At 52.7% G+C, this 123,870-nt stretch overlaps 5 protein-coding genes across 6 annotated transcripts; 4 read left to right on the forward strand and 1 right to left on the reverse strand.

The window, feature by feature from the left end:
* Positions 1 to 3,869: 3,869 nt before the first annotated feature.
* On the forward strand, positions 3,870 to 35,387 carry GRIN2D (glutamate ionotropic receptor NMDA type subunit 2D). The gene is made up of 12 exons (XM_057711353.1): positions 3,870 to 4,337; positions 7,874 to 8,493; positions 12,378 to 12,492; positions 12,890 to 13,101; positions 13,357 to 13,525; positions 14,065 to 14,218; positions 16,687 to 16,812; positions 17,022 to 17,251; positions 18,469 to 18,629; positions 32,332 to 32,519; positions 32,706 to 32,938; positions 33,109 to 35,387. The coding sequence occupies exons 1-12, from the start codon at positions 3,873 to 3,875 to the stop codon at positions 34,438 to 34,440; spliced, it is 4,005 nt and encodes a 1,334-aa protein (XP_057567336.1). The 5' UTR covers positions 3,870 to 3,872; the 3' UTR covers positions 34,441 to 35,387.
* Positions 35,388 to 36,515: 1,128 nt separating this feature from the next.
* Positions 36,516 to 42,188, forward strand: GRWD1 (glutamate rich WD repeat containing 1). The gene is made up of 7 exons (XM_057713659.1): positions 36,516 to 36,714; positions 36,916 to 37,033; positions 37,174 to 37,336; positions 39,196 to 39,409; positions 39,540 to 39,682; positions 39,856 to 40,053; positions 41,182 to 42,188. Exons 1-7 carry the CDS (start codon positions 36,528 to 36,530, stop codon positions 41,497 to 41,499), a joined length of 1,341 nt encoding a protein of 446 aa, XP_057569642.1. The 5' UTR covers positions 36,516 to 36,527; the 3' UTR covers positions 41,500 to 42,188.
* Positions 42,189 to 47,782: 5,594 nt separating this feature from the next.
* On the forward strand, positions 47,783 to 52,119 carry KCNJ14 (potassium inwardly rectifying channel subfamily J member 14). The gene is made up of 2 exons (XM_057712108.1): positions 47,783 to 48,490; positions 50,244 to 52,119. The coding sequence occupies exons 1-2, from the start codon at positions 47,783 to 47,785 to the stop codon at positions 50,838 to 50,840; spliced, it is 1,305 nt and encodes a 434-aa protein (XP_057568091.1). The 3' UTR covers positions 50,841 to 52,119.
* Positions 52,120 to 54,390: 2,271 nt separating this feature from the next.
* On the forward strand, positions 54,391 to 65,328 carry CYTH2 (cytohesin 2). 2 transcript variants are annotated; one of them, XR_009049681.1, is made up of 13 exons: positions 54,391 to 54,590; positions 55,408 to 55,555; positions 55,642 to 55,708; positions 56,771 to 56,889; positions 58,078 to 58,158; positions 58,619 to 58,731; positions 58,846 to 58,994; positions 59,519 to 59,631; positions 61,728 to 61,806; positions 61,935 to 62,006; positions 62,106 to 62,260; positions 62,350 to 62,577; positions 65,100 to 65,328. XR_009049681.1 is itself a non-coding variant. In XM_057711643.1 (12 exons), the coding sequence occupies exons 1-12, from the start codon at positions 54,572 to 54,574 to the stop codon at positions 62,435 to 62,437; spliced, it is 1,200 nt and encodes a 399-aa protein (XP_057567626.1). In that variant the 5' UTR covers positions 54,391 to 54,571; the 3' UTR covers positions 62,438 to 62,606. The 2 variants fall into 2 exon arrangements, 1 of the variants encoding a protein (XP_057567626.1); XM_057711643.1 differs by lacking the exon at positions 65,100 to 65,328 and having other exon boundaries at positions 59,519 to 59,630; positions 61,730 to 61,806; positions 62,350 to 62,606.
* An 809-nt stretch (positions 65,329 to 66,137) lies between these two features.
* LMTK3 (lemur tyrosine kinase 3) lies at positions 66,138 to 86,276 on the reverse strand. The gene is made up of 15 exons (XM_057711641.1): positions 86,186 to 86,276; positions 85,162 to 85,295; positions 84,748 to 84,898; positions 84,159 to 84,235; positions 83,573 to 83,691; positions 79,903 to 79,990; positions 79,410 to 79,558; positions 78,902 to 78,986; positions 78,697 to 78,818; positions 78,397 to 78,546; positions 75,329 to 77,850; positions 72,206 to 72,627; positions 70,784 to 70,919; positions 70,470 to 70,607; positions 66,138 to 67,162 (listed from the first exon to the last, which is right to left on the reverse strand). Exons 1-15 carry the CDS (start codon positions 86,259 to 86,261, stop codon positions 67,146 to 67,148), a joined length of 4,386 nt encoding a protein of 1,461 aa, XP_057567624.1. The 5' UTR covers positions 86,262 to 86,276; the 3' UTR covers positions 66,138 to 67,145.
* Positions 86,277 to 123,870: the final 37,594 nt, after the last annotated feature.

A 123,870-nucleotide genomic window follows, 5' to 3' on the forward strand; every position in this document is an offset into this window, starting at 1 on the left:
GCACACACACACCAGCCATAGGCTTCAGAGGTGACCCAGACAGACAGACAGACAGACACAGACGCGGGAGGTGGGGGGGGCCCCGCTAAGGGCACAAAGGGGGGTTGCGAATGAGCCTGGGAGAGGCGGGACCGGACACATGGACGGGGGGGAGGAGCCGGGGCTGAAGCGGCAGAGGGGGGCACCCCGGGTGGGCGGAGGGGGGATCCCCACGGGGTCGGGGCGGCGAGAGGACACCCCGACAGCCTCCGCAATGTCCGGGGCCCAACTTCCAGCGCAACATGTGTAGCAGCGTCCTCGCCTAGTCGGGGTGGCCGCAACCTTGGGGGACAGACAGGGCAGGACGGACCGAAGAAGAGGAGGGAGAGCCGGAGCCAGGGACAGGCAGGAGGTCCCCGCCGCCGCCGCCGCCGCTGCCGCCGCCGCCGCCCCAGGGCCTGCCCCCCCCCCCCACCTCCCCGCGGCTCCCTGAGCCCTCCGCCGAATCTTCGGGTCGCTGGACTCCGGCTCCTTTCCTGGTACCCCCGCAATCCCCCCCACAGAACAGGGTCATGAAAAGGTAAGTCCGGGGTAGGGGATACAGGGGTGGGGGTGGGAACGTGGACCCCCAGATCTAGGACAGGGAAAGTTGGCCACGGGCCTCTGGGAAGGAGGGGGATTGAATGGGGAACAGGGGTCTCTTGGGGGCTCTCTGCCCCCTATTTCCTTCTCCCTCTCTGTGCCCTTTTCCCCAGGTCCCTTCACCTCAGATCTCCTAAGCGCCCCCATTTCTGGCACTTTGATCCCTCTCCCCGGCCCCACACACCTGACACCCCGTCTCTCTATCCCCCATCTCACCTTCCCGCTGCCCCCAACCCCAGCCCGCATCAGTCTCCCCCCCTCCCCCGCCCATCCTCCTCCCTCTCTCCTCTCCATCTCCCCTCCCTCCTCAGCTGCCGGTCGGCTATTAATACCCCTGCCAAGGACCTTGAGAGCATCCAGGCCCTGGCACCCCTTGCCCCAAGCTACTATCCCTTCCTCAAGGTTCTGGAATACCCTTCCAGCCTCTTCCAAGCACCAGGATTAGGGTGGGGAGAGAACGGGGCTGGAGTTGGGGATGGAAACGGGATGCCGTCTGCAGCACGACACGAAGGGGGGGGGGTGCGGGGTGCGGGCTGTTGATCGAAGTGGCCTCTCCTTTCTTCTGTGATGGATTGGGGGGGAGTGATGGAGATAGGGACACCCCAGGAATCTCTGCACCCTCCTACTCCTCAGCTGGGGGACAGGCTGTACTGTGCACAGAACCTGAGTGGGGTGACTCGGGGTGGTTGGAGCTGGGGGGTGCCCAGGATGCTGGGATGAACGGGGCTTGAGACCAAAAGGGGTCCTTAAGGGAGGAGGTCACGGGCCTGGATTCCTGGCTCCTGGGCATAAAGGAGGCTGGGCACCCAGATTCCTGAGTCTTGGGGGCAGGAGGAAGCTGGGACTCCTGGGTCTTGGGAAAGGATGGAACTGAGCACCCACACTTCTGGGTCCTGGGGAAGGAGAGGATGCGAGAGCCAGGACTCCGGAGTCTAGGGAGAAGTTGGAGGCTAGGGCTTCTGTGTCTGAGGGAGGAGGGGGCTGGGGGCTCCGTGTCCTGAGCCCCTGACGGGGCAGGGGATGGGAGTCTGGACTCTTTGGACCCGTGGGGATGGAAGCGGGGACTGAGACTCATGAGGCGGAGGTTGGAGGCCTGGACAGTGTGATCCCTGAGGGTGTAGGTTTGGAGGGTTGGAACACCAGAGTCCCTCCGTGGCCAGAGATGCCGCGTCTCTATCCCTGGAAGGGTGGGAGACTGCCCTCCTGAACCCTTCGCGGGAGAGAACTGGGCATCCAGCCTCCTGAGAAGGGTGGGGCTGGAGCCGCCTTCTTGGGCGTCAGCAGGGAGCAGGACCCTGGGGTCCCCAAGGCCAGAGGCCAGGCAGGGGTGAGTCTGAGAGAGGCAGAGGCGGGGCTAAGGGGCGAGCAGCCACCAGGAAGGGAGGAGAGAGCGAGTGTTATTGGGGGGGGGGGGTGCCAGGCCACAGCTGTGGGTTATTTTGGGGCAGAGGGGGGCTATTCTGAGCACTGATTGAGCCAGCTGCTTGGGGAAGGGCAGAGGAGAGGAGGGGCGAGGGGGAACCAGGATTTGGGCATGCTGGGAGCCCCCACCCCTAGGGAGACAGGGACCCACGGTCCCTGGGAAGGCTAAGGAGGGTGCGGGGGGTGAGGCCTCTAGGCACAGGAAGGGGTGTGGGCCTTTCCCCTACCCTGGCTGTCTGTGGGGTGGATGGAGGCCTGTGCTACCATGGCAACCGGACAGGAGCCTGATTGACAGTCAAGAGCAAACCCTTCCTTGTCTGGACCCTCACTCCTTCGAGAAGCCCCTTCTGTAGGCTCTAACTCCTCTCTGAGAACCAGGAGTTCAGGCTCCCAGTGCCCTCCTCCCTCAGACCCAGGAGCCAGGAGTCTGGGCTCCTAGCCCGACCACCCCAGGCAGCTCGTATTCAGCAGGGGACACAGGAAGAGACACTGTATGGCCTCTCATTTACCAAATTGCTCTGGGCTGGGAGCCAGGGACCCCCACCCCCCCCAGCTCTCCACAGCTGTGCCCCCCCAACCCTGCCTGGGCAGTGACTCTTTCTAGCTTATCTAGAGGATGGGGGGTGGGGGGAGGACAGAGGCAGGAGTAAGGGGCCAAAAATGGGTCGGGGGTGGTGCTCAAGAGGTGGGCTATGGTTGTGGGGGCATATTCTCTCCACAGGATGCCCCACTAATTTCTTTTTTTCTTTCTCTCCCTCTTTCTCTCCCCCCACACACCTGACCCCTTTTCCCTTTCTCTTTTTGGTTCCCCCTCACTTTTCCTTTCTTTTATTTTTGATCCCTCCTGCCACTCACCTCCCCGGCCTTCCTTTCATGTCTGTGCTGGGCACCTCCCTGGTGGGGGTCTTGATCTCTGCCTTGCCTCGCTATTTCTGTCTTCCTGTGTTTTCTGTCTGCTCTGCCTGCCTCCTCCCTCAATCTCTGATGCTGCCTGTTTCTCCCTCTCTTGTGTGTGCGTGTCTCTTGGTGGCTGTGGGGTCTCTGTCTCCATCTTCCTGGGTTTCTTTCCATCTTCCTCTCTCTGTCCAACTTTTTCGTTTCCCTTCTCTCTCCCACCTTCCTCTGTCTATCTCTGCATCTCTCCTGCCTCTCATTCCCTCCCTCTTTCTGTCACTCCGTCTTATCTCTCTCTGCCTGCCTCTGTCACTCTGAGCCTCTCTATCGTGTCTGTTTCTCCCTCCATCTCTCTCCTTCTCCCCATCACTCTTCCCTGACCATCTCTCTGTGACTGTTTTCATCTCTTCTTATCTTGCTGGGTCTCTCTCTGCTCCTGTTCTGATCCCATCTCTGTGGGTCTGTTTCCCATCTGTCCCGTCTTATTGCCCTCCCCTTCCTACCTTGTCTATCTCTTCTCCCTACCTCTGTATCTTCTCTGTCCCCATCACCCGCCTCCACTCTCCCTGTCTGTGTCTCTCCCTGTCCGTATCTCTCTCTTTGCCTCTACCTCTCTTGCTCGGTCTCTGTCTCTCCTTTGCTTCTGTATCTCTCCCTTTGCCTCTGTATCTCTGTCCGTGTCTCTCCATCACCCCAACCACTCTCACTTCTATCTCTGCGTCTCTCTCCCTGTCTCTCCCCTTCTCCGTGTATCTCTCCCCTTCTCCGTGTATCTCTTCCTATACTTTGTCTCCCTGTCTGTCTTTCCATCTCTGCGTCTCTCATTCCTGTCTCTGTCTGCTCCCCGTGTCTCCCCGTCTCTGCACCCCACCCTCCTCCGTGTCCCTCCCCGCGTGCCCGCGCGCTCAGAGGCCGCCCGGCAGGGCCCGCAGGCGATGCGCTGCGCCGGTGGCCCCCGCGGCCCTCGGGGCCCCGCTAAGATGCTGCTGCTGCTGGCGCTCGCCTGCGCCAGCCCGTTCCCGGAGGAGGTGCCGGGGCCGGGCGGGCCCGGCGGGCCTGGCGGGGGCCCCGGCGGGGTGCGACCGCTCAACGTGGCGCTCGTGTTCTCGGGGCCCGCGTACGCGACCGAGGCGGCGCGCCTGGGCCCGGCCGTGGCGGCGGCCGTGCGCAGCCCGGGCCTGGACGTGCGGCCGGTGGCGCTGGTGCTCAACGGCTCAGACCCACGCAGCCTCGTGCTGCAGCTCTGCGACCTGCTGTCGGGGCTGCGCGTGCACGGCGTCGTCTTCGAGGACGACTCGCGCGCGCCCGCCGTCGCGCCCATCCTTGACTTCCTGTCGGCGCAGACCTCGCTGCCCATCGTGGCCGTGCACGGCGGCGCCGCGCTCGTGCTCACGCCCAAGGTGCGCGCGACCGCGAGAGGGGCGGGGCGGGGCGGGGGGCGCGGGAGCTCGATGTGGGGGGCGGGGCCTGAAGCTGAGGGGCGGACCCGGGGCCGGTCGTGGGTGGGCGGGGTTGTAAGAGGGCGGGGTTGTAAGAGGGCGGGGCCCCTCCCTAGGGTCAGCATCGGGGATGCACTGGGGACAGATGTTAGGGTCAGGTTTAGGTAAGAGGTGGGGCTGACTTGGAGGGACGTGGTCTATAGGAGGAACGGAGTGTGCCGGGGAATCATCTAGAAGCAGGGTCTGAGGTGATCAGGCTATGGGAAGAGTTGAGAGGCTGCAGGAGGGGTGAATTGGGGAGGAGGTGGGATCTGGGTAAGAGGCGGGGCCGGCCAGGGAGGGGCGGGGACTGGGAACCAGAAGGGACCGAGCTGAGAAGGCAAGGTCTGAGTAAGGGGTGGGCTCTGGGATCGGCGAGGGGGAGTCAGTTGAAAAGTAATGGGGTTCAGAAAGGGGTGAGGACTAGAGAGAAGAAGGGAGCCGGGAGGGCAGGAACAAGGACCAGGAAAGAGGGGTATCAAGTTCTGAGGGAAAGGGAGGTCCCTGGCCAGCTGAGCATGGGGTCTAGAGGTCAAAGAAGGAGGATGGAACCATCTGGTGAAAGGACAAGTATGAGAAAGGGAGGTGTCCTAAGTGAGTGGGCGAGGGAGGGGCCGAACCATGCAGCGAGGAAGCGGGGAGAGGCGAGTCGAGGAAGGGGTGAGTCAGGGACGGGGCGGGGCTCGCCGATAAGGAGGGGGGCCAGGGCGGACAGGGCCCCTGCTCTGTACTAAAGGGGCGGAGTCTAGAGAGGAAGATGGTCTGGGAGCGGGATTTGGGTGGATTTTTACCCAACTGTAAGGCATGGAAAGTAAGACCCCGGAGAGTGGGCCCGAAAAGATGAAGCCCCCCACCCCCACCCCGCCCCAGGTAGGCTCAGCCAATGAGAGGTCAAAGCCTGGAGCCTACAGGGAAGGAGGGGGCAGAGGCTGGAGCTGGCTGTGGCCTGGAGAGAGGTCTGCCTCCCCAGGGCACAGGAGAGGCCAGCGGGAGTGGACTTCCGGTTGGGAAGGGTAGAATTTGAACAAGCCTGGTGTGGGGACTGAGAAGAAGGGTCAGCTAAGAGGAGGTGCCTAAGAAGGGGTGGGGCCTATTCAGAGGTGGAGCCAGTGTAACCGAGAAGTGGGGCTCGCCTGAGGATGGGGCCACCTGAGTGGGTGGAGCCTAAGTCTCCACCAACTCCCTGCTGTGAGGGCCTGTGGCTTTGTGACTAGATCCCTATTGGATGCTGGGACTCGTAGTTCTCTCGTATCCGGAGCGCTCTGGGAAAGACTTCTGTCCAACTTTCTTCTCTTTGGCCTGGGGTTGTCCAGAGATTTGTAGGCAGATCACCTGCGGGGTGAACTTATTACTTCCTGGCTGCCACCTCCTTGGCATGCAGAGAGATGTGGTCCCTCATACCTCCATTGCTGCTGAGAAGTGTGTGCCCCTCTGTTTCATTGTCTGCTGGGTGCACCCCCGTTGCCTTCTGGGAAATGTAGTCCCTTTGGTGTCTCTGAATGGAAGAAAGAGTGGTCCTCGCAGCTCCATCTGTGCCCCCATTGAATGCTGGGAACGTGGTCCCCTGAGCACACCTCCACCTGCCAAGGGTGAGGGCCTCTCAGGGTTCTCACAGCATTCTGAGAGACCTCATCCCCTCAGGACAACTGCCCTAACCCGTGCACATTTAACCACTCGCACATGCCTAGGGAGAAAATCCAGTTGCTTGTCTCATCGCATTACTGGAAGATTTATTGAGGGCTGATTCTGTGCCAGGGCTGTTTTAGGTTCTGGGGAATACAGTTATGAAAGGTTAAAAAAAAAAAAAAAGACAAGGTCCCTGCTCTTACAGAGCTTGCCTTTCTAATGGGGAGACAGACAAAGCAAATAACAGAGAGTGAAATCTGTCCTGGAGGAGAGATGATGACCAAGGACGCGGCTTCAATAGATGCCGGTCAGGGGAGGCCTTCCCGAGGAGGTAAAACTGAGCTGGCCCAGAGGACTGAGGAGGGGTAGGTCTGGCATGGAGGAGCTGGGGGGGGGGGGGGAGCCGGGAAGTGTCCCTGAGAAAGGTGACAGTGAAGGGCAAAGCCCCTGAGGCCAGAAGGAACTTGAGGTGTTTGAGGGAGAGCAAAGAGGTGAGGTGGCAGGAGATGAGGTCAGAGAGGCGACGGGGACCAGGTCATGGGGGGCTGTGTGGGCCACAGTGAGGACTTTGGCTTTGACTCTGACATGGAGTTATTGGAAGGTTTTCAACCAAGAGGGGAGGAGAGCCAATTAATATTTTGAAAAGATCACTCTGGCTGCTGTCTGGAGAATGGAAGGTGCGAGAAAGGATGTGGAGGTGGGTTAGGAAGCTGTTGTCGTCTAGGCAAGAGAGTGGCAACAATGAGGGCCATAGTGAGGAATGAAGAGCTGGAGTCATGTTTTGAACAGAGAGCCAGGAAGACTTGGAGATGGTCTGGATGTGGGCCCGATGGCTGTTCAACAGAATTTTCTGCAATGAAGATGGTTTTCATCTGCTCTGTCAAATCTGATAGCCACGCGCCATGGTAGCTGTTGAGCACCTGACATGTGGTTAGTGCAACCAGGAAACTAAATTTTATTTAACTTTAATTGATTTTAATCTGAATAGTCCTGGGTGGCTAGTAGCTACCATATTGGAGAGCACAGGAGACAGTATTTAAACCCATGGATTTGGATGAGATCACCACCAGAGAGAGAGGACAGAGAAGAAAAGAAGACACAAGGGCACTCCTATGTTTAGAATTCTGACTGAGGAAGAGTCCAGCAAAGGAAACAGAGAAGGAGGGGACGGGAAGGTAGGAAGAAAAGCAGAGAAGGGCAAGTCTACTCAGCAAAGCTTCTTCCAGTTGGGAAAGACTACCTTTAGCGTCCTCGTGGCCTGCTGGGAGAGGTAATCCCTCCCAGTGAATGCTGGGAACTGTAGTTCCCTCCTAGGACACTGCGTGTGTTCACTATGGTAATGTTAGCTGCTATAACAGATAACCCCCACCTCTCAGTGGTTTAACCCAATAGAAGGTTGTTTCTCACGCGTATAAAATCCAAACAGGTGTTCCTGATTGGAGTTGGCTCTTCTCCAAGCCATGACTCAGGGACTCAGATTCCCTGGTGTTGTGGCTCTGTAATCACCCTAGGTTTCTCCTCTGGGGCCTCTGCATCTGTCCTCAGCCAGGGAAGAGTAAGGTGCATGGGGGGAGAGGTTTTTTATGCATGAGCCTAGAACTCAGTCCTGTGGCTGAATGTAATCCAGGTCTAGCTCTGTGCCCCAGCAAGGAAAGGAGGTGGGTTTGCGGGACAGCTAGTCAGCCTACCATGTTGAGAGCTGTGAGCTGCCATTGGCCTTTGGGAGCTGTGATGCCCTTGCTGGCTGCGGAAGGTCCCTTACTGACTGCCGGGAGCGGAGGTCTCCACATGGGGAGGCCTGACATCCTCCTCCTCCTCCTCCTCCCCTGCAGGAGAAGGGTTCCACCTTCCTGCAGCTGGGCTCATCCACAGAGCAGCAGCTTCAGGTCATCTTCGAGGTGCTGGAGGAATACGACTGGACATCCTTTGTAGCCGTGACCACGCGCGCCCCCGGCCACCGGGCCTTCCTGTCCTACATAGAGGTGCTGACTGATGGCAGCCTGGTGGGCTGGGAGCACCGAGGGGCATTGACGCTGGACCCTGGAGCTGGCGAGGCCGTGCTGGGGGCCCAGCTCCGCAGTGTCAGCGCACAGATCCGCCTGCTCTTCTGTGCCCGCGAGGAGGCCGAGCCCGTGTTCCGGGCAGCCGAGGAAGCTGGCCTCACTGGGCCTGGCTACGTCTGGTTCATGGTGGGGCCCCAGCTGGCTGGAGGTGGGGGCTCCGGCGCCCCTGGGGAGCCCCTTCTTCTACCAGGAGGCGCCCCACTGCCTGCTGGGCTGTTTGCAGTGCGCTCAGCAGGCTGGCGGGATGATCTGGCCCGGCGTGTGGCAGCTGGTGTGGCTGTAGTGGCCAGAGGTGCCCAGGCCCTGCTGCGTGACTATGGCTTCCTGCCCGAACTTGGCCATGACTGTCGCGCCCAAAACCGCACCCACCGAGGGGAGAGTCTACACAGGTGAGTGGAGCTGGGCTGGAGGGCTGTGGGAAGACTCCTGAGCCTGAGGACCTGGGGTACTCAGTGCCCGAGTGGCCTCAACTGGGTCACGCCCCGCCCCCCTCAGAACTTTAGTCTCCTTTTGTGTAAAATGAGTGTAATTGGGTCTCCTTTCTGGGGTTAAATCAGGTGATTTGGATAAAAAGCACCTGAGATACAGTGAGCGTATTATTATATCTCATGATTTTAGGATGCATATTTTTGCACAGTTTAATGTCTTTGAAACCAAGACAAGTCGTACAACTGATACCTTATGGTTTCCTGGGTAGCGCTTTTCTTTTCTTTGTGGTACGTAAAAATAGTGGTACATCTTCTAGTTGATAGCATCTTAGATTTGGTGAAATACCCTAGTTAAAGTAGGAGCTGAACTTCAGTAGTAAAAAGACCCAACAATCCAATGTCCCAAACAAGGTAGAAGTTTGTTCCTCTCTCACTTAACAATCCAGAGATGTGTGGTCCAGGTTATCAGGAGACTCTGTCACTCCATGTGATCATTCGTGGACCTAGGACCCTCCTATCTTATTGCTCTGCCTTCTCCTTCCCGCACAGTCAAAGCTGGGTTGTAGGGCATGTCTGAATTCTAGCCCATGAGAGGGGGGAAAGTGAGGAGGTGAACAAGCCATTTCTTTTAGGGCAACTGAGGTGGAAGGGATGAGTCTTACATCACATCAGTGAGAACATAGTCACTTGGCCAGGACTGACTTATTGGTTGTTTACCGTCGCATGCATGCATATTAGCTAGACGTCGATTCTGATTGGCTAATGCCTGTGTTGCACTGATTGTTAGAGTTTGAACATCACCTGTCCCTGGACTGGGCTAGCTTCAAGGAATGTGGGGAATGTCGATTCTGGCTGGACAGGTGTGTGTCCAGATGACACACGATTGTTTTAGAAGAGAAGACCAGGGTTTGCTGGGAAACAGCATCTCTACCCTAGGAAGCTTTGGGAGTGAGAACTTGATGAGCGTGGTGACAGAACGGTGGAAGGAGAGGCCTTTAATACTGAAATGAGGATGAGCTGAGCTTGGGAAGGGGCGATGGATGGGGAAGAAAGCCTAAGGGAGATAATTGCAAAGTGGGGAGTTGGGAATCGGGATCCAGAGGCAAGAGGATGAGAAAAGCATCCCTCGTTCATAAATAGTTACTGAGCGCCCGCTAGGAACTAGGGCTCATGCTGGGCACTGGGAACACAGAGATGAATAAGACCATGGACTTCTCTTCAAAGAACACAGGGTCCTGTAGGGGGAGCCGACACGGATGGGATAATGACAACACAGCACGATACCTGCAATAATGGAGGTTGCACGGGCTTTGTGGGAGCACTGGGGAGAGTACTGCTAAGCCAGGACATTTTTGGTTGCAGGAAGCAGAGTCTCATTCAAGTTTCCTTGGGGAAAAGGGGGTTTATTGGAAAGATAAACATGCACAGAAGCCCTGACATCAGGAATTGAGGCCAATTCCTCAATTCTAGCTACTCTTTCAATTCTTTTTGATTCTCTCTTTCTGATCCGCTCTGCTTCTCTCTCTCTCTGTCTCTCTCTCTTTCTCCCTCCCCCTCTCCATCTCCATCACCATCTCCATCTCCATCACCATCACCATCTCCATCACCATCACCATCTCCATCTCCATGTCCATCTCTATCTCCATCTCCATCACCATCTCCATCTCCATCACCATCACCATCTCCATCTCTATCTCTGTCTCTAGCTCCACCTCAGGCTTGCTACTCCCAGGGGCTGTCCAGTTCTTCTGCTTACCCAGAATTTCTGTTCCTTCATAATAGTCATCATTTCAGCCCACCTTGTCCACTACCCGTGACTCCAAATCTCACAGCTAACGTCCTCTGAGGAGAGGAATTGTGTTGGCCCCAACTGAACTTCCAAACTAGGCTGCACAAGTTATGGGTCAGCCTACAGAGTCAGGGAGGTTTCCAGGAGAAGGTGGTATCGAAGCCAAGACCGGAGGATAAATTGCTCATCCATTCATTCATTCATGCACGCATTGAAAAGTCCTTGGCATGTGCCAAGCCCTGCTTTACAAACAGGGTATAACATTAAATAAGGCCTCCACTCTCACAGAGTTTACGATCTCACAGGCGAGACAATCAGTGCACACACAAGAAAAGAAAGGAAGAAAACATCAGCAGGTAATAACTTCTGAGATGAAAATAAAGCAGGTAGAATGTAAAAAGAAATGCCTATGTTGCTAGGTTAGGTGAGGTTGTCAGGAAAGTCCTTTCTGAGTAGGTGAAATTTGGAGAAAAAAAAAAAGGATAAATAGAAAGAGTCAATTCCATGGCAGTCCAGTGGTTAGGAGTCCGTGCTCTCAATGCTGAGGACCTGGGTTCAATCCCTGGTTGGGGACTAAAATCCCACAAGCCATGCAGTGCAGCCAAAAAAAAAAAAAAGAGAGAGAGAGAGAGAAAGCCAACTATCAGAAGATCTGAGTGAAGACAAGGGAGGGGGAACAGCAGGTGCAAAGGCCCTGGGGCTGAAATTGCATGAAATAAAGCCAGTGTGTCTGGAGCACAGTTGGCAAGAAGGTAGGGTATGATGGAGTAACACGAGGCCCAGCTCGGGTAGGGCATTTAGACCAGGTTAGGGGTTTAGATTTGATTGCAAGGGCAGTTGGGAGTCCACCAGAAAAAGATAATTCAGGCAGGGGGAAGAGCATTGTTCAAGGGGCCAGGGGGGAGAAAAACTTGGGGAGGTTGGTGGGACCACAATAGCTCGGGACGGAGAATTAGGGGTTGGGAGTGATGAGGCTGGTTAGGTGGAAGGGGCCAGGCCACAAGGGCTTTGAATGCCAGGTTGAGAGGCTTGGACTTTGTTCTGGGCACCGGGGAGCCACGGGTGGGCTATGAGCAGAGGAGAGGTGGAGTCATTTTGGAGTATAGAAAGACCCCTCTGGGGTGGGGTGGGGTGGGGTGAGGACAGAATGGAGGAGAAAATTGGAGGCTGGAGGCCAAGTAGGAGGCTGGGGTGGGGGTCGAGGAGGGCTGTGGAGACAGAGAAGAGGGGATGGGGCAGAGATATCTCAGGGGCAGGCAGGATGGGGCAGAGATATCTCAGGGGCAGGCAGGATGGGGCTTGGGGACTGATGGTCGGGGCGGGGAGGGGAGTGAGGGAGTGAGGATGGCAGCTGAGGGTCTGGTCCAGTGACCAGGGTGATGTGACACGCATTCAGAGAACAGGATGCCATTGTATGGTAAAGATACCTGGGAGTCCAGAGACCCTCCTGGGGCTTCTGTCTGGAAGAAGGGACACGTGAGTTGAGTCTTGAACACCTAAGAACTGGTCAGGATAAGGAGGGAGAGAATAAGGGTTTTTTCTTTCTTTCTTTCTTGTTTTTTTTTTTTTTGGCTGCACTGTGTGGCTTGCAGAACTTCCCTGACCAGGGATCAAACCCATGCCCCCTGCAGTGGAAGTGCGGAGTCTTAACCACTGGGCCACCAGGAAAGTCCAAGGGGTTTTTTCTAGGCATAGAAAAAAGCACCTACAAAGACCTAGAGATAGGAAACCACTTGATATCTTTGGGGGACACCCTGCATTCAGTGATGATGGGGCAGAAAGATGGTTTGGGCAGAGAGAGTTTGAAAGTGGAAAGTGCAGGCGGGACCCCTAGAGCCTCAAACCCAGGCCGACGGTCTGGGACCTTTTCCTCGGGGGCACTGGGCTGCCGAGGGAGAGTGTCTAGCAGGGAAGGGGCATATTTGGGTTTTCAAGAACTTGGAGAAGAGATTTAACTGGGGGCTGAGCTTGGTCAGTAGGAAGGGGATTTTCTCTGCCTTCAGCGGCCGAGGTCCAGTTCAGGCCCCCACGTGTCCCTTCCCTTCCTCCTGCGCAGGTACTTCATGAACATTACCTGGGATAACCGGGATTACTCCTTCAATGAGGATGGCTTCCTGGTGAACCCCTCCCTGGTGGTCATCTCCCTCACCCGAGACAGGACGTGGGAGGTGGTGAGTCTCAGTGCTGACCCCAGGCACGGGAGGGGGCTGGACTCCTGGGTCCTGGGAAAGAAGCAATGAGGACCCACACTCCTGGAAGAGGTGGGGGCTGAAGCCCTGGATTCTGGCCTCTGATGGAGGAGGGGGCTGGGAGCCTGGACTTCTGGGTCCTAAGGGGAAGAACTGGGAACCCAGACCCCTGGGTCCTGGTAGAAGAAAGCCCAGGCTCCTGAGTCCGAAGGAGGAAAGGGTTTCTAGGTCTTAGGGAGACTTGGGGGATGGGGCCCAGACTCTTGGATCTGAGGGAGAAGGAGCTGGGAGCCCGGAGCTATGAGGAAGGAGGGCCATGAAGGCCAGAACATTCTGGAAAGCCCCCCTCAGAAGGCTGAATCCCCTGCTCTTGGCCAAGGTGGGCAGCTGGGAGCAGCAGACCCTCCGCCTCAAGTACCCGCTGTGGTCCCGCTACGGCCGCTTCCTGCAGCCAGTGGATGACACACAGCATCTGACCGTGGCCACTCTGGAAGAGAGGCCCTTCGTCATTGTGGAGCCCGCCGACCCCATCAGTGGCACTTGCATCCGAGACTCCGTCCCCTGCCGGAGCCAGCTCAACCGCACCCACAGGTGACAGCCCAGGATCCAGAAGTTCCAGCTTCAAAAACCTCTCTTGAAGCCCAGTTGTCCTGGCCCCAGCCCTGTCCTCCCTTGGGACCCAGAAAGCCCTCCAGCTTTGGTGACCTTGGACAAGTCACGTAACTCCTTTGAGCCTCGGTTTCCCCACAAAGCGGTGCCCACCATAGTTTTACCTGCTGCTCGTCCCTCCCTCCATAAGGCGTGGGGGGGGTCCCCAACGTCCCCAAGCCTGCTCGCTCCCCGCAGCCCTCCGCCGGACGCCCCCCGCCCAGAAAAGCGGTGCTGCAAGGGCTTCTGCATCGACATCCTGAAGCGGCTGGCGCAGACCATCGGCTTCAGCTATGACCTCTACCTGGTCACCAACGGCAAGCACGGCAAAAAGATTGACGGCGTCTGGAACGGCATGATCGGCGAGGTGAGGTGGACCGGGACAGGGTGGGGGCGGGGACAAGACAGTGGGGGGCGGAGTCAGGACCAGGTCCGGGCGGAGAAGCGGCTGGGCCTGGGGGCGGAGCCAAGAGGCGGGAACCTGGTCTTAGGGGGCGGGACTATGAGGGGAGAACGCTGGCGCCGAGGGGGCGTGGCCAAAGGTGGGAGCGCCTGGATTTGAAGGGGCAGGGCCACGAGAAGGACGCACCTTGGCAGAGGGGCGGGGCCAGGAGGCGGGGCTCGGAGGGTAGAACTACTAGGAAAAGGGAGCAGCAGGGCGGGAGGATGGAGCTCCAAAGCTTCAGAGGCTTGGTGGGGGAGGAGGATGCGGCCGGAGGCCACTTCTTCCCACTCTTGTTCTCACTCTCACCTCCCCCTTTCCTGCCCCCCTCTGCCAGCGTCCCCCTCATCCACCTCGCCACCCTCCTAGCCCTCTCTCTCACCTGGTCCCTGGCCTCCTCCTGGGACCCGTCTTTGTCCTGAGCCAGCCTGGTTCCCTCACTCCGTCCCTGTCCTCACGCCCAGGTGTTCTACCAGCGCGCGGACATGGCCATTGGCTCTCTCACCATCAACGAGGAGCGGTCTGAGATCGTAGATTTCTCTGTCCCCTTCGTGGAGACAGGCATCAGCGTTATGGTGGCGCGTAGCAATGGCACTGTGTCCCCCTCAGCCTTCCTTGGTGAGCGCGGGGCCTGGAATGGCAAGGGGTGTGGTGGGGGGAGCTTCTGTGTGTCCAGTTGGCATCCTGCTATTGCTTGTACCAGCAGGGTGACTCTGGTGAATTGAGGGCCTCAGTTCCCTAACCTGTAAAATGGGAGAATTTCCTCCACCAGAAGCAATTTTACCATGAAGCTAAGAAGGTCTGAGCTTCCGGAGGCTTCTACACAGCCCCTTCAAGGCCCTGTACCTGGTCTTATATTCATAGTTTTGTGTTCTTTTTTCTTAAAGAGAACCTTCCAAATTGTATAAGCAGCAGGCCCCACAAAACCCATCTACCCCTGTATGTAAGTATGAGATGAGGAAATGAAATGGGTATGGGCTCCATCAAACAGTATTTATTGAGGACCTACTATGTGCCAGCCTCTGGGCTGCATATGAAATCCTGCCCTCTAAGAGCTCTCCACCGGCCTTATAGGGGAGAAGGAAAATAATCTCTTAAAGGGATACATGGACAAGTTCATTTCAGATGGCAGTAAATACTATGAGAAATTAAGCTGGGGGAAGAGATGGAGAGGAATAGCATTGGTGCTGCCGTGGGTGGACAGGCAGGCCCCTCTGAGCAGGTGACCCAGTCCTGCATATATCTGGCTGGAAAAGATCTGCATAGATCTTACTATTCCAGGCAGAGGGTATAGTAAGTGCAAAGGCCTCAAGGTGGGAATGTTTGTGGGGTATTTGTGAACTGTTGGGAAGCCTATGTGACTTGGGGAGGGGGCACTTAGTGATCGCAGGAGAGGTGGGAGGTGAGGGCTGAGAGGGAATCAGGTGTTGGTTCGCACAGGGCCTTTGGTTGCTATGGTAGGAAGGTTGGGTTATACTTTTATTGCAGTGGCAAGGCTTTTAACTGCAGGCGGTGGTGTGGGGATATACAATCAGATTTAGGCTTTTAAAATATCCTGGCGGCTCTGCAGAGGCAGGAGGCCCGTGAGGAGGCTACTGCAGAGGTCTGTGCAGAGTGTGGATGGGTTGCGGGCTAGGTAGATGGCCGAAAGAGTGAGACAAGTAAACAGATTTAGGATGCGGTAGAAAGCTGACATCCAGTGGGTTGGTGGCTTTGAGGCAGATTGGATAGAGATCTTATTTACTGAGCTTGGAGAAGACAAAAGGGAAAGTGTACGTCAGGCCAAGGGCAGCAGTTCACGTCCGTTTTCTCTCGCTCTCCCAGATCTGAGCAAAGCTCCTGGGAGGGGGAGGGGCTGCGAGGAGATGGGACAGCCCTTCCTTGGTGTTTTGTTTTCATTTCCTCAACTGTGTCTCTTGTGGCCTCCTCTTTGCACCAAGGTCTCTGCAGGGCACCCTGAGAGGCACCACGTGGGGCCCCTGCCTTCAGCAAGGGAGTGACAAGGTCATGTTTATGCCCCATCACGTGGCCCAGTGGAGGCGACAGGCATGTCCCCAGATACTGCAGTGACAATCCAGGCTGGTGACCCCACTGTGACGGGGCAGTCCTGGCCGCTTGCACTTGGCCCAGGGAGGTCAAATCCCGGGTACTGATCTCAAGGAAACGGTGATTTGGGTTTATTGTCAGTGAACTCCCGGGGGCAGTGTGAGGAGGGAACACAGGAACCTGAGTTTGGCTGATGGACAGGTCAGGGTGGTGCCTCCGGCAGGGAAACTATTGAGAAAGAGGTAGAGAGAATGTGGCTTGTTCTGGGAGCTGTGAGCTCTGGGTGGTTAATGCAATGGGTTCTTGAAAAATGATCAGTCAGGAGAGGAGAGTGGAACCAAGGCTGCGGGCCAGGGACTTTGTCTTGGGGGCGCTGGGGAGCCATGGAGGGCTGTGAGCTGGGGAGAGGCCAGGTCATCTCTGGGTGTAGGAAGAGCCTCTAGGGCCGTGGTGGGGGGAAGAGCTGGAGAGGAGAGGATGGGGAGATGGTCCAGGGGACAGGATGTGGCCTGAGCCGTATTGGCAGAGAGCACGCAGAGGAAAGGTCAAGGTGGTGGTGGTGGGCGGGTGTGTGGGGGGGTGGGCGGGGGGGGTCAGAAGGATGGGGTTGGGGACTGACAGGATGCTGGTGAGGGGGAGGGAAGGAGGGAATGAGGGTGACAAACGGGGGAGGGGGGTCTGAGCAGTGACTGGATAACGGGTGAAAAATCACAGGATGGGGAGCCTGAGAGTTGGTGCTGGGCTCCATGTGGGACACGAATGGCCTGGGGGGATTGCTGGGAGGAGGTGGAGAATCAGGTCTAGGACTCAGGAAGCATATTTAGCAGATAGTTTGTATTTGGTGGTTGAAATCACAGAAATAGTTGAGACGATTGTCTTTGGGAGAGACTGTCCCTGCCAGGGGTCTGGGTGGGCAACGAGTCTGTCCCGACATGGGGAACCTGGGACGGGATCAGATCTGGGCTATGCCTTGTCCACATGTCTGTGGGCACCCAAGCTCGGCCTGGCTGAGCCATGACCACACCCCGCCTCACCCTCAGAGCCATACAGCCCTGCCGTGTGGGTGATGATGTTCGTCATGTGCCTCACTGTGGTCGCCGTCACCGTCTTCATCTTCGAGTACCTCAGTCCCGTCGGCTACAACCGCAGCCTGGCCACGGGCAAACGTGAGTCCCCTTCCCTCATCACCCTACCTCAGAGCGCCTGGACCACAGGTAGAACTACATTTCCCAGCAGCCCCTGGGATAGAACTACATTTCCTAGCAGCCCCTGTGATGACAGGGGCTTCAGGGGCCACTGGGAATTGTAGTTTTTTCTGCTCCCTCGTTGAGCAGAAGGGATTTGGGGTCCATGTCCCCCTCCTGGCCCCCTGCAGGCCCTGGTGGCTCAACCTTCACCATTGGGAAATCCATCTGGCTGCTCTGGGCCCTGGTGTTCAATAACTCGGTGCCCGTGGAGAACCCCCGGGGGACCACCAGCAAAATCATGGTGCTGGTGTGGGCTTTCTTCGCCGTCATCTTCCTCGCCAGCTACACAGCCAACCTGGCCGCCTTCATGATCCAGGAGGAGTACGTGGACACCGTGTCTGGGCTCAGTGACCGAAAGGTGTGTGTGTTTGGGGAAGGAGGGAATTGGCTGAGGTTGGAGGTGGCAGATGGGGGGCAGGGATTCAGGGTTGGGGTGGGGGGGTCTCTTACCAGAAAGAGTCCCAGAATGGTACAATGGAGTATTCTGGAGGAAAATGGTTATGTTTCACAGTGAACTATTTAAATATTCCAAGGAGAAGAGAGCGTCCCCAAATGTTCCAGGGGCAGTAGTGCCCCATGGAATATTCTAGACCGGTGCTTCTCTCAAACTGTGATGGAGGGCTAATTTTTGACATTTCTAATCCAGTGGAGACCAATGCTTTTATAAAATAAAATAGAAAGGAATTACTGGAAAAGTAAAATAAAATTTAAAACCAAGACATGCAAAACTCCAACCCACATTTTTATTTCTTAGGTTCAACAAACATAAAATTATTCTGCCAAACAGCTTGAAATGCTCACTCTCTCAGTTTCTGTACTTACCTCATCATATATCACAGTTTGTTCAAGGACTGGTGGTCTGCACAGCACACTTTGAGACTAGCATGGTTAACTGGGTGTCATGACCTATTAGAAGTCTTAGAAACCAATTCAACAGATTACAACAGTTTGTTTTTTTTTAATGGAATAGAATAGAATAGAATAGAATAGAAAATATATTTGACTGCATTTTATGTAATCAAGGTGAGTATGGTGGTACGAAACTTTTGTTTTAATCATATATACACCCGACATTGAGCTGGCACACACCTATCTGTTGTTAAAATAGTGAACTATTTCTGAACAGATTGGTAAGTGTTAGCAACTGCCGCCAGCCTGCGCCATGCCAGCCCCTGCCCCCCCACCCCAGGGACCTCCCATGATCCAGCAAGTTAAGGGTTAATACCTGGTCCTTCAGGGGCCTCGGGGACTGTTCTAGAGCTTTGTTGCCTGTGTCTTTTCTGATTGGATCATGATCGGTCCATTCTGGGGATCAAATATTTCAATATGATTCTTGATTGTGTGTGAGGATGGGTATGTATACGTACCTGCATACGTACGTCCAGATAACTGCAGACATGTGTGACGGGTGAAGGGTAGTGTTTCCCACTGTGGGTCATGGAGAGCAAGTGTGAGGAACACTTCTGGACTGGGGTGTCTGCCAAGTGTCCCCCAGAATGCAGCAACTGGCTGAGGACATCCTTGACCCAGATGCCCCCTGGGGGGGTGCCCTGATAACTCCCTATCCTGCCCCAGTTCCAGCGGCCCCAGGAGCAGTACCCGCCCCTGAAGTTTGGGACGGTGCCCAACGGGTCCACGGAGAAGAACATCCGCAGCAACTACCCCGACATGCACAGTTACATGGTGCGCTACAATCAGCCCCGCGTAGAGGAAGCGCTCACTCAGCTCAAGGCAGGGTCAGCGCAGACTGGGGGCTGGGAGGTGGGGGGCGTGGGGGGAGGGCTGCTGGGGGCCCTGAGGCGGCTCGGAGACAGCAAGGGGTCAGGGGGCATTCATCAGCCTCAGAGGTCAGCCTGGGGTGGGTCAGCTTGGAGGGCAGAGGTCATTGACGGAGAGAAGGAGCCCCCCCCTTTGGGGAGTAGGAGTCTTAGGATATTTTCAGAGAGCCAGTGGTTATGAATTCTGGAGCCGGACTGCCAGGGTTCAGATCCTGGCTTTGTCCCTTCTTGGCTGTGTGACCTTGGGCAAGTTACTCAACCTCTCTGAGCCTCAGTTTCCTCCTTTGTAAAATGGGGGTGACAAGAGAACCCACCTCATAAGTTTTTTATAAGAATTGTTATAATTATTATTAGTTAACATGTTATTATAGTTACCGTTATTAAATAATATAATATTGATATATAATTATAGTTATCAGTTTTAGTTAATCCATGCAACACACTCAGAACAGTGCCTGGCACACTGTAGGTACTTGATGTTTATTATTATTATTGCTATCATGATTATTAGATCTGAACTCACTGGAATCAATACTTGGAGAGAGATAAATATAGATAGATAGATAGATTTTTTTCCCCCTAACATCAGTTTCCCAAATCATAGGGAAAAGTTACGTTCTGGCCCCAAAGTGCAGTCCAAGTTTACAACAAAGATAAGCACAGCGACTCTATCCCTGTCCCTCACTGATTTAGTCATGCAGCATGCATTTGTTTTCTTAGCCCTGACTCCATGCCAGGCAGTGAACAAACAGATCACCATTCCTGCCCACAGGGAGCTTCTGACCCAGAGGTAGGAAATTAACAAGAAACATATAAGCAGAAAAATCAGCATGATCATTTCAGAAAGGGATGGGGAGCTAGAGTGTGACTGAGCTGGGGTGTGTTCACCAGGGTGTTGAAGGCAGGCTTCCCCGGGGAGGTAACTGGAGTGGAGCCCAGAAGGAGGTGAGGGAGTCCTCCTTAGCCAGGTGGACAAAGGGTCTGAGCCGGGAGTGGTCTTGGTTTCTTGGAGGAACAGCAAGAAGCCAGTCTGGCTGAAGGGTGGAGAGCTCATTTTAGAAGGCAAATGAGAGTAGAACACAGGGTGTGAGCCCTGAGGCTGGGTTTTATTTGGAGGGCAGTGAGAAGTCATGGGAAAGGGGGATCTTAAGAAGCAGAGGGATGTAATCAGATTTCTGTTTGTAAACACCCCCTCTGGCTGCCCTCTGGAGAATGAACGGAGGGGGAGCATCAGAGGGACGAGTTAGGCAGAAGCTATATTGCCCTCCAGACACCTTTCCCCAGCCCCACTCTCTGCTGACTCCTGAAGGGGCCCCTCGTAGCCAGATCTTTTTCACCCCTCTGTCTTGATTAGAATTGTTCGGACATGTCACGTGGCTCCCTACTCCACGCAGGTTCTCAAAGATGCCCAGGAACCTGTGGGCAACAAAGCCTCGCGCTCGTTTCCAGAACCCCCTTCCTCCTGTCTTTCCTTCAGCCGTGAAGCCCGATGGACCCCTCGGCCCCCTTCCCAGGGCTCCCCGGCCTGGAGGACACCCCCTCTCTCTGTGCCTGGCGCCTTTTGCCTTCACATTCCCAGGCTTCATGAAGGCAGTTTCCCCTTCCCAGATCCCTATCCCCCTTCTCTTTAAAGGTTTTATTTGCCTAACACTTGCACGTTGTTAAAAATAATAAGGTAAAAGGTGAAGATCTCTCCTTTCCCCCTCCTTATTCATATTTCCAGACGTTTCCTCCAGCCTTTTTCCTAGAGCAGAGCTGGGGAGCCACATACGTAATATTTTTCTTTTTTTTAGTGGTGGATGAGTGATTTTATTTTTTTTCATTCATGAAACATTTTAAATTTTATTTATGTTTAAAATCAGACATATAGGAAATGGGTTTTTGTTTTTGTTGTTGTTGTTTTGGTGGTTTTTTTTTTTTTTTTTTGGCCTCAACAGGCATCATGTGGGATTCTAATTCCACAACCAGGGATCGAACCAGTGCACCCCCTCAGTGGAAGCTCAGAGTCCCAACCACCGGCCCGCCAGGAAAGTCCCATGAAACATTTTTTTAAATTGAAGTATGGTTGATTTACAATGTTTCAGGTTACAGCAAAGTGATTCAGTTATATATACATAACTATATATATATATACATAAATATATATATATTCTTTTTCAGATTCTTTTCCATTATAGGTTACTACAAGATATTGAATATAGTTCCCTGTGCTAATAGTAGGTCTACATATGTAATGTAAATGCATCCAGTAGCCACACTAGAAGAAACAGGCGATATTAATTCTAATGGTACACTGTAACCCAGTAGCTCCAATAAAATATCATTTCAACATGTAATATCAAAATTAATGATGGGAAGTTCCAAAGCAGTCCAGGGGTTAGGACTCTGCACTCTCACTGCTGAGGGCCCAGGTTCAATCCCTGGTCAGGGACTAAAATCCCACAAGCTGCGAGGAGCAGCCAAAAATAAATAAAGAAATAACGAGATGTTTCACTGTTTTGGCAGGGGGCAGGGTGGGTACTTCAAATGTTATAATCACAGCTCATCTCAATTCAGATTTGGTCACTTCTGGCTAGTGGCTGTCACAGCAGAGTTCTAGAACTCTTATTTTTACCTCTTTTGTTGTTTCCTTCCTTTCTTCTCTTTTTTTCTTCTTTTCCTCCTCCTCTTCTTTCCTCATCCTACTTCCAGTTCTTAATCCCTTCCTGTACTTGCCCCGACACCCAGATGTCATCTAGAGTTTTCCACCCCTTAGTATCTAGATACCTTTAGCACCAACCCCCTTCCTGAAAGCTTTCTGCAAATTCCTGGGCTTCTCAGGGTCACCCTGGCTTCAAGCTCCTCTTTGACAGCTTGAATTCACTTTCTGGACCATCTTGGAGGCCTGTGTCTTCTAGCTCTGGAGCCTATTAACCAGAATTGGAGCCCATCTCTCCCTTAATCCCCACAAAAGCCCCCACCGACGTCAAGCCTACGTGGGCTGGAAGGAAGACTGGAAACGTGAAGGGCGTCGGCTGCCCGAGCTGTCCAGCAGAAAGGGGATGCAAGCTACTCTGTAATTCTAAATTGTTAGTAGCCATGTTAAAAGAGGCAGGTGAAAAAGAAGCAGGTGAAATTCATATTAATGATATATTTTACTTAGTATATTCAAAATATAATCGCGGCATGTATTCAGTATAAAAGTGGTTCCGACCTTTTACATAATTTTCCCTCGGTACCTTTTGAAATCCAGTGTGCATTTTATACTCACCACACATCTCAGCCCAGACTTTTTCAAGCGCTCAAAAAACAGCCCCAGGGACGTGTAGTTACCGAATTGGGCGGCCGGGGTCTACATCATCTAAATGTCAAAAGTTTCATAGTGAAGGTTTTGAACCTGAAACATCAAAGGGCTCTGGCCATCTCCCCCACCCCCACCCCGGGAGTTTTTCACGTCCTTTCTCAACCCAGAGTATCCTCCCTAGCCAGCCAGCTGACTCATCTCTCCCCCCTTCCCTCTTCCGTTTTGTCCTCCTCAGCCCCTCCCTCTGGGAAGGCCCCTGGGAATTCCAGATCCTCTCCTTCTCGTCTACAAAGTAGGACGGCTTTCTTAGGTTCTGCTCCCCCATCCCTACTTCAGGAGCACGGGCACGAGACGCCCTTCCTTGGGAGGCAGGGGGATTGTCTTCCTCTTTTCTTCTACTTCTACATCCCTCGCATTCCCAGTCTTTTTCATCCTTACCTTTGGAGAGCAAGAATTCTGAGACTTGGGTAGCAGGGAGCCACATGCCCTGAATCTACTTGGTTCCTGAGTTTTGGAGAACAACAAGAGTGTGACCAGCAAGGCAGACCCGCCACATGTCAAAAAAATGAATCCAAACCTATCCTGCCCCTGAGTTCAGAGAGCAAGAGATACCTGTATTTCTCTTTTCATCCAAATGTCAGCCACAATCCCAGCCTGTAAGAAGTAAGAATAGCTTGAGGCTTCATCCCATGTCTTTTTTTTTTTTTTTTTTTTTGAGTATAGTTGATTTACAATGTTGTGTTAGCTTCAGGTGTAGAGCAAGGTGATTCAGTTATACATATGTATATATATGTGTATATTCATATATATGTGTGTGTGTATATATATATTCTTTTTCAGATTCTTTTCCACTATGAGTTATTACAAAATATTGACTGTAGTTCCCTGTGCTATACAGTAGGCCCTTGTTGTTGATCTATTTTTTTTAATAATGTTCTTTTTTTTTAATTAATTAATTTATTGGCTGCATTGGGTCTTCATTGCTGCACACGGGCTTTCTCTAGTTGCAGTGAGCAGGGGCTACTCTTCCTTGTGGAGCACAGACTTCTCATTGTGGTGGCTTCTCTTGGTGTGGAGCATGGGCTCCGGGCGCACGGGCTTCAGTAGTTGTGGCACATGGGCTTAGTTGCTCCGTGGCATGTGGGATCTTCCCGGCCCAGGGACCAAACCCGTGTCCCCTGCATTGGCAGGCAGATTCTTAACCACTGTGCCACCAGGGAAGCCCCTGATCTATTTTATATATAGTAGTGTGTATCTGCAAATCCCAAACTCCTGATTTATCCCTCCCCCCTTTCCCCTTTGGTAACCTGTAAGTTTGTTTCTACATCTGTGAGTCTTTCTGTTTTGTAAATAAGTTCACTTGTATCATTTTTTAAAATTCCACATGCAAATGATATCATATGATATTTATCTCTGTCTGACACTTCATTTAGTATAATAATCTCTAGGTCCATTCATGTTGCTGCAAATGCATTATTTCACTCTTTTTAATGGCCGAGTAGTATTCCATTGTATACATATACTACATCTTTATCCATTCATCTGTTCACGGGCATTTAGGTGGTTTCTGTGTCTTGGCTGTTGTGAATAGCGCTGCAGTGAACATTGGGATGCATGTGTCTTTTTGAATTCAAATTCGAATTTTTGTCTTTTCCGGATATGTGCCCAGAAGTGGGATGGCTGGATCACACAGTAACTCTATTTTTAGTTTTTTAAGGAACCTCCATACTGTTCTCCATAGTGGCTGCACCAATTTACCTCCCACCATACACAGTTCTTAAGTGTGAAGCTCACTGGTCATCTATACATTCCTGTGACCACACCCAGGTTAAGGTATGGAAAATTTCTAGTTCCCCTCTGCCCCTATAGTCATCGTATATTATCACTGTAAGTCAGCTTTGCCTGGTTCTGAATATCACATAAACAGAATCAAACAGTGTATGTAACAGTGTATATAGTAGTTTTTGTGTCTAGCTTGCTTTGTCCAACATTACTACCAAGTTTTTTCATTTCAGCATTCCATTGAGTATACCAGTAGAGAAATATATCAGAATTCTTCGATTCTTCTGATTGGTGAATATTTGGTGTGTGAATATTCTACTATGTGTGAATATTCTACTATGAACATTCTTGTGCAAGTGCTTGGAGGACATACACATTAATTTTTCTTGAGTAAATTCCCACAGGGGGAACTGCTGGGTCACAGGGAGGTGTCTTGCTCAGTTTCAAAAGATACTGCTGATGCAGATGCAGAGAACGGACTGGAGGACATGGGATTGGGGGGGGCGGGGGATGAAGGGGAAGCTGGGACAACGTGAGAGAGTAGCATAGACATAAATACACTACCAACTGTAAAATAGACAGCTAGTGGGAAGTTGCTGTATAGCAAAGGGAGATCAACTCGATGATGGGTGATGCCTTAGAGGGCCGGGATGGGGAGGGTTGGGGGGAGTTGCAGGAGGGAGGGGATATGGGGATATATGTATAAATACAGCTGATTCACTTTGGTGTATCTCAAAAACTGGTACAAGAGCATAAAGCAATTATATTCCAATAAAGAGCTTAAAAAAAAACAAACAACAAAACAAAACAAAAACAAAAAAAGAAAATATGAGCAAAAAAAATCATTAAAAAAAAAAAAAAGATACTGCCAGACATTTTCCAAAGTGGTTGTACCAATTTAAACTCTCATTGGCAGTGCAGGAGAGTTCCACTTGTTCCACGTCCTTGCCAAGGCTTGGTATCATTCCCAAATCTTTTTAATTTACCATAGTGTTTATTATACATCAAGTTCTGTTCTAACTCATTCGAGTTCATTATTGGTTTGCTAGGGCTACCATAACAAAAATTTATCTGTCTCACAGTTCTAGAGGCTAGTGGTCCTCCTTGGTTCCCTCGAAGGGCTGTGAAGGAAGGACCCAGGCCTCTCTCCTTGGCTTCATAGATGGCCATCTTCTTCCTGTGTCTTTCCACATCATCTTCCTTTTGTGCACATCTCTGTATCCAAATTCCCCCTTTTTATAAGAACCGTTCATGTTGGATCAGGGCCCACTTTTATTTATTTTTTTTATTTCATTTTATTTTTTATTTTTTTGACTGCATTGGGTCTTCGCTGCTGTGCGCGGGATTTCTCTAGTTGCAGCGAGCAGGGGCTACTCTTCGTGGAGGTGCATGGGCTTCTCATTGCGGTGGCTTCTCTTGTTGCAGAGTATGGGCTCTCGGTGCAAGGGCTTCAGTAGTTGTGGTGTGTGGGCTCAGGTGCTCTGCGGCACGTGGGATCTTCCGGGACCAGGGATTGAACCCACGTCCCCTGCATTGGCAGGTGGATTCTCAACCACTGCACCACCAGGGAAGTCCCAGGGCCCACTTTAATGACCTGTTTTTAACTTGATCACCACTGTAAAGACCCTTTCTCCAACTAAAATCACATTCAGAAGCACTGGGATAGGATTTCAATGTATGAATGTTGAGTTGTTTCCAGTGTGAATATTCTACTATGAACATTCTTGTACAAGTGTTTCAGGAACACAGTCCAACTCATAACTCTTCGTAGGTGCATATTATTATTCCTATTTTATAGATGAGAAGATTAAGGCACAGCAAGACCCTACAGATGCTGAGGGGCAGAGCCGGGATTTGAACCCTGGCAGTCTAATTCTCAGTCCAGCCTCTCAAGCACTGTACTACATAACCTCACTCACCCAGCAAGACGCCCAGAATCACCCTCCTTGTGCTCCTCACCGAGAAGTTTCGCAGATTCACAAAGGTTCCCCCTGTGTTTCTCACTGTTACCTCTAGCTCTGATTTCCTGCTTCTACTGAATTCTTTTTCTCCCTGGTATTCCTTTTTTACGTTTTTTTTCTAATTTTTCATCCAATTTTTATCAGAGTTATATATCCACGTAGTTTGGAGACTCAAAGATTTTTTTTTTTTTTAAATGAAAACCACCAACAGTCCCCTATCTGCCTACCCTCCACTCTCCCACCCCAGAGGAATCTGCTTTTACCTCATTTATTGTATCATTTTGCTATTTATCTCACTGTCTCACAATACCATGTTTCTATGGCTACCTCTTGATTTTTCAATTTTAGGCATTTTCCATTCACTACTCACTATGGAAGACATGTACTCATACTCTTATTTAAATTACTCCAGCCTCCCACATTGTGATTCTGGCTAGATGAATGTGCGGTGTTTACTTGTTATGACTGTGTAAATGCTCCCATAGGGGCCACAGGTAGTAAACCATGATTCTTGTCCTCTCCTACACAATTCTTTGTTTTTCCTGGAATTAATATTGTCTTTTTTTTTTTTTCAGTTGCCTAGTGGCTGAATTTTCTTGGTGCTTAATTAATTCAAACCCAAATTCTCCACTAACTATATGAATCTCTTCTTCATATATTCAGATGCATCAGGTACTCCATTAAATTCATCTTATTAAAGAAGATTCTCACATGGCCTTCTGGCCTGCTCCAGCCTGGTACATAGCCGCCATCTTGATCCCTTCACCTCCCTCCTGGTTCAGATCCTGTTGTATCCCATTTCTTACTCTTCCTGGGTTTTGCTCCCATGTTCTTTTGAGTTTCCTGACAAAAGGCACGTGGGAGATACATTTTGGAGACATATATGTGAAAACATCTTTATTCTTGTTGGACCGTCTTGCTGGGTATAAAATTCTGGGCTGGAGATCATTTTCCTCCAGAATTTTGAAGGCATTACTCCACTGTCTTCTAATTTACAGTGTTATTAGTTGAAAAATCCAAAGTCATTCTGATTCCTAAGCCCTGTATGTGACCTGTTTCTCTTTTCCTGTCCTCAGTGTGCTGACAATTCTCAGCAAAGTGTTTTCATCTATTTTCATCACTGGACCTTTCAGTCATACCCTAAGTTCATTTATTCTGAGAAATTTTCTTGAATTTTTTCAATTACAATTCCCTCCATCCTTCCATTTCTCTGTTCTTTCTTTCTAGAACTCTTATTAACTTGATATTGGGCCTCCTGGACTTTCCATTTCTTTTATTCTCTCTCTTATTTTTTCAACTCTTTCTCTTTCTGCTCTACTCCCTGGGAGATTTTTTTAATATTATCTCCCAGTCTTGTATTAAGCTTTTTCATTTGATAGTATATTTTTAATTTCTAAGAACTCTTTTTTGATCTCTGAATTTTTATTAATATTTTGTAAATTTTATAGTATCCTACTTTATAATATCCTATTCATGGTTCAAAGTTGCAGTATCTTGTTTCTCTGATGATATTAATGATAGTTGTGTTTTTTTTTTACATTTTCTCCTCTCTGTATACTGTTTCCTCCAAGTCCTCCCCCCCTTATTTCTTTTCTTTTCCTTTCTTCCTTTCTTTCTTTCTCTCTCTCTCTCTCTCTCTTTCTTTCTTTCTCTTTCGTTCGTTCGTTCGTTCGTCTTTCTTTTTTCTTGGCCATACCACACAGCTTGTAGGATCTTAGTTCCCTAACCAGGGATTGAACCTGGGCCACTCACTGTTTCTATCTTTCTTGTTAGAGGCTTTATCTGATGTCCAGTAATCCTTGGTAGTCAGTTCATATTTGGGAGTAGGCATCCAAAGCTCTGGAAGTGGTGGGCCTGTGAGCACATAAGCAGGGTTGTTGACTGTGAACTTCACTGTAGGGTGAGCTGTCTGGACTATTTTTGTTAGGGAATCCCCAGTGTCAGTATTTTTCAGTCTCTTTTCCTGGGTTAGTCATATATATATGATATGCATACATTTGTATATGTATACATATTATATATATGTATATATATAATATGTGTACATATATATATATTAAATAGAGAGGACCAAAGAAAACAAATAATTAATCATGATCTCCCTGACAAGATACCCCTAACAATATGAAAGTCAAAAGGCACTCATTCATTCATTCATCCAATAAATGTTTATTAAGGTCTTCTTGCACCAGGCAGTGGGCTAGGCACTGAGGGTATAGCAGTGTCCAAATCAAAGTCTGCTCTCCTGGTGCTTCCATTCTAGTCTGGAAGACAGACACCTGTGTCTCGAGCAGCGCTCTCCAATAGCCCTTTCTGTGTCAATGGAAATGTTCTAGATCTGAACAGTCCAATATCATAGCCAGCAGCTCTTGATTACTTGAAATGTGGTTGTGTGACTACAGAATTGAATTTTAAATTTTAATTAAAACTGGGATTCAAATAGCCACCTATGGCTAATGGTTATCGCCACGGACAACTAAAAAATTCCATCCTTACAGAGAAGTACAAGGGCACTGGCAGCCTCACATGGCTTTGGCTGGCTCACATACCAAATATGGGCTTACCCTACCGCTGAGGGCAAGCAACCGTACAGAAAGAAAAACGAAATGCATCCCTTAAAAAGAAATAAAGAAACACAGCTTCTCCTCCCAGCCAGTTCTGGAAGTCCGTTCCATGAGAGAGGTTTAATTTCTCACTCACATAGGTGGGGCCAAAAAGGAAACGTCAAGTCCCTTTTCCCTAAAGGAAGCATTATTTTTCTTTTTTTTTTTTTCAGATCAATTAAACCATGTATGCACACACATCTTTATACATTCCTCACTAAAAGTACACACTGTTCTCTTCTTGGCTTTTTCCATTGGAGGAAAGCCTCTTGGCATCTTTTCCGTGTTAATGAAATCTTACCTCTCAGCTCCAGTGACTGGCACACAGAATGCTGGCCTTGAACTAGCCTGAATTCATTCATTCATTCGACTGCTCTTTATTAAGCACCTGTTGTATGTCAGGTGCTGTTCTAGACTCAGTGGATACAGCAGTGAGCCCGACAAACAATGGCCGCTCTTTTACGGAGCTTCAATTCCAGTGGGGTGGGGGGGCAGGGAGATGGATGATAAAGTTAATAACTAAGAACATTTCATAGTTACAAGGAGATAAGTGGACAAAAACTGGGAGACCCAGGAAGGAGGCTACAGGTTGCAGTACTAAATAGGGTACCGGGTAAGGTGCCTTTTGAGCAAACACTTGAAGGAGGTGAGGGGGACAGCCAGGTAGCTATCTGGGAGAAGGACATTCCAGCAGAGAGAACGACCAGCGCAAAGGCCCTGAGGCAGGTGCAGGCTGGAGCAATCCAGGAACTGCACAGAGCCCAGGGTGGCTGAAGCAGACTTCATGAGGGAGGCATGCATGGGAGACGAGGGCAGAGTGGTAAGGAGGGGTGTCAGAGTGTTTTCTGACAAAGAGCCTTGTGGGGAGTGAAGTGGGGAACCCGCAAAGGGCAGAGAGCTGAGGACGGAAGGGACCTGACTCAAATCTTAAGATCCCTCTGGCAACAGGATGGGAATTTGTATTTTTCCCAAAGGCTGTCAGACATGGCTGTTTTACTAGAGGTTTAGGATCAATGAGGGGATAGGGAGTTGGAGGTGAGGAAAGGGAGGCAGGCATTACATCCCAGAATGACTGAGCCAACAAGTAAATTTAAAGCACATTCTTAGATCCCCTCTTCCTGAAAGCCCTGCTCACCTTTGCACCACTGGAAATCTTGATTTTTGACTCTAAAATGCTTCTCCGTTCTCTCCTCCCACACCTTTCCCTTGTACACACCCCACCCCCAGGACCCCTGAAGACGCTCCTTCCATCTAGTCCCCAGTGCCTCCATCCCTCCTCTTTGGCCTTACTCAGGAACCTCCAGGTTCTTCCCATGTAAACCCAGGGCATGGAGACTTCCTGTGGTGGTTAAGACTCCGAGCTTCCATTGCAGGGGGCACAGGTTCCATCCCTGGTCGGGGAACTAAGATCCCACATGCCCTGTGGTGCAGCCAAAAAAATAAAACAAACAAACAAAAACCCAGGGAACAATTCACCTTTCACCCCCAAGGGCATGTTCCTAAACAAAGAGACACCTTGAGAGAAATTATAGTTTGCCTACAAGGCAGCAGTGCCCGCAGGCAGTGTGGTATTTTTCTTGCCTATGTTCTGTGTATGTTTCCAGGTGTCAGCTGGGCTCTCGCTGCCTGTTAGGATCTATATGAGATGAATTCAAACCCCATTCTCCAACTGGGGGGTGGTGAATGCCCTCCCCACATTTCTGCTCATTCCCCAGAGCTTTGGATACTTTGCCCCACCCCAAGTTGTTGCTTCAGCTGGATCCATTCAATCTGGGGACTCCTCTGTTTCCCCAGTTGGGGTGCAAGGACTAACTCTGTCCTTTTCCTTAATTTCTATGCAAACAACCATGCACACAAGGCATTTATATGCGCTTGTGTTGAGTGTGTGGACAGGGCTTCACTGAAAGTTTGGGGACACAGAGGTATTTACAGCAACAGATACGCAAACTCAAGACTCTAGGTGATGTGTTCTCTCTCTTTTTTTTTAATATTTAGTTATTTATTTTTATTTGGTTGCTCTGGGGCTTAGCTGTGGCTCTCGTGGGATCCTTAGTTGTGGCACATGGGCTCCTTAGTTGCGGTTTGCATGCTCCTTAGTTGTGGCATGCAAACTCTTAGTTGCGGCATGCATGTGGGATCTAGTTCCCTGACCAGGGATCAAACCCAGGCCCCTTGCATTGGGAGCACAGAATCTTAAACACTGTGCTACCAAGGAAGTCCCCAGGTAATGGATTCTTGTCAGGAAGACCCTTTGCCTTCTCCTCACCAAGCATCCAGCCACATGCTCTGATGTCTCTTGTTTTCCCCAGACCTGAGCAGTCCGAGACTATTTAAATTTAAATTAGGGACTTTCCCTGGTGGTCCAGTGGTTGAGACTCCATACTTCCAATGCAGGGGGCACAGGTTCAATCCCTAGTCAGGGAACTAAAATCCCAAATGCTGCAGAGTGGAAAAAAATTAAATTAATTAAAATTAAATACAATTTAAAGTTCCATCCCTTTGTCGTACTGATCACATTTCAAATGCTCCAGAGCCACAGGTGGCTGGTGGCTGCCATGTTGGACTGCGCAGATAGAACATGTCCATCATCCCAGAATGTTCTTTTGGACAATGTTGGACTAGAAAAGACAGATACCTCCCTCTAAGAACTAGTCTGGTGTCTACAGTTAAGATGATCAAAATTTCACCCCACGAAATAACTATGGAGCTACATTCTATCTAGGATTCCAGGACTAGTTGGTTTTTTTCTCATTAATACACCCTGGACATCTTCACAGGTCAGATCATGAGCATATCCTTATGTCATAGGATAGCTACGCAGTGTGTAATCCACAGAAGTGTTGATTCCTTTAGTCATTCATTCATTTTTGAAATAAATTTATTTATTATTTATTTATTGGCTACACTGGGTCTTTGTTGCTGCGCAGGCTTTCTCTAGTTGCAGTGAGTGGGGGCTACTCTTCGTTGCTGTCTGCAGGCTTCTCATTGCCGTGGCTTCTCTTGTTGCAGAGCACCAGCTCTAGGCACACGGGCTTCAGTAGTTGTGGCATGCGGGCTCAATAGTTGTGGCTCGAGGGCTCTAGAGTGTAGGCTCAGTAGTTGTGGGGCAGGGCTTAGTTGCTCCTCGGCAATGAGATCTTCCTGGACCAGGGATCAAACCCATGTCCCTTGCATTGACAGATGGATTTTTAACCACTGTGCCACCAGGGAAGTCCCCCATTCATTTATTTATTCTGCAAATATCTACAACCACCTTGTATGTGTCAGGAACGACTGGGTCACAGCCTGGAATGTGACGGTCTTGGACCACACCCTAGAGGGGCTTGCAGTTTGGTGGAAGAAGCTGAGATTAATCAAATCATCACAGAAATAAACGTAAAATGGCAGCAGTTGGGAAAGACATGACATGCGGCGAGTGCCACAATGTATTCATCAGTGAGAACCACTAATTCCGTATCTGTGCTTATCTTCCCACCAAATTGTAGAAATTAGGGCCTAGAGGGAGAACCCAAGCAAATTAAGATGCATGTCTGGGCCCGTGTTTCCCGGTCTGAATAATGGAGATGATAGTTTCCACCTCGTAGGAGTGTTGGGAGAATTGAATTATTTTCATAGATAGGACAGTGCCTGGCACAACAGAAGTCACCGTTAACATTATTATGATTTCTGTGACTCTCCGGTCTGAGCTTCGGTCCTCCACTTTAAAATGGAGGAGTATACAGGAACTTCTTTGGAAGATTCTGGAAAGGATTGGACAAGTAGTTATTTCATGAACAGTCACAGCTAACATTTCTCCGGCACTTCCTTTGCTCCGAGGGCTATCCGTGCAACAACTTTGGAAGGGAGGTATTGCTGTTGTCCCCATTTGACAGATTCTTAAACTGAGGCACAAAAAGGTGCAGTGACTTGCTGAGAAGTTCACCACTAGTTAGAATCTGGAGCAGTTGGAGATTAGGAGGTAGGGGGATTCTGGGTTGGCCATTCGGGCATCTGGGTGGGACTGACTCTGCCCTTCATGCCCCTGCCCACAGGAAGCTGGACGCCTTCATCTATGATGCGGCTGTGCTCAACTACATGGCCCGCAAAGACGAGGGCTGCAAGCTTGTCACCATCGGCTCCGGCAAGGTCTTTGCCACCACGGGCTATGGCATCGCCCTGCACAAGGGTTCCCGCTGGAAGCGGCCCATCGACCTGGCACTGCTGCAGTTCCTGGGGGATGGTGCGGCTGCATGCAGAGATGCCTACAGGCGGTGGGGAAGGGAAGGGAGGCAAAGACCCCTGGGTTCTGGGGAAGTAGGGGATGAGGACCCGGATAACAGGGTCTGAGGACCTAGACTCCTGTATCAGAGAGGAGGGTCCTCAGATGGTGCCCATGGAAGGTGACGTCCCACCTGCCTGTCCCCAGATGAGATCGAGATGCTGGAGCGGCTGTGGCTCTCTGGGATCTGCCACAATGACAAAATCGAGGTGATGAGCAGCAAGCTGGACATCGACAACATGGCAGGCGTCTTCTACATGCTCCTGGTGGCCATGGGCCTCTCCCTGCTGGTCTTCGCCTGGGAGCACCTGGTGTACTGGCGCCTGCGGCATTGCCTGGGGCCCACCCACCGCATGGATTTCCTGTTGGCCTTCTCCAGGGTATGGGGAGAGAGAAGGAGACCAAAGGGGGGAGATGGGAGGAAAGAGGCAGGGATGCCTGTAAATGGAAGGGAGCTGGGTCGAGGTGCGGGAGACGGGGGAGGGACGGAAGGATGGCAGGTGGTCCCCAGCATCCCGCGCTGACCCGGCTTCTCCCGCGGCCCCCGCAGGGCATGTACAGCTGCTGCAGCGCGGAGGCTGCGCCACCGCCCGCCAAGCCCCCGCCGCCGCCGCAGCCACTGCCCAGCCCGGCGTACCCGACGGCGAGGCCCGCGCCCGGCCCCGCGCCCTACGTGCCCCGCGAGCGCGCCGCCGTCGACCGCTGGCGCCGCGCCAAAGGTGCAGGGCCGCCGGGGGGCGCGGGCTTGGCCGACGGCTTCCACCGCTACTACGGCCCCATCGAGCCGCAGGGCCTGGGTGTGGGCGAGGCGCGCGCTGCGCCCCGGGGCGCGACGGGGCGCCCGCTCTCTCCTCCGGCCTCGCAGCCTCCGCAAAAGCCGCCGCCCTCCTACTTCGCCATCGTGCGCGACAAGGAGCCGTCCGAGCCCCCCGCCGGCGCCTTCCCTGGCTTCCCGTCGCCGCCCGCGCCCCCGGCAGCCGCGGCCGCCGCCGTCGGGCCGCCGCTCTGCCGCCTGGCCTTCGAGGACGAGAGCCCGCCGGCGCCCACGCGCTGGCCGCGCTCGGACCCCGAGAGCCAGCCCCTGCTGGGCCCCGGCGCAGGGGGCGCGGGCGGGGCCGGGTGCGCGGGCGGCGGAGCCCAGGCCGCGCCGCCCCCCTGCCGCGCCGCGCCGCCCCCCTGCCCTTACCTTGACCTCGAGCCGTCGCCGTCGGACTCGGAGGACTCGGAGAGCCTGGGTGGCGCGTCGCTGGGCGGCCTGGAGCCCTGGTGGTTCGCCGACTTCCCCTACCCTTACGCCGAGCGCCTCGGGCCGCCGCCTGGCCGCTACTGGTCGGTCGACAAGCTCGGGGGCTGGCGCGCCGGCAGCTGGGACTACCTGCCCCCGCGCAGCGGCCCCGCCGCCTGGCACTGTCGCCACTGCGCCAGCCTGGAGCTGCTGCCGCCGCCGCGCCATCTCAGCTGCTCACACGACGGCCTGGACGGCGGCTGGTGGGCGCCGCCGCCTCCACCCTGGGCCGCGGGGCCCCCGCCCCGGCGTCGGGCCCGCTGCGGGTGCCCGAGGCCGCATCCTCACCGCCCGCGGGCCTCGCACCGTGCGCCCGCCGCTGCCGCGCCGCACCACCACCGGCACCGGCGCGCCGCGGGGGGCTGGGACCTCCCGCCGCCCGCGCCCACCTCGCGATCGCTCGAGGACCTCAGCTCGTGTCCCCGCGCCGCCCCCGCGCGCAGGCTCACCGGGCCCTCCCGCCACGCGCGCCGGTGTCCGCACGCCGCGCACTGGGGGCCGCCGCTGCCCGCCGCGCCTCACCGGAGACACCGGGGCGGGGACCTGGGTACCCGCCGGGGCTCGGCGCACTTCTCCAGCCTCGAGTCCGAGGTATGACGCGGTCTGGGGGGCCCCGCCGCCCCCTCGGTCAGCGCGGGCCACAGCCCGAGGGGGCACGCGGGGTTGACAGGACCCGCATGGGTTGAGAAGGAAGAAAATGGAACTGGCCGGACCCCGCCTGGAGCAGCGTCCTGAGCCCCTCTCTATGGGGGCACCTCGAGCCGGAGGGGATTTGGTCCCTCAGATCTCACCCAGCCTGGGAGCAAGGGGTGGGGGTCTCGGAGCCCACTGGACTTTTTTTTAAACCCGACAAGGGCTTTTTAACGTCACCAGATGGGACGGGAGGTGGTGGGGTCACGCCACGCCCGCGTCCCACCCCCACGCCTGGGGCCGTGGCCCCCACATCACTGTGCAGCTCCCCGGCCCCAGCCACGCCTCCGGGGAAGCCCGTTTTTAACCTTTCATCCATCGGGACTCAAAACTGTGAGACGCGTTCGCCAAACTGTGACCCCAGACCTTGGCCCCGCCACACAGAAACCCCGACCCCAGACTGTGACCCCTGACCCCAAACTGTGACCCGAGCCCCAGACTGTGCCCCGACCAGACTGTGACCCTCGACGTCAAACCGTGACACCCCCCACCTCCTCCTTTTCCACCTTGGGTAGCTTTCCCCTCTTTTGACCTAGGACACGCCCCCAACGGAAGCCCCGCCTCCACGGCCCCAGCGTTGATCCCAACCTCCATCAGGCCAAAACTTCCCACCCTGTCGCACCACACTACCAGCCCCGGGTGCCACCAACTACATCCTCTCCAAATCCAATCCTTATTTGCGACCTTTCAGTGAAGACCCAGCAGCCCCTCAAAAGCCTCCTCTTCCCAGATCTCCAGCCGGGTCTGGAGCTGGGCTGTGGAAGGGAGGGGTCTGGGAGTCCACACTCACCACCAACCTCCCTTCCCACTCTCCTGTCCCACATTGCAGTGTTTGGAATAAACCATGTTTTTATGCCTCCTCAAGGCCCAGTGTGAGCTCCGTGTCTGTCTCTTAGTCCCCCTCAGACTTCTCTGGAGGAAATAGAAACAGAAGAGTCCCACAGAGTAAGAGGAGGCAGAAAGAGAATTGAAGCAAGAACAGAGACCCTGGAGGGAAGTGGGAGGTAGACTCAGAAAGAGGCGGTGACAAAAGACCCTAAGAAGAGAAGGGCTGAGAAGGGGTGGGGGTGGAAGAAGAAGGCGGGACAGAGAACTCAAGAAAGATCTGGGATCAAAACATTTTAGGATCAAGTCTAGGGTCGCATTCCTATGGCAACAGGCAATGAGGCTTGCTAGGTTCTTAATATCCTGTTCATGCAAGCGAGGCGAGTGTCTATTATACCCCAGCCATTCCACAAATCTTGAATTCCGTTAATTTCACCAATGAGAACCTATTTCTAACATTTCATTATGCCAATTAGCCAAACCCCTGGTGCTGAGGGGCAATGAAAAGAGCGGAAGTACTTGTAATAGCTGCCTCCAGAGGGTGGACTTTCTGATTAAGTGCTTGCTGACCGGAGCTGCGACGTGAATGCCTGGTTAGGCAACTGACTGCCCCTGGAGGGTAGATTCAACCAGCTAATTTACACATATCATCCCGTCTACACTTAAGCACTTTGAAGTAAATTTAAGCCTTCATAACAGGGAGGGGAAAAGAAACGGGCTTTATCGGTCCGCAGGGAGCAGAAACCTACTCTCCTTGCCAGTAAGAGCGCTTATTTGCATACACGAATACTTAATTAAGTGAAAAAGCACTGGGAGTCAAAGGTAGAAGATGGAGTCGGGGCTCGGAGATCCTCTAGTTGATGGGGAAAACAGGCCTCCTGCAGAACTACAACTCCCAGGAGGCCTTGCCGGTGCTCTGCGGTAAAGCGCCCCAAAGTCACGGGGAGGGTATAGTTTCCTGGGATCTGCAGGCCCGGGTAGCCAGGCCAGTATGCAGTTACCTTAGCTCTTCTTCACCCACCCCGCCCCCCGCCTCCCCATCGCCCTCTCTAATTGGTAAACCAGGAGGTTTCCAAGGTAACCGCGCAGTAGGGAGGATCCTCATAGGCAGGAAAGTGCAACCCGGAAGTGACGCTCTTACCTCGCGCCGGCAACAAGAGGCTCCGAAGATGGCTGCGCGCAAGGGTCGGCGGCGCACGTGTGAAACCGGGGAGCCTATGGAGGCCGAGTCCCAAGACGCGGAGTCCAAGGGCCCGGCCCAGGTCTACCTACCCGGCCGGGGACCGCCGCTGCGTGAAGGAGAGGAGCTGGTCATGGACGAGGAGGCCTACGTGCTGTACCACCGAGCACAGACTGGTAGGGCTGGGCGCTCGGGCTCTTGGGTCCAGAGGAAGGAGGGGATAGGCATCCTGGGTCCTGAGAGGAGTTGCTCTTGAGCCTTTAACTTAAGAGGCGCTCTGAAAGAGAAGATTGGGGGTCTAAGAGGGTTGCCGTCACACTCAAGAGGGCTGGGATGCCTGTGTCCCATCCTAATTGTCCAACTCCTTCCATCCCCAGGTGCTCCCTGTCTCAGCTTCGACATAGTCCGGGATCACCTGGGAGACAACCGGACTGAGCTTCCTCTGACACTTTATCTGTGTGCTGGGACCCAGGCTGAGAGCGCCCAAAGCAACAGGTGAGTAAGAACTGAGGCTTTCCCAGAACCGCCTGGTCTCTCTTCCTCGGGATCCAGAAGTCGGGGTTTCCAGCCTCCTCCCTCCCTCCTTCCTAAGGATCCTGGCACCCGGTGTCTCATTCATCTCACACCTCCCGCAGATTGATGGTGCTTCGCATGCATAATCTGCATGGGACAAAGCCCCCGCCATCCGAGGGCAGCGATGAGGAGGAGGAAGAGGACGATGAAGAGGATGAAGAAGAGCGCAAGCCTCAGCTGGAGCTGGCCATGGTGCCTCACTATGGCGGCATCAACAGAGTTCGGGTAAATACAGCCCCAGGAGCTTGCCCTACATTCTCTGAAGCACACCCCCGACATCCATGCCCTTCAGCTTTTAGAAAAGCATCTGCCACATAATTTTATGTATTACGGTAATTGTCATTGTGTGCTAGATGCTATAGGGCTATTTCTTAATGTTCTTTCCTTTTCTGTAGAACGGTGAGAGTTACAAAGCTTACCTGGTGGGGCTGATGTGAGGATAAAATGGGATAACGAAAACTGTTATTTCAGTAACTGAAACAGTTATTTCAGGTGTCTAGAAACGACACTTGGCTGTAAAATGAGAGAGATGTTTTCTGCTATTGCTCAGGGACTCTTCTGGGCTGTGGGGTTACTTTTGTGCTTCAGAGTTACAGCCGCTTCTAATCAGGTTGATGTGAGAATTAAATGAGATGCCGTATGCATAGCACTTGGAGCAGTGCTTGGCCCACAGTTCTTCAGAAGTGTTTCCATTAAAATATGACCATGTTTCAGGTACTGTTTTAGACCCTGGGGAGTTAACAGGGAGCAAAAGGTCTCTGGCTCCTTGAAACATACATGCCAGTGGGAAAGGGAACAAGAAGAAACTAAGCATACGTGTATATGTCCAAAGGTGCTAAGTGCTGTGGAAAAAAACGAAACAGCATAAGAGAGTCAGGGTCTTCTGGAATGGGGTTGCTCTTTTATCTTATTTATTTTTAAATCAATTAACCATATATTAGTGGGTCTGTCTCTGAACTCTTTATTCCATTGAACTGTGTGTCAGTGTTTTCTCTGATACTACACTTTTTTAAAAATATTTATTTATTTATTTGGCTGCGCTGGGTCTTAGTTGCCACACACAAGATCTTTATTGCAGCATGCGGGATCTTTAGTTGCGTCTCCTGGGATCTCAGTTCCCTGACCAGGGATCAAACCCAGGCCCCCTGCATTGAGAACTTGGAGTCTTAACTGCTTGACCACCAGGGAAGTCCTGGGGTTGCTATTTTAAATAGTGTGGTCATGGAAGCATTCACGGATAAGGTGCCATTTGAATATTGAATAGAGACCCACAGGAAGTGAGGGAGTGAGGCAAGGATATCTGTGGGAAGAGGTTTGCCGGCAAGGGAATAACAAGTGCAAAGGCCCTGGGGCAGACTGATTGAGGAGTTTTGAGGGAAGCTGGGGAGAACAGTGCTAGATGGATGAAGGGGAGAGTGACAAGATTTGGCAGATGGGCAGGGAGGAGACGGGTTGTTTAGGACCTTGGAGGCCATTGTAAGGACTTGGGTTTTACTTGGGGAGAACCTGGGAGCCATTGGAGGATTTAGAGCAAAGGGTGGATGGGATCTGACTTTTGTTTTAAAGGGGTCCCTCTGCCTGCTGTAATGAGAATAGACTGCAGGGAGGCAAGGGCAGGAGGACAGAGTCCTGTGAGGAGGCCAGTACAGGAATGCAGGGAAGGGTGACTTAAGTAGTAGCATCAGTGACGTCTCCTAGTGAGCAAACGTACTGAGGCAGAGAGGTCCAGAAACTGATGCCTGTGACCTGCCTACACTTATAGGGTTATTACAGAGACCAGGAGCCTAAGCATCCTTTCAGGGGCTGGTGTAATAACAGCCTGGATTCCTGGGAGTCTGGAAGGAGTTTTGTCCTTCCTCCACTATCATCTCTAGTACAGAGTGGGGAGTTGTCCCAGGTACCAAGCTGCTCTTGCATCTATGATTCCAGTCCCGCAAAGGTTTCTGGGAGTTGTAGTCGCAGCCCTGGGTGGGAGGCGGGTCTGAGGAACTGCAGTTCTGGCTCTCTGGAATGCTAGGGGCCGTGGTCGCCACCCTGCGCCTCCTGTCCCTCTCACCTCCCCTCCCTTTCTCCCTCCCCTGCAGGTGTCATGGCTGGGTGAGGAGCCGGTGGCTGGGGTATGGTCAGAGAAGGGCCAGGTGGAGGTGTACGCTCTGCGGCGGCTCCTGCAGGTGGTGGACGACCCCCAGGCCCTGGCGACCTTCCTCCGGGATGAGCAGGCCCGTGTGAAGCCAATCTTTGCCTTCTCTGGCCACATGGGCGAGGGCTTTGCGCTCGACTGGTCCCCTCGTGTGCCCGGTGAGTCCTTGGGGTGCGCAGTTGGTCCCGAGGGCTGGGTGGGAGCAGGGTCTGCAGCAGGTGTGGGTGCTAAGGTGAGAGTGAGTCTTGGGCAGGTGGGACGAGGTCATGTCCCGACTCCCTTTCCCAGGGCGCCTGCTGACCGGTGACTGTCAGAAGAACATCCACCTCTGGACGCCTACGGATGGCGGCTCCTGGCACGTGGACCAGCGGCCATTTGTGGGCCACACATGCTCCGTGGAGGACCTGCAGTGGTCCCCGACGGAGGACACGGTGAGGGAGGGCTGGGGGTCTGGACTCCAGGGTCTTGGGGGTGGGGGGTGGAGGGGATTGGGGGCAGGTCCTAATGAGGAGGTCACTAAAAGAGAGGGTAGCCCGCCACTGGTCCCCAGTCTCCAGGGTGGGGCGGGGGTACACCAGGGTCCCTCCGACTCTGCCTTGTCCAGGTATTTGCCTCCTGTTCAGCCGATGCCTCCATCCGCATCTGGGACATCCGGGCAGCCCCCAGCAAGGCCTGCATGCTCACCACCGCCACCGCCCACGATGGGGACGTCAACGTCATCAACTGGAGCCGCCGGGAGCCCTTCCTGCTCAGCGGCGGGGATGACGGAGCCCTCAAGGTCTGGGACCTGCGGCAGTTCAAGGTACTGTCCCAGCTGGGCCCCTGGGGCGGGGAGGCTCCTGCTCCCAGCGGCTGCTAGGATTTGTGGGTTTTCTCTCCTGGGATGGTTTATACACCAGAGCTGGGGAGGCCCTGTGCATTGGGGTCCAGATGAGGAAACAGGCTCAGCGAGAGGGAGGCTTGGGGCTACTGTGGGGTGGCTCCCCCTACCAGCTTGACACGAGGGAAGGGGCTGGGCGGTGGCGGAGCCTGTAACTCCCATCTTTCCCTGGGGAGCCGTGTGCGGGCTGCTCTGCCCAGGGGCTCAAGGGCTTCAGGAGATTGTCGTTTTTCTTTGAGTGGATTTCAAAGATTCAGCTGAGAACAGAGCCCAGCTCACTCATTTTTGGGGGATTGGGAACTGAGGCCCAGAAGGGACGGGAACAGATAGGAGGTCACCGCCCAGCTAAGCGTTGACTCTGCAGAGCTGAGAGGGACCCCGGGCAGGAGAAGTCGCAGCTCCTGGCCTCCCTCTGCACAAAACCATGACTTCATACACCTCTGGGCCTCCCCAGGGTTGTCTTTTTACTCCCTCCAATGTAACGAGTTCTACAGAATCAGCCCTGGGGAAGCTTTTAGAAATGGATTCCAGCCCCCTAGGCAGGTGCATGGCCAGGTCAGACGGCCAGGTTGATTGGCCATTGGGACGCTGGAACCACTTCTCCGAATTAGAGAGACACCGTCCCTACCAGCACCCTCGCTTTAGTAAACGTCTCGTTCGTTGCATCCACTCTCCCTGGAGGCTGGGAGTCACGTTTCTGCCCCCTTTAGAGTCAGCGGGGAGAGCACTTGCAGAACCATACTTTCCTTCTATAGGAAAGGAAACTGAGGCAGGTCCAGGGAGGAGCAAGAGTGGGGGTTTTGTGAGCTGGAGCTGGGAGGGGCTTCTTTGCAGGTGAAACCACAACCCCCAGCAGCCCCTGGGACATCACACCTTTATTACCAGCTGTACTTTGCCCTCTGTCCCTCTGAGAGAACCTGGGTTTGTGGGGGCACAAGGGGTGGAGCCCTGGCTGAACCCTAAGGCTGGAGAGGGCTGGGGGGCTCTGCCTGGCCCACCCCAGGAGTCAGGCTGAGGGGCTCAGAGGCCCTGACGCCCATCTTCCCATAGTCTGGCTCCCCAGTGGCCACCTTCAAGCAGCATGTGGCCCCCGTGACCTCCGTCGAGTGGCACCCCCAGGACAGTGGGGTCTTCGCGGCCTCGGGCGCAGACAACCAGATCACACAGTGGGACCTGGCAGTGGAGCGGGACCCCGAGGCCGGCGACTCGGAGGCTGACCCCGGGCTGGCGGACCTCCCCCAGCAGCTGCTGTTCGTGCACCAGGGCGAGATGGACTTGAAGGAGCTGCACTGGCACCCGCAGTGCCCTGGGGTCCTGGTCAGCACTGCCCTGTCGGGCTTCACCGTCTTCCGCACCATCAGTGTCTGAGGCCGGCCGGCCCACGTCTATCTGGTCCTCCACTTGGGAACTGAAGTTCAAGTTCATTCCCCTGGAAGGGACTCATTCAGATCTGTTGGCCAGTGCTTTTCCAGAAGGACTTCGTTTGGCCCCTTGGCCGCCATGGTGGATTCTGTTTGACTTATTGTTCTTTGAAAGGACTTGGTTTGGTCCAGTGCCCCTCTTGCCAAAGGATGTGGTTTGATTCGTGGCTCTAAAACTAGGACTTGGTTTGCTCCCATGACTCCTCCAACCAGAGGACTTGGTTTGAGCCACGCCCCTATAAAAACCACTAGGTTTGACTCCAGTGACCCCTTCTACCCCAAAATTTGGTTCAGCCCAGCAACCCCCACCTGTCAGAAGACTCCATTGGCTTTTTTTCCCAGATGGGCCTGGTGTGGCCTGTGTTGCTGTGGATATTTTGTCAGCTGCGGCCCTTGGCTTGACCCTTTGACCTCTCTGCCACTGGTGCCCCCAGGGAACTCGAGTGCTTTACAGTCACTGGACCAAATTTGAGGGGTGGGTTCCTCTAGCAGAATTTGGTTTGGCCCTTGTCTTCCTGCCACGACTTCCCAGGGAGAGGCCGTGTAGGGCCTTCTCCCCTCCTCCCAAAGGCAGGCACTGTGCAGGGAGGAAACGGGGCTCCTGAGAGCCGATAAAGGACCAGGATGAGGCCTGAAGCGTGTGAGACTTCCTTCCGGCCGCTGCCTCATGAGGAAACGGGAGGAGGGGGCAGGACCTGGCACCAGGCTGTCCGTAGGCCACCGGGTCCAACCCTCAATCCACTGGGTGCCATCTGGTTCTGCCTTCCCTGTATTTTGTTCCATCTGGAACTCACTCTAGGTCTGTGGGTGGGGGGAGGTATCTCAGGTGTGCCCCCCAGCTTTTTAAGGCTTCATCGCAGGTGGAATCGGGGAGCCCCCCATCTCTCGTCGTTCCACCACTGCCCTCATGATGGCTTTCTCACCATTTGTTTCCTCATCTGTGTCCCCATCTTCCAGCATCTCCTGGCCCCCAAACCCAGTCTCCATGCCACCTCCTCTGTGTGTCTCCTCCGCCACCGTCTCCTCTCCAGCCTGCTTGGGCTGCAGCCCAGCTGCCGTGCCTGGCCGTCCTCCCTGGCTCCCCCTCTGCGGCTCTGAGCTGGCCCCACCCCCTGCCCCCCCACCTCAGGCCAGGCCTCTGATCCGCCTGTGGACATAGAGGTCGGGTGCCCGGCACAAGGCCCCTGGGGCCGAGGACGGACTGCAGCACCTCAGCACCCACACAGGCCTCCCCTTGGCTTGAGCGGAGGAGCCCCCGGCAGAGGGCATGGGGGTGGGCTGCCCCACCAGGTACGTGCCTCCGCACAGAGCCCCCCGGGGCGGGCATCCTGGCTTTGAGAGCTGTCCCAGCCCCTTCCGCCACCATCTTCCTTGCTGGGCCGTGTGCCCCCACCCCATCCTTGCTGTCCCCTCCTCTGTGACAGATTCCAGCTCCAGAGCAATCTCCCCCACCCAGGTTTGGTGCCTCCAACTCTGAGCCCATCTCCATTTTTGGCCTTTTTTCACTGTCTCCCCCTCCCCCCCATCCTGTGTCTTGTCTTGTCCCATCTCCCTCCCACCTGGCTTTGTCGCCACAACTCCCATCTTTCCGTTGCCTAAGACGCGATCTCCACTTCTCTTTGCTCAGTTGCTGCTAGTCTGCCTGCCTCTTTTCTGTCCCCCTCTCTCTCCAGGCCTCTGTCCCCTCTGGGTTCCTGTGACCCCTGTGGGGTCTCTGTCCTTCCCTCCTTCTCAGGGCTGCCGCTCCACACGCCCTCCCCCTGCCTGTCTCCGAGCCTCCGTACCTTTGTCTTTCTTCAGCCTCTGCCTCACATCCCCTCCTGTCAATCTCTGCCCTCCATCCTGCTGCCCAGACCCCACTGGTTGGAGGGGGTTAGCGGGGCGGGGAGGGGGACACAGCCAGGGTCTCAGGGAGGGTGTGAAAGTGCTTCTGTGGGGGGGGGGGGGAGGCACCTGGGGCGGGGCTTAGCCCCAGATTAGACAGTGACTTTGACACAGAGTTGATGCACCTTAAGCCCCGTGTCGCCTTTATATGGAAACATTAAGCTGCTCTCCCAGGTCAGGGGGAGGTGGGGGGAGGGCTTCAGGCTCTGGGTCCTCTTCCCTTGGATCCTGCCGGTGCTGGTGGCAGGTGTGTGTGCCCGAAGGCCGTGTCCCACGTGCCACCTGTGAACTGGGCCACGTTAGACGCAGATGGGACCCCCTGGAGGTGAAGGCCCCCATCTGCTTTGTGGAATGGACAAGATCACATCTGCCTCGCGGGGCTGAGGGTGGCACGAGAGGATTTAGGAAAGCAGAGTCCTGGGTCGGAAAGGCTCAGGACCCAAACCGGCAGCCCACCCCTGGTGCTTCGTGGGTCTGGCCAGGTCTCTGAGCCTGCTCCCCAACCTGTGGACCAGGGCGATGATCTTGATCTCCCAGCATCCTGAGCAGCCAAGGTGAGCGGGGGGGGGGGGGGGGGTCTGGTGGAGCCCAGTGGGTGGGCTGCAGGTGTCTGAGGAGCTTGGCAAGGTCCGGGACACAGGTGCTCAGGAAACAGGAATGTACGATTAAATTGTCTGTGGTCTGGTCTGTCACTCAGGCTTTGGCACCGAGAAGGCTGGATGGGAGTCTGGGGTTTGCTGTTTCTTGGCTGAGGGACCTGGGACGAGGGACAGGCCTCAGCACCTCGGTTTGCTTTACTGTGAGAAGAAAAGTCCCCACACCCATGGGTTGTGTTCAGAGATGGGTGAATGGGTGTGCGGAGGCCCCGCCCACCACCCACCTTCCCCAACATGTCATCAGGTGGCCCCTGAGAGAGGACTGGTGCGTAGTGGCGACTTCCAGGCAGGAGAAGGCTGCAAATGTCGAACTCAGAGCCTGGATTCTGACCTCAGACCTGCCCCCTCCAGCGACCAGCCTTGGTTTCCCCTTTTTGGAAGAACAACCTCTAACATCCAAAATAGCTGAGAGCGAAAAAAGAGCTGGGGCCCATCGTGGGCACTGAACACAGCCAGGCGCGGTGTACTCTGACCTGAGCCTCAGCTTTGCCTCTGCAGAATGGGCCTAAGAAACGTCCACGTGGTGGAGCCGTCTGGGGGGGTAACAGACAGCAGGTGCAGAGCTCTGGGGGTGGGGAGCGGGGTGGGGGAGTGGGTACCCGTTGGTTTTGAACTTGACATCACTCTCCTTGGAGTGAGTGCCCCCAGCCCTGCTAAGAAGCCCATGAGAGGCCTTTCCTGGCGGTCCAGTGGTTAAGACTCTGTGCTTCCACTGCAGGGCGCACGGGTTTGATCCCTGGTCAGGGAACTAAGATCCTGCATGCCACACAGTGTGGCCAAAAGAAAAAAAAAATAAGGCCACCCATGAGGATCCCACAGAGCCTGGCACGGGGGCTTATAGTACACAGGTGCTTGGTAGGTATTGATGGAACTGATACGCAAAACATTTCACCCCTAGCCCTGAGTCCCCGAGGTCCCTCCACCACAGGGCCAGATGTTAACCCTGCAGCTGCTGGAGGGCAATGAAGTCTGCAGGTCCATGCCTGGCCCCTTCCCTCCTCCTCTCCTTCCCCCACCCCGATTCAGCTGCTAAGATTCCCTCCATTTCTCAGATGAGGGAACTGAGGCTCAGAAAGGGATGTGACTTGCCACCAGTCACATAGCTAGTAAGTGCTGGAACTGGGATTCAACCTAGAACTGCCTGATTCAAAAGCCCGAGTTCTTTCTTCTAGCTACCTCTTCCTTTCAAGGTGTTGTTTGTTTGTTTGTTGTTTGTTTTAAATCCCTGTCCTACAGATGAGCAAGCTGAGGCTCCAGAAAAAGAAGCTTGGGCCCTGGGTCTGTATGACTGAAAGGCCCTTTCTGACCTTGAGGAAATCCAATTTCCCCATTTTACAGCTGAGGAAACTGAGGTTTAGAAAGGTTTGCCAATGATCTGAGAGCCAGGGCTGAGCCTGGGTTTTATTGTATGTTTTTGTTTTTCATAAGAGCTTCATTGAGCTTCACATCCCATACAATTCACACATTAAAGTGTATAATTCAGTGTTCTTTAGTATATTCAGAGCTGTGCAACCATCACCACAATCAATCACTTTTAGAACATTTTTATCCCCCCAATAAGAAACCCCATTCCTCTGGCTATCGCTCCCCCATCCCCCCATCTCCTCAGTCCAGGGCACCACTAGTCTAATTTCTCAGTTTCTAGATTTGCCTGTTCTGGATATTTCATATAAATGGAAGCATACAATCTATGGTCTTTAGTGATTGGCCTCTTTAACTTCGTGTGGTGTGTTCAAGGTTCATCCATGCTGTAGCATCCATCGCTTCCTTTTTTTTTTAAACTCCTGGGTAGTATTCCATTGTGTGGATATACCACATTTTATTCATTCATTCATCAATTGATGGATATTTGGGCTGTTTCCATCTTTTGGCTATTGTGAAAATGCTGCTATGAACATCTGTGTACAGTGTTTGTGTGGACACTTTGTTGTTTTTGTTGTTTTGTTGCTTTGTTTTTTGTTCTTAATTTTTGGCCACACCATGCAGCATGCGGGATCCTAGCTCCCCAACCAGGGATCGAACCCTCGCCCCCTGCAGTGAAGGCACAGAGTCCCAACCACTGGACTGCCAGGGAAGTCCCCTGGACACTTGTTTTTAATTCTCTTGGGTAGATACTTAGGTATGGAATTGGAAACTCTGTGTTTAACCATTTACGGAACTGCCAGACTATTTTCCACACCAGCTGTGCAAGTTTACATTCCACCAGTAGCACAGGAAGGTGCCAATTTCTCCACATCCTTGTCAACGCTTTTCTGTTTCGTTTTTAATTAGTTTTTTCTAATTTTTATAGTCAATCTAAGTGGGTATGAAATGGTAACTCAGTGTGGTTTTGATTTGCATTTCCCTGATGGCATAATGACGTCAATTATCTTTTCCATGCTTGTTGCCTATTTGTACAGTTGACCCTTGAACAACATGGAGGTTGGTGCGACCCTTCGCACAGTCGAAAATCCGAGTATAACTTTAGAGTTAGCCCTCTGTATCCGTAGTTATGAATCCAAGGATTCAACCAACCGAAGACCATGTAGTACTACTGCACTATTTATTGAGAAAAAGTTGTGTAGAAGCAAATCCATGCAGTTCAAACCCATGTTGTTCAAGGGTCAACTGTACATCTTTTTGGAGAAATGTCTATTCAGATCCTTTGCCCATTTTAAAATTGGGTTGTCTTCTTCGTATTGAGTTATGTGCTCTTTATGTGTTTTAGATACAAATTTCTTAGATACAATTTGCAACTATTTTTTTCCTTTCACTTTCATCGTAGTGTCCTTGGAAGCACAAGAGTTTTTAATTTTGATGGAGTTCAAGTTATCTTTTTTTTTCCTTCTTTTTGTTGCTTGTGCCTTCTAAGCTTTCGAACCACAGGTGGCCTCACAGCCTGGGCTTATCTCTCCTAGCTGACTCCATGCAAATCAGCAGTTACCACTTAGTCTTTTTTTTTTTTTTTTAATTTTGATTATAGTATAGTTGATTTACAATATTGTGTTAGTTTCAGGTGTACAGCAAAGTGATTCAGTTATATACGTACACTTTTTCAGGTTCTTTTCCATTATAGGTTATTACAAGATATTGAATATAGTTCCCTGTGCTATAGAGTAGGTCTTCCTTCTATTTTATCCACACACCCCTCTCCCCCTCTTCCCCTTTGGTAGCCGTAGTTTGTTTTCTTTGTGACCGCTTAGTCTTTATTTTATGAGCATGGACTCCAGAGCTGCACTAGCTAGCACCCAAATCCCAGTTTATTCAGCCATGACCTTGGACAAGTTAAACAAACGTTCTGTACCTGTTTCCTCATCTGTAAAATTGGGATGATAGTATCTACATTGTTGAGGTTCAAATATCTAAGTTAATGTAAAGTGCTCACCACTGTGTCTGGTGCTGTATAAATGTCTGCTCTAATTACTGTAGTGCTTGCTGTAACACACTACCGCTGCTACGGCTATAATTGTGCTGCTGCTGTTACTACACAAATATCTCCTATAGTATTACCATCAGTGTTGCTGATGCTGTACTGTTCCGATTTTCCACCCATTTGCCAGATGAGGCCACTGAGGCCCTCGGAGCATGCCTGGCCAATGAGCATCCCCCTGCTCATTCCTGGCATCCCTAATGTGGCTGCCCGCTTCTTGTCCCTGCAGGATCGGGGCGCCCGCCCCCTGCTAGGCCAAGTGGAGGGGGTGTCCCCGCCCAATGGGCCTGGCCAGGGCCCTGCGCCGCCTGAGCGGCGCGCTGGAGTCGGGGGACGACCGCGCGGGCGATGAGGAGGAGGCCGGGCCGGGGCTGTGCCGCAACGGGTGGGCGCCCACGCAGTCGCCGGTGGGGCGGCGCCGCGGGCGCTTCGTCAAGAAGGACGGGCACTGCAACGTGCGCTTCGTGAACCTGGGCGGCCAGGGCGCGCGCTACCTGAGCGACCTGTTCACCACGTGCGTGGACGTGCGCTGGCGCTGGATGTGCCTGCTCTTCTCCTGCTCCTTCCTCGCCTCCTGGCTGCTCTTCGGCCTGGCCTTCTGGCTCATCGCCTCCCTGCACGGCGACCTGGCTGCCCCGCCGCCGCCCGCCCCCTGCTTCTCGCAGGTGGCCAGCTTCCTGGCCGCCTTCCTCTTCGCGCTGGAGACGCAGACGTCCATCGGCTACGGCGTGCGCAGCGTCACCGAGGAGTGTCCGGCCGCCGTGGCCGCCGTGGTGCTGCAGTGCATCGCCGGCTGTGTGCTGGACGCCTTCGTCGTGGGCGCCGTCATGGCCAAGATGGCCAAGCCCAAGAAGCGCAACGAGACGCTGGTCTTCAGCGAGAACGCCGTCGTGGCGCTGCGCGACCGCCGCCTCTGCCTCATGTGGCGCGTCGGCAACCTGCGCCGCAGCCACCTCGTCGAGGCCCACGTGCGGGCCCAGCTGCTGCAGGTGTGAGACTGCACCGGCGGAAGACCACGCCCCCTGGTGGGCGGGCCCCTTCGCGACGTTGGGGGAGTAGGAGCCCCGGGGAATGGTGGGAGTTGTAGGTCTAAGGGGCAGATGTGCGTCGAGCCTGGAAGGGACCTGGACTACAATTCCCAGTAGTCTCTCGGGCAGGGCCCCTTTCGCCCCACCGTGTGGGCCGAGAATGGTTCCCCGAGCTGCTGTGGGAGATGTAAACCCAAGAGAGAGGTCCCTAATCATTTCTTCCTGGAGGTCTAGATTTGGAACAGATTTTGAGACTTAGAGAGTTCCCTGGGGCTTGAGGATAGGCCCCCTATGGAACTGTGAGAAATCCAGACCTGCGTGGTCCATGCCTGGCCGGTAAAGCCTCTGAACTACAATTCCCAGAAGCTTCTGGGAGCAGGGACTGTGCCCACCTGGGGTGGTCTGAGGAGGCGTTGTAGTTTTGTGGGTGGTGTAAACCACGGCTCGGGGTTACGATTCCCAGCCCATGATGTGGTACAGAGAAAGGCTTGTGACTTGAGGCCAGACCCCTATGGGCTTGTGGGAGATGTAGGACTGAAGATGGGGTGCAGCTCACACATGCAGAGCCAGGGAACACAATTCTCCGTGGCCTCTGGACGTGGGATCCTGCAGCATTTGTGGGAGAGTTCATTCCCCACCTCAGGGGCCCAGACTCTCCCACCAGCCTCTTGGTCAGAGAATTACAGGGCAGGGATTGGGAAACTCTTGAATTTTAGCGTCTCAGCAAAAAAAAAAAAAAAAAAAACGAAACAACTCCAATTCCCATTGGCCCCTGGGGCAGCGGCTCCCTCTGGCGCTCTGATGAAGGCTCCTTAGTGTTTCTAGAATTGTGGTCCAACTGCCCAAACAAATTCTGGGGCAGCAGCTGCCCTTGCCCAGGTAAAGACACTTAAGAACCCTGGTCTGGGGCTGGACGAGTGAGATGGAGGCTGGGGTGGTGGTGGGAACTACAACTCCCAGCAGCCTCTGAGGGCTCCCGGAGACAGTGGCAAGAGAACGGGTCCCCACACCTCAACCTCTGTCTCCCGCTTGTCTGAAACACCAGAATTCATGACTGGGGGGACACTGGCTGTCCCGAAAGTCTGTGGGGCGCTGACAGGGCCTGGGAGGTGGGTATGGAACCAATGGGTAGGTGGGGTGAAACGGGTTGGGCCCCCACGCCACACAAATACACAGACACACAAGGGGATGGAGGTAGTTGGGGTGGGGGCGGGGCAGGTGGATAGCCCAGGGGCTAGACTGAGGCAGTGGTGAAACATAGGCTGTTGGATGTAGATTGTCATCCTGGTTTATCTTTCTCTGACCATATATTGAAAGCCATTTTTCTATCCCTCTCCTCCTTCTCCAATTACTGGTTGGATGTCATCTTATCTTCTGTTCTCTCTTTAACTCCATTTCTGTCTTGCTGATATCTGTGGCTCTATGCCAATGCCACCCTGCCCTGTCCCTCTCCTTTTCTCTCCCCTGTCTTTCTCGGATTTCTTTCCCTGAATCCTCTCTGAGTCTTTTTCCCACCTTTCTCTGGGCCTCTGTCCTCTCCTTTCTGGACCTCCAACTCCCTCTCTCTGGATCCATGTTCTCCCCACACCCCAACCCCTACTGGTCTCTGTCCTCTTCTTTCTCTGCATCTCTATCCCCACCTCTCTCTGTCTCTCTCTCCATTTATCTCTCTGCTCCCTGCTGTCTGTCTTTGGCCACTCGCCATTTGCCGCAGCCTCGCGTGACCCCAGAGGGTGAGTACATACCGCTGGACCACCAGGATGTGGACGTGGGCTTTGATGGTGGCACTGATCGCATCTTCCTTGTGTCTCCCATCACCATCGTGCACGAGATCGACTCTGCCAGTCCTCTGTACGAACTAGGACGGGCCGAGCTGGCCCGGGCTGACTTTGAGCTGGTGGTCATTCTCGAGGGCATGGTCGAGGCCACAGCTATGACCACACAGTGTCGTTCTTCCTACCTCCCTGGTGAGCTGCTCTGGGGCCATCGTTTTGAGCCGGTCCTCTTCCAGCGTGGCTCCCAGTATGAGGTCGACTATCGCCACTTCCATCGCACTTATGAGGTCCCAGGGACACCCGTCTGCAGCGCCAAGGAGCTGGACGAACGGATAGAGCGTGCTTCCCACAGCCCCAAGTCTGGATTCCCCGGCTCTCTGGCAGCATTTTGTTATGAGAATGAACTTGCTCTGAGCTGCTGCCAGGAAGAAGAAGAGGAAGAGGAGGCCGCGGAGGGGGATGTGGCAGAGGCAGAAGACAGGGCTGCCAGCCCCCGAGTACTCACACCAACCCTGGCACTGACCCTGCCCCCATGATGCAAGCTGGTATCCCCCTATTTGTACCCCTTTCCCAGAGGTAGCAAAATGGAGAGATTGGGCCCTCTCCTGGGATGGGGGCAGGTGTTTCCTAAGACCAACAGGCCTGCTGGGTAAATTATTATCTGGTGATGGTCTGCCACGTTTGGTGGACCTACCATGAACATACTTGATCTTAATTCCTCTGAATTCTGTGCTCCCTCCTGAGACCCGTTTGTCAGCCCAATTCCTGAGTCTCACCAGAGAGAAGGGATCCAGAATTCTGGACCACCCAAGAGGCGAGGACTGGTAATTCTAGTAATTCCTCTAGATGGCTGGTTTGGTTTGTTCAGCAGGATCTTGAAATGATAGGATAGCCTGCCTCCAGGGGAAGAAGTCAGCTGTTCTCTAGCAGCACCAGAGATGAAGAATTTGTTGGTCTGAGTTGACCTAAGATTCAAGGTCAATTGCTTCTCGACTCAGCCAGCCACAAAGCAAATCATTTTTTCTAGACGAACTAAGGAGGGAAAGTTAAGGAATGCCCCCCAAATTCAAGACTATCTTGGTTGACAACGACAAGGAATGTTGACTGCAAATCAAGAAAAGACTTTGCAGTTCCAGGAAACCCCAGAGTTGAGATTCTGTGAATCCAGATTGACCACAGAGGCAAGCACTGGGGATTCTAGAACAGCTTTGACCAGAGAGTTGGACTACTCCAGAAACTAAAGAGTTATGTTTCTAGAATGCACAAAACAATGGAGAGTCTGTGGGTCTAGAAGGACTAAAGTGACAGATTGGGAGTTCTTGATAGGAGATAACTCCAGACCACTGGCTGTAGAACATCAAACCGAGGGGAGAATCAGGGCTTCTACGTGATCCACAGGCTTCCTGTCTTTTTTAAGTGCCATTCTAGAATGTCCAAAGGAATCAAGATTCTGTGGCTCTAGACTGGTCACAGAGTCAGGGAAGAACTGGCGATTTTAGATGTCTGAGATTTGCTGGTTGCAGTTTGCCCAGTGGAGAGGAGACTGTCAATGCGGTAGGTGACTTCTTTGTGGTTCTGAAATGCCAAAAGGAGTCAAGGCTCCAGGGATCCAGAGTTGTCCATAATCAAAACCTGGAAGTTCTCATCAGCTCCTAGAACTTGGCGGTTCAAGGAGGTGGACTCAGGACTTGACAGGCAGCATTGCTGGGCTGACCTAGAAGGCGAGGGCCTGGGCGAGACCCTGTGAGTAACAGGGGTAGTTATTGGGCAAGGGAAGGGAGAGGCCCAAGGTTGGTGAGTCTACAGTGCTCTGGAATCTCCCACCTAGTGATGTGTGTCTATTTCTTAAAGATGTTATACATATGTGTATTATATATATATAATATATATAAATAAAGATATCTATCTGTTTTTTCCTGTGGTTCCTACAGAAGGGTTAGAAACTGAGCTTAAGTGGAATGGAGTTCTTTACAAGGATCCAGGAAGCTTTGCTCTAAACCCCAACTCGGCCTCAACTGACTATGTGACTTTGAGCAAGTCACGCTCTTCTCCTCACCTCAGTTTCCCTATCTGTAAAAACAGGGTATTGGAACTTGATGTTCTCCAAGGGTCTTTCTACTAGGATGATTCCTCACTTCACTGAGGGTTGAATGGGAGTGACAGTCTTGGAGATACCCCAATTCTCCCTGGTGTTGGAATGCCTGGACTTCTGGGGACAACAGGAATGGGAGATGCTCTCAGAGGACAGGTCTGAACTTGGATGTCTGGATGACAGGGCAGGGAAGGGGGAGTGTGGGTTGTGGCTAAGGGCCAGAATCACTTCTCTGGTCCAGCTTGCGGGGCAGGGAAAGGAGGAGGTCCCTCTGAATGTCAGGGAAATGTATGTGTTTAGGGGGAGACTTGTCCCCCAGATTAAATCATTGGGAGCCCTAGTGGTGTGTCTGGGAGTGTGCTTCTGGGGGGACATACGGGTCCTTGGATCTGGCCCCAGCCCATGCTGCTATCTACCTAAGTGCCCAGCAGGCTAGAAGCCAGCCGCAGAAGGAACCAGTGCCAGGGGGGACACGTTCCCACCCCTGTGTCCCAGGATTGAGGGCAGGCACTGTCACTGCCCATCAGCCTGCCCCAGTGCTTCATCAACCCAGGTCCCCCCTTCTGGCTTCCCCACCTCCCTTTATCCTGCAGAATCCCCACATAATAACCGGATGGGATTAATTAGCTGGCCGCTCCCCCAGCTCAGGGTGGCTGGGGTAGGTATCGGAGGCAGTGGAAACCCAGGCATGAAGAAGGGTGTTAAGTTGGGGTGAAGGGACAGGAAAAGGGTTCTGTTTGGAAGGAGAGAGAGTGGGGTCAGGGCTGGTGCAACCTGGATTTCTGCTAGGGAGGGCAGAGCTTGAGCCACTCATAAAGGTCATTGAGGGGATTAGGAGGCGCCGTGTCTAATCTGTTATCTTAACCAGGTCCTGGCCCGGAATCTGTCCCCACCTGCCTAGCTCAGGGATGGTGAGTGAGGCCCAGACACCACCTCAGACCCAATAAGAGACCTGCCTGTAGCGGGGGTGACCAGTTTCTCCATCCGAGCCAGGGCCCTGCATCTGCTTTGCCTGCGAGGAATGGGAATGAGAGGCTGGGGAGGAGAAATGATCTCAGATGCGAGAGCACTCGGAGGGAGGGAGGATTTTAAGAAGAGCAAGAGTATGAGAGGAGGGGGAAGTGAAATGAGGCGAGTCAGAACAGAAAGGATTCCGAGAAGGGGGAAGAATCAGAGGTGGGAAGGTGCTGAGGAAAGGGGATTTGGCGTAGCGGAGAAGGATGCTAAAAGAAGGGGAGGAGTTTTGGGGAGAGAGGGAGGAGACTGAAAGGCAGCCGGAGGCTGGTAGGCGGAGCCTATGCTTTCACTATATTTGGCCTCCCTCTATTGTCCCATTCTCCACGACAGAGACTAAAAAGCGCAGCATTTGGAAGAAAAAATAAGTCTTTGTTTCACCACTCTTTGACTCTGAAGAGGCCAACGTGAATGGGAGGTCAAGAGAGGGGGTAAGGAAAGGGTCTGCAGATCGGAGGGGTCAGTACCCGGAGGAAGGAGGCCAAAAGAAAGATGAGCCAAAGCCGCTCCTGGTTGCGTGGCAACCACTGCGGTCAAAAGCCAGCTGGGCTGGCTAGGAGGTGCGGCTCACGGAAACAACCGAGACTTGTGGCCCCGCCTCCTGACAACAAGCCTAACAAAGTACCGCCCCCTAGCAACGTATTGCTAGAGGCGGGGCTCGGTTGACCTGGTATCCTAGGGCCCAGAGCCCTTGCGCAGGCGTAGTCCTCTGCTTTCGCTTAGTCCCACCCCCATGCAACACCTTTCCGAGGCTTCTCATTGGTGAGCATGCCAGCCAAGCGCCTACTTTTGTTTCAGAGGCGGGGCCTGGCCCCTGTTCACACGCCGATTGGCCCCACAGACCGTCTACCTCCGGCTGGACATAGCTACGTCTACCCCTTGTGCGCCTATTGGCCCTGGAGGGTGATCCTTCGGTATCGGAGGCGGAGCAGACGAGAGGGCCCGTCGTGGATTGGGCGGTGTCAAAACGAGGGGCGGTCCCTACTGGCGGGGCGGTCGGGAGGCGAAGGGAGAGTCTTTTCAGCGCTGAGGACTGGCGCTGAGGAGGCGGCGGTGGCTCCCGGGGCGTTTGAGCGGGCTCACCCGAGCCCGCGGGCCAACGCGGATCCAGGCCCGACCGGCGGGACCGCCCCGGACTCCCCGCGGGCCTTCCTAGCCGCCATGGAGGACGGTGTCTATGGTAAGTCGGGGAGGGGCGGGGCCGGCTGGGAGCGGATGGAGCATTTCGGCCCGAACGTTCCGCTGCGGGCGTTCTTCCCGGCGCGCGCCTTGCGAAGCCATTTGGCCGCGTCGTCGCTTCGCTTTTGTGGGGCGCGGGACGGGCTTCCGGCGGGGCAGGAGAGCGGGGCGTTCCAGGCCATTGTTTGGGCCGAGCCCGTTTCCGGTGGCAGCGGGAGGGGGTGGGATGGAGCGGCGGAGGCGAGGCCGGGGCGGAACCATTCCCTCTGGAGGGGCCGGGCGAGCCCATTGCCTGGGAGAGGGGAGGGGGGCTTCAGGGGACGATGGGGTAGGGAGAAACCTTGGGGGCTGCAGAGATTCCACTAAGGCGGGGGCGGAGGCCTTCGATGCCCCGCCCCCTTCTCAACTCTTGCAAGCTGTCATCAGCTTCCCCGGCCATAGTTACTTTCCATGAACCCAGGAGTCGGGATACCCAGGCCCCCAGCTACCTTGCCAAGAATGAAGGCAGAAAACCAACGCCTCAGCCCCCTTTCAAGTAATGGACCGCATATAAAGCTTCCAGTCCTTTTTTCCCCCCGCAGACCTAACAGTTCAGGCTCCCAGTCCCCTTCTCCCTCAGGACTAGGGTCTAGGTTCCCAGCCCTTCCTCCCCCGGACTGAGGAATCTAGGCCCCAGCCCCTTCTTCCAGCAGACAGGAGGCTGGGCTCTCATCCTCATCCTTCCCCCGAGCCCAGGAGCTCCATCCTCCCCCACATTTCAGAAATCCAGGCCCCCAGGCCCCAGAACTGACCTCCAGCCCCTGATCCCCTCCCCCCAGAACCCCCGGACCTGACTCCGGAGGAGCGGATGGAGCTGGAGAACATCCGGCGGCGGAAGCAGGAGCTGCTGGTGGAAATCCAGCGCCTGCGTGAGGAGCTCAGTGAAGCCATGAGCGAGGTGGAGGGTCTGGAGGCCAATGAGGGCAGGTGAGGGCTGGGACAGGAACCTGGGGGTCATGGGGCCAGGGATGCTCAGGCACTGACCGTCCACCCTCTGTTCTCTGTCCCTGCAGCAAGACCTTGCAGAGGAACCGGAAGATGGCAATGGGCAGGAAGAAGTTCAATATGGACCCCAAGAAGGTGTTTGGGGCCACAGGGCTGGGATCAGCCAGGCAGACATCCAGATGGGGGATTCTGGCGTCTCCGTATTCCAGAAGTGTGGTGGTTAAAGGTCTACCTTAGGTGGACAGACGTGGTCCTGAGCCCTGGATTCAGATATTGGCTGCCTCTGAGCACCAACCGAGTGCTTCAGCCTCCTGACCTTTGCTTATACTGGAACTTCTGCCTGGGAGGTTCTCTTCCCCTTTTTGCTCATATTTTAGGACCCACTTCTGTTGTCACCTAGAGTCCCCATGAGGGGCTCGACTGGATCTGGTAGGGAATATGGACAGTGACATGCACAAAGGAGGGTTGACAAGTGTCATGACACAGAGAGAGAGAGAGAGAGAGAGAGGTACCAGGGCTGTGGACACAGAGGAGCGAGCCTGGTGGCATCAGGGAGGGTTTTCCTGAGGAGGGAATATCCGGGTCGGGTTTGAGGGATGAGTTAGTGTTCAGCAGGTGGAGGAAAGACGTTTGTTCATTTATTCCTTCATTTGTTTTACACCCAGTTCCTGAGGCCTCCCTCGGGTGCGCCCCTCTGCTAGGCAATGCTGAGGCCCCAGAGAAGAGTTTGACCCTGCCTTGCCCTCAGGGAGCCTCTAGACATGGGTACCATGATCCAGAGTGAGATGTAGCCACAGAGGAGGTCCTTGTGGCATCAGGAGAGCCTGAGAAAGCCCTAGTCCAGCCTGAGGCTTGGCCCTCACAGCCCTTGATGGACGGCTGTCTACTAACAGTTTCCCGCTTTACTTTTCTTGCCCAGAGCAATGGTAGTTTGTTCGGTCATTCAACAAACATTCATGGAGCTCCTGTTCCTTGCCAGACCCTGCTTCCGCGGGGCTAGAATTAACCAGGCTGAGGGAACAGTAGATGCAAAGGCTAGGGCGTGGGATGGATGGTATTCAAGGACCTGGGAAAGGCCTGAAAATGAAACCCTGTTGAGGGTGGAGGAGGGTTTGGAGGCTCCGGTTCTGAGGATGTGGAGGGAGGGCAGTGGCTTTCTGAGCACGCCAGCACTGAGACGCAGCCCCCACCCACCAGGGGATCCAATTCCTGGTGGAGAATGAACTTTTGCAGAACACACCCGAGGAGATTGCCCGCTTCCTGTACAAGGGCGAGGGCCTGAACAAGACGGCCATCGGGGACTACCTGGGGGAGAGGTGAGACTCATCCCTCCCACCCAGCTCCTGCCAGGCCTCTCCCCTCGGCCCCTTGCACCCAGCTCCTCCCAAGAAGAGGCCCTGATAGATGAGTCACGCAACTGGACTGTGACAAAATGGACTGACACAGGGGAGAGCCCAGGACCTTCTGGGAAACTGGGGACCATCTCTGAGCATCTGGGGGGCGTGAGACCTTTGTGGACACCTGGGCAATGTGGGGACCATCCATTTATGTTTAGCGACAGTGGAGGACATCTCTGGGTGGTGTGGGAGAACGGTGTGTAGACAGCTGACGTGCATGGGAACAGGGTGGACTGCTAGGAAGTGGGGGGGTCATCAGGGTATCTGGGGAGCACGGGGGGCCCGTGGACATCTGGGAGCATGAGGGCCATCTGTGGATGTCTGCGGTGTGTGGGGACCACCTAGACGTGTAGGGTGCATGAAACTGGACGTTGATAGTGTATGGGGACCAGCAGTGGATGTCTGGGGTACCTAGGGATTTGATGTCGGGAATGTGTGGGACCCGTCTAGACATCCAGGGTGCATGGGAACCTCCTGTGAGCATCTGGGGTGTGGAGACCATCTGAACATCTGAGGTGCACAGGACGGACCATCTGTGGATGTCTGAGATGCTTAGGGATTGTGTGGACATCTAGGGTGTGTGGAACTTTCCGGATATCTGCGGTGCAGAGACTGTGGGCGTCTGGGGTACATGGGGACTGTCTGGGGAGTCTGGGGACGTGGGGGTCATCTGTTGATGTCCACGGATCGTCTGTGGACATCTGGGGTATGTGGAGACGGTCCGCATGTTTGGTGTTGTGGGGATTGTTCTGTGAACATCTGGGGGGCATCGGGACTGTCTGTGGACGTCTGGAGGCTGAGGGGCCATCTCTGGGCATCTGTGGAAGCTGGGGCTCATGGGAGAGAGGGGATGGCCAGCACAGGACGCGTTTGCTGCGTTTCTCCCGACTGTGCGGGGGTCCAGCCACACCAGGGTTCTCCAGGTCCTCCCGAGAGCATTCTGAGTATCCCTGCCCCGGTACCAGGCCTGTGACGGGGGCTTGGCTACAGAGGTAGCTGCTGTGTAGAAGAGGGGGCGCAACCTCGCCACTGCTTCCCCTCCTGTCCACGCCCACCCCCACCTCCCCAAGCCCCTTCCTGCGCGTGACTTTGTCTCTGCCCTCCCAGGGAAGAGCTGAACCTGGCCGTGCTCCACGCGTTCGTGGATCTGCATGAGTTCACCGATCTCAATCTGGTGCAGGCCCTCCGGTGAGAGGGACGGGGTTGGAAGGGCAGGAGGGTACCTGTCAGGGCTTTCTTTACAAATGATGAGCCCCGCTCAAAACAAACACAGCAGCAAAAATTAGGCAGCGGATTTCCTTCACACGACGCCAGAGTCCACGGGAGGGCCTCCTTCCGGCATAGCTGTATCCAGGTGCTCAAATGATGTCAGAAGGACAACTTTCTCTGTCTTGATTGTGCTCACTGCAGACCCTCCTCCCATGTGATAGCAGGAGCGCCTAGCGACCATTACACCCATTCAGCAACCCTAGTAGAAAGAAAGAGGGTGTTTCCATATAAATGCACCAGAAGTCTCATGGCCAATGCTCAGTGGTCAGATTGGCCGCCAGTGTGGAGCTCTCATTGGCCAGTTCCTATCACAGGGACTGCGAGTGGGGAGGGGGTCCCTCTGGTTCTGGCATCCACACCCGGCCCCTCTCTGACACAGGCAATTTCTCTGGAGCTTCCGCCTCCCTGGAGAGGCCCAGAAGATCGATCGGATGATGGAAGCCTTTGCCCAGCGCTACTGCCTGTGCAACCCCGGGGTTTTCCAGTCCACAGGTGGGGGCCCCAACTCCTGGGTCCCGGAGAAGGAGGGAGCGGGGGGGGGGGCTTGACCTCCTGGATCCCGGGGGCCCACACGCCCCGTCGTCACCGCCTGACTGTCCGATGCAGACACGTGCTACGTGCTGTCCTTCGCCGTCATCATGCTCAACACCAGCCTTCACAACCCCAACGTCCGGGACAAGCCGGGCCTGGAGCGCTTTGTGGCCATGAACCGGGGCATCAACGAGGGCGGGGACCTGCCTGAGGAGCTGCTCAGGGTCAGGCCCCCTTCCCCCAGCCCCCTGAGCCCCGGCCCTCTTCCTGCCATAGGCCCTCCCTTCCGCGGGTCTGCTAGTGCCTGAGCTCCCCACCTGGGATCACCGCCTCCCCCGTGGATGCTGTAGTCACGCCAGCCTGTCCATCTCTTTCTTCTTTCTCACTGGCTGCCTGTCTTTGCTTCTCTGTTTCTTGTTTCTGGCTCTCTTGACTCTTTCGGGGTCCTGGTCTGTCCCATTCTCCCCCTGTCTGTCTGTGTCTCTCAGAACCTAGCAAGCTCTTCCGATGTCTGTGTCTCCGCATCTTTTTTCTTCCTTTTCTCCCCTCTCTCCTCTCTGGGGCTCCCTCCACTCTTCTGTCTTCTGCTTACCTTTCTTCCCCAGTCTCCTCCCTCCCTTCCTCCCTGGGCCGTCCCACCCATGGCCTCCTTGGCTTCCCAGCTGCTGGAGCCCCTCCTCCCCACTGCCAAGTCGCCCCAGGAGGGCCCCAGGAGCCTGGAGTTGCTGACCGTGCCTTCACCCCTCAGAACCTCTATGACAGCATCCGAAATGAGCCCTTCAAGATTCCTGAGGATGACGGGAATGATCTGACGCACACCTTCTTCAACCCGGACCGGGAGGGCTGGCTCCTTAAGCTGGGTACGTCCCCTCCTGACTCTGCGGGCTGCCTCTTCAGGGGGGGCAAGTTAGCGGGCCCCAGGCTCTGGGCTCAGCTTTCGCATGTACCCGCCGTGTGACCTTAGGCCAGTGATTCAACCTCTCTGAACCTCAGTTTCCACATCTGAAAAATGGGGCTGAAAATGAGATCAGGCCCAAGTCCAGGGCCAGGCTTGTATTTAGCACTCCCTAACCCCTTTTGTTCACCCACACATGTTTACAGAACCCCTGCTCTGTGGCAGGCCCTGGGGACTGAGGCACTGAGGACACAGCTGAGAACCAGATAGCACAGTCCCTGTCTGGGGCGAGAGTGGTCACATGGGATGCTTTCAGCTGTAGGGAACAGAAAACAGCCCCAGGGATTAAGCCGCCTGGGAGCCTGTTACCTGCCTTGGCAGGAACTCTTGGGGATCCGAGGCAGACCGACTGTGAGACTCTTGAATTTATCCCCACTATTGCCTCCTCGTCAGCCCAGTAGTGTGGTGGCTGTTTTAGAGCCTTCATACTTCCCCAGAACATCTCCTGTAGGCAGAAAAGGCCTGCAGGAACGAGGAAACGGGTCCCAGAATGCCCCAGTGGACTTCTCAGGCAGGTCCCAGGGTGCACAAAAAATGCAAATCAGGGGCTTTCTAGATGGCACAGTGGTTGAGAATCTGCCTGCCAATGCAGGAGACATGGGTTCGATCCCTGCTCCAGGAAGATCCCACGTGCCACGGAGCAACTAAGCCCGTGCGCCATTAAAAAAAAAAAAAAATGCAAATCACTCCTTCCAGCCAGCTTGCTGGGGTGATTGGATTCTTGCATCAGGTCCAAGGGCGGCAGACAGGTCTGGGGGGTCTGGGAGGAATGTAGATTCTTCGAGGAAGGCTGCATGGTCCCCCTGGCAGTGAGTGGGCAGGGAAGAAAAGCAGGAGGAGCAGCTCCATGAGGACCTGGTTCCCTTCCAAACCATGCCCGGCTGCAGGAATCCTTCCCATTTCTTGGATGAGGAAGTTGAGGCTCGGTCACTGTCCAGCAGCCACTGGGCAGAGGTGGCCTTGGGCCCAGATCGCTGACCAGAGCGCATCACAAGGTCATCAGAAAAAGCCACCTCTTAAAACACTGAAATACAGGAAAGGGAATCTGTGGTGGTGGTTATATTTACAAAGGTGGTTAATGAAAGTTATGATGACTGCAGTTTAATCCTTGCGGGATCACAAGGAGCCCTGAAGCAGGTCACTTTGAAGTAGGAAGGTGTGGGCCGGAGTGGTCTTCAGACTGGAGTCCAGAGAGGGGGAGTGGTTTTCCTGAGGTCACACAGCCAGGTGCTGACCCGAGTCCCCACGCCCACCTTGGCCCAGAGATCGAGGGTTTTTGTCTTCTGCCGTATGGGGATGACTTCCCTGTAGACACGTATTCACCGTGGCAGGGGAGGTTCACCGTGGCCTGGGATAATTCACGGGGGTTGGGCTGGAGCCGCGCCCTGATGCAGGGAGGTGCTGAGGGCCGCCTACGTGTGGCTCAAGATCCTCGGCCTCCCCGGGACGGAGAGGGTCCGGCCATCCCCCCCACTCATGTGGATGTAACTGGTTTTCTTCCCTCTCTCTCCCTCCCTCCCTCTCTGCGTGTTTCTCTCTGCTGTTTGTCTCTCTCTGCCCCACCCCCTGCGCATCCCTTCCTTCCCCCACCCTGCGGCTCTCCGGGGCGCCCCATTCTTCCGCCTTCCCTTCTCGCCTGGTCCTGCCTGCTTTCTCGCTGTCTGCCCCAGGAGGTAGGTACAAGGCCGGCCCCATCCTTGCTCCCCGACACGACACAAGGGAAGGGGGCTGCCCTGGCCTTGGGTCCGTAGCAGGGGGGCTGGGGGCCCAGACCCCAGTCGACAGGCTTAGAGAGTGTAGAGCCCGACGCTGGGGGTGGACGGGTTCCTGGGACCCAGACGCCACGCCTGCCCCTGCTTGCCTGTCTGCCCACACGTCGCTTTGTCCTAGGCCCTGACAGCCCCACCTTCCCTGCGCTTGCTCTGTCTCTCGCTCCCCTCCCCGCCCTCCCAGAGCCCCCGTCCCCCTGTTGAGCCCAGGCCCCCTCGCCCCCTTCCCTTCCAGGGGGCCGGGTGAAGACGTGGAAGCGGCGCTGGTTTATTCTCACAGACAACTGCCTCTACTATTTTGAGTACACGACGGTGAGGGCGGGGCCGGGGGTGGGGAGGGGGCGGGGCCAGGGGCAGGGGGACGGACTCCTGAGTCTGAGCGAGGACGGGGCTTCGGGGAGGCTTTGAAAGTCTGAATCCTGTCAAACTCGTTCTCTCAGGACAAGGAGCCCCGAGGAATCATCCCGCTGGAGAATCTGAGCATCCGCGAGGTGGACGACCCCCGGAAACCAGTAAGACCCTCCCTGTACCCCGTCCTGCCGGGCGGGGGGGCTCCTCTGGCCCCAGGGCTGGCTCTTCCCAGCTGTCCTTCCTCTCCTGTGTCTTTCCAGAACTGCTTCGAGCTGTACATCCCCAACAACAAGGGGCAGCTCATCAAAGCCTGCAAAACAGAGGCAGATGGCCGGGTGGTTGAGGGGAACCACATGGTGTACCGGATCTCGGCCCCCACGCAGGAGGAGAAGGACGAGTGGATCAAGTCCATCCAGTGAGCCTGGGCCCCAGAGTCCTCCGGGAGGGGGTGGCCGAGGGCCCAGGCTCCTCAGGCCTTACCCTGGGATCCCGCCCCTTCTGCAGGGCCGCCGTGAGCGTGGACCCGTTCTATGAGATGTTGGCGGCAAGGAAGAAGCGGATTTCTGTCAAGAAGAAGCAGGAGCAGCCCTGACCCCCTGCCCCCCGTTATTTATTACGGAGCTGCCCTGCCCGGGTGGCCGGCCCCCCGGGCCCCACGGCTGCAGATCCAGGTCCCCGTTTGGAAGACGCATCACCGCTCGCTCCTCGTTATTTGTAATTAACACGCTGTTGGTAATCTTATTAATTATTTAACCACTTGCGGCCTGCAGAGCCCCTCATTTTTTGGGGTTGACAGGGCTGAGGTGCATGGCGGAGCTGGCCTGGCAGCCCCATCCGTGACAAGGACCTGGAGCGCTGATCTGTCGGTAGCTCTTGTAACGTGTGAGCAAAGGGTGCTGTCCGTGTAGGCGAAGGGGGCATCTCCCGGATGGCTCAGTTCTGGTTTCACCCATAGCCTGCAGGGGTGGAGTAAAGGGAGAAGTTTAACTTGGCTGGAATTAGCATTGAGTTAGAACTGTAGGATGCTGAGGATGGAGGTTTGCAGAGCTGCTGGGACAAGGTCTACCATTCAAGCTAGACATTACTTGACAGCCAGGCGCCAGGCGAAGGTGGGACACCTTCGCTTTCATGGGCTTATGGTCTTTGAGGGGTGACAAATAATTTCTGATGGGCTGGGCTAGTACTTTGAGGCAAAACTAGAGAAGTGGAAGAGCTATGAAGGGGAACTGCTCTGGGAAGGTGTGGGAAGGATGAATCTGGAAAAAGAAAGAATACCGGGGTATAGGGGACAGTGAGTGGGAAGGCCTTGCTCAGGGGTCTGGGCAAGAGGTCAGTGGTATCAGAAATAGGTTGGGACCAGGGGAGGTGGGTTGAGGCCAAGAGGGTGGGACTCTGGGCCAATTGAACCAGGTTTCTCAGGTACTAGAGGATCATCCTTTGGAGGACGTTTTACACCAAACAGGGATAGTGCTGAGAACCTGCCTTTTTAGAACATTTCGTTTGCCAGGAATCTGACAGCCTCCAGAAGTATAAGGACTGCATCCTTTGAGGGTGAAACCTTGGAGGGTGGGGTACCCCTGTGCCCCAGGTCCAGGCCTGTCCCCCTTTGCCTTCCAGTTTGGGGTGTGTGTGGTGTCCCCAAAAAACAAAAGCGTGTGGATCCCAAGAGGGTGTCTGGAGACCCCATCTCTCTCTCCTACATCCAGATCTACAGCTGAGGAGGATTTAGTGCAAGAAACCACAATTCCAGATAGGCCCAGGACCAAGCCCCGGCTGGAAGGGAAGCCTGTCACCCCAGGGCCTGCGGGTCCTCTGTGTCCCAGAGGGATCCAACCCCTAATTGTTGAGTGCTGTGACTGGGGTGGGGAGGATCCCGAATCCCGGGCCTTGATCCTGGGCCCGTCACTGGCCACAGACATCTGCAGGCCTGAAGGTTTCTAAGTGCTGTAACAACTCTGAGGGGGTACATGCATTCCTCCTGCAAGACTGCCAGACTACAATTCCCAGCAAGCTGTGCAGTGCTGGCCGCCCCACTGTCAGGAGAGCCATTCTGGAGGTCACCTGGGAAATGTAGTTTCTTAAGATTCCAGCTGTCAGGTTTCCCTTAGGCTAATCCCCTATCTACCCACTTCCTCAAGTTGAGAAGCAAGGCCCTGCCTGGCCGCTACAAGCCCAGGGGCTAATGGGAAATGGAGTTCCCAAATGAGGAAATGGAACTCCTAACTTCTCTCAAAAGTTCCAAGGAAATGGAGTCATTGACCCATGAGAGTCATGGGGAATGAGGTCCCTGGGTCAATAGAGGGTCCCACCACTATCTCCCCCTGTTGCTCTCCTCTGAAATGAACCCATAGGTACTGAGTGCCTCCTGTGGGGAAATAGCTGGCTTAGTGTAGATGCCCTGGAAGATCATTCCAGGCAGAGGGAACAGCATGTGCTGAGGCAGGAAAAGGCATACGGTGTTGGGGTGACTGACTGCACAGCAGTGTGCGGTGATGGGGTGGGGACAGGGGTGATGGGAAACGGAGGAGATGCCTGGGCCTGAACATTTGGGGCCTGGACAGCCACATAAGGACCTTGAATGTATTCTTAGCTGATGGGAAGCCATCCAAGAGTGTGACACAGGAGAGCGATGTGTTTGGATTGACGTTGCAGGAGGGGCCTCTGCCTGCGGCAGGAGAGTAATCTGGAGATGAGCAGGGGCCGTAGCAGGGAGGTAAGCTAGGAGGCTGTGCTGTCATCCTGGTGTCAGAGGGTGTGGCTGTAGAGGTGGAGAGACCTGGACCCACATGAGTCATTTTGGAAGCAGAGCCAGCAAGACTTGCTGAGGGCTGGGTCAACTCGGATTCTGGCTTGAGCAACTGGTGAATGGCAGTGTCATTTACTGAGCTGGCCAAAGAGCGGGGGGAGAAATCAGTGGCTCTGTTTTGGCCAAATTAAGCTGGAGATGCCTGTGGAACTTTCACATGACACTCCAGTCACCTCAGAATTGTCCTTCAGTTTTGCGCCCAATCCATCTTCTCCCCAAGGATTGAGAATTCTGGCTTTCAGCTTCCTCCTCCCCCAGGAACCCCTACTCCCAGCCCCCTTGTTACAGGTTAAACCATGTCCCCCACAAATCCGTATATTGAAGTCCTAACGCCCAATACCTCAGAATGTGATCTTATTCCAAAGTAGGATCATTGCAGATATAATTAGTTCATATGAGGTCATGAGTGTGGGCCCTAATCCAATTTGACTGGTGTCCTTATACAAAGGGACATTTTGGACACACAAGGAGAGAACACCACGTGACAAGGCAGTGATTGGGGTGATGCTTCTGCAAGCCAAGGAACACCAAAGATTGCCAGACAACCACCGGAAGCTAGGAGACAGGCTTGGAACACATTCTCCCTCAGAAGGAACCCATCCGACCGACACCTTGATCTTGGGCATCCAGCCTCCAGAACTGTGAGATAATAAATGTGGTTTAAGCCACTCAATTTGTGGGTCTTTGTTACAGCAGCACTAGTAAACTAATACACCCCTCCCTTCACCCACAAGACGCTGGAGCCCACGCCCCCAGCCCCCTCTTCCCTCAGACCCAGGAGCCTGGGCTCTCCCTGCCTAAGCTGGCTGGGTGCTATGCAGCACCCATCCTGGACAGACATGTTCCAGAATCAGTTCAAGAACCACCAGATCTGTCAGCACTGGAAGTGGGGAAAGAGGCAAAACCTAATCCTCTCACTCGCCCTTTCTCCATCCCCCACAACTTACATGCGACCCTAACGCTCTCATCACCATAATTCCTAAGCCAGGAGTCCACACAGCATCCCAGCTGGGTCCCCACTCCTGACCCCTTCCCTCCTCCCTCATCCAAAATGCATCCCTCAAATATGCAAATAAATCTGGTACCAAGGTGTGCGGTGGTGGGGAGGACGCGACAGGTTGAAGCCAGGAGATGAGAGACGCAAAGACAGACCCAGTCAGAGGGAGAAAAAGACAAAAGATGGAGACAGAATCAGTCAAGAGCCCAGGACAAATGGAGATAAAGAAATCGAGACAAAAACCCATGGCAGAAAGACAGAGACAGGAAGGCGATGAGGGGACACAGACAAGGAGAAAAAAAAAGAGATGGAGAGAAACTCAACAAAGAAATAGAAACAACGTGATGGGAAGAAAGAGGCTGAGAAAAAGACATGGTCAGAGAGATGGAAAAACAAAGAAAGAACTGGGGCTGGGTGACATGGGGCGCTAAAGGGACAAAAACAGAGAAATTTGAATGCAGAGGTTCGATTAGGGGGAAGGGAAGAGAATGCCAGGGAGGTGGGTGGTCACATGGAGAAACAGGTAAACCGAGGCACAGTCACCATGGTCAGGCAGATAGATTCTGACCCTCGAGGGACAGGTCAGTGCCGTTCTGAGGTGTGCGTGATGTGGCCACGATCCAGTGTGGGTCCTGGCAGCTCCTTTCTGAGCACCTTCCTCACCAGCCCTGGCCCCGGGACAGCTGGCCACCACCACCGGCCACCTTGCAGAAACTCGGCTCTGACCATAGCCTGCCGCCTTCCCCAACCCTGGCCGGCTCCTCGTCACCTCTTGAACTGTAAGTTGGGACTGCAGCAGAAGTCGGTGTTGCCGACACCAGACGCAGATGAGATCCAGAGAAGTGGAGAAGCTGGGGAGAGTCGCATCGCCACACAGGCGTTTTTGCCTTTCTGAGCCTCGATGTTCCATCTGTCAAATGGGGCTGTGAGGATGGCCACATCTCCTGGACAGCACCCGCTTCCTGCAGCCTCCCCTCCTCGCCTCCCGAAACATACACATGCCCCACGTTCCTCCAAAAAGTTGTTTTTGTCTTTTTTAAATAATGTGAAAATGCCACGCGAAGGTTTGAACCAGAGGCCCCTCCAGGGGCCGGGGTGGGGAAAGGGAGACGCGAGATGGGGGGGGGTCCAGTTCCCCGAAGCCTGCGGCCCCTGTCTGGGGCTGGGAGGGAGTGAGGAGGGGCCTCCGCTGTGCAGAGGGGCTCCAGGCCCGAAAGAGTTCAGTCCCGAAAAAGGCAGCTCTCCAGGGAGGGGCGAGGGGCTTCCTGCCTCATTTGGCACCGAGGGGGTCAGGGGGCTCAGGGGAGCCGTCCGGGGGGCTGGGGGGTGGGGGGCCTGGGCCTCCCGTTTGGCACATGGTGGGGGAGGGGGAGGGCCCAGTCTCGGGGGCCTCCCCCGAGGCGGCGTCTGTGGTGGTGGCAGTGGCTCCGTCGTCCACAGAGGATTCTATTCTCAACCCCTCTTCTGGGGGTGCAGGGGGGTCAGGTCTTCGGGGAGTCAGTTCTCCACGGGGCCTGAGGATGGAGGAAGAGGAGAGAGAAGTGGAATTCCTGGGCAGAAAGACTCATGGTTTCCGGCACATCAGAATGAAAACCAAGTCCTCACCGTGGCCCACAGGGCCCCGCATGATCTGCTCTGTCCTTTTTCTGTCCTCATTTACTCCCTCCCCCAACTCACTCTGCTCCAGCCACAGTGGTCTTCCTCCTTGCTGTTCCTCCAAGCACAGTCCTACCCCAGGGCCTTTGCACTGGCTGTTCCTACTGCCTGGCATGCCCTTAGCCCTTCCCATAGAACTCTGTCACCATGCCCCCTCCTCAGGGGCCTTCTCTGGGTCATTCTCAGTCAAGCAGTGGTCCCCCCCATCCCCCAGGGTCATTCTATCTCATTGCACTATAGTGGATTTTTTTGTTTGTTTTGTCTTTGGTTTTGGTTTTGGTTTTTTTTTGGCCATGCCGCGAGGCTTGTAAGATCTTAGCTCCCCGACCAGGGATTTCACCTCGGCAGTGAAAGCACTGAGTTCTAACCACTGGACTGCTAGGGAATTCCCTGCACTATAGTTATTTTCCTTCACATTTCTCCTCTGGGGTAATCTCAGTCATTGGCAAAGAGCTAGCTTCCTGTCTGCATGCCCTCTAGAACGGAAGATCAGAGAGGATGGGACTGCATTTGGTCACTGCTGCATCCCTAACGTCCAGTAGAGGCCCTGCACAAAGTGCCCTCCCCACCAAACTTTCCCGCCTTCTCTCCCCGTGGAAGGCGAGCCCCCCACCCATTCGACAGATGCAGAAACCCAAGCTCTATGGGGTGGAGACTCTACACACAGGGCACCCTCCCATTCCACCTCATATGTCTCACCTGAGTCGCCTGGGTCACGTCATCGCCCTCCCTTCCAGTCCCTGAGCCTCAGTTTGCCTCTCTTTAAATGGGGAGCATGACCCTGGTGTCCTTTTCAAGGGAGTAGGGAAACTCTGAGATTCCTGGCATCACTCAGCACCCAGGCAACAAGTGTGACGTGGGCAGAGCCACGCCGAGCACAGGGGTCTGAGGAAGAAAGGGACTCTACCTGCCCCCACCCCCACCCCAGCCATGGTCTCAGGAAAGCAGCGCAGCAGTTTCCCAGCCCAGCTGAGGCGGGAGTATCTAAGGACTGAGCAAAGGGACTTGGGGTTTGCATGACCGGGGCCTCTCTCCCCTCCCCTGGTGAATGAAGGTGACGTCATCTCAGACTGCTGGCACTGCCGGCCTCAGCGCTGACTCCCCACTTGGCGGGTGTCTCTACGCCCTGGAGCCTACCTCCCCCTGTCCTCATGGGGGCCTCTGAGAAGACCTCTGGGAGGAAGTGACATTGGGGGTGAAGTCTGAGGATGTTGCCAAGTGAAGAGTCAGCCCTCAGCTGGTCCCTCCTGGCCTTGACCTCCTGCATGGACTCTCCTCTCCCTCCTGGACCCTTGCCCCAGCCTCCCTGCTTCCACTGGCCCCCACAAGGCCTGGGAGAAGTCTTCCTACACTCAAGACCGATGCTGCCCCTCCCCTGCTCACACATCTCCCTTGGCTCCCTAGTGCCCACAGGACAAAGTCCCCGCCTCTCAGCCCACCCTCAAGCCCTACAGGGTCTGCCCTGCTCTCTCTCACCTCCCCCCACCCACCTCCATCTGTCCCACTCTCCAAGTAACTCCCAGACACACCCGCTTCCTTCTGTTTCAAGCACCGGCCAAGCTCTCTCCTGCCTCAGGCCCTCTGCAAGCTGTCCCGTCCGCTAGCACGCTGTCCCCTTCCCCTTCACCTAGTTGACAACAACCAACCCTTTAAGTCCCTGGTTAAAGGACCCTTCCATCACCGAGGACACAAAGCCTTTTCCTCTTGTCATCTGCCTTCTCAGCAACCCTGAGTTTGCAGTTATTCACTCACTGTGGGACTGTGGGGTCAGTGCTGTGGCTGGGGCGGAGGGGGGGCTCAGTGATCTTGCCCCACACAGAATCCCCCGAGCCCAGCACAGCACCCACAGACAGCCAATGCTCAATAAACATCTACTGAATTAAACACAGGAACAGCTTACCAGTTAAAGACCACTGCTGCGTGCAAGGCGAGGATTAAGCCATTTAATCCCCTTAACAATCTTATGAGTTAGATCCTATCCTCATTCTGCAGAAACTGAGGTACAGAGAGGGAAATCGACTTGCCCTAGGTCACCCAGCCAAGAAGGGGCATGACCAACACCTGGACTCAGGCACAATGGAGAGGAGCAGGCATGGAGTCCTCCCTGAAAAGAGCCAGCTGCACCTTCCACCTACTGAGTTGTGTCCTCCGGGAACACCTCCACCTCCCTGGCCCAGTGCAAGCCCTGCATCCAGGGATGTTCTCCCAAGGTGGTGGTGAGGATGAGCATTATGGAGCAAAGAAAACACAAGAAAGGCCCCTGACAAACACTGACTACTGGAGTGGGCACAGACTCACAGGCCAGGCAGCCAGTGTGCCTCAGCCTCCTCATGCCCAGCTCAGTACCCCAGCTCCTCATGCCTCTCTGTGCCTCAGTTTTCTCTTCAGTAAAATGGGGATGAGACTAGAACCCACCCCATGGGATCGCAGGGAGGATTCAATGAGATAAGATGTGGCGGGCACATTCTAGGGTCTACGTGAGTGCTTGCTGTTATTGCTATGGGGTGCCCTGGCCGTGTCCTCTCTGCTCTGGTTTGTATTAACCAGCTTTGAGCGCCCTGGTTTCCTTTGTCTTCTTGTCTGCCTCTGATCAACCTGTGCCCCCAAACAGAGACAGGATCAGGATCCAGCAAGTACCAGACAGGAACCTTAGCCCAAAGATGGGGCAAAGATGAGAAAGAAAGAAAGGAAGAAAGGAAGAAAGGAAGGAAGGAAGGAAGGAAGGAAGGAAGGAAGGAAGGGAGAGAGAGAAATGATTTGGGACTTCCCTGGCAGTCCAGTGGTTAAAGCACCGCGCTTCCACTGCAGGGGGCGCGGGTCCCATCCCTGTTTAGGGAACTAAGATTCCACATGCCCGCCCCCATCCCCGCCAAAAAAAAGATGGGATGGGCAAGACTCGGAGGGCATCCTTACAGAAGGGAAACTGAGGCTTAGGGTAGGGCGTGACTGCCCAAGTCCATCTGATGGACACCTCTTGGTCTGAGCTGATTGCAGAGTTGGATGGGTGGGGTTTCACTGGTGAGTAGCCAGACTGAGAGAGGGGGAAGGAAGAGACTGGGAGAGAAGCAGGGAAATTCAGAGAGATGGGGACAAGAAAGCGGGAGAGACAGGTGGGGACAGAGATTGGCAGAGGTGGGGCAGGGCCAAGGGTCTGAAGAACGGTACCTGCGGGCCGGGCGTCGGGGGCCCGGGCGGGGGGCCCCGGGGTCTCCAGCGCAGGTGAGACGGAGAAGCGGGAGAAGCACAGGGGGGGGCCTGGCGGGGGGAGGAGGGGGAAATCCTCCGCCCACTCGAAACTGCCTCCTAGCGTTGGAAGGGTGGTGAGGAAGGAGAGAAGACGCGGTCAGACCCTCAGTCACTTCAGCCCCCCAACTTCTGCTTCCGCCCTCTCCAACCCCGCCCCTCCGCTGGCCCCGCCCGGTCGCTGCTCTTGCCATAGACCCCGCCCCAAACTCTGCCCGCCCCGCCCCGCCCCTCACCAAAGCCGCTGTCGTTGCTGGGAAACCCATCTCCGGGGGTGGCGGGGTGGGGAGGCGTCGGGGGCGCTGGGGGCGTTGACGGGTCCGTGTCCCCCTCGGGGGGGCCCTGGACACTCAGCTCGTTGGTTGGCGTCTCCTGTGAAGGCAGATTAAGGGAAGCAAGAGAGGACGAACCGTCACATCCCACTCACCGCAATTCCAACAAGCAACAAACCCCGCTAACATTTCTGGGGCTTCAGGCATCCCAATTTACAATCGCTGTCTCTGAAGGGACCCCTAATCTGCCTTCGACGCCTCAGGCCGGCTTTAACCTCACCCCGGCCTGAGGCTCCTCCCCCGACTACGGAGTCCCGCCCACAGCTAAGCAGTCCACTGCAGGAATTCTCTCTCTCCCCGCTTCTTAACGCGCGGCCTCCACGGAAGCCCCCAACCCAAGACTATCTCCGTAAGTCCCACCCCGTCTCCATGACCCTTACCTATAACCGAGATCTCGGCCTCGGGAGATCAAGTGCAGGCCCCAGAACTACCTGCTCCTACGGTCCTCCAAACCCCTAACCCATTTTTAGCACCTCCCGACCCTCCGGGGAGCACCTCCGGAGTCCCGCCCTCTAAGGTGACCCCGCTCCAGCCCTCCAAGCCCCACCCTTTTGTTTCAGTGCCCTAGGCCTCCTTTCTTTACCCTGTTCTCACTCATCTCAGGACCTTAGTATGCCCCGCCCAAGGTTCATCTAGACACGGCCCCAGTTTACAAGCACCACACCGATCTTTTTTTCTCTTCAACACTAACCTCCCAGGCGAGTTACTTTTAACCCAATCCTCAACCCACCTCCCTAAGCCCCGCCCAGTTCATTAGCTCTGTCCCATCCCTGAACCCACTACTGCAGTTAGTGTCTTAACACTACAAGCAGCATCTCTTAAGCCCTACCTGCAGCTTCTCCTTGGCCCGTCCCTAGTGGATAAGATCCCCTCCATCCTGAGCCGGCCCCTCAGCCTCCACATCATTAGAGAGCCGGCCCCTCAGCCTCCACATCATTAGAGAACCCATCCCGAACTTCACTAGGCTCCGCCCACATCTTACAGGCCACGCCCTAAGCCTCTCACTGTCTCCTTAGCCTTTGAATATCAGGTACCCCTCTTTCCTTCCGGATCCGTTCTCACCTCCAGGCCTCTCCCTAGCCCTTCAGCACCCTCCCCCATCCCAGGCCCCATCTCTGCTCTGGACTCGGCCTTTCCCCCGGCCCCGCCCCACCCTCAGGCCCCGCCCTCACACTCAAGGACTCATCCTGCCCCGTTTCCCTAATCAGTCTCTCCCCAGGCCCCGCCCTCACCCGACAGGCCCCGCCCCATCTAGGCGAGGTCTTCATCCAGGCCCCGCCCCCAGACCGCAGACCCGGGGGTCCTGCGTCCCCCGCCGCAGCGCACCTGGTCGAAGAGGTAGACGGTCACGTCCCCGTGGAAGGAGACCATCTTGCGCTTCCTCTCCAGCTCGCTGTCCTCGGGTTCGTCGGCCCCGCGTGGAGACTTGAGCAGCCCCCGCAACGGGCGGGCCGCGTCCGCGTCGGCGCTGCTCACCACGACGGGCACCGGGGCTGCCCGCGCTCTCCCGGGGCCCCGGGGCCCCGCCGCCGCGCCCGCCGCCGCCAACGCCGCCTCCTCGTCCTCCTCCTCGTCCTCGTCCTCGTCCTCCCCGTCCTCCTCCGACGGCCCCGACGCCCCCGCCCCGGCGGCCTCCCCGCCAGCCGCCCCGGCGTCCGCGCCCTCCCACGGGGGCCGCCGCGGGCCCGGCCCCGGGAACGGCGTGAGCGTGAGCGGCGGCAGCGCCAGCGAGAGCCGCGAGAGCTTGGCTGCGAGGGGAGAGAGCCGGTGAGCTCCTGTTCCTGGGGGTCTCCAAGCAGAAGGGTAGTGATCTTCCCCTACTCCACTGCTTAACCCTCCCGTGGCTCCCCAGTGCCCACAGCACAAAGCCCCCGCTTCTCCCGGGGCCCACCAGACCCGGGGGCCCTGGCTCTGCGGACCTCTCCTGGCTCTGGCCCCCCTCATTCTGGCTTTACCTCCATCCAGCCACATGGGCCACATCCCACTTCTGAGCCTTTGCATAGGCTGTTCCCTCTGCCTGGAACTTCCTTATCCAGCTCTGTCTGGACTTTCAAAACCTTTGGAGATCTCCCAGGAGCTCAGGCCAGGCCACCTGCTCAGCACCACATAGTACCAAGCACCTTGCCTTCCAAGCAGTTGATCTCAGTGTAGAACTACAATTCTGTGGCAGTGTGATTGTTTGCCTTGTCACAGAACAGAGACTGAGCCGGGCTCGTTCTGGCTGTGTCCCCAAGCCCCAGCACATAGAAGCACTAAGTCAATATTTGTGAGATTAATGGATGGATGTTCCCTGCTACACAATGTTGACCAAGGTACTTTCTTTCCTTTTTTGGCCCTCAATAGCCAGAAAAGTGGGGTGTCCTGCCATCTCCAGGTCCTTTCCCTGCCCTAAGACTAATTGATCTCAGCCTGTTGGGAGGGAAGGACTTCAGGTCCCTGGAGGAGGAAATCTCACTTCGAATCCCAAGCCTACCCTGCTCTCTTGCTGTGTGTCCCTGGGCAAGCAGATCCACCTCTCTGAGCCTCTGTTTCCTCACTGGTAAATGGAGGGGCCACTCATTCCTCCATTACTGCATGAGTGAACTGTGTGCCAGGCCCTGTGGGGGGCGATGGTGGGGATGAGGAGAGGGGCAGGGCAGGGCAAGAAGAAAGATGGATGTGGACTGAGTCACTCTCCATCCCTCATTCACTCTCCTCCAGCTTAACCAGCCTTTTGCTATTCCCTGAACGTGTGAAGTTAATGCCCATCTCAGTGTCCTCTACCTGAAACATCCTTCTCCCAGATGTGCACCTAGCTCACTTCCTTCATGTCTGCTCAAAAGTCACCTCCTCATTGAGGCCTTCCCTGGCCACCTATCTGAGGGTGATAGGGGTGGAGTGGGCCTTTATAGAGGAAGTTATCAAGGGCTGTGGATACCCAGAGGAAAGACAGTGTGACAGCCTTTAGAAATCAGGAAGGCTTCCCAGGGAAGGAGAAATTGGAGTGGGGTCATGAAGGATGAGTAGGAGTTCACTATATTAAAAAAAAAAAAAAAAAGCTGACTATTCCCAGTCTCTTCTCACCCAACAGCACCAACCCCTCACCCCCACCCCAGATCCTCTGAGGCATCTTAGTTGGTCACCTCTGTCATTTTCATGCCACCCAGGGTCCTTCCTGACACAGCAAACTCCCCACAGCAACCTTGAAGAAATGGTAGTGTTCTAATGTCATGGAATGGAGAAGTAAGGTCATTTGTCCAAGGTCCCAGAGCTAGGGAGGGGCAGAGCCAGGATTTGAGCCCAGGCAATACAGCTCCAGGGTCTGCACTCGTCACTGCCAGGCTGACCTGTCTGGCACCCAGGAGCCTGAGCTTCTCAACTGCCATGCGTTTGAGGAAGGAAGGTTCTGTGCCCAGTCCCCTTCCTGACCTTTCCCTCTTGAGCCTCAGGCTACTCTGGCAAACGGAGATAATAACCCTTCCCTCAAGTGTGGCTGAGGTTGCCAGTATAAAACAAGCCAGGTCATTTACAACTTTCATACCGGTATTTAAGGAAATCAGGCCTCTGGGTGAGTCCAGTGGAACCAAACAGGGGCTGCTTCTCTTTACTCTCCACTTACCTTCTCTTAAGTTGTCCCCTCTCTATGACAAAATACTTCCAGTGTTCCTATCACAACTCAGTTTCCAGAAAAGGCATTTCTACTAGGCTTTCAGGCCGCCAGCACCACAGTGGGCAGGGCAGGGTCTGAGGCTCCCTGGGTTCCAGCCGTGGGCAGCTCAGGGCCTGGCCCATGGGAGGCCTGGCCCACTGAATAGATGCCTCCGCTTGTTGGAGAGTTTAAACCAGAGATCACGCGCTGGCAGCCCAGCCCACAGAGAGGCTTCGTTTGAATTGGTTCCAACCATTAAAACACCCAGAACTCTGGCTTAAAGGGGGACAGCGGCAGATTTGGCAACACCAGGTGGGCCTTCCTGAATAGAACTGAGAAGTGGCTGCATTTCCTTCCCAACTCCCACCCCACATCTCCCAGATCTCATTCATTCCCACCTGTCATTCATTCCCTTACACTGCCTGGCCCCCTGTGGGCATTTGAGTTTGCGACCCCTGGTTGACATGAATCATGATATAACAGCAGGTGCTTAGAAGTGCCCGGCCTTGGGCCAAAGGCTTTGGAAGTCCTAACTCATTTAACCCTCACAATCCTATTAGGTAGGTGCTATCCTTGTCATCCGTTTTTGGCAGATGGGGAAACTGAGGCACAGAGAAGTAAGGTTATTTGTCCAAGGTCACTGAGCTGGGGAGGGGCCAGGATTGGAGCCCAGGCAGTACAGCTCCAGGGTCTGCGCTCGGCACTGCCAGGCTAACCTGTCTGGTACCTGGGAGCCTGAGCGTCTCCACCGCATCCTACATCTTACAAGAGCCGGGCCTCGGTCCCCCACCGCGCTCCCGTACTCCCAGCAGGCTGCTCACCTTTGATCTGCTCGCTGTTCCCCTGAGGGGGTCCCAAGTCCAAGAACAGTCGAGGCATCTCGGGGCCCTTCCTCTCGGGCTTGGGGGGGTCCCCGTCTCCGCTGGGTGCCGTGTCTCCGCCGGCTCTGCTGTCTGGGGCCCCGGGCTCTCCCTCGGAGGCTGCCTCCGGCCTGGCTCTCTGGGGCACTGGCTCCGGCCTCCTCCGCTGTGCTTCCAGCAGCGGCGGAGGCGGCTGTGGTCTCGTGCTGTCGACCCATCCGGCCTTTGCGTCCACGCCGCTTCCGAGGCCGCCGCCGGGGGCCATCCCCATGCCCACTGGGGCTCGGGCCCCACTCCCGAGGTCCAGCCTCCCAGCCCCGGGGGCTCTCGGTGCCCCCCCAGTCTCGGGGGCTCTCCTCTCGGTCCCGGGTTCCGGCAGCCCGCTCCTGGGGGCTGGGCCAAGGGGGCCAGGGGCTGTCTCCCCGCCGTTCAGGGCCGAGGCCCCTGCGCCGGGTGCCAGGGCTCTCTCCAGCGAAGTCTCTGGGGCTGGCTCCCCGTTCACGGGGACTGGAGCCCCACTCTCGGGCATCTTCTCCCAGGGCCCGGGGGCTCTCCAAGGCCCAGTCTCTGGCGGCCTCTCCGGGCTCCTGGGGAGTCTCAGGCCCCCATTCTCTGACACCGCCTTGATCTTTGGAGGTGTCAGTCCCCCATTCTCCAGCACTTGCTCTTCTCTCTCTGGGGACCGCGGGCCCCCATTCTCCAGCACTTTCTCCTCCCTCCTTGGTGGTGGCAGCTCCCCATTCTCCAGCACTTGCTCTTCTCTCTCTGGGGACCCCGGGCCCCCATTCTCTGCCACCTTCTCCGCGACGCCCAGGGCTCTCTGTCCCCCGTTCTCCAGCCCTGTCACCCCGTTCACGGGGAGGCTCGGGCCCCCGTTCGGGCCGGGGGCTTGCTTCCCGCTGTCCAGGACTGTGGGGTCCCTGCTCGGGCCCAGGGCTTTCTCTCGGTTCCCGGGGCCTCTCCCTGCCTTCCTGGGCCCCGTCGCGCGGGCGGCTGCCCCCTTCTCCCCCAGGAGGTTCCTTGTCACATCCTCCCGCAGGGACTTCAGCAGCTGCTCGGTGCTCACTTGAACTACGAAGGTCGGCGTCTCCCGGGCCCCCGGGAGCAGGAGGGGACCCGGGTCTGGGGGTGGCCGGGGCGCTCCCGGGTCGGGGGGCTCGGGGGGAGCCCGTGGTCGAGGGACCCCTTCCTCCTCTGCCGCCCCCCCGCCAGGGAAGGCTCCCTCGGGGGAAAAAGGGGTCTCTGTCTCGTAGCCGCTGTCCCCCGGCTTGGGGCCCGGAGACGACAGGCCTGAGCCGGGACTGGCCACGGCCGAGGGGGGGTCGGGGGACGCGGCCGGGTCTGCGGGGGCCCGGGGAGGTGGCGGCGGGGGGGGGGGAGCGGGAGGTGGCCCCCGCCCGGGGTACTGGGGCGCCGCCGCCCCCATGAGGGGGTCCAGAAACTCGGGGGGGGCCGAGGCGGGGGGGTTCAGGGGCAGGTCGGCCAGGGAGCCCCGTTCTGCCCGCAGGGACGAGTCGTCCTCTGGAGGATGCGGGCAGCCAAGGGCAGGGTGGCCCCCCCAGCCAGCGACGGCGTCCCCCCGCTCCAGGGGCAGGCAGGAGCAGGCCCCCTCGCGGCTGCACAGGGGACAGGGTAGGGGGCCCCGGCGGCTGGGGCCCCCCCCAAGGCTGCTGCTGTCTTCCCCGGGGGAGCTGCCCTCCTCCTCCTCCTCTTCCTCTTCGGCCCACGGGGCGGCCCCCCGCTCCCCCAGCACCTCGGCAGGGTCTCCTGCCAGGGTCTCCCCGGCGCCCCGGCCCTCGGGGTCCCAGCCACTCAGGAGGAAGCTCCCGGAGGCTGAGGGCTGGGCCGGGAAGGGCCGGGCCGCCGGGAAGAGGGGGGAGGCCCAGGTCTCGGACACCAGCTGGGGGACCTCGGAGGGGGCCTGGGGGGCCTGGGGGGCAGGCACTCCTGGGTCCAGGGGGTCCCAGTCATTGGGGAAGAGGGGCTCTGGCGGGGAGCCATGCTCCTCGAGGCGGATGTAGTATTCGCTGCTCACGGAGGGGCTGCGGGCGCTGATGACCGGCAGCACGCTGGGCGTGGACAGCGCCTCGTAGAAAGGGTTGGAGGGGTTGGCGTGGGGGGCCGGGGGCGCAGACGCAGGCTGCCAGGTGGGTGCCCCCGCGCCCCGACCTGCCCCCCGCCGCGCCTTCTCCCACAGGCACTCAAGGTTGAGGCCACGGCTACTCTCGGTGACCGTGAGCACATCGTCAGGGTCAGCCCCCGGGAAGCCATCCAGAAGGGGGAACGGAGAGGAGAGGGTCCCCGGGCGGGGGGCGCTGTGCTGCGGGGGCCAGGGCCAGGGGAAGGGACCATCTCGGGGTGGGGGTGGCGGCGGGGGGGGCCGCGGGGGCCGCTCAGACAGCAGGTAGGTGAGCTGCAGCTGGAGATCAGAGGCCGAGGGGCGCTGGGCAGGTGGCCGCCAGCAGGACTGCAGGATGTCGTACCTGGGGCAGAGGAAGGAGGCAAGGGTGAGTAGGGCAGAGTCCCAGCAGAGGAGGGGGGGGTCCCTGGGGGTGGGTAGAGACCAGGAGAAAGTGGGGGGCAGAGACCCAGGGAGAAGAGGACCAAGACCCAGAGACAGTGGGGAATGGAAACCAGAGAGAGAGAGGGACAGAGAGCCAGAGAGGGGGAACAGAGACCTAGAAGAAGAGAGGACAGCAAGGCAGATGTGCAGAAATGATGGTTAAGGTGACCTTCCTGTTTGGGTTATACAAGTTTTGGAACCAGAGACAAGCAAGCAGCAGGGGTCGTCTAGCGTTGGAGAAACTAGGTTCAAACACCATCTCTGTCACTCCATGCCTCAGTTTCCCCCCTCCGAGTAGCAGATGCTGGTGGAAGGGGTGGGGACGTCCCCACTCCTTTCTAGGGCTGGCAGCAAATGGTGCCGTTGTGGGTCGGGGGGAGAGTGTGAAATGAGGTGGGGGATTCTGGGATCATCCTGGGGTGGGAGGTGGAAGGTCGGGGCTCCAGGGTCAGGCCCTTGTCCTCACCAGTAGTCCGCATACGGCAGCTTGAGCCTCGGCCGGGCCAGCTTGACGTGCTGCTGACGGACCACGAAGGCGAGGACCTCCTCGTCTGACAGGTGGCGGTAGGGCTGTGCCCCAAACTCAAACAGCTCCCACAGGGTCACCCCTAGGGACCTACAAGGAGCAGAGGGCAGGGGGAGGTAAGAGCCCCGCCCTGACCGGCCAGGGGGCCGCCCCTCCCAGCCTCAGTGTCCCCACCCGTGGAACCTGTGACCCTTCTGCCTTCCTTGTCCTCCTCGGGCCCCCGCAGCCCGAGCCCCTCACCAGATGTTGCTCTCGCGGCTCTGGTCCACCACCATGAAGGTCCCGTGCAACTCCCCGAGGAGCTCAGGCGCTGCCCAGCGCAGCGGGATCCACAGGCGCTCGGGGGTTAGGTAGTAGTCCTCCTGCGGGGACAGGCCGGAGCGGGGTCAGGGGGGCCGGGGCACCCCCCCACGCCCACCCCTCCCTGATGGAGGGCAGCCCTCACCTTGTAGTTGCTGTGGGCCAGCCCGTAGTCTCCGATGCGCACGGTGAGGTCGGAGGTCAGCAGGCAGTTGCGCAGGGCCAGGTCGCTGGGGGCAAAGGGGGAGAGGTAAGAAGAGGGGAGCTCGGGGAGGCCTGCCCACCGCCCCCAACCTAGACCCCGCCCACTTTCCCGCACTGCTCGCCTTCCCTCTTCTTTTCCTCACTCCTCCTCTCCTACCTTGACTCCTCCCCCTCCCCTGACTCCTCCCTCTCTTCTGTGACCCCTCCTCCCTTCCTGACTACTCCCCTCTCCTGACTCCTCCCCTCCTCTCCTGACTCCTCCCCTCCTCTCCTGACCCTGCCGGGTTTTCCCCCGTTTTGCCTCTCCCACTTAGGCCTCCTGCTCTCCTCCTAAGCCCCTCCCCTGTGGCCTCACCTCGCACCCCCACAGCCTCGCCTCCTTCGCCTAAGTAGTCGGCCCCCCACCCCGCCCCAATTCCTCCCGGCGGCTCGGGCTCCCGGGCTGCCACCTGTGCACGTAGTTGTGGGAGTGGAGATGTGCCAGCCCGCGGGCGATCTCCAGGCCCATCCTCTGCAGTGTCCGCAGGTCTCGAGGGGGCAGCTCAGGGGACAGGCCCTCGGGGGGCCGCTGGGCCCGGAGGTAGCGCTTCAGGTCCCCCTGGGAGAGAGAGCAGGGAGGGGTCAGCACCACCGCCCCCTCCCAGGCACCCATACATCCAGCCAATCCGAGGCGAGGATGGGGCAGCCTCTGCCCTCAGTGGGAAGCCCCTCTGGGCCTCAGTTTCCCCTGCTGCTTAGAAGCGCACAGTCACAGAACCCACCCACCTCACATGCTCGTTCAGGGCAGGCCACCTGGGAAGTGGGTGCTCATCTACAGAGATGTTATCACTTGTTACAGGTGTCGCTATGACGATGATGATGTCATTGCTGAAGGTCCCTAGGAATTGCCCTGAGCGCCCACCCCGTCTAGCTCCCGGCTCTGCCTCCCCCTAGAACCCTCACCAGTTGACAGAACTCCATAATCAGAAGAAAGGGCAGTGTCTCCATGCAGACGCCCAGGCACTGGAGGACGTTGGGGTGCTGCAGGCTCCTGCAAGGGGAAGGCGGTTGCCTAGGTCAGGAAACAGCTCCTTTCATCCCACGCCAGCCCCTTGTCCCACCCCAGCCTCCCAGCGAAACCAAACTGTTGCTTCAGCCTCTTTGGTCTCCATTTCCTTTCCTGAGAATCTCCACCAGACACACACACACTCCTTCCCCACATCCCCATCTCAGGACCACCCCACTGTCTCCCAGTTCCCAAGCCAGACCCCCAGGCACCTCCTTGCCCCTCCTCTGGCTCACCACCGTCAGCCCTTCTTCCTGCCCCCTGACTCTTCCCCATCCCCTCCCCTCCCCACAGCCCCAGCTCAAGCCTCCTCCTTACCTCCTGGACTCTCTTCTCAGCCTCCTCCTGGCCTCCCTGCCTCCAGTCTCTCCCTTTCAATCTGTCCCTGACCTGCTTACATCCCTCCATGGCTCCCCAGTGCCCTGGGACAGACCCTAGCTCACTCCTAGGTCTTTCCTGCCCCTCTGCCTTCCCCAGCAACACTCTTCACCCCGTGTACATCTCCCCAAACTCACAGGTGCCTGCCTAGGCTCCAAGCCTTTGCATGTACACGTCTCTCTGTGGAGAACACTCTCCTCTCATCAAAGTCCTCCTCATCCCTTAACATCATTTCCTCAAGAAATGTCACTGCCTACCCCTGCAACACTGGGGGTTGTCGCTCCTTTATATACCCTCACATTGTGGGTAGAGTCAGGCACAGGGGTCTGAATGCCGTCTCCGCCTTTCCCAGTGTGTAATCTCACAGAAGTCATTTCACTTCTCCCTGCCTCCGTTTTCTATAAAATAGGGACAGAGTAACTCCCTCACAGAGTTGTGGCAGCGAATCTAAGGAGATCAGAGAGGAGCTGGCAAGAGTGAAAGATCTTCGCTGTGATGTTGTATTTTAGCATTTTAACACGTTGTTTGATTTTCATTGCGCCCTGCATTTCAGCTGCGTCCTCCTGCCCCACCGCCTTTGCTCCTGCTGTTCCCTCTGCCTGGAACACGCTTCCTGCCATGCTTTGCGTTCCTGATTCCTCCTAGTCAACCCCGCCTTTCCCATAATTCCGTCCCAATCTCGCGTTATGTCCTCAAGGCACTTGTCAGTCTCTGAGATTTTTGTGTTAAAATTCATTTCTTCACTTACTTATTTACTGTGTATCCCCTCCACTAGGAGGCAAGCTCTATAGGACAAGGATTTGGGGCTTTTTGTTCATGTGGCCATGTCCCCAGTGCCGAGACTAGTAGGTGCTCAATAAAAATGTGTGGAATGAAGGATTTTACCCTGATACGTGGGCTGAGGGTCTGTGGGAAGGTTAAAACATGCAGGGCTTGAAGCCCAGAGCCTGGCTCAAGGAGGGTGTACAGTAAGTCTTGGTTCCACTGGGGCCTGGCTGGAGGCAGGGGCCCTTCATACATTGCGGGGACCGGTGCCCAGGCCCAAGCTGCCCACCGCCTGTGTCCCAACCTTCTCCACCTGGGGGAATAGGGGCTCTCGCTCCTGCTTGGGAAAAGACTCATGAGACGAAGCTTTCTGAAAGCACCAGGCATGTGCTGGGGCTTGAAAAAATGGCTGGAGTGCCCAACATGGGGAGATTGAGGACGGCAGATGCAGAAAAAAGCCTGGATCCACTGCACACCTACTAACCTGAGCCCCTTCTGTTAACACATCCTCCCAACAACCCCACTAGGCAGGATGACGTTTCCCATTTGTTCCAGGGGAAAGGGGAGGCTCAGAGAGGTGAAGTGACTTGCCCAGGGTCACACAGCTGGTAACAGTGCCAGAGCTGGGATTTGCTCTCAGGTCTCTGACTCAGTGAATGTCCACTGAGGGCCGACTTGCACCTGGGTGACAAAACGGACCCCGAGCTGCCACTGTAGTCCTGCATTCTCCAACTGAACTTTCTGTGAAGTTGGGAATGTTCTCGATCTTAGCTGTCTAACTTGGGAGCCACTGGCCATATGTGGCAACTGAGGTCTTGAACTGTGGTGAGGTCGAGGACACGGGGAGGGGGAGGGGAGGCTGGGACGTAGTGAGAGAGTAGCACTGACATATATACACCACCAAATGTAAAATGGATGGCTAGTGGGAAGCTGCTGCATAACACAGGGAGATCAACTCCATGCTCGGTGACGACCTAGAGGGGTGAGATAGGGAGGATGGGAGGGAGGCTCAAGAGGGAGGGGATATGGGGATATATGTATACATGTCGCTGATGCATCCTGTTGTACAGCAGAAACTAACACAACACTGTAGAGCAATTATACTCCAATGAAGATGTGAAAAAAAATCATAATAAATACAAAACAAAAAAAAAGAGAAAGAAATGTGGCAAGGGTAGCTGAGGAAAGACATTCTGAATTTGACTGCATTTTATTTAAGGTGAATTTAAATAGCTGTATGTGGCTAATGCTTGCCAGCACGGGTCTAGAGAGAGAGGCAAATAAGCAAGTAACGGATGAAATAATGACAAACTAGGATACATGTTATGAAGAAAATACACAAGTTGATGTGATGGAGCATCCCAAGGCCCTCCTTAGGTGGGAGAGTGTGTGTGTGCGTGCATGTGTGTGTGTGTGTAAGTATGTATGTATGTAAGAGAAGGCCTTTCTGATCTGAGACTCAGGAGGAGAAGGGATCCCACCATCTGGAACTGGGGCTGGGTGAGCCAGGAGTGATATTCTAGACAGGCAACAACAAGGACGGTGGTCCTGCGGCAGGAAAGAGACTGGCATGTGGGAGGGCCAGTGGGGAGACCGGGGTGGCGGGGGCGAGAGGGCTGGTGGCAGGAAGGGAATAGGGCTTGTGGGCTGTAGGGACAAGTGGGACTTTGTCCTGCTGGCCACAGGAAACCGTGGGAGTTTTCAGAGGAAGGGGCTCATAAAATCTTGGGGCAAAGCTCACTTTTACAACCCTCTGATAAGAGGTCCCCATGTACACAGCCTTTCCATGACAGGGCACTCACTACCCCACAGGGCATCTATGTGACAAATGTTTACTTAACTCTTGTCTAGAAGCCCTTAGAGTGGAGGCGAGACCAGGCAGGGGAGGGACAGGGTCCTGCCTTCCTAGGACCTCCCAGGCCAGTGGCGGCGGGGGAACAGTGGCCATTTTGGGCACCTGCTCTGGACCCTGGTCTATGATTCTGATTCTGCCTTTCCTCACCCACAAGCAGGGACCAGAGGAAGGGAGCCACCATCATGTGCCCAGTGCCTAACACAGGGTCATCTCGCATCCTCTCAGCTGCCCTCTACATGAGGCTGCTCAGACTTCCTGGACTCACTTTCCAGATGAAGATACTGAGGTTCAGAGTGGAGAGGGGCAGGTCTCCAGCTCAGCTTCTGTGCTGTCCCCTCGCCTTCATCACACTGCCTTCATTTCCCGGGCTCTGTCCCGAGGAAGAACCCGAGGCTCAGGGAGGGAAATTCTCTGGACTGAGTGGCACAGCCAGGAAAAGGTAGATCTAGGATGTGAATCCAGATTTGACCCCACACTGTACCCTCCCATTTCCAAAGGTTACCTCCGTGAGGCACAAACTCAGATATTTGGGCCTTCGGGGCCCCACATCCACCGAGAAGTCCCCATACCTGTAGGGCTGTGCTTCTGAGATGAACTTGCGCTGCTCCAAGGGCCCTGCGCTGGCTCGGAGCTCCTTCACCACCACCTGGGCTGGGGTGTAGTCGGAGAAAATCTCTCCCAGGATCACCTGATCAAGGCGGACCCAGGAGTCAGCGCCTGTGGTTTCCCCTTCCCCATCCCCATCCCCATCCCCGGGACCACCTCCACCCCACCGTATGGCTCCCAACTTCCCCTCCTTTCCAGCCTCTTCCTTCAAATCCCACCACCCTCGCCCCCCACCAGACGTGGGGTGAGAGACTCACAGGCCCAGAGTCCGATGGACGCAGGGACGGGTGGAAGGATGGACAGACTGACGCGTGGAGAGCCGGATGGCGAGGCGGAGTGGTCAATGGAGTGAGGAGGGAGGCGCTGACTGACAGGTGGCAGGGGGATGGGGTGGATGGGTGTGGGTGAGAGGTGAACAGAGGGGCGGGCAACGGGTGGGCTGAGGAGGCAGGGGACAGATGAGAAGTGGTGGGAGCAGGGCAGATGGACACAGAACGGGAGCATCGCCCTGGATTGTACGGACCCTCCCCCACCCCCAGCCCCACTTACCTTCCCAAACCAGCCACTCCCAATTTCCTGCAGGTAGCTGAGGTGCTGGCGGCTAAGGCCCAGGGGGGTGGTCATGTCTGGGGGGGGGGAGGGGGAAAGGGGGAAGCACCTGAGCCTCTCTCCCCTGCCAAGTGCCACTAACACCCCTCAACTCAGTGGGGACCGCGGGCAAAGCAGACACCGCACATCTCTTTTCATTGGCTGCCCCAACAATCCGCGAGGAGATCTCAGCCTCCTCATTGGCTGCCCACAAGCTTCCAGCGTCCAATCCGTCCTTCCCTTTGGCGTCCCAAGATCCCATGACATGACTTCAGCCTGCCATTGGCTGCCTCTGACATTAAGATCTAGGCTGACCTCGCTATTGATTGCCCCGCAAGAATCCCCAAATCTGGTTTCGGATTAAGCAGTGGCTTCTACCAAGATGGTCTCTGACTTCCTTCAGGCTGCTTCCAAGATTCCGGGGCTCCCACCTCTGCCTTTTCCCTTGGCTGCCTCGGGCCTCTGCTCCCTGTTCCTTCAGGGAAGACTCTCAGCGCCTCCCATCCCACCCTGTGGGGCCCTGGGATTCTGGTCAGGTGTGGGGCAGTACCTGAGTGTGACGGCTGCGGCGCAGGCATCGGCAGGGAGACCTCGGCCAGCGGCAGAATGTAGACATCAGGCAGCGACTGTGAGGAAGAGGTCTCCTCCGCAGGGGGAGTGTACTCCCCGGAGCAATCCTCCCCTTCTGGGTTCTCAAACTCCTGGGGCCAGGACGGGAGAGGGGTGGGAGAACACAGGGCTGAGACACGCCATGGTCCTTCTCATCAATATCATCACCATCTTTCTCATAACTGTCCCCCAATCCCTGTCCAGCTCCCATCCCAAGGCTCTGGACCTCACTGTTACTTCGGGCCTGAAGGGCTCTCAGACTCACTGCCCCACTCCCCCTCCTACCACCTGGGTTGGGGGGGAAAGGCCTTGCCGGAGTCTTCCTCCCCACCTTGAATCCCCTCGTGCACCTCACCTTGAAGCCGACATCACCCCGTTTGCAGCACAAACAGGTGAGGAGGAGGAAGATGAAGGCCAGCAGGCCAGAGCAGGAAATGAGAACCACGGCATAGGGAGGAGCCAGTGGGGCCCGGCCCAGGGCGAATCCATCTGTGGGCACAGGACTGGGCTGGGGTCCCGGCTTCAAACCCCTGGCTCCCGGACTGAATGCCCCTCCCCGCCCAGCTAGTCTTAACTACAACTCCCACGATGCTCTGCAACCAGGGGCCCCTGGCAGAGGAGCCGGGTGGCCCAGGGCATTGTGGGAGTTGTAGTTTGGGGCCTTCTCAAGTGGTTGGGTTGGGGGTGGGGTCCCTTCTCTCCCCCCAAGCTGGGATCTCCCCCCCCCCAATCACCTCACCCTTATGCTTGGATTAATTTCAGTGAGGATTGAGGGAAGGGGGAGTAACAGTGGAGCCTGGAGCTCTCAGAATTTAAAATATGCTCCCACGACGGCCTTCCTACCCCCTATTTGGGGAAGAGGATGAGCCCCCAACTGCAGGCTGGGAGAAGATTCTTGCCCCATGCTGGAACCTCCTAGTTACGGGGGTTGAGGCCTGTTTCTTTTAGGGACGCTTGGAGAACACACATGTCCTCTGTCCCCAGCCCAAGCCCCTGAGAAGGGAACTCCGCAAGCCTTGGGTCTCCCCCAAAGCTAAAGACAGCATCCTATGCTGTGTCCCCCTTAGAAATAGTATTCCTCCCCTCTGTCCCTAATTCTCCCAGAGGCCCTGTCCTTCCCTGACTCCCTGCACACATCTGCACACACACATGCGTGCACACACACATGTTGCCCGAACGGACCCCCTCCCCACCCAGCCCCCAGCCTTCCTCCCACAGGCCCTGCTGACAGAGGCACCGTCCCCGCGGCTCCCCAGGCCCTGGCTCGCTGCGGGAAGACGCCACACAGGTGATGGAGCCAGAGCCCTGCAGACAGACCCCGGGGCAGGCCAGGGTGGGGGTGGGGGCCGCTGGACAGTCGGATGGTCGGACAGACTTACCGGGGTGGGCCGGGGACGCCAGGCAGCCGGAGGCGGAGACGGCCGCGAGGAGGATGAGGGCGCCGGGGGCAGGCATCTTGTCGAGGATGGAAGGGAGGTGGAGGTGGTGGCGGCTGGGGAGGAGGGGGGGGCGGGCCCTCAGCCCCCAGCCATGGGGACCCGCGCGACCCTGGCCTCCCCCCGGCCCAGGAGAGGGGCAGGAGACTCAGGACAGGGGGAGGGAGGGGCTGCTTACTGGCTCAGGTACCCCCCTCCCCCTCTTTGAAGGGACAGACAGATGAAGGGATGGAGAGGCGGACAGAGGAGAGGAGCTGGGGAGCTGGGGTTGCTGGGGTGGGGGGGAGAGGGTAGGATGGGGGGGAGAATGAGGGCCCCGCCTCCAAGTGCAGCGGGGATTGGGGGAGCAGAGAGCCCGTCAGAGGAAGGGTGGGAGGAGGGAGGATGGAGGGAGGATGGAGCGTCGTCATGGCAACTGGCTCCCCAGTAGCATTGGCTGCCAGGAGGGAGGGGAGGGGGAGGGACAGACAGGGACCAGCAGACCCTTGTGTGGGGGGGACACAGGGCCCACAGTGCCTGGCCCAGACACTGCTGTGACACGCCACCAGCATGGACACGTGTGCTCCACGCCAAGATGCAGATGTCAGACAGGCACACACAGCCCACACAAGGCTGACATACGTCGCAGAGACCCTCACAGACAAGCACATCACATACAAAGGTGGACAGCTATCGGCAGACGGGGACACGTACACGTCACACACAAAGACGCAGGGATGATGGGCTGCACTAAGAACGCACAGGCAGGCCGGCCCCCGGCACAGATGCACCCAGCCACGCAGGAACGTCAGTGCATCACAAAGACCTACACATGCCACAGACAAAGTAAAGCCCCCATCCCACAGACACACACGCCACAGACAAAGATCCACACAGATACCACGGGGACACGCCAAGGCGCAAAGTCACGAACATAGACATTCCACAGACAAATGGGCAACAAAGAAGACCCGCAGAGCCATGCATCACATACACAGATAAACACAGAGACACACGTCACACAAATACACAGACATCACTTGCACGGAGACGTACACAAGACACACATTAACTTAGACACAGGTATCCCGTGCAGGAATATACACAGACACACAGCAGACACTCGGAGAGACGTGCACATCACATATGCGGATACCCACAAACACAAAACACACACACACATATAGCTACAGACACACAAAAGGTACACACATCTCTCACGTAGACCCATTTCACTCACATGAATACACAGAGATGCATGTCACACACACAGATACACATGTACAAGCACAACTCACACATGGATATAGACGCACAACACATTGAAAGAGTATACGAAAGCTACACAAATCACGTACAAAAATACATATAAATATATTACACTGATCCACATGTACTACATATACACAGTCACACGTTACATACAGACAACACAGGCACACACATCGCACACACAGATACACAAAGATACACACATCACAGATGTACACACACTCACCAGGTTACAAAGACACATTACCCCATCACAGTCACATATCATATACACAAATACACACAGGCACACAGAACACATACAAAGATACACACACCGACACACGCATCACAAACACCTACATTTCCTATGAGGTTACACAGGCATTACGCAACCACAGGCACTCGCCTCGTACAAAAGATACATGACCATAGTTTATTTAATTTATTTATTCTTATGAGCATTTACTGCACGCCAGGCATTGTTCTCAGCGCTTTACACACATTACTTTTAAATCCTGACAACTGCTCTCCGAGACAGGTTCTTTTTTTTGTTTCCATCGTACAGATGAGGAAACTGAGGCACAGCGAGGTGCAGACATCTGCCCCAAGGCACACAGCTGGGAAGTGGCACAGTGGGGACTGAAACTCGGTCCATCAGGGACACAGACAAAACAGACAAGGACGCACACATCACGTGCCAGGCCGCCGCCGTCTCGGGGTCACCCTCCCCCACCCTCGCCCCCGCACAGCACCCTGAGCTGCAGACACACCGGAAGCACGGACGCCCACCCTGCGCGAGGACGTCTCTGCAGTCCGTGAGCCCCTGCGATGCGTCCCTCCCGCCTGAGGCTGGGCCGGAGCTGCGCATCGCAGGCGCAGCCTCACTACACACCACGGAGGCGGTCCAGACACCCCCTCCCCAGCACGGCCCATCCCCGCCCCCGCCCCCGCCCCCGCCCCCCAGCAGGGGTCCAGAACCCCAAGGGTCCAAAACGCCCAGTCAGCACACTCGGGACTGGCGACCCCAAGGGAGGGGGAGGGAGAGGGGTTCAGTGAGCTCTCGCGGGGGTGGGGGGGGAGCGTTACTGGAGAAACTGAGGCAGGTTCATCGCACCAGGAAGGATGGAGGGGAGAGGGTGCCGGGACCAGGGCTGCAAGGTGGATTGACCATATGCAGGTAGAGAGCACAGAATTGGGAGCTGCGGGTTGAGGAAAGATGCAATTATCTGACCAGGTGGTTGAAGGGCACACACTCTGGCGGGAACAAAGGCTTATGGGAAATGTAGTCCCAGCTGAGACTTGTGGGAAATGGAGTTCTGGTTCTTCCAGAAAGGAGGCTCGGGTTAATCGTCTCCTTCCGCCTCCCCACCTCACCGCTCCCCCCTCATCTCCCGCCCTTCCCGCCTCCCCCCGCCCCCCCCCCCCCCCCCGGAGGAAGCAGCAGGTGGGTGAAGGTAGCAGAAGCCGAAGCTTCGCTGCCTGGGTCTTTGGAAGTGTCGTGGGCAGAATTCTCGAGTCCTAGGGAGCTGCACAGGTAGGGTTGCAGTCCCAACTCTGTCCCTGGCTTGCTATTAGTTCATTTATTCCCTCAGTAAACATTCATTAGACCCACTATGCTCAGAATTTTCAGGTACAGCAAGGAACAAGGCAAACCCCTTCTCTGGCCTTGGGAGTGGGTGGGTGCGTGTGTCACAGGGACTTATAGAAGGTCCGCTAGAGTTTTTCAAACTGTGAACAGTGAGCCATTACCGAGGGCTGGCCTCAAGCTTTCAGGCTGCGACCAGAGTTTTTTGAAAATTAAATAGAATAATCTAGAACATGCAGGGGAAATATCCATGTATGGAACTTTTTATTTCTGACAAGTCCCTTAAATATCTATATATTTATGTGTATATATATATATATTTATAGAAACAAGAGAGTACAGGATAATAGCTGAAATACTATCTGAGAGAAAGTGACATAAAACTGAGGGCCCTTGGGAATGAGCCACAGAAAAGGAGAGGGAACAGTGCGTTTGGGCAGAGGGAACGGCACATGCAAAGAGGAAGGTAGGAGGTGGCTGTTGGGGAGGGGGGAGGAATGACCACAAGTGTAGTTTGTTCTCAGTGCAAGCCAGGCACCGATGCTCACCCACTCTCACGGCACCCTTCCTAAGGTGGAGGCAACCATTAGGGCAAACTGTCAGGCAAACAGACACGCGGCTTCCAATAGAGCTAAAATAAGGAAGAGGTTGGGAGGGGTGTAATTTAGGTTAAGGGAGGAGTCCGGGGAGGCTTTTCTTGGAAGGTGACAGTAAAGCTCCGATCTTCAAGGGGAAGGAAAGAGGTAGGAGGAGAGCAGGGCAAAGAGTACTAGGGCAGAGGGAATAGCACTGGGGGTGGCTCTGAGGCTGGACAGCTCTTGGGGCATCAAGAAGGGAATAGGAGGCTGGTGTGGTTGGGTTTGAATGGGCAGGAAGTGAGGATATGAGTAATGTCACTGGAAAGAGAGAGGTAAGCAGAGGCTGGCAAAATGGACCAAGCCTAGTGAGGAATTTGGATTTATTCTCAGCCAATGAGGAGCTATCCAAGAGTTCTAAGCTGGGGAGGGCTGGGATCTGACCTTGGTGCTAACAGGCTCTCTCTGCCTGTGGTGTGGGGAGAGACTGAGGGCAGAAGCTGGGAGCCCAGGGAAGAGGCGACTTCAACAGTCCAGCTGAGAGATGGGTACAGGCAGTGGAGTCAGAGAAGGGCGAATCGCTTCAACAAGTGTCAGCAAGGATGTGGAGAAATTAGACCTTCATACACTGCTGGTGGGAAGAGTGTGGGCACTTTAGCGAACAGTCTGGCATTTCCTCAAAGAGTTAAACACAGAATTATCATGTGGCTCAGGAATTCCACTCCTAGGTGTCTCCCTAAAGAAATGAAATCACATGTCCACACAAATGTTTGTGCTTGAATGTTCACAGCAGCCTTGTTCAACGTGGGAGCAACCCAAATGTCCATCAGCTGATGAATGGATAAACAAAACAGGCTACATTCATACAGTGGAATATTATTCAGCCACCAAAAGGAATGAATTAGTGACATGCTACAACATGGATGAACATTGAAAACATTATGCTAAGTGAGAGAAGCCAGACAACACAAATGGCCACACACTGCAGGATTCCATTTATAGGAAATGTCCAGAATAGACAAATCAGACAGAAAGTAGATTACTGGTTGCCTGGGGCTGGGGTGGGGGGCAGCTAGGGGGTTTCTTTGGGTGATGAAAATGTACTAAAACTGATTGTGGTGATAGTTGCACAATGTGGTTAATATACTAAAATCCACTGAACTGTGCAATTTATTTATTATTTAATTTTTTTTGCCCATGCCACACAACCTATGGGGTTTTAGTTCCCCGTCCGGGGACTGAACCCACGCCCTCTGCAGCAAGAGCACGGAGTTCTAACCACTGGACCATCAGGGAATTCCCTGAAATGTACAAATTTAAATGGGTGAATTGCATGGTATGTGAGTTCTGTCTCAATAAAGCTGTTGAAAAATTACTTCAGAAAAAGAAAAAAAATTGCTTCAGGATATGTTTTGGCGGGAGACTGTACCAATCTTGGTGATGTTTTGGGCTGAGAGACAAGGAAGGGTCTGGAATACCCACGAGGGTGGCTTAGACATTTGGACAACTGGCCTTTTGTCAACATCACTTACACAAGCTTCTCACATTTCCTGGCCAGTAGGAAGTGGTCAACAAACGTTAATTATTATTGTTATTATTATGGTGATCCTGCTGAAAGTTGAATCAGATCCATTCACCCCTCTGCTGAGAACCCTCTGTGGCTCCCATCTCAAGTGGAGTAAAAGTGAAGTCGACACTGTGGCCCCCAAGGTCCTGCCAGAACGTTCCCTGCCCCCTCCATTCTCTCTCTGAATCTCATCTTCAACCCTCTATACCCCCTATTCATCATCTCTGGCCACACTAGCCTCCTCCAAGTTCCTCCCATATTCTTTTTTTTTTATATAATATTTATTTATTTATTTAGCTGTGCTGGGTCTTAGTTGCGGCATGCGGGGGTCCTCATTGGGATCTTTAGTTGAGACATGACAACTCTTAGTTGTGGCGTGTGGGATCTAGTTCCCTGACCAGGGATCAAACCCAGACATCCTACATTGGGAGCACGGAATCTTAGCCCCTGGACCACCAGGGAAGTCCCTTCCTCCCATGTTCTAAGCACAGTCCTACCCCAGGGCCTTTGCACTTGCTGTTTGCTCTTCATCAATAGCCAAATGGCGCCTCCCTCACCTCCTTTTTCATCGATGCTCAAAATGTCACCTCCTCAGTGAATCTGTGAAACCTCCCCAATCACCTTATGAATAAATGCATTCCCCACTGCCCTGTCTCACATATGGAATCCCAATTTTCTCTCCATCACCACCCCCATGTGACACACTAAATCCGTCACTGCTTTGCTTGGATTATTGTCGTCTCTTGCTGCAGAGACCTATGAGGGCAGAGATCTGCCTGTCCTGTTCGCTGCTTGCTTCTCAGCGCCTATTAGAGTCCCTGGCACAAAACGCTGAAAGAAGGAAAGAATTCATTCAAGGTCATTTCCCTTTGATGCACTTGCCACAGGATTAAAGCCACAGCCCGTCCGCAGTCACTAAAGTGTCGCCTACTTGGTGCACAAGTTGCTGGCAAAATAAACTCTGATCATCTGTTTGGGAAAAGAAGAGCAGGGTGCCGTGGGGACGCAGGAGGGCACACAGCGCTGAGCCAAGGTCGCTTCAAGTGAAGCTTCCAGAGAGGGTGACATTTGGGCTCAGCTGTGACGGGAGTGGGGGCGAGGCTGAGGCTGGGGGTGGGAAGTGGAGATGGGACGGTATTCCAGGCTTGGGGGATGGAGTGCACAAAGGCCTGGAGGTGTGAAACAGCTTGGGACATTCAGGAAGCTTCCACCTGCCTCCCCAGTTCAGTGGCTCAGGCCCAAAACCTCACAGTCATCATCGACTTCTGTCTTTTTCTAACACCCCCACGTCCGATCTGTCAGCTGCCTCTGCTTTCAAAATATTCCCAGAGCCTGACCACCTTTGCTGCCTCTGCAACTACCATCATGGTTTGCCTGGACTTTTACAGTAGCCTCCTCAATGCACTTCCTCCTTTGACCCTCTCCCCTCCTCCACAGATTCTTCTTGCCCAGGAAGCCTAAGTCAGCTCACATCCCTCCTCTGCTCCCAACCCTCCCGTGCCTCCCATCTCATTCGGAGTAAAAGCCAAAGTCTTCCCTTTGGCCCACAAGGCCCTAAATGGTCTGCCCCTCAATATTTCTCTGTCCTCCCCTCTGACCCTCTTTTCCTCCCTGTTCAGCCACACTGGCCTCATTCCTGTTCCTTGAACACGCTGTGTAAGTAGGAACCTGCCCAGCGCCTTTGCACCAGCTGTTTTTCTCTAGGTAATGCCCTTTCCCCAGATCTCCACCTGGTTGATGTCCTTGCTTCAACCCAGCCTCTGCCCACATGTGGCCTTCCCAGAATATCCTCCCTGGCCACCAAAGCTGCAGTCCCAACTCGCTTTCTCCAGGCCCCTAGGCTGATTCCTTTTTCTTCAGTGAAGTTAGCTCTACCTGACATCAGGCTACGTACCTGTTTATGGAGCTCCTAAGGGCAGAATCTTTGCCTATCTGGTTGCCAGCTCTCTCCCCAGTACCTGTACACAGAAGGAACTGGAGGATTGTGTGTCAAGTAATTAGAGGAGTGAGGCTGGGGTGATGGGGGAGCAGTGCACAGGGGTGAGGTTGCCAGAAGGCTCTGTCTGTTGAGCCAAGGTGCTGAGAATTTACTGCAGGGGAGGGGCCTTGGACCAGTGTGATCAGAGTGGGGGGTACACAGCCTTCTCCTCTTTTATAAAATTGAAGGGCTTGGGACTTTCCTGATGATACAGTGGTTAAGAATCCGCCTGCCAGTGCAGGGGACACGGGTTTGACTCCTGGTCCGGGAAGATCCCACATGCCGCAGAGCAACTAAGCCTGTGCATCACAACTGCTGAGCCTGTGCTCTAGAGCCCAAAAGCCACAGCTACTGAAGCCCGCATGACAAGAGCATGTGCTCCACAACAAGAGGAGCCACCGCAATGAGAAGCCTGCACACCACAAAGAAGACCCAGGGCAGGCCCCCTCAAAAATAAATAAAATAAAAAGAAAAACATATTTTTAAATAATAAAATTGAAGGGCTTGAGGAGGGACATTCCATGTGCCCAGGATGCTGCCTCATACCTCATTCTCTCCCTGCCTTCTTCCCTCATTCATGCATTTGGTAAATAAACAGGTCCCCATTCCAGCTGACCAGTTGGTGTGGGCATAAAGAAGGAAGCAGCAAGGATAGAAATGTTAATAACAGTAATTTACTTCACCTTTAATTGCTCTGTGTGTGTGTGTATGTGTATATATATATATATTTATTTATTTATTTTGGCTACGCGGCATGTGGGATCTTAGTTCCCCAATCAGGGACTGAACCCGTGCCCATTGCAGTGGAAGCATGGAGTCTTAACCACTGGACCACTGGGGAAGTCCAATTATGGTATAATTTACATACAGTCACATGCACAGATCTTATGAGTACATTTGATGGGCTTTGACAAGTGAATACACCTGTGCGAGCTTAATATCCCAATTAAGATATAGAACATTTTCTTTCTCCAGAAAATTCCCTTACACTCCTTCCTGGTCAACCCCTGCTACCCCAGGCAACCATCAATCTGTTTTCCTTCACTATTTATTGATTTAGCTTATTCTAGAACATTGTTTGAATGGCATCATACAGTTTGTATCTTTAGAGTTTTTTGTTTGCATGGAATGACTTTGAGGTGCAGCCATATTATTGAATTATCAATAGTTCACTGTTTTTTATTGTTCACCCATCTTCTGATGGGTCTTCTTCAATTTGGGGTGATTACAAATAAAGATGCTGTGAACACCTGTTTTCAGGTCTTGGTGCGGATCTAAGTGTTCATGACTCTTGCGTAAATACCTAGGAGTGGGATTGTTGGATCAGAGGTTGGAGGTATGTTTAACTTGATAAGAAAAGCAGCAGCATTTTTTTTGAGTGTTTATAACATGCTGAACACTTGCTAAGCATCGTATGTTGTCAAAGAACCCTCAGAGACAGATATTATTATCAGCCCATTTTGTAGAAGAGGAAACATGGGCTCAGAGAGGATACAGTCTTTGACCAAGGCCACAAACACAGGAAGTGACAGGGCTGAGACTTTAACTCAGGCCTGAATGTAGTGCACCCAAGGGCTGTGCCACCAAACCCAGTTCTGTCCACTGGATTTTATCTAGCAAGAGAGAGAGATTTGTGCAGAGTTGCCTACAGAATCTGAAGTAACATCTCCACTGCTGAGGTACTGTCTGTCATTTACTTATTTGTCTTTGATCATCATTTATGTAAAAGCTACAGAATTGGAAGCTACCTTAATGTTCACCAGGAGGGTGTAAGTTGATAAATAGGGGTGCATCCATGCTATGAAATATTATACAACTGTTTAAAAACATGAGAAAGAGCCATGGACTGACAGAGGAAGAGCTCTAAGACGTCTTGTTGACTGAAAAAAGCAAGTTACAGAACAATAAGTACAGTGTGATACTATTTATAAAAAGAAAGAAAGAAATAACAATCCAAAGCTGTTTTCTGAGGCACATACATATACATGCTTAGAAAAAAAAAAAGTATGCAAGGATATAAAACAAACTTACAACAGCAAAACTGGGGGTAAGCATAAAATATGAAGTCTGTGTCATTTGAATTAAAAGGTATTCTGGCTATAAGAAACTCAGTTAATTTTTCCCCCAGCTCTATTGAGGTATAATTGGTATACAAAAAACTGCACATAATGTATACAATTTGGGGAATTTGGACATGTGTATACATTTGTGTTAGACCCTTTGTGTGTGTGTGGTTTTGTTTTGTTTTGTGTGTGTTTGTTTGTTTTGTTTTATTTTTGTTTTTGGTGGTAAGAACACTTAGCGTGAGAGCTACACTCTTAGATCTCTTAGGTCTTAGATCTCTACACTCTTAGATTAAAACATTTAAAGTACACAATACCATTTGTTAACTAGATGCACTATGTTGTACAGAAGATCTCTGGAACTTTTTAAAGAAGAAGGTATTCATACATATTGTGTCTCTCTGTATTTTTAATTGTTATTTTAAAAACTTAGGTAATGCTAAGGATGCAAATAAAGATTTGAACCAATGTTGTTGTGTACAGAGGTGGAAGCAAATATTTCTACTGGGGCAGGGGGTGTGCATCTTCAAGAGAAACAAAGGAGATGACATTTCTTCTGGGCTTTGAGGAGCCAAGAGTTTGCCAAGTAGATAAAAGGGCAGATGGGAGAGATTTCCAGGAGGAGGCCTTAACAGGTGCAAAGGCACTGAGGTATGAGAGGGGAGGGAGCAGTCTGGAGCACCTTGGAGTACAAGATGCAGGTGCGAGTGTGTGCATTGTGGAGAGTGAGGCAGGAAATGAAACAACAAGAGAGGTGCATCAGTTAGGAATTGTGTAGCTACTGGTAGCCCAGAAATAACAGTGGCTTAAATAAGATAAATGTTTATTTCTTGCTCACATTAAAGAAGTCTGGAAGGCAGCAGTCTAGGGATGATCTGGGAAGTCCACAATGCCATCAGGACCAGCTTCTTCTAACTTTCTGCTTTACCGTCTTATGCATGTGACTGCCAACATCAGGATTGCCTCATGGTTCAAGGTGACTGCTGCAGCTCCAGCCTTCATGTCTATATTCCAGGCAAGAAGAAGGAGGTGGTAGTGTTGGCAGAGGGCAGGGAAAAGGGAACATGCCAGGTGTCTGTGCCCTTTCTAAGGAGCTTTCCTAGAAGTTCCACCCTACAACTTCCACTTACATCTCATTGACCACAAGTTGCAAGGGAGATTGGGTAGTAAAGTCTTTTAAGTGGGCATGTTTCTGCCTCAAATAAAATTGGGATTCTATAACTAAGGGAGGAGAGAATTGATTTATGCAACAAGTCTCTGCACTTTAAGTTAGGCCCAGTCGTGAAAGATCTTGAATGCTAGGCTCAGTTCCTTGGCCTCTATCCTCTGGGCAGTAGGGAGCCATGGGAGAGTTTGGAGCAAGGCAGGATATGTAGACCGCCCCAGCAGTCACTTTTTAGAAGTGCCTGGGGTCCAGGGACCCTCAAAAGATTTGTAGATAGAATTCATGGGATCCGTGAACTTGAGTAAGAAAAAGAAACTGCATCTTTCTTTTCACTAACCTCCAACTAATATCTAGCATTTTGTTCCATTTTTGTGACGGGTTGTGTTTTCCAAACATGACCTCAACAGTATTTCCCATTCCACATGCTCTTTCAGACCTTGCCACTTCCTCATTAAAAGATGAAGTCTGTGTCTCTACCCCTTGAACCTGATTGACTACCTTGCCCAATAGCGTTCAATGGAAGTGATGCTATGCGAGTTCTGAGGCTAGGTCATAAAAAGGTCATGCACATCTGCCTTGTTCTCTTGAGACAGACTCTGAGAACTCAGCCTCTGTTGCTGTGAGGAAGCCCAAGAGTCCATGAGGAAGCCCACATGAAGTGGACTTCAGGTCCCCCAATCCCCAGCCCCAGCTGAGCTGCTGGCCAGGTGAGTGAGCCATCTTGAAAGTGGGTTCCCCAGCTCCCAGAGGAGCTGTCTCAGTTGTTGCCTCATGGGTCAAAGATGAGCTGTCTACACGGAGCCCCACCCCAACTGCAGATTCAAGAGCAAAATAAATGATTGCTATTGTTTTAAGCCACTAAATTTTACCGAGGTTTGCTCCACATCAGTGGATAACTCATATAGTTACGAATGCAGGTAACAAACCACAGTAGTATTAGCAATACCTGTGACTTTGTTTATTCTGGAATCTGTTATTCTAGTGATAGAAATCGCAGCTATTTCCAAACAGCATCAGAGCTGTTGCAGATACTCAAAATATTGTTTCTATTCCGTTTTGGACTTACAGCAGTTACTAGACCAGCTGTTAGTTCTTGTCACTTAATATGTTAATAAAGAAGCAAATATATTATATCAAAAATAAATCTTTTAAATATTTTGATAACTGTGTTTTAGTTTGTTCCTCTCATAATCCTTTGGAGTTCCTTTTATGCACTTAAACATTATTCCAGAAGGCATTGTCAAAGGATAATTTTCAAAAAACTGTTAAAAACATGATCCCTACAAATGTATAGTAAGCCCATGTCAAAAATTATGTAACGCATTAATGAGAAAACCAGAAGAATGACAGATTACAAGAGGATATGAGAGACTGAGGGCTAGATAGTCAATGAAAGAGAGAATTCCAGAATGAAATAATGGAGTTAGAGACAAAAACAGTTAATGACCTAAAGGGCAATAACTTTGGGAATTGTCTTTCTACTTGAAAAAACATCATTTCAATCTATTGATTTCAAACCTGTTAACACCTAACTTTACAGACAGGGAAACAATCAGTAATAAATAGTAAGTCAAGGGATTAACAGATACACACCACTATATATAAAATAGATAAACAACAAGGACCTACTGTATAGCACAGGGAACTATATCCAATACTTTGTAATAACCTATAATGAAAAAGAATCTAAAAAAATATATATATGTATTCAGTGTGTGTGTGTGTATATATATATATACACTGTACGTTTTGCTGTACACCTGAAACTAACACAACATTGTAAACCAAATATGCTTCAATAAAAAAATAGAAGGCTAAAAATAATATAAATAATAAAATATAACTATAGAAATTTTAAATCTTCAGAATCATAATTATATAATAAAGTTCATCAATAATACACACCAAAAAAAAAAAAAAGTCAAAGATATGTTCCCCTAGAATAGGGATTTGCAGATAGCAGCCCACTGGCCAAATCCAGCCCACTGACCTGTTTTTATTTATTTTTTATTATTATTATTTTTAATATATTTATTTATTTATTGGCTGCGTTGGGTCTTTGTTGCCGCACATGGGCTTTCTCTAGTTGCGGCGAGCAGGAGCTACTCTTCATCGTGGTGTGCGGGTCCCTCATTGCCGTGGCTTCTCTTGTTGTGGAGCATGGGCTCTAGGCACGCGGGCTTCGGTAGCTGTGGCACATGGGCTCAATAGTTGTGGCTCATGGGCTCTAGAGCACAGGCTCAACAGTTGTGGCGCATGGGGTTAGTTGCTCCACAGCATGTGGGATCTTCCTGGGGCAGGGATCGAACCCGTGTCCCCTGCACTGGCAGGCAGATTCTTAGCCACTGCGCTGCGGAGGAAGTCCCTGACATGTTTTTATAAATAAAGGTTTATTGAAACACAGCCGTGTCTACTCCTTTATGTATTGTTTATGGCTCTTTTTTTTTCTTTTTTAATAGAAGTATAGTTAATTTACAATGTTGTGTAAATATATGTGTATATATATATATTTATGTACATATGTACATATACATATTCTTTTTCAGATTCTTTTCCATTACAGGTTACAAGATATTAAGTATAGTTCCTTGTGCTGTATAGTAGATCCTTGTTGTTTATCTATTTTATATACAGTAGTGTGTATCTGTTAATTTCAAACTCCTAATTTACCTCCCCAACCCCTCCCACCCCGCCACAGCTCTTCTTGCACTACAAGAGCAGAGCTGAGGGGTAGCAATACAGACCATATGACCGCAAAACCTAAGATATTTATCTGGCTCTTTACAGACAAAACATTTGCCTCCCCATCCCCAGAGTGTCAGGAGACCCTTAGGTGGGCTTCTTAGTGCTCTAGAGCTGCACTGTCCGCTAGGACTGCCTCCCGTCACTTAGATATTTAAGTGTAGTGTAGTCATGTAGGAACGCCAGGGATGGGGATTCTCGGGGGCCGTCTTGGAGGCTGCCTGCTGCGATCTGGGACCAATATCACGTGGGGTGCAAATGACTGAATATTATCCAGCCCCGTTAGTCTGTGACACTCAACTTACCTTTCAAAGCTACAGCTGAAATGTTCCCCACTGGCCCGTGACATTCCTGACAACCCCCCCCCGGGGATCTGCTCCACTCTCTGTGACCTTGATGCCCTTTCTACATCCATCTGGTTGTCCCCATGTCACCTCCTGGCTTTGAGCTTGTGTGTTTGCACATCTGCTGTTAATTTAAATGAGGCAGAGTCTACCCTCTGAACGCAGACAATGAAAAGTTGTGGGTTTTACTGTACCTTTAGTATAAAGGGAAAAGAATGTGTGCCTGCAGTGCTCCGTTGGTTTGACAAAGGCATCTCATCCAGTATGCCTTTCAGGAATTCAGAGCTGGCAGTTAAAACATGATTAACAAATAGGAGAATTCACAGGCATGATTACATTGCAGGGTGGGGCTGTAGGGCACAAGGGCCCAGGTTTGGTTTGGTTTGGTTTAACTCTGGTGCTGGATAATTGGTGTGTGTACTTAGAATTAACTCATGAAGCTGTTCGCTTCTGAAATGTGTTCTTTTACAGATGTAGTCCAAACTTTAAAAAAAACTTATTGCCAGGGGAGCAAATTATCGAGTAAGAGAACTCACTAGTGTCTTGAGCTTCTTAGAAACAGAATTCCTGGTGGTTAAGAGTCTGGGCTGTCTGCCTTTGAATCCCTGCTGTGCTACCAAGGCTGTGTGGCTTTGGGTAAGTTACTTAACCTATCTGACCCTTAATTTGTACATCTATACAATGAAGATGACATCTTTCAAACCAGAATTGCCTGAGATAAAGAGAGGAAAGCATTTCGTAGAATAGCTGTCACAGAGCAGATGTTGAATACATGATACCACTGTTGTGTTTGTCATAGTTGTGATAAATGGGTAGAGATGGAAACTGCAGAACCGCTATGCCAGTAAAAAATGGTCAAAGGACATGAACGGAAAAGTCACAAGACAGAAATACAGTGGATTACAAACCTGTGGAAAAGCATTTACCCTCATTATTAACTGTCTTAATAGTACGTATTGCTTTCTGAAATGCCCTGTCTACTTAGTTACTTACTTCTTTACTGTTCATTCATCTCCCCTCCCTTCATCCACTAGAACCAGTCTATTTTGTTCATTGCTGCCTCTCCAGTGCCCAGGACTGTGCCAGCCATGTAGCTGGTAGTCAATAAATATTTATGAATGGATGCAGAAATGAAAATGAGATTCAACTTTTTACTGGCCAATAGTAAAGCTCTAATAAAATGATAACATTCAATAGTGAGGAAGTGGTGACACACACTCTGCCTTACTGTGCTTATTGTAAACAAATGGAAATTATTTTAACCTTTCTAGAAACTGACTTGACACTCTTACCCAGTAATTCCATTTCTGGGGCTCTATGGGAAGGAAATAATGTAAGATCTGCACAAAGTTTATGCACAAAGATTTTCTCTGTTCCATTATTTGCATCAGTAAAAAAAAAAATTAGATACAAAAGATATTTATAATAATGTTTTATATATTTATAATAATAAGCTTTAGAGGAGAGGCTCTTTAAATTATGGAATGGCAATGTTATGGAATATTATACATTCACTTTAAATGAAAGAGGAACATGTTTTTATGATACATTAAGTAAAACTAAGCAGAATGCAGAAGTGCTGTGTAATGTATTCTCAACAAGAAATGGAAGAAAATGCTTCAATTTTAAATTATTGGAAGGCTCCATAGCCAATAATGGGGTCAGAATCGCCAGTGGTTTTGCTTTCCATCTTTTGCTTATCTGTAGTTTCCAAACTCTCTACGCAAACATGGATGCAATTTTTTGGTAACCACAAAGAAAGAAAATCATTTTCAGAGAGAAGTGTTTACTTCCTCTGACCGGTCAGGGATTCAGTTCTGGAGATGAAGGAACAAATCTAAAATGTAGGAACGGCGCTGGGCACAAACATAATTACCCCAGAGAAAACTTGGCAAGGAACCAAATGTCCAACAAGAAGGAATTGAGGAAGTAAATCATAAGCCATCCAGAGAAACCTAGGCAGGCATTAAAAGTTATGTTGATGGAGAGGCTGAAGCACCGTGGCAAATGTTTGTGTTAAAAATCGAGTGTAAAATAGCAAGATAGAAAATGACACATGCAAAAAAGAAAAAAGATAAAGGAAAAAAAAAGAACATCATCCCCCTGTGTATGTTTGTATATACATTTATGTGTGTGTATATATATATATACCCACACACACATATACATACACAGAGAGGATTTTAACATACATATATAACACAAAGGCAGAGAAGGAATTTTATCTACACATACACAGAGGAGAATGAATATATATATAATGTAAATATAAATGTATATATTATACATTTATATGATAATTTCATATTATATTATATATAATTATCATATAATTTATATTAAAATTTTGTAAATTTATATTATATATTTTATAGTTATACAAATTTATATATATATGAAACTAGGAGACAAAAACAGGATGCTAGCAACATAACTGTACAAAGATAAAACCCTTAAAAAAATATATGTCAGAAGTCTACTCCTGGTTATTTCTTGGTGGAGGATTCCTGGGGATTAATCTTGCCCCTTCAGCTTTATAGAGAAAGCCCCTGGGAAACTCCACGTCTTTCCTGGGGCAGCCACTCTTCTCTGTAGGATGTGTCTCCTCACAGCTTTTTTCCCCCTACATATATACCATATATTTAAATCTTCATAAATATACACTTTTGTAGGGTTTTTTCACCTAAACATTGTATAGCATCCTGGATGAATTGTCCTGCAACTTGTTTTTATCACTTAAGCCACAGAGAACTTAATCTGTCCCTAGCATCGTCTTTGCGATTTTAACCTGCTGCGTCACATCCCATAAAAGGGTGTTTCAGTTTATTTGATTATTCCGTTATTGGCGACATCTAGGCGGTTTGCTGTCCAATGCTTTTGCCGTCAAACAACAGCAGTGGACATTGTTGCACATCCTGCCGTGGGTTCATGTTTAAGTACGTCTCTAGGGAGATTCCAGGAAGTGAAAATGTAGGAGGAAGAGGTTCAAGGGACCTGCCAGCAGCCCTCCAGGAAGACTGCCCTCTCCTCTTCTTCTTTTCTTGTAAGGGCTAGGTTTTCCATTTCGAACCTGTGTTTTCAAGAAAACAAAAATAAGGTGTGATTTGGAAGAACGTAACTTGCACCCCATTTTCTGGGAACCAGTCAAGGACACCCCTAGACTGATGGACAAAGTTCCTGTAACCCCCTCCAGTGAGCCCCCAGTGTGTTGAGGGTGATCTGGTCCAGTCTCAGGTCTGAGGAGGGGGATCCATGTCCCAGACACCCTACCCCTACTCTACCCGCAGAGAGGTTCAGGGCAGAGTCCCAGGGAACTGAGATGAGGCTGGGGCTGTGTTTCTCTTTAGGTTCCAGGACTGGAGTCCCTCAACAGCATTGCAGAGGGATAGTAGGTAAGAGGGCAGAATCCTTGAAGCTGGAGGCCAGGAACATCATAATTAAGCTTGGTCTCCCAATCCCATTGCTGGTTCCCTGCTTCTCACTTGGTCCTGAAGTAGACCAGCAGTATTAGTTTCCCAGTCTTGCTGTAACAAATCACCACATGCTAAATGACTTAAAACAACGCATATCTATTCTCTTAAGGGTTCTGGAGGCCAGTCCCTGAGGACGGGGTCATGGGAACCCCCTATTTACAGCTGACTGGTCAGAAGTTTAGGTGACAACCTGACACTTGTGATTGGTGTCTGAAGTCGGGCCAGTCTTGTGGAACTGAGCCCTTAACCTGTGGGGTCTGTGTTGACTCTGGGTAGTTAGTGTCAGAATTTTTTTTTTTAGTTTAGCATTTGAACCTTTTTTTGATGGTTTTTATACATTTTTTTAAAATAAAGCTTATTTTTAAAAAATTTATTTATTTATTGTCTGCTTTGGGTCTTCATTGCTGCACGCAGGCTTTCTCTAGTTGCGGAGAATAGGGGCTACTCTTCATTGCGGTGCACGGGCTTCTCACTGTGGTGGCTTCTCTTGTTGTGGAGCATGGGCTCCAGGCATGCAGTCTTCAGTAGTGTGGCACATGGCCTCAGTAGTTGTGGCTCACGGGCTCTAGAGCACAGGCTCAGTAGTTCCGTGGGCTTAGTAGCTCTGAGACATGTGGGATCACCCCTGACCAGGGATTGAACCTGTGTCCCCTGCATTGGCAGGCAGATTCTTAACCACTGCACCACCAGGGAAGCCCTATACATTTTTTTTTGATATAGGCCATTTTTAAAGTCTTTATTGAATTTGTTACAATGTTTCTTCTCTGTTTTATGTTTTGGTCTTTTGGCCACGAGGCATTGGCCACGAGGCATGTGAGGTCTAAGCTCCTTGACAAAGGATCAAACCTGCACTCCCTGCATTGGAAGGTGAAGTCTTAACCACTGGACTGCCAGGAAAATCCCCATTAGTATCAGAATTTAAGTGAATTGTTGAACACCCAGCTGGTGTCTGGAGAGTTGGTTGGTGTGGGTGTTGGGGCGGGGAGGAATATATATTTGGTGTCAGAAGTGTGAGTAAAGTTTTCCTTTATGCCTTTTTTTACTCACATTAATATAAAATATTTCAAACACAGAAAAATCAAAAGGATTATACAGTCAGTATTCCATACCTGCCCTTTATGTTCATTGTAGGATTTTCACTCCATTTGCTTTATGACTTATCTTTGTATCCACTTTGTAAATTGAGATATAATTGACATATAGCATTGCATACATCAAGGTGTACAATATAATGATTTTTTAAATTGAGATATAACTGACATATACCATTGCATAAGTCAAGGCATACAATATAACGATTTTTTTAAACTGAGATACAATTGACATACACCATTGCGCACGTCAAGGTGTACAATACATGATTTTTTTAATTGAGATATAATTGACATATACCATTGTGCACATCAAGGTGTACAATATAATGATTTGATACATTTGTATGTTGCAATATGATTACTGTTATAGCACTAGCTAACACCTCTATCATGTCACCTGATTATCATTTCTTTTTTGTGGTGGGAACAATTAAAATCCAGTCGCTTGGCAACTTTGAAGCTGATAATCCAGTATTGGTGTCTATAATCACCATGCTGTACATTAGAGCTCCAGGACTTATTTATCTACTAGTTGCAATCATTTTTTTCAAGTCAGACTTATTGAGGTATAATTTACATAATAATCATACAATTCCGTACCATAAAACACCCCTCTTAAAGTACATGGTTCAGCTTTTAAAGTATACAGTTCAATGAGTTTGTTTCCATTTACTTACTTACAGCTGAACTGATGTATAACTAACGTACAATAAACTGCACATATTCAAAAGTGCACAATTTGGTAAATTTTGACATATGCACACCCCTGGGAAGCCATGACCACAAGCAAGATAGTGAACACATCATCACCCCCAAAGTTTCCTGTACCCCTTTTTAGTTCCTCCTTCCTACCCCACCCCACCCCCACTCCTAGGCACCCATTGACCTGCTTTCTGTCACTGTAGATTAGTCTGCATGTTCTAGACTTCTATATAAATGGAATCATACAGAACGTTCTATTTTTTGTCTGGCTTTTTTGGCTCAGCAGACTTATTTTGAGGTTTGTCCACATTTTTGTGTGCTTCAGAAGTTCATTCCTTTTTATTGTTGAGCAGGATGCCATGGTCTGGCTGTGCCACACTTGGTTCATTTGCCTGTTGATGAACATTCGGGTTGCTTCTCCTATTTGCTTATAATAAATAAAGCTGCTGTGAGATTCATGTCTGGGTCTTCCTATGGACATGTGCTTTTACTTCTCCAGGGTAAAGACCCAGGAGTATAGTATAGGTCATATGATAAATGTAAATTTAACTTAATACGAGTAGAGAGGAAAAAAATTTCCTCTATCCTTCTAGGTTCTTTTGGCAGGCCCGATAATTAAATTGAATTAAGACACATCAACAGGAGAAAAACAAATTTAATTTTGTGCATACGGGAGCCTTGCATAGGCATGAGAGGATCAAAGATAGTCAGGCAATTGAGTCTTATTTATTTATTTATTGGCTGCGTTGGGTCTTCATTGCTGCACGCGGGGCTTTCTCTAGTTGTGGCGAATGGGGGCTACTCTTCGTGGTGGTACGTGGGCTTCTCAGTGCGGTGGCTTCCTGTTGTGGAGCATGGGCTCTAAGCGCTCAGGCTTCAGTAGCTGTGGCTTGCAGGCTTTAGAGTGCAGGCTCAGTAGTTGTGGCGCATGGGCTTAGTTGCTCCGCAGCATGTGGGATCTTCCCAGACCAGGGATCGAACCCATGCCGGCTGCATTGGCAGGGGGACTCTTAACCACTGGGCCACCAGGGAAGTCCCCAGGCAATTGAGTCTTCTATGCCATCCTGAGCTGAAGAGAAGGGGGTAGGAGACTGGGGCTTCAAAGGGAAGGAAGACAATTCATAGGAAGATGGGAGATATTTGGTTAACAAATGTTTGCCGTGCCATGAAAAACAATGGGACACCGAGAGGAGTTTGAACAAACAGGCCCTGGCCAGCTCCCCTCAGCTTCTGCACCTACCCATACTCTGGTGAGAGTTCTCTTCCTGGACTGGGTCCCCTGTCTGAATTCTTGTAGGCAGTTAAGGGAGAGATAAAAAGCATTTCTTGGGTCTGTTGGCCTTGATTGTCTTCAGCTTAAAATAATCTACATACCAAAGTGGCACATTTGGGGGCAGCCTGCCCTAAACCCCATGGGTCCCCTCCTCTGAGACTTTCTTGGAAATTTCACATACGAAAAGCTGGAATGGTAAATCGTTCCATCATTTCGTTGAATTAATCTCTTACTCTTGAAAATAGGTCAGTTCAGTTAAACAGTTGTGTCTCATTTTTAGGAGGTGGTGGTACAGCTGGGCTCCAAAGTTAAGCCTATATTGCATGAGAACTTGGGTATTTAATAAGGCATTTCTATGGAAACAAAAGAAAAACAATGGTTAATGATTGGAGAACGTTATAATCCCAGTTTTTAAATTCTGAAGGCAGCCAGTTGAGAAGATTTCTACATGTTAGGCTCAAAGATGGAGTGGGGGCAGGCAGTAGCAATCTGGCAGCGTTTGCTGGTTTGTTTTTGAATGTCTCTGGTGATTTTTCTGAGTGGTCACATTGCAACAGGCCTGAACAGTGTCCATACATGAGCTGTTGTGGTTTTTAAATCAAGTTGTCCAACTTTAGTTTACATAGCTTTGGGAAAAGTGCAGTTTTAGTCTTCAGTGATTCCAAGTTAGAAGGGTAGGAAGAAAATTGGAAACATCAGTGTGGAGAGTGGTTAAATATTGGAGGAAACTAGATGAGTTCAGGATCTAGTTCAATTCACAGGCAGAAAACAAAATCTCAAAGACAATTAACAGAACTAGAATCTAATATCCACGTGTGTGTATTATAGTGTCTACTGAAATATAATTTTTCTCTCTACAATCACCGCGATTTCTATCAAAGACAACCATACTGAGGGACTTCCCTGGTGGTTCAACGGCTAAGACTCTGTGCTCCCAGTGCAGGGGGCCTGGGTTCGACCTCTGGTCAGGGAATTAGATGCCGTTTGCCACAACTAAGAGTTCTCATGCTGCAACTAAAAGATCCCACGTGCCACAACGAAGATCCCATGTGCTGCAACTAAGACCCAGCACAGCCAAATAAATAAATAAATATTTTTAAAAGAGATAACCACAGTGAGACAAATTAAGTCTAGTTTAAGAAAACTTAGATTGATTACTTACATAAGTGCAGCAAGAACAGTGATTGACCATACAGAATCTTTTAATCTGCTTTGCTTCAACTTTTTATAAGGAATCTCATATTGGACTTTTAAAAGCCTCTCCAGGCTAGGAAGTCAAGTCAAGGACTTACCATCAGACTTTGCCTGCCACACTTAGAGATCTGGGTTAATTCCTCTCTTCTTGGGGTCCCCAGATTATCCTGAGGTTCCTGCCCTTGCCAGAAGTGAGCTTCCTTATTCAGGGCAATACCATCTAGAGGTAGAAGATACCACACATCTACAATGCATATATATAGACACACATGACCATACAGACAGATGCAGAGACCTCATAGCCTCTATTTTTAAAGTTTTAATCATGAGATGGGTATTTGTGGAGAAGATATTTAAGGTTTTGTTACTGAACCAGGTTTGTTTGCCTGACACAGAGCAAGACAAAATGCTAAGATGCTGAGATGCTGAGATTTCCAGCAGGTAAGGAGTTTATTCCTGAGGCAGCCAAGCCAGGAGACAGGAGAACAGGCCTCAGATCCACCTCCCTGAAGGTGAAGAGCTTGAGATATTTATGGAATAAAGGAGTAGGGGAAGTCTTGGGAGTGGGGAAGTTTATTGGAAATAGAGAAAAGGTGAGATAATTGGTGTTCTGTGTGGGCATATCTGAGTCACACACTTCTTCATGGGATGTATGGTGAAAAATGGAAGCGCTTAGCACGATCTGAGGGTGGGGTTTTTGGCTCTCTGAGGTCAAAAAGTCTTTCATCAGCCACGGCACAGGTCCAGTTCTAGGGTTGATGGTCCCAACCAGCTGGCTCGAGCTTGAACCAGACAGAGCTGACTTCAAGTTCGTGGAAAAGAACTCCGGCAAACATCTTATTGTTTAAGCTATGTGAAGCTTGGAGGGTATGTAATCTGTAACAGAATAATTAAGGCAAGCTTGCTCAGTGAAGATGGGCTACAGGCAAAGAGGTTTTTAGCAAGGTATAAGAAAATCTCCAGAATTTCTGTTAATACCTAACTGTTTTAGGACACAGGGTCAGGATGGATTATTTAACCCTATGGGGCATGGTTTTAGTTTGTTTTTTTGTGTGCTTGTTTTGTTGCCTATGTTTCAAATAACCTTTCCCCCTTTTGTTTTTCTCCTGATTGAAATTACCTCCTTGAAGTTGGTATATTAAAGAAATGACCTGGAGAAGAATTTCTGGAGAAGACTAGGTAAAACGTTTACATCTCAAAGACACAGAGAAAGAATGCGAGCGCTTCCTAGAAGGGCTCTTGTTCCCTTAAGGCCAGAATTTTTCCAATATTTCTAAGCCTATTGAGGTAAGTGGGGAGACTTGGAGAGTGGTAAAAAGGGTAAGTGACCTTTGAGTTGTGTCTGGAGCCTCACCTCTGATCCTGTAAAGACTAGTTTTGTAAAACAAGGACAGTTTCTTTTAATCCCTTGAAGAATTGGGTTGCTGCCCAAATGACATCAAAGAACCGATAAACCCATTCACCTATGTTGGAATGTTTTTCTTTCTCTCTGGGGATGTTTAGCTTAGGGGAAAGGGCCTAAGAAGATTCTATCAGGCTCTGAATGTCAGCTTCCAATTTGGCCACATTTCTGATCATGGAGTTATCAAATCCTTGTCCAGGTTCATCTGAGACAAACAGTAAATTTGTGGCAGTATTGAAACTATGCAACTCAGATGGGACTTGAACCTACAGGTTGGGACTTGAACCCAGCCAAAATCCAGACTGGGACTTGAACCCATAGTCTTTTAATTGAAATCACACACCTTGTCTCAGGACTTAAAATGAAGCTCAGGTTCTTTTCTCTCTTTCTTTTTTTAAAAAAATACTTATTTACTTATTTTATTTATTTGGTTGTGCCAGGTCTTAGTTGTGGCAGGCAATCTCCTTAGTTGTGGCTCACAGGCTTCTTAGTCGTGATGTGAACTCTCAGTTGCAGCATGCATGTGGGGTCTAGTTCCCTGACCAGGGATCAAACCCAGGCCCCCTGTGTTGGGAGCTTGGAGTCTTATCCACTGAGCCACCAGGGAAGTCGCAAAAGCTCAGGTTCTTTATGTCTCATCACAGAAAGAATTTGGTGAGAGACAAACTGATAGGTAAGAAGGGGACATGTTTAGAGAGATATACATTCCATAGACAGAATGTGGTCCATCTAAAAAGGTGAGAAGCCCTGAAATACGGTGTGATTAGTTTTTATGCGCTGGGTAATTTCATAGGCTAATGAGTGGGAGGATTATTCCAACCATTTCAGGGAAGGGGCAGAGATCTCCAGGAATTGGGCCACCACCCATTTCTTGGGCCTTTTATAATTAGCCTCAGAACTGTCATGGCCCTGGTGGGTGTGTCATTTAGCATATGCTAATGTTTTACAAAGAGCAATCATGAAGCTCAAGGTCTACTGGAAGTTGAAGCTTCTGCCATCTTGAACCTAGCTGGCTCTAGCCAGTTTATGTCATGTCCTATGGCTGTGTCATTCTTTTAAAGGTTGTGCCCTGCCCCCTTCCCTCCTGCTTCAGTATTAAACAAACCCATGGACTCAAGAGGCATCCTCAAAGAGGATGTAAAAGACAATACCTTCACAAGTTACAGAGTCAATCCCAAAGATAGCCAAAAGGAAGTACTGACAATGTGTATGTTCCAGGCAGGCAGAAAGCCAAGCTAACTTCTTAGGACACAAAACAATACAAACAAGAAGGCAGTAAATATCCCTGGGAGAGAAAAGATCAATAACCAGCGGGTCTGGATTTGGAAAGGAAGTGGCAATGTGAAACTTATTTTTCTCTCTCTTTCTTTTTTTTTAAAGATTTATTTGTTATTTATTTAATTTATTTATTTTTGGTTGCATTGGGTCTTTGTTGCTACACATGGGCTTTCTCTAGTTGTGGCAAGCGGGGGCTACTCTTCGCTGTGGTGCACGGGCTTCTCATTGCAGTGGCTTCTCTTGTTGGGGAGCATGGGCTCTAGGCATGTGGGCTTCAGTAGTTGTGGCTCGCGGGCTCTAGAGTGCAGGCTCAGGAGTTGTGGCACATGGGCTTAGTTGCTCTGCGGCCTGTGGGATCTTCCTGGCCCAAGGATCGAACCCATGTCCCCTGCATTGGCAGGCAGATTCTTAACCACTGCACCACCAGGGAAGTCTCTATTTTCCCCTCTTGACTGGGCACTACAAGCAGAGATTCAGGATGATCTTGGGTGGCCTCAGCCTTTCAGTTCCCTGGCCAGAGGTTGAAGTCAGGCTGTGGCAGCGAGAGTGCTGAATCCCAGCCACTAGACCACAAGGGCCAGTAGCCAGTGACAAGGCCCTGGCCCATCAGCTTTGTAGAAATGAATTTCCACAAAGAGATGGAAATCAGTGAGACAAGTAAAATGTTTATTACTGATGCTGAAAGCTCAACTTCTCTGTACACCATTGCCGAATCAAATCTCGGAGACAGAGTTTTGGGTGAAGTAGAAAAGGACAGCTTTATTCTTTTGCCAGGTCAAGGGGGACTCGGTGGGCTCCTGTCTCAAAAAGCTAGATGTCCCCCCTTGGAGAAGATAGTGACAAATGTATAGTAATTGTTCAAAGAGGGCGTGATCAGCTCATGGACATTCTTCTGATGGGTTGGTGGGAGGTAAGTAGCGGTCAGCATCCTCAACCTTCAGGTCCAGCTGGTCTGGAGTCTACATGCTTGCAAGCCGCGTACCACCATTAATCGTTAACTTCTCCCACATGGAGAGGGTTTCAGTATCTGCAAAATAGCTCTAAGATATTGTTGTGTGTATCCTTTGATGGAGAAACAGGACGTCACCCCCAAAGCTGCTCTTGACAGCGTGTTTCTCCCTGATCTTGCGTCTCCTCCCTTCTCCTAATTAACAGCTGCTTGAATCTGCCCACTGGAACTCAGGGAAGGTCATGGAGACTGAATGAAGGCTATTTCCTGTAATCAAAGAAATGGGGGACACAGAAAGTCTTTGCGCCCAGTAGCCTCACAGGGCCCCGCTCAGTACCATTAGTAGGAAAAAGAGTACGTGTGAATGGACACACATGGTCAGGCTCAGAGAAGGAGTTGCACCCGCGTGGTGGTTTGAATCACTTATATGGGGCATTTCTTCTGGGTTTACTCAGCCAATCATCTTGTTTTCTCTGGCTCTAAGTCCGTATTTGGTTTATCTCAGGGTCCTCTCCTGTGTGCGCGCACATCACAGCCAAGAGGGATTCTATCAAAGAGGCCTATGGGTAGCTTGACATCACTTACTATGGGGTGGCAGCCCCTCCCTTTTTGGCCCCCCCGAGGAGCCTTTCTGTGCATGTGTAGTTGGGAAGGTCTCTTCGACCTTGAGAATGGGAAATCTGTGGTCTCTTTATCTCTTATCTGGGCAGGGCTCAGCACCTCATTCCTGTTACTGTCTTCATAGTGGAGTTTCTGTCCAAACTCCAGCTGCTCAGCCCGGGGCCTATCTATCTCCTGCCTCAAGGAGAGCTAACTCTGGGAATTCCCTAGTAGTCCAGGGGTTAAGACTCAGGCTTTCACTGCCTTGGCCCCGGTTTCAATCCCTGGTCGGGGAACTAAGATATCACAAGCCGTGCGATATGGCGCCCAAAAATAATAAAATAAAATAAAAAATAAAAAGCAACTAAGGACAGCTAACTCTGATAAGGATTCTCAACCTTAGCTGTCTTCTGCCACTTTTCCCAGAATCCCATCTGCAGGCTCCAGTAGCTACCAGAATCTGGCAAGGTTTTGTTAGAAGAACCACTGACTGAAACTGCCCACCCTGGCCAGACACGATAGTAACCACTTGCATGAGTTATCTTACAACAGGAGGTCCTGGTAAGGAACGTGGAACTAGCATGCTACCACCAACTGGGAGAATTCAGGAAAGGTCAAAAGGAGAAAGGAGACGCCAGTCCATATGTCCTGCCAACCTCCCAGAATCCTTCTTGCTCAAATCTATCTCAGCTGAGTGATGCGCGCACCACCAGGAAGGACCCTGAGGCAGAATGATTGGCTAGAGACAACCTGGAAACTAACCGCATCCCCATAAAACCCAAGGCTGACAGCCACATGGCAGAGCAGTTCTCCTGGGTGCCCTTACCCTCCTGCTCTCTGCCCTGGCACCCCTTCCCAGTAAAGTCTCTTGTTCTGTCAGCTCGTGTATCTCCTTGGACAATTCATTTCCGAGTGTCAGACGAGAGCCCACTCTCGGGCCCTGGAAGGGGTCCCCCTTCCTGCAACAGTTTTCCATTAATTTTGATTTTAGTCTCCCCTTGGCTGTTTAAGGAGATCACAGAGTAGTTTACCAGAAATCCCTCAGAGTCCCATCAACTTTGGGAGGCGCCCACATGGGGACCGTCCTTTGGGGGTAGATATGGAAACATCTGTAAGGCAACCAAGAGAGTGCTGCTTGTGACTTTGTGTCTCAGGACCCCAGTATATCTGACTGGCCACCAAGATGCATGCCTTATATGCACCTTCCAGGTCGTGGACACCAGAGAGAATATTCTCACTGGTCACAAACCTAAGTCTCAAGACACAGAACAAGACAAAAGGAAAGTCTTATCTGATTTTCTTATACATACATGAAGGGGTTTAGCCATCCTTGGGTGTCTAACCAAACTTAATACCTGAGAGGGATGTACCGCTGGGCTGGGGATTGTGTGGTGTTTTTGTCTTGTTTTCTTTTGTTTTTAATAAATTTATTTATTTATTTATTTACTTAGTTTTGGCTGCGTTGGGTCTTCGTTGCTGTGTGCAGACTTTCTCTAGTTGTGGCGAGCGGGGGCTACTCTTCGTTGTGGTGCGCGGGCTTCTCATTGCAGTGACTTCTCTCGTTGCAGAGCACGGGGGCTAGGCATGTGGGCTTCAGTAGTTGTGGCATGTGGGCTCAGTAGTTGTGGCTCATGGGCTCTAGAACGCAGGCTCAGTAGTTGTGGCGCACGGGCTTAGTTGCTCCGCAGCATGTAGGATCCTCCCAGACCAGGGCTCGAACCTGTATCCCCTGCATTGGCAGGTGGATTCTTAACCTCTGCGCCACCAGGGAAGTCCTGTGTGGCGTTTTACAGTGTAGCTCATTGCATGGAAGTTTTTTTGAGGTTGGTGGGTGACCTAGTGTTAATCTAACCCATTCTGTGACCAACTTATGCTAACACGGGAGTCTGAGTTAGGTGGTGAGTATGCTAGTAGCTTTTAAGTGCTCGACCCGCAGCCACCAATTTCACGGCTTTGGCCTCCAAGCGGTCCCTTAGCAACAGGCTTTATCTCATGTGTACATAAACCCAGAACTAAATGTGCCTAAAGAGAAGCTGGTCTGGTGAGAACCATGAACTCCCCAGCCTGTGAGGCTGGCTCACACAGCAGGCTTATAGGGCTTATGCCCAGGTTCTGCCCTACGGTTTTCCTCCTTATGGCAAATGACATAATAGACGGAGACGAAGAAAAACAGTGACCATTTCTGGGAGGAAAGGGATCAGTAAAAAACAAGAGTGGGCGCAACAGATCTTCACAGTGTCTCAATACCCAAGGAACTAGTTCCACATATATTTTCTCCTGCTAATCTAAATTTAGAAATAAAATTAAATTAAATTTTAAAAAAAGGATCCGTACCACTCTTCTTCCACTGGACCTTCAGGCAGAGATCTGGGAGACTGACATGGTAAGACTTCTTACCTTCTAATGGTTTCCTTCCTTCCTTTCTCTCCCTCCTTCCCCCTTTCTTTCTTTCTTCCTCCCTCCCTCCCTTTCTTTCTTTCTTTCTTTCTTTCTTTCTTTCTTTCTTTCTTTCTTTCTTTCTTTCTTTCTTTCTCTCTCTTTCTCTCTCTCTCTTTCTCTCTCTCTCTTTCTCTCTCTCTCTCTTTCTCTCTCTCTTTCTTTCCTTCTTTCTTTCTTTCTTTCTTTCTTTCTTTCTTTCTTTCTTTCCTTTTTTTCCTTTCTTTCCTTCATATATATTCACTAGTTGGTTGTATTTTTTAGATTTCACATATAAGTGATATCAAACAGTATTTGTCTTTCTCTGACTTATTTCACTTAGCATAATACCCTCCAGGTCCATCCGTGTTGCTGCAAATGGCAAATGACATTCTTTTTCATGGCTGAGTAATATTCCATAGGCCACATCTCCTTTATTCGTTCATCTATTGGTGGATCCTTTGGTTGCCTCCATATCTTGTCAATTGTAAATAATACTCTTCTGCCAGCTTTCTGTCCAAGGTCCCAGGATCTGTCAGCTGTAGGCGCCTCAGAGCAAGCAGGGTCCAGTCAGTGAAGTTTGTCCCTTCATGATCAGCAATTATAGGGAAGGAAAAAAATTTCCTCTACTCTTCTGGGTTCTTTTGACTGGTCCAATAATTAAATTGAATTAAGGGACTTCCCTGGTGGCGCAGTGGTTAAGAATCTGCCTGCCAATGCAGGTGACACAGGTTTGATCCCTGGTCTGGGAAGATCCCACATACCGTGGAGCAGCTAAGCCCCTACAACACAACTACTGAAGCCCACGTGCCTAGAGCCCATGCTCTGCAACAAGAGAAGCCACTGCAATGAGAAGCCTGTGCACCGCCACGGAGAGTAGCCCCTGCCCTCCACAACTAGAGAAGGCTCGTATGCAGCAACAAAGACCCAACGCGGCCAAAACAATAATCAATCAGTCAATCAATTTTTTAAAAGGATTCATTAAGTTGAATTAAGACAGATCAACAGAAGAAAAACAAATTTAACGTTGTGTGTACGGGAGCCTCACACAGACATGAGAGGCTCAAAGACAGTTAGACAATTGATTCTTCTATGCCATCCTGAGCTAAGGAGAAGGGGGTGGGGTTTGGGGCTTCAAAGGGAAGGAAGACAATTCGCAGGAAGATGGGAGAAATTTGGTTAACAAATGTTTGCCACACCATGGAAAGACAATGGGACACAGAGAGGAGTTTGAACAAACAGGCCCTGGCCAGCTCCCCTCAGCTTCCGCACCTACCCGTACTCTGGTGAGAGTTCTCTTCCTAGACCAGGCTCCCTATCTGAATTCTTTTCAGCAGTTAAGGGGGAGATGAAAAGCTCTTGTTGGGTCCATTGAGCTTCGATTGTCTTCAGCTTGAAATAAACGTGGCACATTCTGGGTGGCCCGCCCTGAACCCCATTCCTGACAAACTGTTTTCCAAAGTGGCTGGAACATTTTGTACCCCCTCCAGCAGTATAGGAGAGCTTCAGCTACTCCACATCCTTGCCAGGTCTTGGTCTTTTAAATCTTAGCCATTCTAGTGGGTAGGTAATATTCTACTACCAATTCCTATTCCAATGTGTGGGTTTTTTCCCCCTCATCAAGCAATTCTCAGACACTAACTGGATGTTCTACAATTCAACTCAATTCTGGCACTATCTACCCAGTGATAGTGTCAGATCCCACAAGTTAAGGATTCAATCCTACAAGACCACCCCCCACCCCCCACCCCATGCCCACTGTAGACACCAATAGAAAGTCCAGATTGTCACCTGTGCTTCTAACTAGCTGGTCAGAGGCTATAATGATCCTTCCTTGGGTTCAATTAATTTGCTAGAGCAGCTCACAGGACTCAGAGAAACATTTTACTTACTAGATCACTAGTTTATTATAAAAGAATATAACTCAGGAAGAGCCACATGCAAGAGATGTATAAGGCAAGGTATGGGAAAAGGGCATGGTGCTTCCATGCCCTCTGTGAGTACATCATTCTTCACAAATCTCCATGTGTTCACAAACACACACTTCCAACCAAAAGCTCTCCATCCTTTTGCGGTTTTATGGAGGCCTTTTTACATAAGCGTGATTAGTTAAACCATTGGCCATTGGTCATTGAACTCAACCTCCAGCCACTGTCTCCTCACACAAGGTCAGGGGTTGGATGGAAGTTGCAACCTTTCGATCACATGATTTGTTGCCATGGCAACCAGCCCCCATCCTTAGGTGCTTTTCAAAAGTCATCTCATTAACATAGACTCTGGTGTGGTAGAAAGAGGTTTATTATGAGTATCAAGACAATTTTATCATTCTTATCATTTAGGAAATTCCAAGGGTTTTAAGAGCTCTGTGCCAGGAACAGGGACAAAGTACGTATTTCTTATTAGAAATCACGATATCACGGTATACGATAATCTTCTGATGCATTTCAAAGTGAGTTGCAGAAACGAGTACCCTTCACATCTAACTCTTCAACAAGCATATCATTAATTAGGGTTCAATGTTCACAGTTGTATTTTTTAGAACAGGGGGAAATTTACATAATGTGAGATGCACAAACCTTAACTCGATACGTTTCCAGAAAGATCTAACTTGTGTGCCTCTTTTCTTTTGATGTTCCCAATCTGAAGCCCTGAAGAGCCTGGCATACTGTACCGAATGTCCCACCTCCCGGATTCATCTGTTTCCTTGTAGATTTCTTTAGCTTGGACCGTCCCCCGCCCCCACCCACCACCCTGCATTTCCCCCAAACTGGAAGGTGTGTCTGAAGTGGGTCTTCTTGCCCTGGCACTGCTGACATTTGGAGCTGGCTGATTCCTCGATGTGGGGCCACCTGTGCACCACCGGATGTTGAGCAGCATCCTTGGCCTTGACCCGTTAATTCCAGTAGCATCTCCTTCCCCAGTGGTGACAACCAAAATATCTCCAGACGTTGCCACATGTCCTCTGGAGGGGACAAAATTGTCCCTGGTCGAGCACCACTGGGCTCAACATCTGTGCTGTGAATTCTTTCTAGTTTGTTCCAAGAGCTGTGGGTCCCTGATGGTGAGGGGAGTGGACAGAAGAGACCACCAGCTGACAGGAGAGACAAATGGTTACATTAGGACTCTGGAGCTTCCAACTTAGCCTGGGAGTAGCTTCTAAAAGGTGTCTGGGGGATTTTGATAGGCAGCCAGGATGAGAACTGGTGACCCTGAGCTACTGTTGATTAAGCATTGATTGTGGGCCAGGAAATGTGCAAAATGTTTTTCTTCTCCAGCCCTGTTCATGCCTTACAGCAGCTGCATGGGCTGTTGGGTTCGCATCCAAGCTGGACAAGTGACGTTAGCCCTCTGTCCCGGTCTCCTCATCTGTAAAATGAGTTTAAGAATAGTGCCAGCCACATAAGGTCACCACGAGGACTGAACGAGGAGCTGAGTAGATCTCTTGGCACTGTGCCAAGCACTGAGTAAGTGCTACATAAGGATTTGACAGATACAATAAAACTATGACAGTGTATCTTGGTATCGCAAGGATGTCCTTGTGCTTTGGCAAGGTGTGTTGGTTCCCCTGAGCTGGGAGAGAACCTGACACATCACAGGGGACCCAGCTCCCTACATCTCTCCATTCTGTCTGTTGAAAGGCACGGTCACACCTCCGAAGCTTTGCCCTTGCTGTCCTCTTTATCCTTTCTTCCCTTTCCTCTTCCAAGCACTTGCTCAGATGTCACCATCTTGGTTTAAAATTGCAATTCAGGGACTCTCGTCGTGGTCCAGTGGGTAAGACTCCACATTCCCGATGCAGGGCTCCTGGGTTCGATCCCTGGTCAGGAAACTAGATCCCACGTGCATGCCACAACGAAGAGTCCGCATGCCTCAAATAAAGATCCCGCACACCAACTAAAAAGATTCCACACACTGCAAAGAAGATTCCACGTGCCTCAACTAAGACCTGGTGCAGCCAAATAAATAATTAATAAATAAATAAACTTTTTTTTTTAAAGCACAAATTTATTCTCTTACAGTTCTGGAAATCAGAAGTCCAAAATGCGTCTTACTAGGCTAAAATCAAGCTGTCTGCAGGGCTGCTTCTTCTGGAGGCTCCAGAAGAGAAACTGTTTCTTTGCCTTTTCCAGCTTCTAAGGGCTCCTTGCATTGCTTGGCATGTGGTTCCTTCCTCCGTCTCCAAAGCCAGCAGTGTAGTGCCTTCAGTCTTTCTCTAACTCCAACCCTCCTGCCTCCCTCTGTCACTTGTAAAGACCCTTGTGATTACACTGGACCCACCCAAATCACCCAGGTTCATCTCCCCATCTCAGGATCCTTAACTTGATCACATCTGCAAAGTCCCTCCTTTAGTTGTTTGAGGTCACGTATTTGTTCTTTTTTTTTTTTCTTGGCCATGCTGTGTGGCTTGTGGGATCTTAGTTCCCCCACCAGGGATTGAATCCAGGCCCTTGGCAGTGAAAGCATAGAGTCCTAACCACTGGACCGCCAGGGAATTCCAAAAACATATTTGTTCTGGGATTAGGAGGTAGGGCCACTGTTCATTTTTTGTTCCCCACTGTATCCCCAGTGCCAGGAACACTGCCTGGCACAGAATCGGTGCTCTGTAGGAGTCGCTGAATAAATGAATGAATGAATGGAACAGAAGGAAGAGGAAGGGCAGGATAGATGTTTGGTAGAGCAGGTTTTAGGAGGACTGAGGGCCAAGGAGGAATAGCCAACCCCAGAAGGAAGTAGGGGCAGTGCCCATTGCCCAGGTCAGGATGATGGAAGGAGTAGGGATACGCTGGACAAGCAGGGCAGGCAGGGCAGACGGAAGGTGGAAAAATGGAGCAGCGACTGGGGCATCCTGTTCTCCAGGACTTGAGCCCGCCTTCCACCCACCTACTCACCGTCCTCGCCCTGGAGCTGGGCCCAGGCCTCCCAGGAGCCACCTTAGGGAAGGGAGAGAGTGGGGGGAGGGGGTCACGGAGATGCCCAACTGGCACAACTGGTTTGGCTGGTCCTGGCATCTTGGCAGAGGAGAGCCCTGGGGACAGGGGAGGATGTTGCTTGGAGCGCCCACCGGAAGTCGCGGGGGAGGGGCAGGTCCTTTGTTCTTGGGTCCACCCCTGTGGACCCCAGACTCCCATACTCAACGCACCCAGCCCAGAAGGCTCGCTTGGCGCTGTCTGGCGCAGCCCCAGGGACTGGGAACCTAACCTCCCCATCCCTAACCTCCTCCTCCCTCAGACCCAGGAGGCCAGACCCCCAGCCCGAGCATCCCTCCCCCGTCTCTGTCCGCCTCCAGGACCCCAGAGTCTCAATCCCCAGCTGCCCACTCCCACAGCGGAGGCCAGGTGTGGCTCCGCCCCCGCCAGTCCTGCAGCCCAGCCCCAGTCTGGCTGCTAGAGCAGGGTGGGCGGGGAGCTGGGTGAGTGTGTGGGGTGGAGCTGGGACCACGGTATCGGCCCTGGGGCAGGCTCCTCCGTGGAGATGGAGTAATCCGGGTGGGGAGCAGAGAAGGTTTCGGCAACGCTGCACACCCCGAGATGGACCCCCTGATTAGAGGGCTGGGGGGAGGGAGTCGCCTCAGCTTTGGGGTGTCAGCTGTCCCCTTAGCACCCCTCCCAGCAGGAGTCTTCATTTCCTTCTCAGAGGGGCCCTTGGTAAGCCTGGGGACAAGGACATCCCCTGCCACCAATGACCCACCCCCTCCGCAGGTACAGATGTCTCGGTGTCCTGCTTTCATCTCTGTCTGGGTCACAGGAATCCCAGCCCCATCCCTCCCTCCTTCAGGACCCAGGAATCCAGGCCCCCAGCCCCTGTACCGACCCCCCTTCCTCATCCCATTCAAAGTCCTTGTTCCCAACTCCAGGATTTGGGAGCCCTGCCCCCAGCCTCTGCCCTCCAGGGAACCCAGCCTATAAGTAGCCCTGGCTGGCGGGTCCTCAGCTTTCCCAGAATTCCCAGCAATTACTAGCTTTTAATGAGAAGATCCAGGCTCTGGAGGTGACACTGGCCCCGATTCTGCGGAAACATGACCTCGTGGCCCAGTGACCTCCCTCGGCCCGTGTACGAGCTCCAGGAGCAAAATGACACATCCTGGGGCTTCCTGGAGCCCACGGGGGGAGCGCGGGGAGAGGCTGGAGATTGACACGGGGGGGCCCAGGACAGAGAGGGGGGGCGGTGGCACGCTTGAGAGCTCCCCACCTCTGCCCTCCGCCCTCAGCCCCAGCGGGGGAGACCACTTTCTGCTACCCATTCCGTCCCTGAGGTCTGAGGCGGAAAGGGGCCCCTTTGGTGTTCCGTGACACCTGTGGATGAGTGTTCGTCTTCCTAGGGCCTCACAGGGGCGGAGGGCATGCCCAGCCCAGCTTCACCTGGCATTGCTCTCTGCTGCCCTTAAGCCCCCAGGGATGGGTTGTGAGTTTCCACCCATGGACCCAGGAATGCACCCTATCCCCGGATGTCCCCTCTTTGGTTTTGTTTTGGCTGCATTGGGTTTTCAGTGCTGCACACAGGCTTTCCCTCATTGTGGCAGGCAGGCGCTACACTTCAGTGTGGCACGGGCTGTTCTCATTGCGGTGGCTTCTCTTGTTGCGCAGCGTGGGCTCTAGGCGCCCAGGCTTCAGCAGTTTCCATGTGTGGGCTCAGTAGATGCGGCGCACGAGCTTCGTTGCTCCGTGACATGTGGGATCGTCCCAGACCAGGGATTGACTCTGTGTCCCCTGCATTGGCAGGCAGGTTCTTCACCACTGCACCACCAGGGAAGTCCAGGATGTCTCCTCTTTGAACTGGAGGAAATACCTCCCAGCTGTCTCTCCAGCCTCTAGGCCTTTGCCCCCATCAGGCCCTCCAGCTGTATGCTTTCTCTACTCAGGTCACTCACCTGGTGCGTTTCCTCTATTGGGGCATCCTTGCCCCTGGGAAACCATCCCCTTCCTCCCCAAAAGACCCATATCTACAGGCAGGATACCAAGCAGACTGAATGTCCCTCAGGCCAGCAGAATCAATTCAACTAATATGCTGGCCACGTGTGTCACTTTAAACTTTATAGTAACCTCATTAAAAAAAAAAGGGAAACAAGTGAGATTAACTTTATAAATATGTTTCATTCAATCCAATAAATCCAAGATATCATCATTTCAACATGTCATCAATACAGAAATTACCTGTGAGATATTTTATGTGCTTTCTCTCTTCTTTTTTAAAATGGGATCTTCCCGGGCCAGGGATCAAACCCATGTCCCCTGCATTGGCAAGTAGATTCTTAACCACTGTGCCACCAGGGAAGCTGGCTTTATCTCTTCTGATGCTCCATTTCCAAGGGCTATGTGAAAGACAGTCTTCCCAAAGCATTAATGTTGTATTTAAGAGGAATTACATTGCTTCTGTTTTTAAAGTTACATCTAAGTTGGTTAAAATGAAATGAAATTGGAAGAGTTCATTTCCTCGGTCACAGGCATCACATTTCCAGTTCTCAATAGCCACATGTGGCTGGTGGCTCCTGTGTTGGACAGCACAGGTTTAAGCTGTTTCTACATACCTGTCCCATTTGTGGACGCAATGCCAGGTCCTGACCCAGAGGAGGCCTCCCCAGATGTTAGTCAGAGGGATGGAGGGATGCATGTTTGGAGGATGGATAGATAAATGGATGCTAAATAGAGGGAGGGAGGGATGGAAGGAGGGGCAGCTGGATGAATGGATAGATGGATGGCTGATGAATGGATGGAAGGTGGATGGTTGGATGGATGGATGGATGGATGGATGGATGGATGGATGGACAGTTGGATGGATGGACAGTTGGATGGATGGATGATTGTACAATCCCTGCTCCTCCCAGTGCCCACCCACCCCCCTGGCACCTGGCACTGGGTTTCCCACTCTCTCCTTCCCAACCCCTTCTAAGTCTCTTCCCTGTCCCAGGATGCCTAGGCCCCCTGAGATCCATTTCTGTGGGATCAGTGGTCTCCGTTACTGTCTCTCCCCTCCTGTCTCTGGATGAGATGTCTTCTGGTTCCTCTTGCCACCTCCTTAGGAATCTACACTCTACACTCAGGCTTTGCATATCCCCATCCCCATGCCCATGATCTGAAGAGACTCAACAACTCCTCCATGCACCACTGCGACCCGTCACTCATTCCCCATCACCTGTGATGATTCACACATTGTATCCACAGCACTGATCAAACATCTACTGTATTCCAAGAGCTCTGCCAGGCACTTCCCTTGGGATACAACAGGGGACAAACAGATAGCAAGGCCCTTCCTCATGGAATTGACAGTCTGACGAGGAGACAGTCAACAAGAGCAAAGAATAAAACACTGAGGATGTCAGATGGTGATGAGCGCTACCAGAAAAAGCAAAACAGGAAAGGGGGTGGAGAGGTTGGTGGACAAGCTCAGAGAAGGTGAGACAGGGAAGACTTGGACAAAGGGAGGCAGTGAAGCTCCCAGGTGTTTGGGGAAGAGCATGTCAGACAGGGAGACAGCAAGTGCAAAGGCCCTGGGGTGGGAGCATTTTCTGTGTATCTGGGCCCCCTTGTTTTCTGGTCCCTTGCCCATTCCAACACAGCCTCCAGGCCTGCCTTCTCCCTTAAACATCTTCCTTGAAACTCTCATTGGGTCTCCTTGCTCCCCAGGGCTGTGCCCCTGAATGTCCCCCCACCCCTCCAATCTCCCTCAAGAATCTGGGCCTACTGTCTCCCCTAGACGCTCCCTTTCCTCTGGAACTTGAGGCTTCTGGCTGGCACACGTGCCCTTCCCCTCTGGTTCTGTGGGGCTCCTGGGGATGGGGTTCAGGAGAGGTTCCCATGGGAGGGACAGGGCAAGGTTGTCACCTCCACGGAGCTAGGAACAAAGGGTCATTGAAGGCAGAACAAAGGCCAGGTAGTCCAGGCCTGAAGGCCAGGCAGGATGTCTCTCTCAACCTCCCCACTACCCCAACATGGGAAATCCACTCAGCCCCAGACAGGGAGGGCTGGCCCTCTCAATTTTCCCCCTGTCTGTGAGGGAGCCCATTTCACAGATGGGAACATCAAGGCTAATACTGAAAGTGGCTGAGGCATGGGAATTCCCTGGCGAGCCAGCGGGTAGGACTCTGTGCTTTCACCACCGAGGGCATGGGTTCCATCCCTGGTGGGGAACTAAGATCCCACAAGTCACGCGTCGTCCCCTGCCAAACACAAAAAAGTGGCTGAGGCAGGATTCGAACTCAGCTGTGGCGGTGTGAGATAGGAGGAGGCTCCTCATATCACAGCATCCTAGAGATGGGCCTTTGGTCAGATAAACTGAGGGGTGGCATGACGCCCCAGGACATTTGTCTTTTGCCTGTTTTCAGAGTAAGGGTGGCAATGCTGTGTGACCTTGGGCAAGTCACTCTACCTCTCTGAGCCCTTCTGCATCAATTACGCGAGTCTGACATGCCTTACCCCTCTCACCTACACAACATGGCAAACTGTGATTCGTCAGTAAGTAGAGGTTTTTTTTTTTTCTTTTTAAACAAACTTTTAATTTTAGAGTAGTTTTTTTTTAATTGTATAAGTCCATTTATATGAAGATCAAAAGCAGGCAAAACTAATTTGTGGTTATAAAGGCCAGGATAGTATTAGCTTTGGGGAAATATTGATTAGGAAGGCATAGCAGAGCCTCCTAAATAGAGTTTTAAATGATGATATTTTCGTATTTATTTATCCAACCAAACTTTCTCTGGCACATGCTAGAAAGATGAGAAGAAGTTTCTAGAAAGATTCTCCCAAAACATTAATGGTGTTTATCTCTGTGGGTAGAAGGAGGGTCCCAGGGTTCCTTATTTTCTTTCTGGACTTATGAGCTCAGGTAATTTTTTTAAAACAAGGTACACACAATTTTTGTCCTACAAAAAAGTATTTGTTTCTGATGAGGAGAGTGGGCTTCATGGCCAGAAGCAAAGTCTCTGAGCGGTCAGGAGACTAACAGGTGGGGAGGAGCTGGGTTTGGGGAAGACGTGGGCTTTGCAGAGCCTCCTGTGTGTCAGAT

This window comes from Hippopotamus amphibius, chromosome 16 (assembly GCF_030028045.1).
Source record: "Hippopotamus amphibius kiboko isolate mHipAmp2 chromosome 16, mHipAmp2.hap2, whole genome shotgun sequence".
NCBI classification, from domain to species: domain Eukaryota; kingdom Metazoa; phylum Chordata; class Mammalia; order Artiodactyla; family Hippopotamidae; genus Hippopotamus; species Hippopotamus amphibius.

Coding starts and splice junctions, on each gene's coding strand:
- GRIN2D (XM_057711353.1), top strand. CDS start 3,873: ATGCGCTGCGCCGGTGGCCCCCGCGGCCCTCGGGGCCCCGCTAAGATG. Junction 16,813..17,021: donor CAGCCTGGCCACGGGCAAAC/GTGAGTCCCCTT, acceptor GGCCCCCTGCAG/GCCCTGGTGGCTCAACCTTC. Junction 17,252..18,468: donor CTGGGCTCAGTGACCGAAAG/GTGTGTGTGTTT, acceptor ATCCTGCCCCAG/TTCCAGCGGCCCCAGGAGCA.
- GRWD1 (XM_057713659.1), top strand. CDS start 36,528: ATGGCTGCGCGCAAGGGTCGGCGGCGCACGTGTGAAACCGGGGAGCCT. Junction 37,337..39,195: donor GCGGCATCAACAGAGTTCGG/GTAAATACAGCC, acceptor CCTCCCCTGCAG/GTGTCATGGCTGGGTGAGGA. Junction 40,054..41,181: donor GGGACCTGCGGCAGTTCAAG/GTACTGTCCCAG, acceptor ATCTTCCCATAG/TCTGGCTCCCCAGTGGCCAC.
- KCNJ14 (XM_057712108.1), top strand. CDS start 47,783: ATGGGCCTGGCCAGGGCCCTGCGCCGCCTGAGCGGCGCGCTGGAGTCG. Junction 48,491..50,243: donor TGCGGGCCCAGCTGCTGCAG/GTGTGAGACTGC, acceptor CATTTGCCGCAG/CCTCGCGTGACCCCAGAGGG.
- CYTH2 (XM_057711643.1), top strand. Junction 55,709..56,770: donor TCAATATGGACCCCAAGAAG/GTGTTTGGGGCC, acceptor CCCACCCACCAG/GGGATCCAATTCCTGGTGGA. Junction 62,261..62,349: donor GAGTGGATCAAGTCCATCCA/GTGAGCCTGGGC, acceptor CCCCTTCTGCAG/GGCCGCCGTGAGCGTGGACC.
- LMTK3 (XM_057711641.1), bottom strand. CDS start 86,261: ATGCCTGCCCCCGGCGCCCTCATCCTCCTCGCGGCCGTCTCCGCCTCC. Junction 84,899..85,161: donor GGGGTGATGTCGGCTTCAAG/GTGAGGTGCACG, acceptor TCCTGGCCCCAG/GAGTTTGAGAACCCAGAAGG. Junction 79,559..79,902: donor TTATGGAGTTCTGTCAACTG/GTGAGGGTTCTA, acceptor TCTCTCTCCCAG/GGGGACCTGAAGCGCTACCT.